This window comes from Conger conger, chromosome 2, assembly GCF_963514075.1.
Source record: "Conger conger chromosome 2, fConCon1.1, whole genome shotgun sequence".
NCBI classification, from domain to species: Eukaryota; Metazoa; Chordata; class Actinopteri; order Anguilliformes; family Congridae; genus Conger; species Conger conger.
This window is the reverse complement of record NC_083761.1, coordinates 40363513-40485408: the sequence shown is the minus strand read 5'-3', so window position 1 is coordinate 40485408 and position 121896 is coordinate 40363513. Positions and strand designations below refer to the sequence as shown.

Below are 121896 nucleotides of genomic sequence, written 5' to 3'. Positions count from 1 at the left end.
GACAATGAAAGTTAGCATTATCCAATGAGGTAATATGCAAAAAATGTATGCTTTTCAAAAGATAACTAATTCTTTTTTACAATTACAGTACCAAGAGAACTGCAAAAAAAAAAGAAGATATAATTGGATATTGCATCCAAATTTTTCACATTAAGACTGAAAATACCCAATCCCCCTCTGTTGGAATATGAAAATCACACAGTCAGGTCAAGACAACTGGAGTGTATCAAGTGTAATTTTATATATTCACCCGTTACATGAACACTAAAACACCAACACGCATACAAATTGACGAAATGCATTCATAGATATAAAATCTTATAAATTTTAATTCCGGTCTTGCTCCAGAGTAATATAACTTTTTTAATTTGTCATTCACTATAAAATAGTGTACCACAATTGTGAAGTATGTAAACTGCGAGAAAAGTGGTCCTTGTAGGCCAGCCACTTGTCCTCTAATATTGGTCAGCACAGTTCCATGGATTAGTGCAGATTAAAATACAGCAGTGACTTGTGGGCCCCAGGAGGAAGCTGGTATATGTGGGACGATATATTAAGGAAAGCCCTCACCCAAATGTTATTTCTCTATAAAACAAATATTTTTAGCCATAAAAATAAACATATTACTCATTTGCTCACATCTGTCCTGAGTATTTTCGAAGTGTTCCTGAACAAAACATCCATTTACATATTCAAGAATCTGTTCTGGTATAAAGGATATCATCTGCTCCCGCTCTAGATGGGCCAACAGCATTTCCAGGGGGGCATAGCGCTGCACAGTGGGGATGGAGCCCAGCATCAGCAGTTTGTGTTTAGCCCGGGTAATGGCCACATTCAGCCTGCGCCAGTCTTTCAGCAGCTCCCCTAACTGTCAAGAGATGGAATGGTTATACCTTGAGTCGTACCACATATAAATTATGCTCAAAGGGTAAACACCAAAGACCTTCACTAGACATTTGCTGCATTTTGTTCATGCGTTTACTGATAGTCAGTGAAAAAAGAACATAACATACCATGAACCAAAAAGGCATTCATTCTGGCAACAACGTATAGTAAATACTCACATTGCCGTCAACATTGCTTCTGACAAAGGAGACAATGATGACTCCTTTGTCCCGCCCTTGGTACTTGTCCACGGTGTTAACCTCCACTGCACTGAAGGCTGGGGTCGTCAACAGGCCTATGATGGCCTTCAGTTGCTGTCTGTAGGGAGCGATAACTCCAATATCACCTGCTCTGCAACCAGCCTGAAAGAGACATCTTCCATTATACACTGGTAATGAATGAAATTGAGCAAGAAAGGTAGACAAGCTCAGAAAGAAAAATTATAATGTACATTAACATATCATTAATTCACAACAATGACATGATTTACTAAACGGAACGGAACAATTTCCTTTAGAGGGGAAAAATGGGTGGTTGATGCATGCAACTTGGACTAAACTGAAGTGATTTTCATTTGAGTGGAAAACAGGCACTTGGGGTTGGCACAAGTTTGCGACTTTGTTATTTGCATGACCCACACAGTTGAACTTGATTTTTAGGCTACCAACCAACCTAGCCTCCAGACAAAAAATAAGAACATGTCTTCTTGTTAATCACAATGCATGCAGCTAGCATACAGTGCTGGCACACATTGATGTCAGTATGAACCAAGACATAATGGTAGGTGAAATGATTATTGATGATATATAATTATTGGGTATAAAAACCCAATAATATGGTACTTTGCACGCTGTGCAAAGACGAAACGGCAGATCACAGCAGCACGACGGCTATGCACAAATACTTTAAAAGAAAGGATCCAGGAGCTGTGATGCTAGGTTATCTAGCTTGCTACTGTTATGTATATGTAGCTCTGTAAAGCTGTCAACATTCCTATTCTCAGAAATGTCATTGAATGAGCGGTGTTCAATTATAGTGTTGATTGTGTGATTTCGGTGAAATTAACCAAAAACCCATGCATGTCTGAAATCTAGCTAGAGCTCTAGTATTAATGTAAATACAGCCATGATAATTGTTGGAATTGGACTGGACTGTTGGAATTGTAACACTAAAGTTACAATACCCTATTTCCACTGCCTAGTTCTGAGCGCTCCAGCTAACGTTATGCATACCAGTAGCACTATTAGGCTACTGTGCAACTACGCAAAACCAGTTTTACATTCCATTAATGGCATCAGCGATCCACCGTTTTGTAAGACAAACAAAAGACAACATCAGCAGCTGTTATGATTCTCAATGTAAATATGGATATCCCGTTTCAAAAGCAGTCTTAAAAAATCTAGTCGAAATGTACCAGTTGTAAGGTTAGTTTAATAACATCTCTGAAGTGCCGTCTTTGCAGTGGTAATGGCAGAAGTTCAAAGTCATAACATGTGCAACATGTGTAACTAGTGAATTAATATGTTTATTCAACAAATTTGAATTTCAATGTCTCCATGTCCAAGTCCAACGTTTACAATCACCCTAATAAACACGTAGCCTAATGAACTAGTAGCAATGTGCACACTGCGTAGTGCACAGGCAAACACAAATACAAGCATCCGCAATTAATCAGTAATCATAATGCAGCCCCTCCATCGGATAATCTCGTTAATTGTTTTCAGCATATAGCTACAGGCATAGAAAAATTGTATATAATGAAAAACAATGTCATAGTAACTGGTGGGTGATATATTATTTAGAGAATAAACTAGCTATAATGAGTCAATACATTAAATGCAGTAAGATATCATACGTCAAAAACATGTCAATACATTTTTAAATGTTCAACTGCAAATTGAATCAATTAAGATTCTTACATAAACAGCCACACCCCACCTCTCATACTGGATTTGTCCTGCCTAATAAGTTTATACCCCTCTAGATTATATTCATCCCCATGCCATGTATCTAATGTCATAGCCCACTCATAACAGCCTCAAGTTCCAGCAACAGATATTTCAGACTGTTTCTTCGACACACCCTGTTGCGTTGCCTCACTCCCTGCTGTTCCAAGCCACCATTCCTAAAATTTATTCAAAAGGTCACTCCCACTCCTACTCCCACTCTTGTGTCTTGCTCAGGGACATTTCGACACAGCCTGGGCGGGGGATCGAACCGGCAACCCTCCGACTGCCAGACAACTGCTCTTACTGCCTGAGTCATGTCAACCATTTGATTACTTGGTAAATTTGGAGTGTGGCGTGACCTGTGCTATGAAACTGTCTTTCACTGGTATTGAGCAGAGTAAAGTCTTTGAACTACAAGAAAATCACTCGATTAAAATTAGAGTGCCTGGGTTCACTGTTCACCCATCATCTATCTCTCGCAGTGATCTGAGCTTGAGGGGATTGTCTGCTACTGTTCTGCCAACAGAGGATGTTGAGTGCCGAGAATGGTTACTTTGTCCAGCAGGAGGTACTGTGCAGTGAATGTTCTCTGGACGAAGTGGCAGTTCAAGTGTTGGTGCCTGTTCAGTTTCGCAAAGTTGTCTTAAACTGCACATGGTGATGTAGCACAACATTTTGAGGTTGTATGATCGTATGATCGAGTGTTGTGTTGTGATGGAGTATTGCGTCTATTGGCCCCACTGAAAAAAGATATTGTACAGTTGTATATTTTGAAACCCGAATTTAAGGACTATAAACACAGGCAGAGGGTGAGTCAACGTGTGATAGGAAGGGATTAATAATGTAAGAATGTTTTAACACAAATCTTACCTATTGTACCTTTAACCTCCAATTCTATGCTCCAACCAAGTAAACAAAAACCAGTTGACGGGGAGGCTGCTCATGATTGTGTTACTTAGGCTACAGAATTAAACTAAATACAAAAGATAAAGAAATAAATCTGAAATAAAGCAGCGTGCCCTCACCTTTACTAGGAGGCTGACTATGCAGTGAACAAGAGCAGCCTCTGTGTGGTTGCTGATCCCCCCTTTCTCCACAGTCTCTGGGGCAGGGACCTAAAGAACATCAGCACACATTAAACACATTAAAATCCCCTCTGTTAGCTCAGCTTAATTCCTGGAAAATAAAAACAGAAAAGATGATGCTGAAATTCCCTCCATGACAGATTTGTCCTTGGAAGCCTTCTATTCTCATGGAGACTGAGCTGCGCAGTGAACATGCAGTGAACAGGGCTCACCTTGGTAGTGTCAAGAAAGCAAACAGGGTTCTCAGACTCCAGAACAGCTTTTATCCAGCCACTGTGCTCCACTTGGCTGAAATACAGCTCCAGATCTTTCTCAAGGGAAATCCGCATGGGCAGCTGCAGCACTGAGCAAGCGGTCTGCTCGGATCCGCACTCCAGCTTGCCCCCATATACTAGGGTGTTGCTCAAAGACATGATCTTACTGGAAACACAGAAACATTTTTATTTATATAAAACAAAAACAAAAAATGTTTTCAATGCTTTTGACCTGCCTTGTATTACATCTCAACTTCCACTACCTACAGAACACAGACAAACAATGGCACAGTCCAGACTGGATTCCAGGCCCTGGAGGCCAGCAACGCAGGGGAACAGTATCTTAACAGCATGAGCAGCACCTGTTTTGGAGGATTTTCATGGAGAAACCCACCTGTTCATCCTATACTGTACAGTCAGCTGCACAACGCCATCTCTATGGTGCTCAAGACGCTTGAATAGACTCTCGTCCATGCCTAGAGACCTGAAGGGAGGAAAATTAGATGAATTGTAAATTTCACAATAACGTACATATCTTTATTTTGTCAGAGCTAGCTCCTTTATATGACTATTGTGCAGAAATAATATGTTCAGTGTTGTGGAAAGGCAAATGTATGCAGCTAGATCAGGGCCAAGATTTCCATGAATACAAATGAATACATATATATATATTATTTTTGAATTTGTTTTCAAAAGTGAGAATTGAAAGACTCTTAGCTGGCTACAGGAAGCGTATGGAAGCATTTATAGTTATCCAAGGAAGAGTTACAAACTGACAGGTTTCCCAAACATTCTCCTTTTAAAAATTTTTTTTAACCTTTAAAAATATTTTTAATAAAACGTAATCTTGCTTTAAAATGAAGAAATGTGTCATGTTTAACGTTGTACCATTTAGAGGTCAGGTACGCTTTTGGTCACCAAGATATTAACTGTAAAAGGCTTTTTGACAGGGGTGCCCAAATTTTTGCATACGACTACATATAGTTTAGCACACCCTTGACTTAACTGTATATAACTCTGTACTGAAATAAGATATGAAGATGTAGTGATGTATTGCACCCAATGTAAGAGAGTGAAAAGTGTTACAATACGGCCCCTATAACCATCCGTATAACGCTATTAAAGTTCCAACTTTTCCCTTGCCTACTCAACAAAAATAAATCAAACATTTATGTCCTATATGACTATTTCTAGGCTCTCTCACTTAAGTTATAGTACATTAATCTGTAAGGTGGAAATGATTTAAATCCGGTATGGTCACTCAGTGCGCTGGTCAGCTTGCTGGCTTCCTCTGATAGGGTGGCAATATGTGGCTGTAAAGTAATTTAACCCCAGGAGCATACACCGTTAGCCCCCATCGTCTCAGCACCCATACGGGCAGGAGCCTGTGGAGGAAAAACGCATGCATTGTTTCCAAAACGGCTGTCTTCCTGAACCCCCTGTAAATCCCCCTCCTATCAGGGTGCAACATCCTTTACGGCACGGGAAGGTTTCAGGAAGCGCGGCCTGTTGGGCCCAGACATTATTCTCTTGGACCCCCCTTCCTTACTCTCTCCCTCTCACATCTCCGCCATTCCTCAATTTCCCTGAAAGTATGCATAAAGCATCGGATGTTTCATGACAAAGTCAGTTTAGATAATATTCATGTTTGGTATTATTCTGATTGTTTCAGTGCGACTGGTGCAATGGTTTCATTTCTGCTACAGCAAACCTTGGACATCATAACCAACCAGGAACCAAGGAGAAACTGTGTGGAGCTCTGCCCCAGTGAAAGCCATGTGCCTCAACCCCCCTGATCGTTTCCTGGGGAGGCCTGGCTCCAAATTCCAAATGGTTATAAAATGCCAGATGGTTCATTGGTTCATTGTGGACCCATTTGAGTGGTCAACATCAAAGGCCTGATTTTGGATTTAAGGAGACCAAACCAAGCAACCGGGGAGGATGCAATCCAGACTCCTGTGCACACTGTGCACGTCTCTTCTATGTACAGGGTGTCTGTAGCCGGGGGGGCCCGTCTTGAACTGTGTAGACCAAACTGTCAAGGACACAGGCAGAGCAAGTACAGCTGATTTCTCCGGGACTCTCGATGTTTTATGCCAGAAGTGTATCTATTTGACCTAGAACATTAATTATAGCTGAGCTTATGAAAACGCAAGAAACCACAGTGAAAACTGTTGAAATGAGAGCAAAGAATGCTACGTACATTTACTCCCTTAGAAGAGAATAATTAATCAAATGTTTAGTATGTCTGTATATTAGAAAAGTATATTAGAAGTGAATATAAATGAAATGTTTAGTTTGTCTGTATATTTTCAATGATTACTGCTGCTTAGTTTGTCTTATAAAAGCGAAAGATACAGTGACGTGTATGGATGACGTGTTAGAGGGAGGGCATCCAGAACTTTATGAGGTCTGGTAGTTTGCTAAGAGCAGGTGCGGGGTGAAGTGAGGACAGGGGGAGTCCTGAACTTTGTTCGTAGTTGGCAGAACGCCCTGAACTTTGTACAGAGTTGGCAGAGCATAAGGACCGTTGGCAATTTGCCACAATGACATTGTGGGAGGAGCGTTGGGAGGAGTTACGATAAGAAAAGTGTGGGTGATTTGCCAGAATGAGGTTTGAGGAGGAGTTGTAGGTGGAGTAACTGTGTATAAAATAGGTGTAAAAATGAGTCGGGGTTCAGTTCTGGAGAACTGATCCGGCTTTATGCGCTGCTGTAAATAAAGTCTGATTTTCCTGAAGAACTTGCTGCCGTGGTCTCGTCTTTTCCCTCGTGAAGATGTTTTGCGACAAATTGAAGATTTGGACTCTGTTGTTTCCTAGACACGACACAGCCAATAAATAAACCATGATACAGACTCTCCGCATAGGGGCCACTAATATTTAACCCCACTAATATTCTTTCAGCAACACCAGAAGGACAAGCACGCCGATACCTTCTGCCCTCGCTAAATTCCGTCATTGGGTTAGTATGGGGTTTTACAGCCCATTAGGAGAGCACAAGAGTCATATGACGCTCTACAATGACTCCAATCACCTCTCCAGACTCCTTTTCTCAATATACCTGTGCGATACACAGAAAATATTTAAATGACTGGAAATATTATGCTTGTAATGCAGCGAGTGAGAACTGTGGTCACGTGGTTACCTGGCTTCTGGGTTCTGGACAATAGGCGGAAGCTGCTGGTGATCCCCCACCAGGACAAAGCGGTCAGCATAGAAGAGGGGGCCCAGGCACACTAGCTGACTGATCTGCGATGCTTCATCTACAATGCAGAAGTCAAAATGCCGTCGGCTGAAGATGGGGTGCTTCATGCCCATGCAGGTGGTGGCCACCACAAGCTATATGAGGGGAAAGACGGGGGGGGGGGGGGGGGGAGTCGGACGTGAATGGGCAAATGACACCTCCATTATTGCGCAGGGCAGCAACCACATATAATTCCCATCAAATGAGTTTCCCCACACATAATTGGCATTTCATTTGTTTTGCAGTTCTCTACAGACGATACTGTAATCAGAAGCTTTTCTGACAACATTTAATTTCTGATTAGCACAATGAGTTGATCGAGTGGCAATATTTTTCTTCCTTTCCTAGTTAAACCAATGATTAAACCAAACCCTAGTATTTGGCTGGACAAATAGAAATAGCTCTGAAAAGGTGAGTAGAGTATGAAAGTATGGTAAGGGTTAATACAGTTGGCAAGCCATAACTAAATAAATAGGTCAAAAATAAGTCAGGTACAGGATTACAGTATATGCAGGTACAGTAAGAATGATCATTACTGTCCATCTGTTAACCTTTACAAGATAGTAGACATGTTACAAAAGTTAATAGAGCAGCTAGGCATTTTATTGCTTTAAATGGTCAATGTCTATTGGGATTAGTAGCTATCACAATAACACATTTTGCAGAAAAAAAGCATTAGTAAATGTCAATTTTCTTGGGCCGTTTTTATTTAGTATTAATATTAACAATCTGGGATGCAATGTCTTAAATGCCAAACTACACTTAAGACGATGAAACTAATTTAGTGTACAACAAATCTTGCTTTAGCATTTGATACTGCGCAATATACAGTATTGTGCAAAGGTTTTAGGCAGGTGTGAAAAAATGCTGTAAAATAATGCTTTCAAAAATAGAAATGTTAATAGTTCATTTTATTATAATTAACAAAATGCATGAAAATAAGAAGTGAATGAAGTGAAGAAAAATCTAAATAAAATCAATATTTGGTCAGACTTTGCCTTCAAAACAGCATCAGCATCAATACTTGCAGTTTCTGAAGGAACTCAGCAGGTAGCTTGTTCCACAGTTCATCTGTGGATTTAGGCAGCCTGAAATATTTCAGTCTAATGATGTTGAGATCAGGGCTCTGTGGGGGCTAACCATACCATCCATGACTCCTTGTTCTTCTTCACGCGGAAGATAGTTCTTAATGACATTGGCTGTATGTTTGGGGTTGTTGTACTGTTGCAGAATAAATTTGGGGCCAATCAGATGCCTCCCTGATGGTATTGCATGATGGATAAGTATCTGCCTGTACTTCACAGCATTAAGGAGACCATTAATTCTGTCCATTTGCAGAAATGCAGCCCCAAACTTGCAAGGAACCTCCATGCATCACTGTTGCCTGCAGACACTTATTCTTGTACCACTCTCCAGCCCTTCAGCGAACAAACTGCCTTCTGCTACAGCCAAATATTTAAAATTGACTCATCAGTCCAGAGAACCTGCTGCCATTTTTCTGCACCCCAGTTCCCGAGTTCCTTTTCTGCACCCCTGTTCCTCACCCAGTTTTAACCCTCCTACACAGCTGTTTCTGTTTCAGTTGTGTTTTAACCTACATATTAAATTGATGATCATTAGCTCCTGTTTGGTATAATTGGTCAATCACATACCTGACGAAAAGCCTACAAAATCCCTGACTTTGTGCAAGTGTACCTAGAAGAAATGATCCTGGTTTGAAGGGTGGTCACACCAAATACTGATTTGATTTAGATTTTTCTTCTGTTGACTCACTTCGCATTTTATAAATTGATAAAAACAAACTGTAACATTTCTATTTTTGAAAGCATTCTTACTTTTGCATTTTTTCACACCCTCCTAAAACTTTTGCACCTTTGACAATTGAAACTTGTCCACAATGCCAAGCAAAACTAAACTCATGGTGTTTTCCAAACAAAAAAAGGCCAGTGAACCATCCAGGTATTGAGATTGAGTCGCTCAGTCTCATCGCCGAAATACCTTGGAATTTTAATGAATGACTCACTTTCTTTTAAAGGTCCCAAATTGTGGAAAATTATATTTCTCTTGCTACGTGGATTATAAAGGGGTTATAAAAACACTGAAAGATTCAGAACACACAGTCGCCAAATAAATCCACACAACCCTTATGAAGAAAATGTGCATTTAAACAAGCCGTTTTGACATTATCTTTGTTCCGAGGACCTATTATCCAAAGCCCGCATTGAGATTGGAAAAAGGGATGTGTTCTGCGTCCTCTACCTGGAATGAGTGACAGAATTATCTGAAACTTGTTGAGCTGCAGGCAGTCTCATTGACATGTCTGTTTTGATTAGACATAAGGTGCTGTACATATGATCTGATTTTAACTCTTATTTGGCTACATGCATTTCATTTGCTAATAGCTAGTAATAGTGCCACAACCTGGCTCGGTGGTTGCAACAACAAAGGGAGACACCGGAAACAAGATTAAAATAAAGAAATCTAATGAAAGAACTAATAAAAAAGCAAGTAACAGAAAATACAGTGTGTACATCATTAGATCAGTAATGTAAGTACTGTGAAGTGTATAGAGCAAGCATGTTGTAAGGTGCATAACAGAACAAAGCCAACGAAAACAGCATTGAGCTAACCGGGAGGAAGGGAGAACCAAAGAGACAGCCAGTAAACCCAGTTGTCACACCAATTTCATGCACATGAACGCACTGGGGTCAGAAGCATACAAGTGGCACTTACAGTGGGAGCAATAATTATTTGATCCCTTGCTGATTTTGTAGGTTTGCCCACTTACAAAGAATGGAACTGTGTAGAATTTTAATCATAGGTACATTTTAACATTGAGAGACAGAATATCACAAAATAATCCACAATAACATCATATAAATTTTATAAATTTATTATTGTATTTTTGCATGAAATAAGTATTTGATCCCCTACCAATCAGCAATAATTCTGGCTCCCACAGACCAGTTATTTTTCCATTAAGAAGCACTCCTAATCTCAACTCATTACCCAAAACACCTGTCAACTTGTTACATCGTTATGTAGCTGTATAAAAGACACCTGTCCACACAATCAATCAGATTCCAACGTTTCCACCATGGCAAAGACAAAGGAGCTGTCTAAGGACATCAGGGACAAAATTGTAGACCTGCACAAGGCTGGGATGGACTACAAGAAAATAAGCAAGCAGCTTGGTGAGAAGTTAACAACTGTTGGAGCAATTATTAGAAAATGGAAGAAACACAAAGTCACTGCCAGTCTCCCTCGGTCTGGGGCTCCACGCAAGATCTCACCTCGTGGAATATCAATGATCATGAGAAAGGTCAGGGATCAGCCCAGTACTACACAGGAGGAGCTTGTTAATGACCTGAAGGCAGTTGGGACCACAGTCACGATGAGAGCCATCACTAACACACTACACCGTGAAGGATTAAAATCCTGCTGTGCGCTCAAGGTTCCTCTGCTGATGTACAGGCTCATCTGAAGTTTGCCAAAGAACACCTGGATGATCCAGAGGAGGCTTGGGAGAAGGTGATGTGGTCAGATGAGACCAAAATAGAGCTATTTGGCATCAACTCGACTCGCCGTGTTTGGAGGAAGAGAAATGCTGAGTACAACCCCAAGAACACCATCCCCACTGTGAAGCATGGAGGTAGAAACCTTATGCTTTGGGGGTGTTTCTCAGCTAAGGGGACAGGACGACTTCACCGTATCGAGGGGAGGATGAACGGGGCCATGTACCAGGGAATTTTGGGCGACAACCTCCTTCCCTCAGTGAGAGCACTGAAAATGGGTTGTGGATGGGTCTTCCAACATGACAATGACCCAAAACATACGGCCAAGGCAACAAAGGAGTGGCTCAAAAAGAAGCATATTAAGGTCCTGGAGTGGCATAGCCAGTCTCCAGACCTAAATCCCATCGAAAATCTGTGGAGGGAGCTGAAGCTTTGAGTTGCCAAGTGACAGCCTCGGAACCTTAAGGATTTGGAGAGGAGCTGCAAAGAGGAGTGGACCAAAATCCCTCCCAAGATCTGTGCAAACCTGGTGAAAAACTACAACAAACATCTGACCTCTGTGCTTGCCAACAAAGGTTTCTCCACCAAGTATTAAGTCCTATTGTTCTATGGATCAAATACTTATTTCATGTGAAAATATGATATTAAATTTATCAAATTTATATGATGATGTTATTGTGGATTATTTTGTGATATTCTGTCTCTCAATGTTAAAATGTACCTATGATTAAAATTCTACACAGTTCCATTCTTTGTAAGTGGGCAAACCTACAAAATCAGCAAGGGATCAAATAATTATTGCTCCCACTGTAACTATTCCCCCAGTCTCCAGGGAATAGGGAATGAATGAGCCTGTTGGTAAAATAATACCATTTACAGGCTTAATAAGAACATTGATTGATGTTGGGTTGCAAGCTAAAGAGACAGATGAAGGCAGGAAAAGATGGAATCCCTACCACAGCTGTAAAACACTGTTAATCTCATCCAGTCTTACCTCGCTTTTGTAGAGACACTCTAGCTCAGTTAGAGTGTGGATTTCTCTTGAGCGGCGCAGATGCTCCTCTGTGAACGGCAGGATATCAGGATGCACCTTCTGGACCCGGCCCAGTCGCAAGAAGCTGATCTTGAACCTCTTCAGCTTGAGCAGGAGGTTATCCACAGCAGAGTGGGTATAGCTGGTCACCAGAACACTGAAGTTGCAGGCGTGTAGAATCCGAACCTGAGAGAAATTAGGGAGGGGACTGTCAAATTGTGTGATTATGGAACAATTTCAGAATATTACTTCGAAAACCATGCAAGACTGCTTTGCAAAAAGGAAAAAAAAACCTTGACAAACCTTGAAGATGGGAAAAACAATTTAAAATCAGACTATTCCCATAGCAGATTTTTTAACACAATCCAATGATGAAATGGGTCTGATGCTACAAACCTATGAATGTATATGACAGAAGTTGCTTACCAGAGTGCAAATAGTAGTGGTTTTTCCTGTTCCAGGCATGCCTACGATGAGTGTGTAATCCTTAGATAGCAGTACTTTCTTCATGGCTTGTTTTTGAGGTTTATTTAGGCCTAAAAATCAGTCAAAACATTTTAACCAGAGATACAAATGAACTGAAATGACATGATCTGGAGATTTCCTCTGGCACAGTCAATCTCAGTTCAATTTGGATCATTTTATTGTTCTGTAAAGCACTTTGAGAGAATCACTGTAAGATCAAAAGCACTATATAAATAAAATATATATATTATTATTATATTTTCAGAGTGAATATAAATAACAAATACAAATCCAATTGCCAAAGCAAGGCAACAGACGATGAGGGATGCGAGATGCCAGGATGTGTACCTTTGAGGATGTTCGCGACTGTATCCTTGGCCTCTCGTGGGAGAATGCTGCTCAGACAATCAATGAATTGCGGTGGCCGGAAATCCACAATCAGCTCCCGCAGCTTCTCACTGCACAAGGGCACATGGGAGCAACATAAACAGATGTTCAACTTCAGGACTAAGACAAGACAAGCCACCAGGTTAGGTGGTGCCAAAAGATTGTGACGTAGAATTCATAGATCAGTTACTCATCACAGACCAGATAAAATTCTATGTATACATGTACTCAAGGTCAAATAGTTAGGATTTTGAGGATACCAATATGGATACCGATACTCCTTATTGATTCTGATACAAATCTAGATACTACTCTCCATAATTTGGACACAAAAAAAAGGAAAAAGACACTAGCATTAGTAAAACACTCAAGTTAAAAAATATATGGTAGCCAATACACATAACTTGGTGTTGCCTATAAAGCATTGGTAAGGGGTGTTTGATGTGAAATGCTATCTTCTGTTGTGGCTACTTCTTGACAGACGAGCAGGCAGGGGCGGTTCTAGAATTTTTTTACTGGGATGGCCAAGGGGGGGTCCAAGGGTTGTCTGAGGGTGGCCACCATATCTCTGGGATTTGTGCGCACAAAAGATTTTTGTGGTTATTTATGCTTTCTTTTGTTTCACATGCGACAGTTTACTAAGCATTACTCGTCTACTAAGACAAAACATAAACGAATAGGCTACAGATAATGTAATGTACAGGATGACATTAACAATGACAAATAAATAGGCTATTGCCTCTTTGGCCTTAAAACCCTTCTCTGAGCTCACAAACAAAGGTTAAGGCTTTTCACTTGACAAAAGCTCTAAGCAAACCACCAAACAAAAATGCATTATACAAACTCTGGGAATTATCTTCCTATAAATTGACACGAAGGGCACAAGTCTTTAGTGCACTGTGCGCTAAATCAGAGCTGGTGAGAATGTGATTTTTGACAAAGCAAGGATGTGTATTATCACGATGTACCTGACATTTATTACAATAAATATTTAAGCCTGTTCAAGAATTTGTGCCCATGGATGTCTAACAAATTCACTTAATATGATTTAAGTTATGAATTAAATAAATTAAAATTATCACACATTTGGCAGTCTTGTAAGTGGAAAAGATGGTGTCTTCGCAAAACAGATTGACTGAAAAACAGCCAATAACGTGCAAATCAGCTTGGTGCTTCTGACAAGTGCGCTTTTGATGCACACTTGGAAGGCAGTAAAACGAGAAAGATGGTGTCTTGGTAAAAACGGTATCTTGGTAACGTTATAGCACACTGACTATTTGCGGGGTGGCACTGGGGTGGCCAATCAGATTTTAGGGGTGGCACTGGCCACCCCTTTAGAACCGCCCTCACTGAAAAGTGACCATCTGCATTTTAACCTCATTATCCATGGTTTCATTTCAAATGCTAGAGGACCAAGCCAAAAGAACATAAATTGCCCCACTGTCCAAATACTTAAGCACTGTACAAAATTAAGATGCATAAACAAGAATTTGGAGCCACTATAGGTGTCTCCCATATGTTGTTATACGCGGTACGTATAACATTCCCCCCCACCTCCATTAAATATGAAGACATTCCAGCTCAATTTTTACAGTCAGTTAACTTTCAATATGGTAGAAGTGACATGACCTCTGAAATCTGCCACTAACTTTCTAAAATAGTTTATAATAGTTAACAGATAATCATATAGGATAGCATTATAGCATAGTTAAGCTTAACTGTGAACCCTGGAAAGTGGATGCTGTCTGACAACAGACCTTATAGTAGAGTTCTCCATTAGCTTGGAAAGGTTTCCTAAATGAGTGTCCATTCCTCCCACCCCTTCATCCTGGTCCAATCTGAACACAGTTTCAGGAGAATACTTTGAGAGGTTCCTGTAAAAATTAGGGTAAAACAGCACAATTTTTATACAGAATTATTGGCGTCCAAAAAATAATAATATTGGGTGCATATAATGAACACAGATAATAATCTGTATGTTAGGTTCAAACGTATGGGAAAACCATTTACTTAATTTTCCACATTTCATCATTGTTTCAAATTTTTCAGAGTAATGTCCTTTTTTATGAAAACCAAAGGTCTCAAAATTTTTGCCCAATGATTGGAATTATTAACAATGACTGTAAAAAAAATGAAAGTGAAATTGTTAATGCATTTTCTTAATTTAGTTAATCTCAGTCTAAAGGAAATATATTGCGTCATTCCATCACTTCCTGTTTCACTAGACTATAAAAACGAGGTACATGATTAAGCACGCAAAATCTTTGTCATCCATCAGCATGAGAAAAGCCACTATCAAATCAAGAGGCAGATAGTAATTGACAGTGACAAGTCTGGTAATGGGCGCCAAAACTACATAAATGGTCAAACATACCACCGAGCACAGTAAGGTAAATAATTAAAAATTAAAGTATATTATTGCAAAAAGTGAGCTCCATAATTATTGGCACCCTTGATAAATATGCCCAAAAATACTATAAATTACAAAAATACAGTTATTGACAAAAGCTTTCATTTCTAACGTGTGCGAAGTAGTGGGCTTTATTATTGATTCAAAGGAATCGACAATAGTCTTACATTTTTACTTTTTGTACTTTCTAACAAGGAAACTTTCAACCAGTGACTATTTTCTATGCTCCAACAATACACAAAAACTGAAATATCAAATCGCAGAATGTGAACCAAGCCAACTTCACTAAACAAGACATTTACATAGCATTTATGATTATTTGGTCCAAATCACTAGCAGCCGGCAAAACAAACCAATAATCGGGATTTTGAGAACCACTCAAGAATGTTCAAACTGCTCTTCAATGAAGCAGCAGGTTATCGACTAGCAGAGCCTCACAACAATAATTTTAGTACATTTTAGTCCATTGAGGCCTGAATGAAAGCCATACAGAATGCATCCTAAGAGAACAGTATAATCTTACCGATCCAGTGTACAGGTTACTCCAGCAACTGTCACCTCAGCGACATATCCTGTAGCTACAGCCATCAACTTCAACTGCTGGTCGCTCACCACTACCCTGTCTCCCACAATCAGACAGGTCTCAGCCTTTTCCCTGCTCCGCCGCTGGAAGCAGTGGACATAGACATTGTCCGAGAGGGGCTTCACTTGGCCTGTCCGCAGAAGGTTACCCATACATCCACCACTTTGCTCCCTGAGTGGAAGAGACACCAGCAATGATCAGAAACAAAGGAATCCCACAGCCACACAAAAGGTAATGTCAAGGAGCTGAGGGCAATGTGCAATGCCAATGTACATGCAGTTTTTGTATGACACAGAAACAAGGTTCTTCTTGTGCAACCTCGTGTTTATCAAAGTCTAGCTCTCTTGTCAAGCAGGGCATTACTTTCATAACAGCTTCTCGCTGCACAAAGGACCATGTTAGGTGGTGCCAAAAGATTTTTACGCAGAATTTATAGATCACATAGTCCAAAAGACCAAATTAAATAAATTTGTGTATTCATGAATAGGGTCGGATATTGTTTTGTGGATACCGAGAGTGCTCATTGATTCAGATACTTACGTAAACAAAGAGAAAGACACACATGCCTGCACGTATACACACAGACACACACGCATGCATAAACACACAAACCTCTCCTCAGCTGACAGAAGCCAGATGTTTCGGCGGCCACCCTTGCTCTCCATGGTACGCCCCTCCAGGGCACAGAGCAAGACCCAGTGCCGGAAGTACTGCAAGTGGGCCTCTCTCAGGTGCTGGGTCTCCTGCTCCACAAAGGCAGGCTGGGCAGGTAGGCTTCCCAAAGTGCCCTGTTCCACAGCTCTGCAGGAGAGAATTCTGGCCACTCAGTCCCAATTAGCACTTACTCCAAATCCAAACCCCCAAAATGAATTAAGGACGTAGCATACATGGTTAGTTGTTTGAAATCTGATAATGCAAACAAATAATTAAGCCACAATGTAGAGAAATTGGTGAAGTCAGTCGTGGAGCCGTTTCATGCAATGAAATGACACTGTAAAATCAGTAATTAAAATATATGGTTAGAACGATGCTTATAACCACTTTAAAAACAAGGAATCCTAACATTACCGTCACTAACACTCAGTTAGTCTCACCAGTCATCTCCAACACTAACCTTGCTTGTTCAGCCTCAGACTTTCAGAGTCATGGGTGATCACAAAAAGTCTGGAAGCTGACACGGAAGTCCTTTGGGTAACTTGGGAAACTTATTTACTATACAAATAAAAAGAGAGATGTCTGGAATATCTGTCCCTTACAAAAGAGTATTCTCTTTTCGTTCAGAAATATTAACATGCCAACATACTTGGGAATCAAGTATTCTGTTGACAGTGAGTGCTAGTAGCAACTTAGGCCCCTCAGTATTTTTTTTCCATATACATTTTTGGAATGCTCAGGTTGCCTACTGTTAAGATTTTGATGTCAGCAATGCAAATTCAGATGCGATAAGTCAAGAGGTGGCCATATTTGGAATAATCTTGTGTTTTCAATGCAAGTCCCAGAAGTCCATATCTTTTGAACCAGACATCACACAGACACAGTCTATGAATATAACGCGTAACATAAAGCATCATTATACAGTTCAGTGTTTTGGAAAGTGGACAGTGACAAATGCAACAGAGCCTGCTGTCCTTTCCTAGTGTTCTATTAAGAAAATGTTTGCCGAACAGGTGACTATGAAATGTTGACTTTGGTGAGCTATAGTATATAGTTTCTGTCTTTTTGAAGTTTGCAATTTAGCTAACCAACTATATTATGGGCAAGCAAGTTATTTGGCTATGTAACTAGCTGGCTATCTAACGAAGATATGCAAACGATGCAACTGTAACTTAGTTGAAATAAAGGTAAAGACAGATTTAGCTAAACACAGAGACAAAAGGTAGTATATAGAGTTTCAGTGATCGCTTGTCTGGAGTGCAATTTGGGCAGATACACGAACAATCAGAATAAGCCCCTCATTCGATCGGCTGTGGCTGTTCGAACAAATTTTCAACCACTGAGCTTCAATTATTGTACAGCTGTACAAGGTTTCGGTACAGAGTGATGGTCCGTCAACTGTATATTTTGGTATATATTTAAGGACTAGTGAGCCTTCAGTGAGCCTTTTACGATGATAGGAAGGGATTTACAATGGTCTTGTAACAAAATCTTTTATACCTTAAATTACGGGGATTCAATTGAAGGCAGTATTGTGCAGATTATGTTTAAGGCCTTAAATGCACAAACAGATTTTTTGACCCACCAAGCCCATTTTACACACCCTTTATTTAGATAAGATTCACATAAAGTTCCCTCTGGCTTGAAATAAATAAATAAAAATATGAAAGACACACATTTTAATCCAGGCAGTTATACAATAGAGAAACATAATATAAGCCTCAAATTCTTGAACATAGCCGAAATACATGCCTCTTATGAGCTAAGCAGCATGAAGCGAGTACACTAACTTCCTGCTTAATTATTCAGTGTCATCAAGAAGCAACTTATCGGATCAATTCCTTGACACAAGTAAAGAAAGGGAGTCATCGAATACCAACTTATTAATCATTTACATCCCAAGAATGAATGAATGAATAAAGATGACGACAGCACAGTGCTCAACACCGTGATCCAAGGCAAAAGAATCCCACATTTGGTCAACCTTGCAATAGTGAAATGTAGTCTTTGATCTGTGTGAACTGTGAGATACAGTGGCTTCAGAAAGTATTCAGATCATTTCACTTTTTGGACACTTTGTGTTGTAGATTTAATTTTGAATGGATAAAATTGCCATTTTGCCCATCAATCTACACTCAAAAATCCATAATGACAAAGTGAAAACGTGTTTAGAATTTTTTGCAAATGTATACAAAATCTAAAACTAAAATCTCTCATTTACAGAAGTATTCAGGCCATTTGCAGTGGTACTGCAAATTGTGGTCAGGTGCATCCTGTTTACTTTTATTATCCTTGAGAGTCCACACGTGGCAAATTGAATTGACTGGACATAGTTTAGAAAGGCAAACATCTGTGTACACAATTCACACTACCTGTAAAGACAAAAACCAAGCCAGGAAGTCCAAAGACCTCACTGAAGACCACTGCAATAAAATTGTAGCAAGGCACAGATCAGGGCAAGGGTATAAAATCATTTCTAAAGCTTTGAGTGTTCCAGGAGCACAGTGCCCTCAATAATTGAAATGGAAGTTTGGACCATCAGGACTCTTCATAGAGTTGGCTGCCAGACCAAACGGAGTAATCGGGCAAGAAGGGCCTTGGTGGGTGTCTCGGTGGCGCAGCCTGTAGAGCACTGACTGCATGCTCATTGCGAGCCGCGACGTCGGCGGTTCGAATCCGACCGTCTGACATTTGTCGCATGTCTTTCCCTCTCTCTCGCTCCCATTCTTCCTGTCTCTCTATACTATACTATCCAATAAAGCTGAAAAAGGCCTAAAAAATTTCTTTAAAAAAAAAAAAGGGCCTTGGTGAGGCAAAACCCAACAGTCACTCAAATAAAGCTCTGAAAGTCCTCTCCAGAGAACCTGCTGGAAGAGTAGATAGAAGGAAGCCACTCTTGAGTAAAAGGCATGACAGCCCATGTGGAGTTCGCCAAATAGCATGGGACAGGGAGACTTGAGGAAAGGATGAATGCAGCCAAATACAGATAGTTCCTTGAAGAAAACCTGCTCCAGAGTGCATGTGACTACAGACGGGGGTGACGGTTCACCATTCAGGACGACAAAGGCTCAAAACATACAGCCAAGACAATGCTGGGACAAGTCTGACTCCATGATACGGCCACACAATGACCCAGTTACCTCGCCCGGAAAAGGGAAACCGGGGCCCCCTGCTGGAGCCAGACCCAGGAGAGGAGCTCGTCGGCGAGCGTCTGGTGGCCGGGCCTTATCCCATGGGGCCCGGCCGGGCACAGCCCGAACTGGTCACATGGGGTCGCCGCCCTGTGGGCTCACCACCTGCAGGGGCCGGCATCGGAGTCGGGTGCTTTGCCCAACAGGCAGTAGGCAAAGGCGGGGATCCAGGCATGCTGATCCTCGGTGTCGCAGACTGGTTCTGGGGATGTGGAACGTCACCTCTCTGGTGGGGAAGGAACCGGAGCTAGTGCGGGAGGCGGAGCGGTACCAACTAGATATAGTTGGGCTCACCTCCATGCACAGTACTGGTTCCGGAACCAAACTCCTGGAGAGGGGCTGGACTCTGTTCTTTTCTGGAGTTGCTCAAGGTGAGAGGTGAGAGGTGAGAAGCCACCGGCTGAGCGCCACTGTGTTGGAGTTCCACCCGGGGAACGAGAGGGTCGCCTCTCTACGACTACGTGTCGCTCGGGGGAAAGCTCTGACTGTCATTGGGGTTATGCACCAAACGGCAGTTCAGAGTATCCGGCCTTCTAGGAGTCACTGGGTGGCATCCTGAAAAGGATGCCACCCGGAGCCTCCATAGTTCTGCTGGGCGACTTCAACGCTCAAGTGGGCAATGACGGAGAAACCTGGAGGGGGGTGATTGGGAGGAATGGCCTGCCTGATCTGAACAGCAGTGGACACCAGCGGTGAGGGAGGCCGTCAAGCTGAAGAAGGAGGCCTTTCGGGCTTGGCTGGCCAGGGGGTCCCCTGAAGCAGCAGACAGGTACCGGGTGGCCAGAAGGGCTGCGGCTTCGGCAGTTGCTGAAGCAAAAACCCGGGTATGGGAGAGGTTTGGGGAGGCTATGGAGAAGGACTTTCGGTTGGCCTCGAGGAAGTTCTGGCAAACCATCCGACGACTCAGAAAGGGAAAGCAGGGCTTGTCTCAGGCTGTTTTCAGCAGGGGAGGAGAACTACTGACCCGGACTAGGGATATTGTCGGGTGGTGGAAAGAGCACTTCGAGGAGCTCCTGAACCCGAACAACACGTCCTCTGTGGAAGAGGCAGAGCCAGAAGACTCGGGGGAATCTGCACCTATATCCCTGGCGGAAGTTGCTGAGGTAGTCAAAAAGCTCCTCTGTGGCAAGTCGCCAGGTGTAGATGAGATTCGCCCTGAGATGCTGAAGGCTCTGGACATTGTTGGGCTGTCTTGGCTGACACGCCTCTTCAGTGTCGCGTGGAGGTCGGGGACAGCACCTGCAGAGTGGCAGACCGGGGTGGTGGTCCCCATTTTCAAGAAGGGGGACCGGAGGGTGTGCTCCAATTATCGGGGTATCACACTCCTCAGCCTCCCTGGGAAAGCTTACTCTAGGGTGCTGGAAAGGAGGCTCCGACCGACGGTCGAACCTCGGATTCAGGAGGAGCAATGTGCTTTCCGTCCTGGTCGTGGAACAGTGGACCAGCTCTTTACCTTGGCAGGGTTGCTGGCAGGGTTGCTGGCGGGGTCATGGGAGTTTGCCCATCCAGTCCACATGTGCTTTGTGGACTTGGAGAAGGCTTTCGACCGTGTCCCCCGGGGAACCCTGTGGGGTGTACTGCGGGAGTATGGGGTACCGGGGCCGTTGTTACGATCCATCCGGTCCCTGTATAACCAAAGTGAGAGCTGTGTCCGCATTCTCGGCACAAAGTCAAGCACGTTTCCTGTGGATGTTGGACTCCACCAAGGTCGCCCCTTGTCACCGGTCCCGTTTGTGGTATTCATGCACAGGATCTCAAGGCGCAGCCGAGGTGAGGAGAGTGTCCGGTTTGGTGACCTCAGAATCGCATCTCTGCTTTTTGCGGATGATGTGGTTCTGCTGGCTTCATCAGACCGTGACCTTCAGCACGCACTGGAGCGGTTTGCAGCCAAGTGTGAAGCGGCCGGGATGAGAGTCAACGCCTCTAAGTCCGAGGCCATGGTTCTCTGCCGGAAAACGGTGGATTGCTCCCTCCGGGTTGGGAACGAGTCTTTGCCCCAAGTGAAGGAGTTCAAGCATCTCGGGGTCTTGTTCACGAGTGAGGGTAGAAGGCAGCGTGAGATCGACAGGCAGATCGGTGCAGCATCAGCAGTAATGCGGGCGTTGCACCGGACCGTCGTGGTGAAGAGGGAGCTGAGCCGGATGGCCTATCTACTGGTCGATCTACGTCCCAACCCTCACCTATAGTCACAAGCTTTGGGTAGTGACCGAAAGAACGAGATTGCGTATACAAGCGGCCAAAATGAGCTTCCTCCATAGGGCGGCCGGGCTCAGCCTTAGAGATAGGGTGAGGAGCTCGGAGATCCGGAGGGAGCTCGGAGTAGAGCCGCTGCTCCTTCGCGTCGAAAGGAGCCAATTGAGGTGGTTTGGGCATCTGATCAGGATGCCGCCCAGGCCCTCCCTTTGGAGGTTTTCCGGGCTCGTCCAACTGGGTGGAGACCCTGGGTGGAGACCCCGCGGGAGACCCAGAGCCCGCTGGAGAGATTATATATCTCTCCTGGCCTGGGAACGCCTCGGGATCCCCCAGGAGGAGCTAGAATGCGTTGCTGGGGAGAGGGATGCCTGGAATACCCGGCTTTGCCTACTGCCACCGCGACCCGACTCCGGATAAGCGGGTGATGATGGATGGATGGATGGATGGATGGATGGAAGTCTGACTCCTTGAGTGACCCAGGCGAAGGTAAGACTTAAAGTTAACAGATGCTTCCCATCCATGTTTGCAAAAATTTCTAAAAACATGTTTTCATTTGTCATTATGGGTTATTGAGCATAGATTGATGGGCAGCAACAGCAATTTTATCCATTAAAACACAAAGTGTGCAAAAAAAATAAAGGGCTCGGAATACTATCTGAAACCACTGAATCTTACAAGAGAGCCATTAAAAGAATGATATACATTCAGCTCACTGCATGCATGGTTTTTTATTTCAGCAGTGACAAGCCTCAAACCCTACCTGTTGTAGAGAGCACAGTTTCTCATCTGAGGGCAGTACTTGCAAGCCTGGCAGTTGGAAATGTCAGGCAGGGGTGCCACATGTGGCATTCCTCCCTCATCTCGCATCACAGTGTTGCCAAGGTAATATGCCAGTGTGTTCCGCAGCTTCACCAGTTCTATGGAAAGATCAGTTGGTTTGGCAAAATTTAGGCAGCAGTGTGGTGTATGTTTTATGAAAAAACAAAACAAAAAAACCCCATAGAAAACAAACAAATACACGAATGTACAGTACCAGTCAAAAGTTTTGACCCACCATGCCTTTTTCTGGATTTTTTGATTAATGTTTTATTTCCACTGTTTGTAATCAAGCAATTCATGTGTGGTCAAAGTGCAGATTCTCATATTTTATTAAACCATGTTTTTATAGAGTTTGGTTGCACCATGTAGTAATTACAGCACTTTTTCATACATAGCACCCCATTTCAATGTTTGAGACAATTTAACAATGTCAAATAAAATAGTCATGTTTGGCATTTGGTTGCATATCCAATGCATAGCATGACTTCCTGATGTCTGTGACCTATCAACATCACCAGAGTCTGGATATCGTGTTCTCAGGTTGTCCTACAAGCGATACTATAACTCTTTGTATTTGAAAGGATCTCTATGGGAATTGGGGGGTGGGACTAGATTTGGCTGTAAATTATGCTGATACCGTATAGAAAACATTTGTTGGCTAAATGGCTTTATGTCATCAAGGGTCCAAGGTACCAGATGAGCCTCAAACCATCCTGCTGCTGCCAGATATGCTGTAGATACTACAAGGGACATTTCTCCTGACTACATTTCCTGTTGAAGTCAATGGAAGAATGGTTCAGGAGAAACAACCCTTGAAGTATCTACTGTATAACTAGGAGCAGCACGGTTGTTTGAGGCTGGTTTGGACACCTCGGACCCTTGATGACTTAAAGCCATTTAGCCAACAATTGTGTTCTATCAGCATAATTTACAGCCGAATCTAGTCCCACCCCCCAATTCCCATAGAAATCCATTCAAATACAAAGAGTTATAGTATCGCTTGTAGGACAACCCGAGAACAAAATAGCCAGACTCTGGTGATGTTGATAAAATATGAGAATCTGCACTTGGACCACATATGAATTGCTTGATTACAAACAGTGGAAATAAAACAATAAAAAAAGTCCAGAAAAGGTCAAGGTGTGTCCAAACTTTTGACTGGTACTGTATACTATACATATTTCCGGCATGCAATTGGCATGCTCTAATGGTACACATATAGTTCCAGTCAATACACCTTTCAATAAATGGATTGCAGGAGTTGCCACCATAAAATGAACCGTTGTACAAGTGTTTCCATTTCCGGATATTTATCCACTAATAGTGTCAAATCTCTTTCAGAGGGACACAGTGGGCCTTTTGGCTCAATTTCAGGGGACTCCTACCCCTCCTATCCATGTGGGTCCCCACAATCGGGTGTACAGTGCCAGTCTTCAGGTAGAGCAGGAATCCCACCTCAGCATCACAGCGTCTCTCCAGGCTCATCAGTGTATACAGGATTACCTGAGAAATCACACAAAGCAGCCTTAAAAAGCATCCATAATGCACCGAAACTGAATGCACAACCACTGTTGATCTTTCACATCTCTTCCAATCATTGCTGTCAATAGTCATGTCATGTAGTGTACAGCAGCACCAACGTTTTAGGAAGAGAGGGAAACAGAGCGAGTACATGGGGTGGGTACTGTTATTGTTCAAGGGTTGGGGGGGGGGGGGGACACACCTCTACATTTATATATAGTGCATCCGGAAAGAATTCACAACGCTTCACTTTTCCCACATTTTGTTAGGTTACAGCCTTATTCCAAAATGGAATAAATTCATTTTTTTCGCCCATTCCTCTTTGCAGCACCTCTCAAGCTCCATCAGGTTGGATGGGGAGCGTTGGTGCACAGCCATTTTCAGATCTCTCCAGAGATGTTCAATCGGATTCAAGTCTGGGCTCTGGCTGGGCCACTCAAGGACATTCACAGAGTTGTCCTGAAGCCAGTCCTTTGATATCTTGGCTGTGCGCTTAAGGTCGTTGTCCTGCTGAAAGATGAACTGTCGCCCCAGTCTGAGGTCAAGAGCGCTCTGGAGCAGGTTTTCATCCAGGATGTCTCTGTACATTGCTGCATTCATCTTTCCCTCAATCCTGACTAGTCTCCCAGTTCCTGCCGCTGAAAAACATCCCCACAGCACGATGCTGCCACCACCATGCTTCACTGTAGGGATGGTATTGGCCAGGTGATGAGCAGTGCCTGGTTTCCTCCAAACATGACGCCTGGCATTCACGCCAAAGAGTTCAATCTTTGTCTCATCAGACCAGAGAATTTTGTTTCTCATGGTCTGAGAGTCCTTCAGGTGCCTTTTGGCAAAGTCCAGGTGGGCTGCCATGTGCCTTTTACTAAGGAGTGGCTTCCATCTGACCACTCTACCATACAGGCCTGATTGTTGGATTGCTGCAGAGATGGTTGTCCTTCTGGAAGGTTCTCCTCTCTCCACAGAGGAAAGCTGGAGCTCTGACAGAGTGATCATCGGGTTCTTAGTGAACTCCCTGACTAAGGCCCTTCTCCCCCGATTGCTCAGTTTAGACGGGCGGCCAGCTCTAGGAAGAGTCCTGGTGGTTCCAAACTTCTTCCATTTACGGATGATGGAGGCCACTGTGCTCATTGGGACCTTCAAAGCAGCAGAAATTTTTCTGTACCCTTCCCCAGATTTGTGCCTCGAGACAATCCAGTCTCGGCGGTCTACAGACAATTCCTTTGACTTCATGCTTGGTTTGTGCTTCAACATGCACTGGCAACTGTGGGACCTTATATAGACGGGTGTGTGCCTTTCCAAATCATGTCCAATCAACTGAATTTACCACAGGTGGACTCCAATTAAGCTGTAGAAACATCTCAAGGTTGATCAGTGGAAACAGGATGCACCTGAGCTCAATTTTGAGCTTCATGGCAAAGGCTGTCAATACTTATGCACATGTGATTTCTTCGTTTTTTTATTTTGAATAAATTTGCAAAAAAAAAAAAAAATGTTGTCATTATGGGGTGTTGTGTGTAGAATTTTGAGGGAAAAAAATGAATTTATTCCATTTTGGAATAAGGCTGTAACATAACAAAATGTGGGAAAAGTGAAGCGCTGTGAATACTTTCCGGATGCACTGTACACGTAGTTGCTCTAACCTTTATTAGGTTTATTAGCCTCTTCACTATGTGCTTGCGCAAAAGATGCTAAAGACCTGAAGACCAATTCAGTTCATATGCATAATTCATCATAGGCCTATGCTAGATGGCCATGTCCAGCACCTCAGTACTGGACACCTACATGATATCAGATAAAACGCTTTGATCTGTACCTGACTGCGGTGCTCTATAGAGTTAGACTCCTTGCCAGTCTTAAGCTCAAGGGGTATAATCTTCTCCTGTGGTGGTCGCCGGTCCCGGTGGTGGATACGCACTCTTGCTGTCAAATCAATCTTGCCTTTCAGACCGAAGCGTGGTGACCAGATGTTCTCCTCAATGTCCACAAAGTCAGTGATAATCACGCTGCAGGCACCATCCTGCTTGCTTAACCTCCCCTCGCTAGGTCTAAATTAGAATTGCATGAAAACAATGACTTATTGGTGTGCAGGTTTGGTCCACAAATCCTATCCTGAGCAACTTACAGTACAAGAGCCTCTCAGTTCAGTCAGCTAATACATTTCTGATGCTTGTCAGATTGTGACCTCAGCCCACTAAAAATAAATGTATAACAGAACTAATCAGCGTACGGGTTGTGATTTCAGGGGAATTTTGCCATTATATTATTTGCATTAGTCTGCTGAAAATGATGAAAATGTACTTACAGATGAATTGTCAGTTGTTTGCTTCGGGCCTGTGGCGAACCACTAAGGTAAGAGTTTGCCCAGTCTGACAGAGAGGGCAAATACTCTTGAATTCCCTGCTGCATGTCCACTTCAGTCAGTTTGAGGCTATACCTTCAAAAAAGAAATGGATCCTTTCAGGCATATTTTAAATGAAGTAAAAGAAACGCACCCAACAGTCCCTGCAGACTGCATGCTCATTACATTGTTAAAAAAAGTAGTTATTTAAGCTGAAGTTGTAATGTCCATTTTGGAATGGGTACTTAAATGAGGCCTACTCAACAAGCCTTGTTTTGTACAGGTTACAATCTTTTTGTCAATATACAGTACTGTGCAAAAGGCTTAGGCACCTGTATAACATTCTGTACAGATAAGATTATTTCAAAAATAATTCAATGAAAGGTCCTAAATAAAGGTACTAAACATTTGACATTACATTTTAGTTATTTGGCAGAAGAGTTAAAAACTGAATCAAATCAATATTTTTTGTGACCACACAAAACTGTGACTGCTTCACTTCGCTGAGATATAGAACTGCAGGACAGCGTTGGCTAAGACAATCAGCAAGGAGGTTGTTCCAAGCATACTGGAGAACTTGCCACAGTTCTTCTGCTGACTTTGGTTGGCTCCTTGCTTCTGATCTGAAGACAGCCTTGATAAAGTTTTTATGTAAATAGTAGTCAGTTGCTTACAGTAATGTGTTACTTTTTAAAATTAAATACAAAAATGTCTCTATAAAATTAAATCTTTTGGAAAATTAATATTTGGAAATCTGAAATGTGTTCTTTTATACCAACACACAAAAAATAGACATATATATACATATATATATATATATATATACATACATACACACAAGTGGTGTGAAAAAGTGTTTGCAGAATTGTTGTAATTCAGCCACATTGGAGGGTTTTCGAGCATGAACCGCCTTTTTAAGGTCATGCCACAGCATCTCAATAGGATTCAGGTCAGGACTTTGACTAGGCCACTCCAAAGTCTTCATTTTGCTTTTCTTCAGCCATTCAGAGGTGGATTTGCTGGTGTGTTTTGGATCATTGTCCTGCTGCAGAACCCAAGTTCGTTTCAGCTTGAGGTCACGAACAGATGGCCGGACATTCTCCTTCAGGATTTTTTGGTAGACAGCAGAATTCATGGTTCCATTTATCACAGCAAGTCTTCCAGGTCCTGAAGCAGCAAAACAGCCCCAGACCATCACACTACCACCACCATATTTTACTGTTGGTATGATGTTCTTTTTCTGAAATGCGGTGTTACTTTTACGCTAGATGTAATGGGACACACACCTTCCAAAAAGTTCAACTTTTGTGTCATCAGACCACAGAGTATTTTCCCAAAAGTCTTGGGGAACATCAAGATGTTTTTGCCCAGTCTCTTTCTTACGGTGGAGTCATGAACACTGACCTTAACTGAGGCAAGTGAGGCCTGCAGTTCTTTGGATGTTGTTGTGGGGTCTTTTGTAACCTCTTGGATGAGTCGTCGCTGCACTCTTGGGGTAATTTTGGTCGGCCGGCCACTCCTGGGAAGGTTCACCACTGTTCCATGTTTTCGCCATTTGTGGATAATGGCTCTCACTGTGGTTCGCTGGAGTCCCAAAGCTTAGGAAATGGCTTTATAACCTTTTCCAGACTGATAGATCTGAATTACTCTCTTTCCCATTTGTTCCTGAATTTCTTTAGAGCTCGGCATGATGTCTAGCTTTTGAGGATCATTTGGTCTACTTCACTTTGTCAGGCAGGTCCTATTTAAGTGATTTCTTGATTGAGAACAGGTGTGGCAGTAATCAGGCCTGGGTGTGGCTAGAGAAATTGAACTCAGGTTTGATAAACCACAGTTAAGTTGTTTTAACAGGGGGGGCAATCACTTTTTCACACAGGGCCATGTAGGTTTGGATTTTTTTTTCTCCCTTAATGATAAAAACCTTCATTTAAAAACTGCATTTTGTGTTTACTTGTGTTGTCTGACTAATATTTAAATTTGTTTGATGATCTGAAACATTTAAGTGTGACAAACATGCAAAAAAATAAGAAATCAGGAAGGGGGCAAACACTTTTTCACACCACTGTATATACACACACATATATGTATATATATATATATATATATACATACATATACATACATATATATACACATATATATATACATATATACACATATATATACATATATACACATATATATATATACATATATACACATATATATATACATATATACACATATATATATACACATATATATATACACATATACATACATATATATACACATATACATACATATATATACACACACATATACATACATATATATATACACATATACATACATATATATACACACATATACATACATATATATACACACACACATATATATATATATATATACATACATACATACATATATATATATATACATACATACATATATATATATATATACATACATACATATATATATATATACATATACATATATAAGTCTAGGGCGCCTAAGACTTCTGCACAGTACTATAAATCTAAATTAATGTTTTAACATTCCGCACACCAATTACTTAACATTACTTTCATTTTTGCGTGTCAACTAGCCTAAGTAATTGCCAATAAGATAAGAACGTTAACTGGGATGGAGATAAATAATTAGCATCAAGCGAGTAGTTACAAAAAATGTTTAACCTTATTTGTAGTCAAAAGATGAAGTTATTCCTAATCCATAGGCCTATCTAATATGCCTTCTTAAATGGAAGGAAATTACTAAAATATAGCAGGGTTCTCCCCAAAAATGTTTAAAAGCAGACATGAGGGCAATCTAGGATATAAAGCTTTTGCACCTTAAGCCATTTCTTGCTTTATGAGGCATTAAAACCACAATAAGGGTTAAGAAACAGAAATCATTTAGGCCAGGAGATCAAAATAATCTTACAGTTCCATGAAAGCGTATTTGCCCGCTGCATGATTTCCACGATTTTTGCATATTTGTCACACTGAATGGTTTAAAATATTTAGAAATAGATCAGACAAAGGAAATCTGAGTAAATACAAAAAGCAGTTTATAAATGACCATTTCATTTATTGTTTAATTCAGTTAAACATCTGAAGGATGAAGGAACAGTTTATTGTGAAAAAGTAAATGTGCCCTATTAAACTTAACTGGTGGCACCATCTTTAGTAGTAACGCTTCCTATAATTTCATATCAATCTTACACATCACTGTGGAGGAACTGGAGCCCACTATCTACTTTACAGAACTGCTTTAATTCAGATAAATTGAGCATTACATTCTTGTTTCAGGTCCTGCAACAGCATCTTTATTGGGTTCAAGTCAGGGGTTTGACTGGGCCACTCCAAAACATTTTTATTTTATTTTCAGCAATTCAGATGTGGACTTGCCTTTGTGCTTTGGAACAGGTCTTGTTGCACAACCCTATTATGCTTCAGCTCAGAGACAGATGTCCAGATACGAGTAAATCTCCTCCAGGGAAACACTGAACACTAAATACACACTTCACTGAGAACTTCATTAGTAACACTATACTAATACTGGGTATGGCTTCCCTTTGCTCAGCCTTCGTGACGTGAATTCCACAACATATTGAAAACATTCCTTTGACAATAGGTGTTGATAGTGGGAATGTCGCTGACCACACTTATTCAGTAGAAAACTGAACAACAGAGGAAGGGAAATCAAAAGTTTGTATTGGTAGGCCTATATTGCAATGTTTTTGATGAGTTTGACAGTGAAGTTAATGTAACCGAGGAAGGAGCACTGATTTTTTTTTTTACAATATACATTCACTTCATCCATATTTCAGTGAATATAAACTAGATAATCATTTACAGTATTTTCATGTTTTTAAGGTTCACAGAACGCATTCACAAGTCCTTTCTATTACAAAAATCTACCCAGCACTAGCTTGAGTATAACTCAAACACTTCTCGAAGCAGCCAAGCCATTTCTCAAATGCTTTCTGTTTACAAATTCGCCACGTGCCACAAGAGAGCGTTTATGAGTTAGCACAACGGAAACGTGTGGTGCAGGGTGGAGCTGGTCCAGACTGCAATTTAAAACCCGTAATAGCCTACAATGTATTTGGAACTAGTACTGTCATACAAACGTGTATGTTGTTAATATTAGCTCATCAGTATAAACATTAACTTAACGTTCAAGAAACAAATACAAGTTAGCTAGCCGACGTTAGCTGTTTGTGTTCACTTCTAAAGCCAGGCCGGAATGTAATGTAACAATATATTATTAAGTTTGTTAACTTCATGTAGGGAGGAGCTTTAGAATGTAGATAGCCGATTTCCCACAAAAAACAGTTTATCCACTTTTTTTTTTTTTTTTTTTAAACTTACAAGTAGTAAGTACTTGTGAGTTGTTGGCCTTTACTGGTCCCCATATGAGGTTGGTATGATGTAGCTAGCATAAGCCAATAGCACTAAGTCATACAATTAGCTTTTTAACAGTAGGCTACATGGTCAGTTGGATGATAAAATGAAAGCATTCGATTACGGTCAACAGCACCAAAAATCTGTTGCATCATCCATAATCAGCAAATAATTGTTTGTTACAATGAATCTGTATGTGATCGAAAGCAAACCTGAACTACAGAGTTAAACAAGATCTTTCTGCAAATCTTAAAGCAAGATTGCTTTTTATTTTCATTTTATTAATCCAACTGCAGTGGCTGTTCTGTACGGAGTTAATAACTATGGGTTACTCTTAAAAAGTTGTCCAAGGATTTCAGAATGAAGATGGTTCATTGCCACCAAGATGAAGACTACAATAACTCTCTCAAATGACCCATTTCCACTGTCAGAAACATTATTAGGAAATAGAAGATAAATTTGACAGTTGAAGGCAAGGTCTGGACGACCAAGATTTCAGATAGACTGGCCCGAGACCTGGTAAGAAATGTTCATAAGAACCCACAGATGACTGCAAAAGAGCTGCAAAAAAGAATAGCAAAGTCTAGCTGCACAGGACAACAATACAACATACTTTAAACAACAAAGACCTACATGGCAGAGTTGCCAGAAAGAATGATCAACACAAAAGTAAGCATTTGAAGTATGCAAAAGAAAAAATAGAGAAGCCTGAAGTCTTTTGGAACAATGTGCTTTGAACTGATAAAAACAAAATTGAACTTTTTGTATCAACTTGGAATGTCCTGGGGGGAGGAAAAAAAAAAGAAGAAACTGGCAGTCTGAGCAACAGACATCGAATAGGTTGAATAAGGAAAACAGCAGGATTCGATGACAAACGACGAGTTTACTGCATGCCCCTGTGACGCGCTCCATGTTGGCCACAGCTATGAATGCGTTGTTTATAGCTAGCTGTAGTGTGTGTGCAAAGCAATGTACAGAATCCCAAAAACATCCCTCGAGGGCCTTTACAATAATAGTAGCATTATCAACAGCGCTCACAGTAGTCACCAACCACTCCACAATGACTAAGCTCAGGTTGTCAGTTGTGTGCCTCTCCTCCATGTACTCAGTGGGGAGGACATGGGACTGCATCGCCCATTCGTTGTTGATGTGGTGACATGTTACTGTGACTCATGAACCAATGAGTCAATATTTATTGACAACGAGTCTACTCTACTGCATTTTACAGCTCTGGGGAAAGTTATGCTGACGATAATTTACAGACATTTTCGTTCGTCGTTTTGCTGCTTAATTTCAGTAGCCTATGTTTAAAAACCTAGTTTATGAAATAATTAAATGATTAATATATTCTACATTTTAGAATTGTGCAATGAAAATGCGCCAAACAGCGGATCTATCATGTAATATTTGCTACATCATAATTTATTCAAAGAGCATGTTTCCATCGCCTATTTCCTATACTCTTTATCAACGAAATGGAAAAAACATCACAAAAGTATAAAACCTTTTTAGCAATGTTGCGGAAGTTTCTTCTAATTGTGTGGTTTCCATCCAGCTTTTCAAATTAGATAATGCGCGTAAAAAATCTTGAATGGAAACGACACAATTTGACAACTTCCACAATATTGCTAAAAAGCTGCGCAAACTACTAGGCTAGAAGAATTGCCAACGAATGTATCGATGAGGAACAACTAACCTGAAGTATTCACTTTAACCCTCCTGTTATGTTGCAGGTCAAATTGACCCGTTTCAAAGTTTAAAAATACAGGAAAAATATTTTTTATAATTCTTGGTGCATGAAACCTTTTCCGCTGGGCTTAATTACTGTAATGAATGTTTATTTTTTTGTGTGTGTTGGTATAAAAGAACACATTTGAGATTTCCAAATATTCATTTTCCAAAAGATTTAATTTTACAGAGACATTTTTGTACTTAATTTAAAAAAAGGAACATTACTGTAAGCAATTGAATACTTTTTACACAAAAACTTGATCAAGGCTCTCAGAGATCGGAAGAAAGGAGCCTACCAAAGTCGGCAGAAGAACTGTGGCAAGTTCTCCAACATGCTTGGAACAACCTCCCTGCTGATGGTCTTAGCCAACGTTGTCCTGCAATTCTAACGCTGAAGCAGTTTTAATGCTGAAGGGTGGTCACAAAAAATTTAGATTTGATTCAGTTTAACTATTCTGCCAAATGACTAAAATGTAATGTCAAATGTATAGTACCTTTATTTAGGACCTTTCATTGAATTATGTTTGACAGAATCTTATCTGTACAGAATGTTACACAGGTGCCTAAGACTTTTGCACAGTACTGTAAGTGAAAAATTACTCATTTAACATGTCTGTGGATATAAAGGATTCTTTTCCAATATGAGACAACCCAACCACACACACAAACACACACACACATGCACACGAACAAACGCGTGCACACGCGCACACAGAGACAGACAGAGACAAACACACACACACAATTTGTTCCTGGACCCCAACTACACCCCTTCCCATACTTTCTGCAGGGAAAATGCGAAATGTATCAAATATCATTCTACCTAAGACGAGAACGGGAAAACTCACACTCAGGGAGGATGGGCACCTGCATGTAGTCCTATCAACATTATGCATCTGTACTCTCTCAGAGGTTGAAAATATGAGCAGAAGAATGAGAGCCCAGGAGGCTCTGGAACACATCTTTGGTCAGGATAGTGAAGTAGAAGAGGAGGTTTTTGAAAGTGAAGATGATTTTGAGATCAATTCTGATCATGATGATGAATTTTCAGATGAGGTTAATGGCCCACACCCATCAACTCCAAGAGACATGCATTTCAAAAAATGGTCAAATAGAACGGTTCTCATCCCCGAACAGGCGTCAGGGAACAGCATTAGCAGCAAACAAAGGCAGCGCCAGGGCCCACTAGGATGGCAGTGACTTGTGTCACAGATATAAAATCTGCTTTTGAGTTGGTCATTCCTGATTCAATCCAGAGAATTGTTCTAGAAATGACTAATTTAGAAGGGAAGGGGCAGGAGTGGAGAGAACTGGACGATCTCAAGGGTCTTATTCATTTTAACAGCGATCCTTATTTTCTCAAGGGTCACCAGGTTTGATAATCGAGAGACAAGAACCGGCAGACGGGAGAGAGATAAGCCAGCAGCTATTAGGACAGTTTGGGACATGTAGAACGGCTGCCACTACTCTACAACCGAGGTCCTAATGTCACCATGGATGAAAGCCTGGTGGCATTCAGAGGTCGCTACCCCTTTAGGCAATACATGCCTTCAAAGCCAGCAAAATATGGCATAAAGATCTGGGCAGCTTGAGATGCAAACTCAAGCTACGCATTGACAATGCAGGTTTACACTGGTAAGCCTATTGGAGGAGCACAATGCTTCAAGTGCAAAAAATGAATTTGCACAAAACATGTGGTGGCATACTGCCACTAGTGCTCCATAGACACAGACGAACAAAATGTTCTCTCCTTCTTGTACAGGTTTTACTTTTTTTTTAAATAAAAAAAATGGAATAAAATCTCATCAGTAAACCATGATCTGTAAGAGGTGAAAAACTTAATTACACTAAATATTAAATTGATATTAATTGAGCTAAAGATAATGTTTATGGTGAAAAATATATTTTTTAAACTACTTTCAGATGGAGAAACATCAACTTGACCCAGGAACATTATTGCTGTTCCTTAAAGTTGAACATAACTTAACTGAGGTTACAATTTCAGCAGTTCATCGGTTATGGGATAATATTTTGTAAATATTTACAGTTCTGTTCTGGATAACCTTTTAAACATTTAACCCCTAGTGGAGACAAAGGAATATCTGATTATTGATGGCCTCACAGCAAGGAAGTCCTGGGTTCAGATCCCGGTTGCCCGGGGCCTCTGTGTGGAGTTTGCATGTTCTCCCCGTGTTCGCGTGGGTTTCCTCCGGGTACTCCGGTTTCCTCCCACAGTCCAAAGACATGCACGTTAGGCTGATTGGAAAGTCTAAATTGCCCATAGGTATGAGTGTGTGAGTGAATGGTGTGTGTACCCTACAATGGACTGGCGACCTGTCCAGGGTGTATTCCTGCCTTCCGCCCAATGTATGCTGGGATAGGCTCCAGCCCCCCTGTGACCCTGTTTAGGATAAGCGGGTTAGGATAATGAATTAATTAATGAATTAATTAATGATTATTGATGACTTTAAAATCAAACTGGTCTGAAGATATGGCTAAACCTTTGAAAGAGCTGTCACTTTGAAAGAGTGATACTCAATATTTTATTTGATATTCAAGAAAACAAATAACTGTTCTGGAGTAATAAAAACGGATACTTGTAATCGTTTCTTAATTTACACCATTTGAAAAATTAAAAAGCCAGATAAACAAACTAAAAAGCAACCCCTACACTGTACTAGAAAACCAAAAATTAATTGGATTAATTGAAATCATAAAAATGCTCCAACCTGAGATATTGCTTGGCATTTACTATAAAATTACAATATACAACAGGGCTTTAGAAAGTATTCAGACCCCTTTTGCACTTTGTGTTGTAGATTCAAATTAGTAAAATTGCCATTTTTGCCCAAGAACCTACACTAAATAATCCATAATGACAAAGTGAAAAAATGTTTCGAAATGTATATAACATTTATGTATATTTTATACAAGTCACTACAAGCTTTGCAGACCTAGATTTGGGCAGTTTATCCCATTCTTCCTGGCAGATCCTCTCAAGCACCGTCAGATTGGATTGGACGTGTCTGTGAACTGCCATCTTCAGGTCTCTCCACAGGTGTTCTATGAGGGTTAAGTGTGGGCTTTAGTTGGGCCACTCAAGGACAGTCAGAGACTTGTCCTGAAGCCACTCCAGCATTGTCTTGGATGCATGTTTCGGGTCATTGTCATGCTGAAAAGTGAACCATCGCCTCAGTCTGGACAACTCTGTATTTGGCTGCATTTATCCTTCTCTCATTTCTGACCAGTCTCCCTGTCCCTGCTGCTGAGAAGCACCCCCACAGTAGGGATGGTATTAGCCAGATAAGCAGTGACTGGTGTTCACCAGACATTGTTCTTGGAGTTCAATGCCCAAAGAGTTTGTTGAAGTTTGAAAATGCTTTTATTTTAGAATAATGTTGAAGTTTGATTTAAATGCTGTTTAGTACTACGATGATAATATAAACAAGGTAGAATGTTTAAAGGGTCATTGTAATGCTGTTAAAATGAATAAGTCAGCATAAGTTATTAAAACTGTGTGTCTGTTCAAACATATTGAGCTGTACAAGAGCTCTTTGTGTACAAGAGCACACAAAGTATAAGGAGTACACTTAATCAGGTGTTTTAAGTCATGACATTAGTTCCAAAATGTTTTCATTTAGTGAGTGCAGGTCAAGCAATGTGCGTCTTCGCAGGGAAATGTTTTCATTTGGTGATTGCAGACCAGGCGGCCTGACTCATTGCAGTGATGGGGGCTTAAGACAGCTCAGCTGTCATAGTGACAGAGAATATTAAGGTGGGTTAAGAGAGTCAATGTGAGGTTTGTATGACAAATGATTGGTTAGCTATATTGTATAAAGACTTCTGACTGTTACTTAGGAATTATCTGGTCTCTTGAAGCTTCTAGCAGAGCACACACATTCCCCAGATTAATCAGTTTTATTTTAAACTAAAGATTCGTAGTTTGAACAACTATTGACTCCGAGTGCTTCTTCAACATCATTCCTGCCAATGCAACTTCACCCACGTAAAAGGGATGAGGAGGAACAGCGACATAAGTTCAATTTATGTCTCATCAAACCAGATCTTTTTCCTCATGCTCTCAAGAGTCCTTTAACTGCCATTTGGTAAAAATGTGGGCTGCAGTCATTTACAGATGAGTGGCTTCAGGCAAGTAGGGTTGTTAAATCATCTGCAAACCCGTGTCGTCCCATCACCCTCCCCTTGTTATTACCAATCGTCAATTCATTTGGCTGAGAGTGCTCCGTTCACATGGGGCAACTTACAATCATAACCGAAACCAAAAATCCGGTCATCCTCACAGTATACTTAACAATCCAGGGTACACTGTCAAAAAACGTTTTTCCTTCTGCTTTACCAAGCCACCACTGTTACTCTCACCTAAATGAGCACCGCCACGCCCCTCTCAGGCACATTCAATCAAAAGGACAGAGAAACAATAACATAACAAGCATCAATTACAAATATTCATCAACAACTGATAGTAATATGATACAAGCACATAATAGTAATAATTCATTTCAGCAAAACATGAACTCAAAACTGCAGCTTGCAACTTTGTTCTTGTTCTTTTCATGGGTTAAGTCATTGCATTACAGCCATTTGGCAGATGCTCCTCTCAACCCACAGATCTTGGGGAAGTGAAGCACTGCACTGCACCTCTGCAATATGAGCTGTGCCTAAATTGTGGGTTTGTTCCTGAACAAGAATTTGAAATATCAATGAAAAGAATGGACTTGCTAATTGGGGAAACCTTCAGTGTTTTAGTAGTGTCCTAAGACCCAGTTCAGGCTCATTGTGTTAGAAATAAACCTGACGAGTTACAACCTTTCAGAGGGGTGTTTTTGTCATCATGAACAGGTAAGGAACAGATTAATCAGTTTCAATATTGTTCTACAATGAAGAGAGCTTCGCAATTCGGCTAAATCTATTTATTATCATCATTATTATTGCCTAATAAACGGAAGCTTCTCTCAATAGTTTGTTCATGTTGTAGGCAATGGCCAGGGCGTAACAGCAGTTCAGAACTTTAGGGTTGTTTGAATCTGAGCATACAATGCCATTGTGCTGTATTACAAAGACGTTAGGTCTAGAACAACTTATCGTAACAAAGTAAAGAAAACCATATCTACAAAAATACACATTTCCGCTTTTCTGGCAATAAATAAATCACCCTGGCAAACGCGAACTAGATATGGATCGAGGAGAGATGTTGATTCCAGTGTGGTTCTTGATCACCTCCCTGACCAAGGCCATTCTTGCCCGGTCACTCAATTTGGCTGGACAGCTAGCCCGAGGAAAAATCCTGGTGGTTCCAAACTTTGCCACTGTGCTCCTGGGAACACTCAAAGCTTTAAATATTTTTTTTTAGAAAAGGGTTTTATAAAGGGCTACAGAGTTCCTTGGATTTCATGGCTTGGTTTTTGTCCTAACATGCAGTGTGAATTGTGGCACCTTATATACACAGATGTGTGCCTTTCTAAACTCTGTTTAATCAATTGAATTTGCAACAGGCTCACTCCAATAAAGTTCTAGAAACATCAACGATAATTAAAGCAAACAGGATCCACCTCACCACAATTTGAGGGCCACAGCAAAGGGTCTGAATAAATGAGATTTCAGTTTTTGATGACTAAATGTCTAAACACGCTTTTCACTTTTCATTATGGGTTATTGAGTGTACATTGATAGCTATAGACAGATTTTTGCCCATTCAAAATTAAACCTACATCTAAATCTCATTCACATGAGTGGGACCCGACTGAATTAACAACTGTAGCAACAGTAACAAGTGCTTTATTTAGTAACCGGTTGATTGGAACTAATATCCTACAAGTAAAATAACGATGTAAAAAAATCTCTTACATTTCTCCAAGGTACTGAGGCCCAAGAAGTGCCTGGGAGGCGAAGTGTTGTAACATTTCCAGTGAGAAGTCTCGTGACATTGCCGCCTTCTGGAAGATCTCATGAACAATCGTTCCATTGAGCATCTGTCTGGAACCACCGTCAAAAGCCTGAAAAATAAATAAATAAATAAAAATAAATAAAACAGAAACTCTTTGGGCCCAACGGTGATTATGACATACCACTATCTTCTATTTTTTTTTACAGATTAAAATACATCTATGTAATGGATAACCCCGCGTGCAGCCCCTCATTTCCTTCATATTTCTCTCCAGGGTTAGGCCCAGATACGATAGGTTAAGTCCGCTTAGTAAATGAATGCGTCCTATTGAGTACATCTCAAAAAACGAAATCGAAAAAAAACCAACACTTGACAATAACCATATGTTTCCCAGCAATCTTTGCATATCATCAGAAAAGAAAACAATAAATAGTCTATCGGCAATACTGGCATTCTCTGCAAATGTTTGACCTGTTTGAGCAGCCCTGAAGCGGATGTGTCAAATTGGTGGTATATAATAGGCTTAGCCTACACTTGCTAGTAATGGCTTGGCTACTGAATTCTTAGTTTTCTTGCACTCTGTTCCGCATTTTTTGTTTGTGAATGTCGGGAAGTAAATGACAACTAAAATTGTGGGGGTTTTTTTTTTGGTTTTTTTAATTATCCGTTGGCTGACATGCAAATAGAAAAACATCATGCAGATCTGCTTGCAGTGGAGTCACTTAAATTATTATCAGACAGGAGTACTGGTATGTGATCGTATCTAAATAGCTTACAAATCGTCTGGAGTGTTGTTTTTTTATGGGGTGTGAACATTGTAACGTGTTGATCTTTTGTATGATTTCATGGCTCTAGGTGGCAGAACATTGAATTTAAATGTTTTAGAAAGAAAAACTAAAATGTGGAGGGGGACAAATTTCCACTCTCCTAGATTTCACATAGCAGTTTTTCCAGGGGATATTCTTGTGTAAACAAAAAATTGATGCAAGGTAAAATGTTCCTCTTGACCACCAATATCCTGCCATGTAATGAAAGATGTAAGGCATACCACCTGTTCAGGTCATTCTTTAACTTATCTAAAGCGAAGTTACATTCATTTCCACACAATGCATTTATATTAGGATGGATCCTCACACCCAAATATGTAAATCCAGAAGGCTGAGTTTGAAAAGGGGAAAATATAAGAGTTATCAGGTTCAACGGCATCCGTACAGATTTAGACCAATTCATTTTGTGGCCTGAAAATGACACAATGTTGAATAATCCAGTGATGTGTTGGGGGACGGTCTGAAGTGTGCTGATGGTGCTAGTCATTCCCGAGTCAATCTTGGAAACTTTGGCATTTAACACGTCCATGTCCATGCAAATAGCTTGCATTCCAGTACACAATTCATTCAAAGTTTCTTGGAAGTCTGTTAATGGAAGTAACCAGTTTCTTGGACATTTCACATTGAGGGCTCGATTGTTGGTTTCTGAAGGAGTCATTCTCCTTGCTAAAGATGGCTAGCGGCATATCAAATATTAGGTTCTTCCTTGGCACTAGATTTAGAATTTGGAGATGGGGTCTGGGGAAGGATTTCCTCTGCCACTCGTTTCTTATTCCAGTGCAACTGTCATGTGCAAGGTTATGGAGACAAAACCATGAAACTCGATGATTTAAACTAAACCTTACACATCACCTGAATCACTTGAGGTCAAGGAATCCTTGATTTACTTTCACTGTATTTGTGACAAGGTGTGAAAGAAACAAGGTTCAGTACCTGAACCCCTACTGGTTAATAACCAGTAATATTGCTTCCAAATGATAATAAACAATATATCTTTAATATATCCATAAAATACCACATTTTTATGATGACAATTCATATTCCACATTTTCTACAAAGTGTACTTAATGGAGGAGTAAAAATGGGCAATATACTAAACCATGAAAGATTCATTGGGAGGATGGTCTTACCTTGAACCTTTCCCCAAGCACTGCACGTCTCATGCAGCGGACGCTGTTAGCAATGCTGGTGCCAGATATCAACAGGTCGGGCGTCAGAACCAAGAATCCTGATGCCTGGTCAATTGTCCAGGTACCGGAAATGCATTGCCCCTCCAGGTGAACTATATTGCCCACAGCAACAGGAGTAGACTCCCTAATAAATGAGAAGAATTACCACACTGATACCAATATTACATCTGGGGGTAGTGGGGCAGCCTGCAGCCTAGTGGCTAAGGTGCATGACTGGGATCCGGAAGGTTGGTGGAATGTAGGAGGTCGCAAAGATTTTCATAGCAATGGTGTTGCGAGGGTGTTGCTATGGTGTTGTTAGGCGGTTGCGATGGTGTTGTTAGGCGGTTGCGATGGTGTTGTTAGGCGGTTGCGATGGTGTTGTTAGGCAGTTGCTATGGTGTGTAGGGGGGCAGCCTGTAGCGTAGTGATTAAGGTACTTGACTGGGACATGCAAGGTCAGTGGTTCTAATCCCGGTATAGCCACAATACGATCCGCACAGCCGTTGGGCCCTTGAGCAAGGCCCTTAACCCTGCATTGCTGCGGAGGATGATTGCCTCCTGCTTAGTCTAATCAACTGCATGTCGATCTGAATAAGAGCGTCTGCTAAATGCCAATAATTTAATGTGTTGTTAGGCGGTTGCTAAGAGGTTGCATGGGTGTTGCTGGGTGGTTGCTAATGTGTTACAAGGAAGCTGCGAGGGTGTTGCTAGGTGGTTGCTAATGTGTTGCTAGGTAATTGCTAGGGCATGCTAGGTATTGCAAAGGTGTTACTAGTGGCGCGTTCCATTTACCTCGGAAGTCGGAAGTCGGAGCTGGGAATGACGTCACACCCAAGTTGACCGCATTCCAGTAAACAACTCGGATAACCAAGATGGACGCCTCCAGTGCTATTGTTGCTATCGTTGTAGCCATTGTTAGCAATACCAGTTGAAAACACCACATTACACGGTATTCTATACATAGCTTGCCGCGGTGCTTAACCTACGACTTACCCTGAAGATTAAAACGTACACGGGTATCGGGAAGGAAGGAGTCTGCTCCCCTGGTGACCGCTGTTGTCTGTTCATATAGTGTGGATGTTTCATACTGTCAAGCCAAGACGTCCCGGAGAAAATAACTGTGCTTTGCTTTCTATTATTAGCACTTACCAATTTAAGCTTAGTGCCCTGAACAAAATACACAGCTCAGTAACCGTTATATACAGCATGCGGCCCTTTGCTAAATTTGATGGTCGTGAGCAAAGACTATTGTTGCTATCGTTGTAGCCATTGTTAGCAATACCAGTTGAAAACAGCACATTACACGGTATTCTATACATACGAACACCGTAGTAACATGTCCACAGATAGACGTTGGACAGTACTACGTATACCACTTATTTAATTACACAAAAACAAAACAGAAGTGCTAAATAATACATTACGAGAGATTTTATTAACCGTTGACGCACGGAGCAGCCATCTTGGATTTCTAACTCGGGGTTACTCAGTCCTTCCGACTTTCCCAGTCGGAAATCCCACCTCAGGGGGCGTTCCAGTTGAAATGTCCGACTGGGAACTCGGAAATTCCGACTTCCCAGTACAAATGGAACGCACCATAAGTCGTTGCTTGAGTGTTGTTAGGTGATTGCTAAGGTGTCTTTGATGGTTGCAAGGGTAATACATGAAGAGTCCCTGACCTGTCATTATCCTGATTACGGCTTACAGCTTATAAAAAATCATCAAAAATCCCGTATCTTAGAATATTATATGAGACCAATCAAAAAAAGGATTTATAATACAGAAATGTCGACCTTCTGAAAAGTATGTTCATTTATGCACTCAATACTTGGTCGAGGCTCCTTTTGCATGAATTACTGCATCAATGCGGCATGGCATGGAGGCAATTAGCCTGTACCACTGCTGAGGTGTTATAGAAGCCCAGGTTGCTTTGATAGCGGCCTTCAGCTTGTCTGTATTGTTGGGTGTGGTGTCTCATCGTCCTCTTAACAATACCCTATAGATTCTCAATGGGGTTCAGGTCAGGTGAGTTGGCCAATCAAGCACAGTAATACCATGGTCAGCAAACCAGTTACTAGCAGTTTTGATACTGTGGGCAGGTGCCAAGTCCTGCTGGAAAAGGAAATCAGCCTGTCCATGAAGCTGGTCAGCAGAAGGAAGTGCGCTAAAATCTCCTGCGTTGAGTCTGGACTTGAAAAAACAGTGGACCAACAACAGCAGATTACATGGCACTGTAAATCATTACTGACTGTGGAAACTTCAACCTGGACATTCCAGCAACTTTTCTTTTCTTCCTCCAGACTCTGGGGCCTCAATTTCGAAATGAAATGCAAAATTTACTTTTATCTGAAAAGAGGACTTTGGACCACTGAGCAACAGTCCAGTTCTTTTTCTCCTTAGACTCTTCTGACGTGGCCTCTGGTTCAGGAGTGGCTTCACACTTGTACCCATTTCCTGTGCGTGATGGCTCTTGATGCACTGACTCCAGCCACTCCTTATGAAGCTCCCCCAAGTTCTTGAATCGGCTTTGCTTGACAATCATCTCAAGGCTGCGGTTATCCCTGTTGCTTGTGCACATTTTTCCTACCACACTTTTCCCTTCCAGTGAACTTTCCATGAATATGCTTTGATACAGTACTCCGCAAACAGCCAGCCTTTTCAGCAATAACCTTCTGTGGCTAACCCTCCTTGTGGAGGGTGTCAATGAGTGTCTTCTGGACAACTGTCAAGTCAGCAGTCTTCCCCATGATTGCCCGACCAAGGATCAAGTGCATAAAATAACATACTTTTCAGAAGGTCGACATTTCTGTATTATAAATGCTTTTTTTGATTGGTGTTATGTAATATTAGAATATTTTGAGATACTGGATTTTTTATTTTCATGAGCTGTAAGCCGTAATGAAGATTTAAACAAAAAAAGGCTTGATATATTTCACTTTACGTGTAATGAAGCTAGAATATGAAAGTTTCACTTTTTGAATGAAATTCAAAAATAACTTTTCCACGATATTCTAATGTTTTGAGATGCACCTGTATATTAAGTGTACACAAATTTTGTACGAACAATGGCAATAATAAAGCTTACCAGCCATCTTTTAAAATGACAAGCTCTGTGGGCATAGCGGTCTTTGAAGCCGTGACAGTCAAATGCTTCTCTGGAAAACTTGGATGACCAGAACACTCCACCCCAAGAACCCAGTATCTGTTGTGAAGTCCAGTGGACAGGATTGCGTGGTCTGGAATGTCTCTTTGTTTCCTAGGGGAGGCAAAATAAAATGACACTGGGGTCCTAGCTTGGACTTGGTAGTCAAGCAAGTAGATTCGTACACAAGTGGGCCTATTATACCTTCTGAAGTACATAGTTTCATTTTGATCAGAAACTGTCCACCTTACCAACTACGTGGTGGAATATTGAACACTTTTTGGGCATTTTCTGGCCGAACCAAATTATGGCATTGTATAATTTTTGAATAAACCTTCTGCCAAAGGCCAGGTCTTTTAAAAAGGGATGGGTTTCATCCATCCCAAGTGGGCACAGCTTTTCTTTTCTTTTTTTATCTCAAAAAATGGCCTGCAGTCTGAATTCTCAAAATTGACAGGCCAGGCCGTAGACTTTGTCCTAAACAGCTATTTTAACCTTAGACTCCAAATAATAGTCTCCCGCATTCAAAATAATTGAAAAATTAAAAACCATAAAGTCTGCCATGAAAACCTGATCATTTAAAATACAAAACACACGTGTATTACATCCAGCAATTAAGCTACTCTGAACTTATCTATGAGTACAGGAATAAATAAGGTTATAATAAAATATTTTACGTTACATTAATGGTATTTGGCAGACGCTCTTATCCAGAGCGACGTACAGTTGATTAGACTAAGCAAGGATCGAACCACCAAGCACCAAGGTCCCAGTCAAGTACCTTTACCACTACGCTACAGGCCGCCCAATCATATTTATTTAATACCAAGTCATTTGTTGGAGAGCAATACATATCAAAGAAAAAACACTTAAGGCAGTCCAAGTATATCCACTAAAAGCCTGCAACCAGCTAGAATAGTTGGTAGTCTACAGACTGTAGGCAGCCATTGATAGAATCATTTAGCCATCATGTTACAGATTACTTGACACTTAACTTTAGAAGGGCAGGAGATGGGACCATGATGGGTCTGAATAAAGAAACGTCACTATTAGGGTGCATCAAAATACACAAGTTCAGCATATTGATCTGTCTGGGTGCTAAAAGTGTTCCATTTCATGTTGTAACAACACATGCAAAATATTTTTGCAATGAGTGGTGATTTAGAGGTGCAACCACACATTAGCTTTTATGGCTAACCAGGCAAGCCATGACAAATCAGGGTTTTCTTTGTCTTTCTCTGGTGCGATCACTTTGTGCTTTGGTTTCAATGTTTTATACATAGTATCTTTACTTGTGCTTCTTCATCCTTGAACAAAGAAAAATATTTCTTTAATAGATGGCATAATATATTAAAATTTCTATAAGAAGAATAAAAGTACATTTCCCCCAAATTGAGCTATAAAAGACAACATTGACAAGAATGGAATTTGCACCAATAAACTGGATGCCAACAGAAGAAGTCTAAGACGCATGACAGCATGTCAAGGTCAGTGATTCTTTGAAAGATCAGATATTTTTACTTTTTTTATGACATAGCATGGCTAACATGTTTATGGAGTATACTTATTAGTTCAACAACTAATCATATTTCAGATCAGCTGTTATTTTTAAGTGACACGAGTAGGCTCTATTAATGGGAAACTGCGTTCACGCCAGTCAACAGGCTAGCTAGCTAGCACTCACTGTGTTAGCTTAGCATAGTAACACACCATTGTAAACAAACCATATAAGTAACTACGTTTCATCACATCACCTTCCTGATCAGTCCTCTGCTGTCTGTCTTCCTCACATTAATCACAGGCAGATCCAGCCTGTAGTTTAACATTAGATTCATGATCCAGCTAGCATAAATGCATAGCTCACGTTACTGCTACAATCATCCCTTCTGTCTCTCCGTGCATTTAATCCAGGAGAACAGAAAAACGAAACCAACATGCTACATGCAACAAAAGCTGATTTTTGGTATTTCGATAGGGCTAACAGATGACAGAAGTGTGCAGCATTAATTAACTCTGAGAAAAATGAAAAACACTTTCGTTTTCTAGATTTTACTTTCTGACCTGAAAATTACGTTTTTGACCACAACAAACAAAGCGTAGAGTGCAAATTTTTTTCACAAGTTTGTGTAACACACATACAGGTCTGTGCTACAACCGTTTCACTGCTACTTTCATACCTGACAACCTCTACTTTGTCTACCAGTAGGTCCTAGTTTGATATAATCCTTTTATGTATTCAAGGTGCATATGAATATATATCATTGTGTTTTTTCATGGTTACACCACTTTACATTTCCAGGCACTCTATTCCCTCAACGCCATCGGCCGCCACTGGATCAAGCTCTCACAAGATGCTGCCCTCGCCGCTAGGCTCCTGGCCCAAGCAGCCGCAGCCTGGTCTTTGGTCTGGGCACCAAAATCACCAATGCAGACGGCATCATCACTGGCGCCAAGCTGCCAAGTGGTCGCCAGATCTTGCGGTGCATGCTGTACAACTGTGACATGCGAATGCATGCCAAGCGACCTGGTTTGAACGGAGCCTTGTCACGGTTTGAAGCGGCTATGGTTGTCCTGGAGCAGGTGCGGTCATTTTACAGCAAGGCCAATATCCCAATGGTGAGCGATCGGCGCGCATGCGATAAGATGGTGGCGCTCGTTGATGCCAACAATAAGCTACGACGCACTCTCACTGGGCCGACCACTGCTCTGGTCTGGGTGCCGGCACCACATCGGTGAGGTGCTCCTCAGCCACATTTTCACTGACCTCAAAGGTAGAGATATCACGCTCACCAGAGGTTACCTTATTCACACGTCTGCGGGACAACTGGAACTTGCTGCTACCTGATCACAGCAGCCCATTGTCCTGCTACAATCCTGGAGACGCCGAACCACTGTTCCTTGGCGAGTTGCGTGCTGAGCTCACCATGTGTGCTGCAGGAGTGCTCGAATACAAGCGAGGTGACTACCGCAAATTTGTGCAGCTGTGTCTTGTGTATTTGGGTGTAGCCTCTGCAGCGCAAACTCCAGGGACCTTCCAACGGCCCGGAGTGTTGCACAAGGCACGATGGATGGCCAAGCTGCTCGACACTCTCAAGCTCATCGCATTGCTTCCCCAGGGCACTATCACCAGGTGCCAAAGATTCGGGCATTTGCCAACTTCATTACTCACATCTACGCAAAATGGTGGCTGACCTGTGACACTGCCATAGATGCCGCATGGAATGATCTCACACTCTACCACTACTTGTGTGCATACAAGTCTGTTGATGAGGGCATTGCAGCCCTCTTCAGCACCAAGGTACCAGTTGGCGAGGGGCGTGCACTTGCAGATGCCATCTTGGAGCACAAGCCAGCAGATCTCCCCATGCGAGCCCCACAACTATGCTATGGCAATGGGTTTGACAAGCCAAGGTTTCCAGCCCTGTTGCCGACCACCAGCTTGTCTGACCTCGCCAACCCAGACTGCTGGTTCGGCATGCACCAGCTGCACATCGATCCAGCATTTCTCTCACTCAATGTAGAGGATAGGCCTACGAGTGTAGCATTCCAGGCGGGTGCAGTGAATGTACGTGCCATCGACGTTGTCAATGACTGTGCTGAGCGTGGTGTCAAACTCATGGCAGACTTTGTGGTAGCAGCCAGGAGTCAGCAGCACCTGCAGAATGTGCTGCAGGCAGTTGAGCATGACCGCTGTAAACAGGCAAATAAATTTTTGTTATTTTCAAAAAATGTTGTCAAAAACAAGTTCTTACATTTTAGAAATTGCCATGTCAGCCTTGATTGATCTGCAGAGGTCGGCACAAGATGAAGGTTTCTTGTGGCCGCATGTCTGTGTCTACAGCACATTTTGGAATATTTTTTGGTTTTGTTCGTTTTTTTGTTTGTTAATTGGGGACTTTTTTTGGGGGGGGGGGGCTGTATCGGAAAAATAAAAACACTGTTAATCTGCAAAAAAAATTGCCTTGTCATGTTGTAAAGGAAATGAAGCTCCGAAAACACCCAAAAAGACAAAATTTCAGAATTTCACATGCTGCGTTGCACCTCTAAATCTCAATGAATTTTTCCAAAACTTTGCAAAAGTCATTTTTATGGGCATTCGAACAAAATGCAACCCCAGACAGTTTGATATGTTGACAATAAATATTTTGCATTGCAATTTGATGCACCCTAGTCACTATGAGACTAGCCGCATTCACATGCAGAATATTTCTTCATTACAAATAATGTTTCAGATTGTAGATTCCAAATGAACCGTTTATCTGCACACTGAATAAATTTGAACCGATTAAGGAGTGCGTTCACATGCCAAGCATTTAATCAGTATGAAATATTTTAACATGCACAGAATGATCTTGGGCAGCTACACAATACACGTTTCTTGCACATCTCCAAATATGCGCATCTCCAAATAGGAGCAATAATGGCATTTCTGCTGTCACTTTTCAGCATCTGCTTCATATAATTATCTAGCAACTAAAGAGAAGGCGAGCGCAAGAGCAGCTTTATAGCAGTCTCCAATAAGTTTATCCTTAAGTGCATTAAACTGAAAATTGTCTGGGTCAAAACCATTACATTTTGGCATTTAGCCCTTCAGCAGTCTTAAAAGTCTTCAAGTGTTTTATCTTTATTTGGTTGATATTTCAGTGGATTGTACCCAATGGTAATTTTTCTGGAATTTTCAGATTTTTTCATGAAGAAAAATGAAATTTCAGGATCTAACAATGAGATATGCAATTACAACTACTTGTATAATGCGGTATATGCTAAGGGTAATGGTTGGTATATTCTGGGGGAGGTATAAAAGAGCCCCATTTCCAGAGAGAGAATTCCAACAATTGTGAACGGAGTCGCTGTGGTTGAGTAACTGGTGTATTGCATTTCGTAGTCTTTGTATATCACCATACAAATGGCGTAATCACTCAAAAGGTGGTATTATCCTGAAAGTTTAAGTTGAACTCCGGTCCTGTCTGCCTAAACAAATTTAAATAACCCTCAGTTAGTCTTTGAAGGTTTACCGGGCTCAAAGTGGCGTTTAGCCAACCCCCAATGGAGATCAAGTCTCCTCCCTGGATAAGAAAGTAAAAACAGTGTCCCGTTGGAAGGGGGCAATCCAGCTGGAGACACTAACTTAACTTGAGTCACTATACACAGAGCAGAGGGGCAAATCAAAGTCACGGTTAGGGTGGGCGAACAGGTGTGCTGAGCACAAATGAGGCACAAGGGTGAACAGCCAAAAGGGCTGGGCAGGAATCAGAGTCGTAAGGGATGCAAGACTTAGGCTGGCCTCCCAGCGTCCGCCAGCAGACCCCTCCAACTCATCCAGAATGCAGCAGCTCGTCTGGTCTTCAACCTTCCCAAATACTCACACGTCACCCCCCTGCTTACTTCCCTCCACTGGCTGCCTGTCATGGCTCGCATCAAATTCAAAACATTGGTGCTAGCCTTCCAAACAGTTAAAGGGTCTTCCCCAGCTTATCTTCAAAAAAATCATCAGACCCTACACCCCTGCCAGGCCTCTTCGTTCAGCCTCCACAGGCCGCTTGGCACCTCCCCCTCTCCGAACCTCCACCTCTGTTCTGGCTCCACGGTGGTGGGACGAACTCCCCGTTGAGGTCAGGACTGTAGAATCTCTCCCCACCTTCAAGCGCAAGCTGAAGACACACCTCTTCAAGCAGCACCTCTCCCCATCCCTCCCTACCTCCCTGTGAACCTTAATTGTTGTCTCTGTGACTTGCTTTGTGTATCGGTATTTTTAGTTGGCTAGGTAAACAGTGTTTGGATAGTTAACTTTGGTCACTTTTGCTCGGTTTGTTTGTTTCTTTGTTCAAAAAAATATATAAATAAATAAATAAATAAAAAAGGGCCCTCGTCCTTATCTTTGTTGTACAGGTAGCAGTTGAAATTGTACTTCCCTCTAGGGTCTTTCAGCGAACTTATCCCTGGTTATGGGTATGCACATTGTTGTACGTCGCTCTGGATAAGAGCGTCTGCCAAATGCCAATAATGTAATGTAAAAGACTCAAAATCCAATCCGCTAACAAATGAAAACGGGCTAGGCAAGAGTCAGAGTCGAACACAAACAAGGCGATGTTAATACACGGTATCAAATAGTAAACAAAGCAAATAGGCCAGGTGAAAGCTAAGGTCAAACAAAAATACGGCCATACACAAGTCAAATTTCAAATCTCAAATCCAAAGTCCAAAGTCACAAAACCAAAGGGTCGCAGACCAGTAGGATTGGCGGCCATTTGGACAAATGAAAGGCCCGGAAGCAGAAATGACCAATTCTGTGGCAGACCAAATTAAACCAGAAGTAAACAAAGATAGTTGTGCATCCAGCAAAGATACAAACGCAAATACAAAAGCTTGCGACAGGTCGTAACAGTATATTATAGAAATAAAGTGGATCAAGAAGGGGGGGAAATGTACAGTACTATGCATCATTCTTAGGCACCCTAGACTTTATTATATATACACGTTTCTTTTTTTTGTGTGTTAGTATAGAAGAACACATTTGAGATTTCCAAATATTCATTTTCCAAAAGATTTAATTTTACAGAGACATTTTTGTTTTTAATTTAAAAAAGTAACATTACTGTAAGCAACTGACTACTTTTTACATAACTTGATCAAGGCTGTCTGGGATCAGAAGCAAGGAGCCAATCAAAGTCTGCAGATATGCTTGGAACAACCTCCCTGCTGACTGTTGAATAGAACTGCAGGACGTGCGAACGTGTGGTAACTTCATTATAAGCAATAGATGAACCGTATGCCTCGTGAAACAAAGGCATCTAAAGTTGCAAAGCAACCTAAAAAGGACTCGATGCCTGAAGACGAAGAACTGGTAGCGATGTCAATATGGCTACACTAAAGCGCTTGCTCGAGAACCACAAGGAGGCTCTTTCCGCAGAATTCAAAATGGCCATCTCCTCCCTTGAGTCTAAAATTGATTATATACAGGTGACCGTAGCTAATCACAGGCAGCACATTACTGCCTTCTAATCTAATCTGTTAGTTAGTCTGTCAGTGAACGGCTGGTGACTTTAGAAGCTACTTGCTCAGACCTAACTGCTAGTCGTGCTAAACTAACTCGGATCTGGAGGCCCGAAGTCGGCGTAACAATATCCGCATCATAGGGTCACCAGAGTCAATCGAAGCCCCGCGCCCAACCAAATTATTTTGCGGCCTACTTCCCTGGCTTTTGGGTGCGGACATTGACTTCCCCCCCTGTATTGGACCGTGCCCACAGGTCACTAATTGCGAAACCGAAGCCGGGAGAGAAGCCAAGGCCCATTATTCGGTTCCACAATTTCCAGACCAAGAGAAAAGTCATTTGTGAGGCCCGGAAGAGGAGATCAGAGCTGCAGTACCAGGGCAAACCTATTGCCTTCTACAAAGACTACACCCCTGACATTAGGGAGCAGCGGGCCCCTTATCGCAAGGTGATGGGGCAACTTTATGGTTGATATAAGTGTGGACTCAGGCCTAGCCTCCAATATCCGGCCCGGCTGATGATCACGGTCGGTACGGGGATAAAGTGTGGCTTGCATTGGTTGATGAAGCTAAGAAATATCTCTTGGCTAACAGCTCTTAGTGCAGTCTGACATGGTCATGGCTACAACACACATGGTATTAGGCTGCCGACCAATTAGCTAAAGATATTGGGCAAGCTAATTTTAGCTAACTGCTACTGCATGTAGTCGGTAACAATGTTGTGTTATGTTTGCTTTAGTTAGTATATCGACGTGGTAAAGCTGACTGTTGAGCTGTTACTATAAAGGGCGCGGAAGAGATGTGACTTAAGGGCCGAGTCCGAATGCTGTTCTTATGTACATAGATTTGGTGTAGGCTACTTAAAAAAAAAAAAATATATATATATATATATATATATATATATATATATATATATATATATATATATATATATATATATATATGCACATGTAGTTCACACCTACCCAATGTGAAGGCCTAGTTATATACATGTTTATTCAATTAATAACCAGACGAAAAAGATAATCCATTATTGTCAATATCACTACTAAGGACTCCTTTTTATGCGGTTACCCCTTTTTATTTTTATTTTTTAAACACTATGGGGTCAATGCTATTGTTGATATTTTAATGTATAGTCTTAATTGTACATAGGTATTGTAATTTTTTACATCCCCTGGCTAGGCCTGGTAATAGTTAAGTGGCCGAGCCCAAATTTCTGCTGTCATCCCTTGGCAGTGGGTGTTATCTCAGGTTGTTTCTGGGTGTTATGACCTTGTGAATGTTTATGTTTTTTCATTTTAAATGTTTGAGAGTTGATATGACTACCTTGAAGCTGCATGTCGGAACTATTCTATGGTTGTGAATCTCCCTTTTGCGAATTGGCTTTGGCATGACCAAATATAATTATTTGTCTGACATGACATTGAATGATAACCTGTGAATTGGTTGTATTGTAATCGGAGGGGTGCCGGAGCACTACGGCCTCGGGGCTCTGACGTGTAGCTTTTGGCTTGATTTTTGGCCTGATTTGAGACTCTCTAAATCTCACTGGGACCATAGTTATTGCGCTATGGTTTGAGACAAATTTATAACTAAGTTCACTGAAGTTTTGCCTTGTGTTATACACCCCAATGCTGGGACTTGCTGGGGAGATATGGGTTTTTTTGTTTTTTTTTAACGGGAGTGGTTGACCGGGAATAGGCGAGGATTGACATCCAGGTGACAGATAAGTTTGTTGTTGTCCTTCGACTTGGCATCGGAGACGGGTGCTTTGCCCAACGGGCAGTGGGCAAAGGCGGGAATCCGGGCATGCTGATCCTCAGCGTCGCAGATTGGTTCTGGGAAGGTGGAACATCACCTCTCTGGTGGGGAAGGAACCGGAGCTAGCGCGGGAGGCGGAGCAGTACCAACTAGATATAGTTGGCCTCACCTCCACGCACAGCACTGGTTCCAGAACCAAACTCCTGGAGAGGGGTTGGACTCTGTTCTTTACTGGAGTTACTCAGGGTGAGACGCGCCGGGCAGCATCCTGGAAAGGGTGCCGCCCGGAGACTCCATAGTTCTGCTGGGCGACTTCAACGCTCACGTAGGCAATGACGGAGAAACCTGGAAGGGGGTGATTGGGAGGAATGGCCTGCCTGATCTTAACCTGAGCAATGTCTTGTTATTGGACTTCTGTGCTGGTCATGGATTGTCCATAACGAACACCATGTTCAAGCATAGGGTAGCTCATAAGTGTACTTGGTACCAGAGCACCTTAGGCCAAAGATCGATGATTGACTTTGTGGTCGTATCATCAGACCTGCGGCCGTATGTCTTGGACACTCAGGTGAAGAGAGGAGCAGAGCTGTCAACTGACCACCACCTGGTGGTGAGTTGGAAAGTGGCTGGGGAGGCGGCTGGACAGACTCGGCAAACCCAAAAGTGTAGTGAGGGTGAACTGGGAACGTCTGGCGGAGGCCCCTGTCCGCAAGGTCTTCAACTCCCACCTCCGGAGGAACTTCTCGCACATCCTGGGGGAGGCTGGGGACATGGAGTGGGCCATGTTCAAAGCCTCCATTGAAGAGGCGGCAAGCAGGAGCTGTGGCCAGAAGGTCATCGGTGCCTGTCGGGGCGGAAACCCAAGAACCCACTGGTGAACACCAGCGGTGGGGGGGGAGGCCGTCAAACTGAAGGAGGCCTTTCGGGCTTGGCTGGCCAGGGGGTCCCCTGAAGCAGCAGACAGGTACCAGGTGGCCAGAAGGGCTGCGGCTTCGGCAGTCACTGAAGCGAAAACCCGGGTATGGGAGGAGTTCGGGGAGGCTATGGAGAAGGACTTTTGGTTGGCCTCGAGGAAGTTCTGGCAGACCATCCGACGATTCAGAAAGAGAAAGCAGAGCCTCCTCAGCCTCCCCGGGAAAGTTTACTCTAGGGTGCTGGAAAGGAGGCTCCGACCAACAGTCGAAACTCAGATTCAGGAGGAGCAATGTGGCTTCCGTCCTGGTCGTGGAACAGTAGACCAGCTCTTTACCTTGGTGGGATGCTGGCGGGGTCATGGGAGTTTGCCCATCCAGTCTACATGTGCTACATGTGCTTTGTGGACTTGGAGAAGGCTTTCGACCGTGTCCCCCGGGGAACCCTGTAGGGGGTACTGCGGGAGTATGGGGTACTAGGGCCGTTGTTACAAGCCATCTGGTCCCTGTATAACCAAAGTGAGAGCTGTGTCCGCAACCTCGGCACAAAGTCAAGCACGTTTCCAGTGGGTGTGGGACTCTGCCAAGGTTGGCCCTTGTCACCGGTCCTGTTTGTGATATTCATGCACAGAATCTCAAGGCGCAGCCGAGGTGAAGAGTGTCCGGTTTGGTGACCTCAGAATTGCGTCTGCTTTTTGCGGACAACGTGGTTCTGCTGGCTTCATCGGACCGTGACCTTCAGCACGCACTGGAGCGGTTTGCAGCAGAGTGTGAAGCGGCCGGGTGAGAGTGAGCACCTCCAAGTCCGAGGCCATGGTTCTCTGCCGGAAAACGGTGGATTGCTCCCTCCAGGTTGGGAACAAGCCATTGCCCCAAGTGAAGGAGTTCAAGTATCTCGAGTGAGGGTAGAAGGGAGCGTGAGATCAACAGGCGGATCGGTGCAGCATCAGCAGTAATGCGGGTGTTGCACCGGACCGTCGTGGTGAAGACGGAGCTGAGCCGGAAGGCAAAGCTCTCGATTTACCGGTCGATCTACGTCCCAACCCTCACCTATGGTCACCTATGGCTTTGGGTAGATCGCGTATACAAGCGGCCAAAATGAGTTTCCTCCGTAGGGTGGCTGGGCTCAGCCTTAGAGATAGGGTGAGGAGCTCAGACATCCGGAGGGAGCTCGGAGTAGAGCCGCTGCTCCTTCGCGTCGAAAGGAGCCAACTGAGGTGGTTTGGGCATCTGATCAGGATGCCTCCTGGGACAGATCAGGCATTTCGTGAAAAATCTATTTCTGCACTTTCCTGGCCGCCCCCCGGATTCTATTATTGACTCCATTTTAACACTTAATACTAATCTAAAGGGGCTCACTTGAATTATATATTATGATCATGTTTTCAGGATAAACACAGCTTGTTTGGACTCACTAAGGGCTGTCTGGGACCGGGACCTCAGGATCACCATTTCAGATGAGCAGTGGGGGCAGGTTCTGAATCTGGCTCATTCCTCTTCTATATGTGCAAGGCACAACTTGCTGCAGTGCAAGATCCTCCATAGAGTCCATTACACTAATGCAAGGTTAGCCAGGATATATCGAGACAGATCTGATGCATGCAACAGATGTAAACAATCTCCTGCTGATTACATAGACATGCTTTGGTCGTGTCCCCGATTATCTGAGTTCTGGACAGCTATATTTGACACACTTAGTAGGATCTTAGGAGTGACATTGGACGCTGTCCCTCTTACAGCTCTTTTTGGAATTCCTTCCACAACCAACACATCCTTTGCCACAAAAAAGGTTATTGCATTCACTGCTCTACTCGCCAGGAGGCTTATCCTTCTGAAGTGGATACATCCCTCCCCAACCACTCATAATAGATTGATTTATGAGATACTCCAGTGTATTAGGCTCGAGATTAGGTTCTCTCTAAGGGGTTCCCTAAAGACCTTCCATAAAATCTGGCACCCTGTTTTAGAATATATCGACACCCTGTTTATTGATGAAGAAACTGACAAATGAATAGCTGACCTGAAGAGATTCCCTTTTTTTTTTTTTTACGTGTGACAGGTTGCACCTGAACCGAAGGGGAATTAATATAACATAGAGGAGGGTATAAACTTATTTGGAAAGTGTTGAAGTTTGATCAAAATGCTTTTATTGAAACTATGAATGTTTAGAATAATGACGTTTGATGTATGCACAGTTGTAATGCTTTTATTACAAGTGTGTGACATATTGAGCTGTAAAAGAGCTCAAGAATCAGGTGTTTAAAAGGCCATGACGCTGGTTTCTGATTGCGGGCCTAGTAGCGTGCGTCTTCACAAGGGAAATGTTTTTGTTTGGCAGCCTGATGGGGGCATAAGACAGCTCAGCTGTCATAGCGACAGAAAATATTAAGGCGGGTTAAGAGACAATGTGATGTTGTATGACAGATGATTGGTTAGCTATATTGCATAAAGGCTAGGACACTTCCTACCGTTACTTTGGAATTCTCTGGTTTCTTGAAGCTTTTTGCATGGAGCACAGATTCCCCAGATTAACCAGTTTTATTTTAAACTAAAGATTTGTAGTTAAATATAAATATTTAAATAATTCTTTTTAATATGTATTTTTATATAAAAACAAGATTGTCAGGGAGGTTAGTAATGATTTTACTTTCCTGCCAATACAGGTCTCAGTACAATTTGAAATATTTGTATGTAACAGTAAACTTGCATTTTATATTCCAATGCATTTTATATAGGGTGGGACAATCGTGGTGGTGAGATTAACGTGTCCATTTTTCGTTGAAAGCGGGGAATCTTCGCTTTCAATATCAGATGGACAAATAGCCAAATAATAATGTATTGCTTTATTTATTATTATGTAGATACCGCATAGTGGAAAGCGAAGTTCAGTTTACTTTTAGTTTTACTGTTAGTTTGAATTTGCGTGTCAACGAATAAACACGCAAAGGGGGGGGTTGGCCAAAGCCTTTCGGGTTCTAGTCAATGTGCAGTAGCAGTAAAAAAGGCCAAAAGGATGCTAGGATACATAGACATTATACAATACTCTCGTTAGACCACACTTGGAGTACTGTGTGCAGTTCTGGGGACTGCACTATAAGAAAGATATAGAGGCACTGGAAAAGGTTTAGAGAAGGGCAACCCGATTGATTCCATGTAATAAAAAAAGGATAGACTTATCTCTTTAAGCTTAGTAAAAGGAGGCTAATTTAAATTCATTAAAGGGATTAACAAAGTGAATTATAGGGGATTCTTCAGGTTGAGTTCGGTTAGCAGAACGAGAGGGCACAAAATTCCAAATAGATATTAGGAAGTATTTTTTTCCACACAGGTAGTGGTCAATGTATGGAACAGCTTGCCAGAACATGTAGTGGAGGCAGAAACACTGGGGGCTTTCAAGACCAGGCTTGACACGGTGTTTTATTCTATTAAGGTTTTAGCCAAACTAGGCAGTAGGTACACTTGGGGGTACGAAAAGGCAAGCATTGCTGGGCTGAATGGCCACTGCCAACTGCACTGTCACACACACTAGCTTCATGTATCAATGTAACGTTAATTATGTGCTCTCTTCGGAGAGAGGAAAGTGCCTACTGCCGCCCTCTGCGCTGACAACTTATTTCACCTGTAACGTAGTCACCTAATCACAAACAGCGGTGAGTTTGTTGTATTTTCTGTGGCCTATTTCACATATTACTAAGTTACATTAACTTCTTTCACTGTTTACCCGGTTAGAAAACTACCCTCAACAGTAGAATAGTGGTAACGTTAGAAGAAAGTAAACCATATTAATCAATCCTTAAGGTTCTCGTTCTTTATATTATTTACTAGGGACAGCGCATATTAATCAACATTTTCTGTTTCCACATCAATGTAAATGTGCCATGCGAATGAGCTCATTTTCATCTGTAGTCCCCAACCTGCATGTATTTGGACTATTTTGGTTAGCTAGTACTATCCTATAGTGCCATCCATTTCATAGCCTAATAGCTAGCTAAGTTTACAATTGGCTACTCTGATACATTCTTGAACAGCTGGCTGACTTTAGGTAAAATGATCCTAATTAACATTGATTTTAATAGGAATATAGCCTCCCGGGCACCATGTGCAACAAAACGTCAATTCCCCAATTTCCCCACACAAGACCCAGACAGCATACAATAACGGGCTGCCTAAAGAAATTATAGGGGACTTGCCTAACGTTAACTGTAAGATATAGATATCCTTGAACTATTCATTAATTCTTAAGATCAGATTTTGTGAGCTCGGAAATCTGTTAACGTATGAGACTTCAGGTGCAGAACATCAGTCATAACGTTAGTGCTCTAGTAAACACACCCATTAAGCTCACCAAAATCTATGTTGACACATTTTTTATATATAAATAATTGGTTTCAGCAGGAGAAGTGATGTTAAAATGAAAGATTAATCTCTCATATGAAGATATATTACTACATTTAATTGCTTTTATTATTTTAAATAAAGATATATCCATGAAAATGTGAAAAGTCTGGTCCGAGTTTAATGTTGTCCCATTTAAGCTCACCCATGTTTCAAATAAGCTCACGCCATTATATTTTGTCAAATTAATTTTAATGATTTAAAAAACACACATAATACATTTCCTTAAAATTCAATTAACCATTCATGTGGCACACACCAAAACATAAACATTTCCTCCAACAGTAAACATTTTAGGCTAAGTTAATTAACAGAACAGCGCGTTGTCTGACACAGTCTTGACTATAGTTGCAATTAACTGAGCCTATTTGATTGCTTTCAGCTTGTTTCGGAAGTGACACTCAACCTCTTCGTGATTCCTCAATAGGAAGGGTCCAGCACCCTCCAGCTCTGCTTTGCAGAGGAAGAATTTCTGCTCAACATCTTCAATTTTGTCCCTCTGAGGAAGGACATAGCTGTTGCCTGGCCCTCTGTTTAGAAATTTCATCAGATGCCCTTCTCCCTCAGTGGGTGTGGACTCATTAATGGTTCTTCCAATGTAGTATGCTGCAGGTGATGTAAACATTACAGCATAGTATACATCTTTCTTGATGGTGAAGGATGGGTCACCCTGCAATTTTGCGTGCTCAGTTGGTTCAACCGGCTTTGGTTTCTGTGCCATGTTTGTTCCTCAGTTTTGGTTTCTGTGCTGTCTTCTTTACTTTTTTGCCCTCTTTAGATTGTTTTGCCATTCTCTTCCTTTCATTCTCAGCAAGCCTGGCCATGGCTTCAGGTGATGTCAGGGATACTTAAGTGTGGTGATTCATTGCTTGTTAGCGTTTATCTTTTTGTGTGGTGTGATACGCTTTAAAAAAAGTCCTTAATGCTAGATCTATCCTTGCTAGTGGCAGATGAGTTTGCGTCTGCAGATGTTGATGGCTGGGGTGCTGGCATATTCTGATCCAAGGGACTGGCAACTTTGATGCTCGTTATGCTCAGAATGTTGGACCCAGGGAGAGTTTCACACTCAGAATGATCTGTGACATGGATTCCTCTCTACTTGGTATCTGCAAGAATGTTGGCAGGGATTCTGTGGGTTGAGACACAACTGAACTCAGTTGCAGACTGTGAGGTCTACTCTGCTCTGACATGGCTTCGGGTAGGGGTGGTTGTGCAAGTGAATCAGCACTACCAGCAGCTGATTCAGCATATGGCGTATAACTCTCTGTGACCACCCTACTCATTCGATCAGGGTTCCATGGATAAATCCCGGTGCTCTCAAATCCACTTTTCAGGTTCTCGGGTTTCAAAGATGTCCCCAAGACATCACTGAGTTTGGAAGGGAAATCTTCCTTCCTGATCTTGTCCCTAGAAACTCTTGAATGACACCGCAGCTTCTTTCTCCACTGCCTCTTGACAACCCCAAACACTGCTGGCTGAAGTATGTGGGTGAGGTGAGAGGGGAGTCGCAGGAGCTTGACATTGTTTTCCTCTGCCATTTTAGCCATTTTCAGAGAAATGTGGGACGAGTGGGCATCGAAAATGAGGATTCGGGGTGAGCTCACATCAGACAATTTAGCAGACTCTGACAAGAAGAGGTTTTGGAAGTAGTCCTCAAACAGGGCTCTCTCCATCCACCCATGGTGAGACACCCCGTACCTGGCAGATTTTGCACCATTCTCACACCAGGTGCTGTAAAGGTGTTTTCCCTTGTAGACTACATAGGGCGGTAGGGCCTGCCCTGCAGCATTCCCTGTAATGCACACAGTGATTTGCTCTCTCCCACTTCCCCCGGTGTTTTGATAGATGTATTCTGAACCCCTTGCAGCTAGGACCTTCTCAGAGGTGGGGTCAGTTATGAAGCCTGTTTCATCAACATTGTATATGTTTTGTGGTTTGTCATGCACACTTGCGTCGTCCATTGACTTTTTGAGCACTTGGTTGAACCAGTGGTTGAGTATTGATGAGTCAGCAGTTGCTGTGGCTCTTGCTTCCGGAAACTTCTCAGACTTTCTGACTGTGAGCTCTGGGTGGGCTCACATAAACCTCTCATACCACCTCCGTCCTGGCCTCCCATTTGTGAAAGGGGTCCGGAGGTCATTGGTCTTGACATATTCCTCGATGAGATCTAAAAGATCACACTTTGTGAACCCCCAACCCCACTGGCAAAGGATCTGCAAAGGGAAAACCAAAAAAGATGGGGAAAAGATTATTACTTATTGCATTGGTTTGTCCAGCAAACAGACTAATTTCCTTACACACAGCCTAACAATTCCTTTTCTCATATTCCTGCTGACCTTTATGATTCAACTTTTCTTTCTACAACCTACCTGAAGACAGTCTGATATTTCCCTCTCTGTCTCTGTGCTAAGGTAGGTCTTCTGGCCCTGATGTGCCTCAACCGTGATACGCTGATTGACTCTCCGGCTCAACGCCATCCTGTCCAGTCCAAACCTCTTTGACAGAGTACTCATGTTTGCAAATGTACCCTGTCTGTAGTATAGGCGGCATGCCTCTAACATCTGTGGGCATGAGATGTAATTTCTCCTGGTTTTACTCATCTTAAAGCTGTGAAAATAATACATCCATGCTCCTTTTAATATTAACTTTATATGATTCCAATCAAAACATGATTATATTCTGTTTACACACATTTTACATACACATGCTATGTAAGTGAGCTTAAAGGGAGCGTGCTGAGCTTAATTGGGGCAGCAGCAATTTTAGTTAAAGTAATTATATAAATTTCTATGTATTATATATTTGGAAACTAATTTACTGGGCTATAAATAACAACTGTAGATTACAATTCTATGAACAATCATTGGTGATCATATGTAATCAATAATACCTATTTTAATTTACATCACACTCAAACACGCTTTAAGCTCACCTGAAAATGTTTGAACTAAAACTAAAGATACATACAACTTTTCAAGATTAATATATGGTTAATTTATAGCAAAATGTATTTGAAAATGCAATCCATTGACACTTGTGATTTAATATTGGTGTAGCACCCTATCTTATGTGGCTAACATGTTAAGTGGGTACTGTAGTGCATTCGCTAGCTGACTAAAACAATCTTTTGATTTAACTGTAAACTATTCACAAAATCACAGTTTTTAGTTGTACTATGCATAGTTATAAACATTAATCTCTTAATTTTATAATAAGTATTGAGATACTTACCCAAGAAGAAACAGCAAAAAGGTGAAAAATTGGTTTTTTTTGGGGCTCCTCTTCACATGGAAGTTTTTTCACAACTTTCAAAATGCAACCAGGAAGTGTCAGCACATGGGGAGTCATATCTTAAAGACATATCTCATTGGCTTAGAATTAAAAGTGGTATGCAAATAACAAGTGTATGCATTGGTAGAGAAGTCAAGTAGCAGAACGTTAGAATTTTTTATTTTTTTATTTTAGGTCAAACATGGTAGTGAGCTTAATGGGTCCATGAGCTTAATAGGTGCATTTCATCAGCTTTAGTAACCGGTTACCATGCCATTTTTTTGAACGGTTAACCGATACTGCTTATGACCACTAGGGGTTGTATTTATTTATTTTTACGGAATTAGAGAAATTTAATTGCATTTTCAAATTTATTTTGGGCCATCTCAGTAGTTAAATGTCAACATTGTAAGTCCGATAATGGTAAGTCAGCCTAATTGCCAAATTAAATATTTACATGTACATTGACATTGTGCAGTGTAACCTCACAGTTGCAGAAATCTGTGTAATTTACGTCCACTGGTCGATCGTGTGTCATTTTTTAAATGCATCGGTTAAAATTATAATTATTCATGTTTTCATCCCTTATCCCTATGGCTTCTGCCTCATAGACCTGATTGGCATGTAATCTGTAAATATGCTGCTGTGAACAACTTTGTTACAGACCGGGTTGTGCACTCAAAATGCCGTGGTCAGGCATTATTTGGCTGATAGAATATAACACCGGGTCCATTTTACCATCGGCGACTGGTCTAATGATATTACCTTCTGCCAGTACAGGTCTCCGTACACTTTGATCTATTTTAATGTAACAGTAAACTTGCATTTTATATCCCAATGCATTTTATATGGTGTGGGACAATCGTGGTGGTGAGATTAACGTGTCCATTTTTGTTGAAAGCGGGGAATTTTTGCTTTCAATAACCAATGGATAAATAGCCTAATGATAATGTATTGCGTGATTTATTTTTATGTAGATACCGCATAGTGAAAAGCTAAGTTCAGTTTGCCGTTAGTTTGAATTTGCGTGTCAACGAATAAACACGGATGAAGCGCCATAGCATAAGCCGTAAGTGAACTAACAGCTACAGATTTAAAAACGCACAAAAAATATTTGACAACTATAGTACTGTAGTATTCAATTCCATGCGGTGTTTGTATTCTTAACCCTCTGAAATGGCCGCCGATTGCTTGTGGACAGCGTATTGTAATATTTCGTGAAACATTTGTCCAATAACATTGCTTTGTTGATTTGTAGATATAGCATAGTGGAAAGCTACGTTCAGTTTGGGGGTAGTTTGAATTTGCGTGTCAACGAATAAACACGGATCTTCTGTGAACCTTAAGAAACGATATAACGTTACAATAAGCCATAAGTCAACCAACAGCTACAGAAATTATTTGATAACTCTAATACTGTAGCATTAATTTCCCTGTGGCGTTTGCATTTTAAATCCCCTGAAATAGCCAGATTGCTTGCTCAAACTACTGAAGCTTGTCGATTGCCAGTTTAGAACTGCAATAATATGCCTAGTGATGAACATGCATTTATTTTAAACTGAGCTTACCATTTCACCTTCAGAAAAAAAGAAAAGAAAAAAAAAAGTTATCGGTTATCAATTTTTTGTAACTGGTTACAAATCAGTTTCAGTTAACCATTTAACCGGTCCCCTACTACTGATGAGGTTTGCGTCTTGTGATTTCGCCTCTATTGCGGCCCTCCAAGTGTTCTTCAAATGGTTGATTGAGATTGCTGAGATTGTTTGTGATGTCACTGACTGATGTTTTGGGGTCTCTGGTCTTCATGTTGGTTTGACACAAATGCAGTCTTCACAGGCAAATCTCAAGGCTAAAGCCAAGAGTAGACATTCAGAACCATGTATTGTTTAACCAATCAAACTCACAGGGCACAACTGGGCAACAAGAAACACCCGTCAGTCACATGTTCCAATACTTTTGCTCAGCTAAAAATTGGGTGGTCTGACACAAAAGGTGATACACTCAATTGGCTTCAGTGTATAGTGTTCCAATACTTTTTGAAGGGACTGTATATAAATAACGATTGAGAGATTAAGTTAATTGGGGGCATTAATTTTGAGTTAATTAATGGGAATGAATGAGGTGTTGGATTCCATAGATGTGTTCATGATAACTACAGTACACTGAATACATACAAATTCAGCATCTCCCATTGGGTTCAAGCATTCACAGTGTTCTTATATATTAGTTCTTAATTGAATTCACTGAACTCTAGAAATAAGAAAATATTTATGCTTTTTCACAATCTCATGTTACCTAGAGAGTAGATCAAATCAGAACATGCACCGTGTTCTAAGACCCTGACCAATCTGCTGGAGCATTCAATATAAAACGCCTGTAATATTTATCAGTACAACAACAGTAGTTTTGTTTTTTTCGATGTGCAGTTAGCTAACATTAGGTAGCCTAGGTATTTGCTTACGTTAACCAGTTTAACAGAGAAAGCTATAGCTAACCTGGTAACAAGGAATCTGCATATTTAACCCAGGTGTGTACATACCACTGTAGTACATTCCACTAGAGAAGGTTAAGTAGAATTGTTTGAGGAAACCACTGAGGTTTGGGCTTCCTTGTTTTATCTGCCGCAATTTTTGCTGCGTGCTACCGATTACTAAAATGTTACCTGTGTTTGTTATTAGATACCACAAGTGGCTTTACTTAGCCTACTACTTCCTACCTGTGGGCTACTAGAAAAAACTGCCAGTTTTTCATAAAGAGAAGCATTCTATAGATCCCGACTGCTTGCTTGCTTTCTCCTAGCTAGCATGGACTTTAAGTGTAAGCTGACTTGGCATAGCGGTTTGCTCCGCCATGTTATTACAGCTGTCTATCTTTGTACGTCCTGCACAAACCAGCTCGTGCATACACATTTTAACAAGGCAAGTCAGTCACTCAATTAACATTGCATGCTAAGCAGGCTCATTTTCAATGATAAAACAAGGATGAAAACTTGATGAATAAGCATTTTTAGAAAATAAACAATTTCTTACATGGACTTCTCCTTTTCTTTGCTGAGCTCCATGTCGTCATCAAACCAGCAGTCTTCCATTACTCCGATGTCATCCTTTGAGCCAATCTCACCAGTTTCCCCACATCCATCTTGCAAACAGCCACCTTCCCCAACAGCCCCCTTGTTTCCAATAGGCCCCTGCTGATCATCTCCTGCACCCTTGCCCACCCTGGCCTCTTTAGCACATAGTTTCACTACACTGTGTAAGGTAGTCTGTGGATTGCAAGGAATCCGATGAGAAATACTCAGTAGATCAGTATCCACCTTTTGGTCAGAAATTATAGTAAAAGTCCTTCTTGCATCATAATCTGAGCTGCAGCAAGAAGCATTAACCTGAAAGGGGTTGGCGGCGTTTGGTGATACAATACTCATTGACTCAAGCACAGGCACCTCTTCCCGCATCAACATGTGGGATTTGGGTCTGGGTTTACTGGCCTTGATGTCGGAATCTTTGGCCTTAGAGCACGGTTCCCGCTTGGCTTGCCCAGCTGAGCCGCCAATCACATACAAGCACTCGTCCAAGAAGTCATCCAGTCGAGGGACGTGCGTGGTATTTCTGCCAGAGGGCCTCTTTACCGAAGCTGCTTTCAGTCGCTTGGCTTTCCCCTTCTGTGCTTCCTCAGGACTGTGCAGCAGCCGCTTAACAGAAGTGCTCTTCATCAAACTGTTCTGCAAAGTCAACAATGTTGGAGCCATCTGCCCTCTTTTCCCACATTGTAGTGCTGGAATCCCAGATGCAGCCCTCTTGGCCTGCCTCTGGCCAGAGCAAAAGGAAGAGGAAACTGGAAGAGGAAACACCTCCTGCAAAGGCTCCCGCAATGAACAGGAGGGCCCTACCTGGTTCTCAGGAGTCTCTGGTACAGACAAAAGCCCCAAGGAAGGTGGGAGGTTTTGGGCCTCTTCTTCATCACTGTCCCCCAAGAGACTAAGGACCATAGATTTCGCAGCTACACCAGGGCCGTCATGAAATCTCTTCTCCTTTGGATCTGGACTCTGAGGTCAAAATGAACAGTACAAGAGCAATATACATTTAAATAACTATGCAACTAAAATAATACCAGTTTTCAAATTCCACATCAAATCATTGTATGGTAATTTATACATCAATTGTAGCAATCAAGTTTGTCCTGCATCAGGAAAACAAACTACCGTTAAATGGATTCAGGAGAATGCATAGAGAACAGATGCTAACCTTCCAGAGCAGTGGTTCTCAAACTCCTGGGGGATCTCATGTGTTTAACTTCCTTCAAAACATTTTATTAATTATTCTTCAATTTCATGACCTCAGTTTATGTATTTGTTTGAAATATAGCAACATGAATATGGGACACTTCATGGCACACAATATGGATTAAGAGCACAAACAATCCCTCAAAACATGAAAAGAATAAATAAAACAAATGAACAGCTGGTAAAAAAAAATTGCCATTTTGATTGGAATGAAAAGCAGCTTACAGAGGACTGGGTTTGAGAGCCCTGTGTAAGCCGTTTTTGGTTCCAGCCACTTTCCAACAGCAAAGTTCCTTATTCACAATGTCTTTTGTGCTATATTGCAAGCGATTCTATAAAAAGGGCAAAATAAATTAAATAAAAGAATTGGCGATTAATCGACGTCGTCAATGACGTCGACCATATCATTTCGTCAGTTCCGGATATTCATAACCGACGCGTCATATTGTTTTGATCATGGCGAAAAAAAAGCCAGAGCATCCAAAGTGTCAGACGAAACAGCAGCATGACGGCCATGCATGGACACTTTAAAAGAAAGGATCCAGGAGCTGTGATGCTAGGTTATCTAGCTTGTTATTGTGAGCTCTTCTATTCATGAATTGGACTGGACTGTTGGAATTGTTATAACGCCACAGTTTCACTAAAGTTACAAAGCCCTATGTCCACTGCCGAGTTCTGACAGCTCCAGCCACTTAACATTATGCATACCGGTAGCAATATTAGGCTACTGTTTAACTCTGCAAAACTTTGACCACAGTTTTACATTCCATCAATAGCATCAGCGATCAAGCGTTTTGTAAGACAAACAAAAGGCAACACCAGCAGATGTTAAAGTGGCTGCAGCTATTGAGGATGGGCCTCGGTGCGGATGGTCATGGAATCAAATCATCAACAAATCAACTAACGACAGTTTGGATGCTATGCTACGTGTCAGTATCAGAGGAAAAGCACAACACAATAAATTCACTGAATGTATTTTTCACCGTGTTCTTATGCTTAATTCACGGAGTCCTTTTTTTTTTTCAATAAAATATGAATATATGAAAATCATTTATTTTCTTAGCTTTTGTTTTATCTTTCAACTTGCCATTTATTATTATTTTTTAAATTAACAGTATATTTATATTTATTGCAGGTACTTAGTCGTATTATGGACGTAACTCCTCCTCCAGTTTATAAAACTAAACGGACCTATTTGTTAAGGGATACAATTTATACTTTCTATACCATAAGCTTTTTTTTTTTTTTAAACAGCCCGCTGACTTAACATTGGTGGAACAGTAGGTTTACAGCAGAAAACCAGTCCAACAATTGAACAAACAAATCAAATTCACGGTAACTGCTGGGAGAATTTGCAGCTTCCTTGGCTAATTTCAATGCAATGCGAGTGAAGTACATTTACAGACCTATGACTAATGTTAATGAACGATTACAAGATTGAGCAATGTAAGAATGAAGTTAGCTCACATTAACGTTACTGCATTGAGCCAAACAGGAATCTAGGGGGTGGAAACTTAGGTTGAGAGACGTTTTGACAGACGGACTAGGTTAACCCCAATACAGCTCAACTGGATATAGCATGGCTACGTCCTAGTTGCTAGAAAACTTTCACTTTTCAGCCAAATGTAGCCGAATTTTCTCCTGAAAAAGCACAGTCGGCTAACGTTATATCTAGCGTGCTATTCAACCTGCAAGGTTTCGCCGCCGTCGGGTGGAATGATTGCGATGGGCAACTGCAACTGGGAACAGGGTAGCAGTTCAGCGATTATTTTTCCAAAAAGCCATCCAGTTTAGGTTGTTTTGCTACCGTTTCCTCCTGGTCCTTTTTTTATCCTTTCTTTTCTGCGACCCACTTTTGTGCTTCAAGGGCATTTTCACACTAGGCAGCTAAATGTAGTAGCTGGTGCGTGTTATATTATTTCAAAAGAATAAAGTTGCTACAATGAGTCAATACATTAAAGGCAGTAAGACATCATTTCAAAAACATGTCAATACATTTTGAAATGTTCAACAGTAAATTGAATCAATTCTTCCAACAAGGATCACCTGAGATAGCTGTGAATACACAAATTAAAGATTACTTTAACCTCATATTGTTTAATTTCAAGTCCAATGCTGGAGTACAGAGCCAAAAGAACAGAAATTGTACAACTGTACAAATGCTAACTGCACTGCACACCCCCATTTCAGGAAACCGTATTGTTTGGGACATATTAGGGTGATGTACTTCTCAGGTGAGATCTTCTCAGGTGATGCTTTTCTAGGTCTGTACTGCATCTTCAACTTCTGCCTTTTTCAGTGGTTACTTGCTTTAAATTGCGTTCAGCATATGAAATGCATGTATAATTAAATTCAGATCAGAGGAATTTAGCCAGTCAGAACTTTACAGTTTTGGTTTTGAAAAACTCCTTTGTTGCTTTAGCAGTCTGTTTCGGATCATTGTCTTCCAACAGGATGAAGCATCATCTAGTGAGTTTGGAGGCATTTAGTTGAATTTTCGAAGGTAATTCAGAATTCATTCTGCTACTGCTAGCAAATACACCAATGTAGAAAAGTGAGACAGTACCGCAGCAGTACATGTCCAAACCATAAAACCCCCACCATGTTTCAGCTTTGGTTCTTGGGCAATTCCTTTTAGTCTCCAGTTTGCTCTTGCCATCACTCTGATACAAGTCAACCTTGGTCTCCTCTGTCCATAAGACCTTTTTCTAAAACTCTGCGTGCTCTTTATGTACTTAGCAAACTGTAACCAGGCCATCCTGTTTTTGCAGCCAACTAGTGGTTCACATCTTGCAGTGCAACCTCTGTAGTTTGTGAAGTCTTCTGTGCACTATAGTATCATTTATAGAAAAATGAAGAGTGTTTCTGATCAGTCAGAGGTGTTTGGGGTCTTCATTATGATGATAATTTATCAGTCATGAACTGTAGATTTCAATGCATCAATGGGTTTCAGTCAGCTCTACAGCTTGCCACACGGAGACTACTACTCTACCACCACGTAGACATTTTAGTCAAATCATAATCGCAATATTGGGGTGAACAGCAATTAGATTAGTTATTTTCCCCAAATCGTCCAGCCCTAGTTCTTTACATGAAGTTACTTTGAATAGATATTTGGTGGATGTGTAGTGGATACATCCCTGTGGTAATTTGATCATTTCAGCCGCTTTAGTCATTTTAAACACGTGTTCAACAACCTTGGTTTTAGCGAGGGATTGTTAGTAACGATACCCAACTTCACATGGATGCCACAGAATACAAAACTGATAGCCAAAGGTCGCACGTTCCACTTATTTAATGTTAACCAAATAACGTTAAACTGCGTTGCGTTTTTCGGGATTGAATATGCTCAATTTAGTTAAAATTCGATGACCAGATACTTTACAAAGACAATCAACTGGCACTAAATTCAAATTCATCAAATTCTACTCCGTTTCATTGTTAGCCTTGCAGTTCAGACAGTTTAACCAATTTAGCTGATGAAGAAAATGTAACCCCCCGCTTCAAATCTATCCAGTAATAAATGGATGAGATAACTTCGACTACGTTACCTTATTAGACCACAAAAATGAGGCGATCTTCTTTTGACCAGCATTTATTCCAACCTGAAAATGAGTGGCAACTTTAAAAAGGAAAACCGCATAAATAACATAATATAACATTAACGGTAGCTAAGCAATTTGCAAGCCTAGTTAATGTTAGTTATCACATTTCAATCAAACGTGTAGTAGTCAGCTACTTACCGTATTTTTATTCCGTTTGTTTTTAATCATTTTCACGTTCAGACCTAAGCTATCTAGCTTAGCTACGACTGGGGCCGAATAGCTGTCTTCCAAAACAATACGATTACTGGAATAAGAGTAACGTCGCTTTGCTTGTGAACTACACTAGTAACAGTGTTGCAAACGATAACCTAGTCTAACGTTACTGCAAACAATGTAGATTTCACATCGCTCCTTTCTGCCTAACTTTTGATGCGTGATAACCTCACGAACAGGTGAATGCACGCTAGCCGTAAGTGAACAGAATCACAATTCCTGTTTGTCAGTAAATTACGTAAAGGAAGTTACTACAGCAGATGGTGCATGCCATGAAATTTCGCGCTTGTTTGTAAGCAAATGGCTGTTCTTCTTCTTCTTCTTCGTGAGGTTTTTATGGCGGTTGATACAGCTTTTTGGTGCATTACCGCCACCCACTGGATAGGAGTGTGGATCAGGATTCTATTTCCATATATCTTGGGATAATAATAATAAATATAGCTGCAAGCAGCAATGAACGGGCCCAAGCACCATGGGCGCAACCGCCTTGGTGGCATAGTTGTGCCAATGACATGTTTCACAATATGTACACACTTTGGAAATAATCACCTTCCTGGACAACGTATAGTGTGCACAGGAATTCCCCTTTGATCAATGAAGATGTTGCTGCTGCTATTGGAATGCATCAATGATATAAGCCTCACTTCCTATTGCCAGATGGTGGCGCTATAATATTGAGCCGTGTATGGTTTATGGATTTGATTTCACTACAATAATTAACATATTTGTACATTTTCAGCCAAATTGGAAGATGTCAAGTAAAATTTAAGCCACTTCCTGTTGCCAGATGGTGGCGGTATAATATTGAGCCGTGTATGGTTCATGGATTTGATTACACTCCAATAATTAACATATTTGTACATTTTCAGCCAAATTGGAAGATGTCAAGTAAAATTAAAGCCACTTCCTGTTGCCAGATGGTGGCGCTATGCCATTGAGCCTTTCTTGGTATATGGATGAGATTACACTCCAAAAATGAACATGTGTGAAGTTTCTGCCACATCAGACAATGTAGAATGAAACAAAAATTACTTCTTGCTTGCACAGTGTAATAATATGCTCCAGTCCTGTATGGAGAGCAGAGATGAATTAATTTCAATAGATTTTACAGCGGGAGGCACAATTTACGCTTGAGAAGTCATTCGGTTATAAATATGCACTCAAAATAAAACCATTGGCGTAAAGAAACTATTCAACTTTATTGTGGCCGCACCGGGGATGGAACCGCGGACCTTGCATGTCTTAATCCATTGTCTGAACCATTAAGCTATACTGCCCTCTTATACACGTACGCCATCTATTGGCCAAAAGTTGTATGTTTCCTTTTATCCTTGTTAAATAATTTCTCTTCGAAGTGTCGGATAATATTGCATTAAACGTCGAGTTAGCCAGCATCATTCTTTTCCATTTCACCGGTAATTATGCTGCCTGAAACGCATTTGTTCAGCCAAATCTAAAGGAGATGCCAAGTCTCTGCCCTCAATCCGGTATTTTCATATTAAGTCAAAAATTCCTAGCGAAATTGTATGTTCTCTTAATTCGTGTTTAATGACAAGCAAAATAAACTAACATAGCTGGCGATTTAACTGAAAGTTTTCTATTCATGTAAACAAACGTAGCTGACCTGTTTTTTTGACTCACACAGACAGTGGACAGGCTGGCTGCTGTTAGCCAATGCGCGTCATCTCGCAACGACCTGCATGCCATACCTTTGTTGAACATAACGGTCTCATGTTAGCACAGAGTTCGACCAGAGCCATCTCAAACGTTAACGTTTCTTTTTGACTTTTGACTCTTTTAAATGTATGCTACTCTCCTGCCAGTTAAAGACAGTCATTAAATGTCTTTAATATTTATTTCAGATATTCTATTCATATAATGAAAATAGATGCAAAGAAACGTCGGGCTGGGTGTTGTCAATACATTTTGTCACGTAGGCTGCAGCTGTAAATCATACATCGTTATGCCTACTGGCTCGCTAGAAAAAAAACAAAAACCTATCGTTGAAAAATCACTTGAAGGAAGGAAAATATAAAAGTTCCACTTTCTGCCAATAAATGGAATCCCCGTATCAGAAATGGGGGGAAGTTACAGCGACGCAGTTAGTCTGTGAGTAGAATAGATTGTGTAGACAACTTCACTGTTTCCACAAAGGTGATGTGCTTTTTAACAGGACTTGGTCAGTGTAATGATATAAATGCTAGCATTCGATTATGGTCAACGGTACCGAAAATGCCCGTTGCACCAGCCATCATAACAAATGTCCCAATATAGGATCGATTTAAACCTCTATATATTTTTATTTCACGTTGACAGTGTAGGCTATTATGTGTATTCCGACGCGAATTACATTTAATTGGGTTACCGCATTCACTTCAACCGAATGAAGTCAAATAGAAACGGCTCGAATTCCTTAATAAGGCTTCTTGGTTTTCAAGCTAACTTTCCGAACAGCTGTTTTGTATTGAGTCCTTAAAATGCTACAACACGGTTTTTTTTAAACCAAATAACATTGAACGTCATTGCAAGATATATGCAATACCAACTTTTGCCAGTAGATGGCAGTCTCGTATTAGAAATGGGAGAGTCATTTGCGACTTGCGTTGAAGTTTTAAGACTGGATATAATGAGTCTCCAGCGAAAATAGTGAACTATTATTGCTTAATGGATGTGATGACACTCCAACAATGAACATATGTGAAAAGTTGTAGCCTCAAAATCAGGCAATGTAGAATTTAATACCTTTTTGAAATTATTTAATACAGAATTGTATTAAAACATGAACTGTTTGGGCAGCATTACAAGTTAATTTTAAGGCTGACCATAGCCATACCATTCCAAGATATTAAAAATCAGTTTATAGTTGTGTGTCAGGGCTATAATATCATGCTGACCACATTTTGTGTGAATGTGATGAACCCCCTAGGAAGAGTATTTCAAAGTTTGGTACGTGAAAAAACACTTAAAAACACACAAAATCCAAAATAGCTCACTTCCTGTTGGGAAAAGTTAAGGGATGCAAATGAGAAATGTGTGTGTCTTGAGGAGACCCTTATGCCTACCAGACGTGGTGCATTTACGTGAAAGTATATGTCCACAATATTAGAAAAAAGCCATAGGGGGCGCTGTGTAGCCACGCCCAGATGAATGTGGATATGGATGTGATTGCACTCCAAAAGTGAATATATTTGTAAAATATCAGCCCGATCAGATGATGTAGAACGGAATTAAGCCCACTTCCAGTTTTTGGGCGTAATGTGTGTATTATACGTCTCGCCATTGCCAAACCGTTTGAGATATCAAAAATCCTTTCGTCATTTAGGGTCAGGACTATTCTAAGATCATGATGACTACATTTGGTGTGAATGTGATGAATACCCTAGCAGGAACGCATACAAACATGATAAAAACGTCATTTCCGTTGCCAGATGGTGGCGCTATAACATTGATTTCTTCTTGGTATTTGGATGTGATTACCCTCTAACAGTGAACATATTTGTAAAATATCAGCCAGATCAGACAATGTAGACCATGAATTTATGGCTTCCTGTTGGCGCGGCGTGACATGAAAATTGTACGCCTCGCCATGACCATACCGTTTGAGATATCAAAAATATCCTTTGGAATTAGTATCATGACTATTCTGAGACCGGTTTGACCACATTTTGTGTGAATGCAATGAACCCCCTAGGATGAGTACTTAAAAGTGTAGTACGTGTAAAATGCACAAAATTCAAAATGGCTGACTTCCTGTTCACATATTTGATTCGATGCGAATGAGAAATGTGTTTGTGCAGAGGAGCCCCACATGCATACCAAATTAGTTGAAGGTAGCTCAAAGTGCCTGTCCACAATAGAAGACAAAGCATTAGGGGGCGCTGTGGAGTCCCTCGGCCACGCCCAGGTCTGAGCATCTGATACATCCTGAAAGCCAACACTTCTCATGTGTGTGCAAAATTCCGTGAGTTTTCATCCATGGCAAGCACCTCAAAAATGCAAAATACATTGAAAAAAAAGAGAATAATAATTATAGGGGGCGCGGTCTAGCCACGCCCCGATTGATATGTATATATTTCATATTGTACTCCAACAGTGAACATATTTGTAAAATATCAGCCAGATCGGACGATGTCGAAAAAAAAAAAGTCATTTTTTTGCACGCAATATGTGTACTGTACGACTCGCCATTTCCATACCGTTTGAGATATCAAAAATCCCTTCACAGCTTATGGTCATGACTATCCTAAGATCATGCTGACCACATTTCGTGTGAATGTGATGAATGCCCTAGCAGGAAGGCATACAAATATGATAAAGACCTCACTTCCTGTTGCCAGATGGTGGCGCTATAACATTGACCCGTTCTTGGGATATGGATGTGATTATACTCCAACAATAAACGTATTTCTAAAATATCAGCCAGATCAGACAATGTAGACCATGAAATTACGGCCACTTCCTGTTGGCGCCGCGTGACATAAAAATTCTACGCCTCCCTAGGACCGTCCCGTTTGAGCTATCAAAAATATCCTGGCAATTTAGCATCATGAATATCCTGAGACCATTCTGACCACAGGTGGTGTGAATGTGATGAACCCCCTAGGAGGAGTACTTAAAAGTGCAGTACGTGTAAAACGCACAAAATCCAAAATGGCTGACTTCCTGTTTGCAAATTTGATTAGATGTGAATTAGAAATGTGTTTGGCCTGAGGAGTGCTATATGCATGCTAAATGAGGTGCAGGTAGCTAAAAGTGCCTGCCCACAATAGAAGACAATGCGATAGGGGGCGCTGTGGAGCCCCTCAGCGACGCCCAGGTCTGAGCATCTGAGAGATCCTGACAGCCACCACTCCTGATGTGGGTGCAAAATTCTGTGAGTTTTCATTCATGGCAAGCACCTCAAAAATGCACAAAACATTGAAAAAAAAAGAATAATAATAATAAATATAGCTGCAAGCAGCAATGAACGGGCCCAAGCACCATGGGCGCAACCGCCTTGGTGGCACAGTTGTGCCAATGACATGTTTAACAATATGTACACACTTTGGAAATAATCACCTTCCTTGGCAACGTATAGTGTGCACAGGAATTCCCCTTTGATCAATTAAGATGTTGGTGTTGCTATTGGAATGCATCAATGATATGAGACTCACTTCCTGTTGCCAGATGGTGGCGCTATATTATTGAGCCGTGTATGGTTTTTGAATTTGATTACACTCCAATAATAAACCTATTTCTAAATTTTTAGCCACATCGGAAGATGTTGAGTGAAATTAAGGTCAATTCAATGTTCTAGTTTCCAGATGGTGGCGCTATAACATTGAGTCGTTTTTGGAATATGGATTTAATTACACTCCAACAATATACATATTTCTAAATTTTCGGCCACATCGGTAGATGTCGAGTGAAATTAAGGCCACTTCCTGTTGCCAGATGGTGGCGCTATAACATTGAGTCATTTTTGGGATATGGATGTGATTACACTCCCACAACAAACATATCTGTGTAATATCAACCAGATCAGACCATCTGGAATGAAATTAAGACCACTTCCTGTTCCCGCAGCGAGACCTCAAATTGTACGCCTCGCCATAGCCGTACCGTTTGACATATCAGAAATATCCTTTCAATTTAGCATCAGGATTATCCTGAGACCATTCTCACCACATTTGGTGTGAATGTGATGAACCCCCTAGGAGGAGTATTTCAGAGTTTGGTACGTGTAAAAACACTTAAAAACACACAAAATCCAGAATAGCTCACTTCCTGTTTGGAAAAGTTAAGGGATGCAAATGAGAAATGTGTGTGTCTTGAGGAGACCCATATGCATAAAATATTCGGTGAATTTACGTGAAAGTATATGTCCACAATATTAGAAAAGAACCATAGGGGGCGCTGCGTAGCCACGCCCAGATGTATGTGGATATGGATGTGATTGCACTCCAACAGTGAATATATCTGTAAAATATCAGCCCAATCAGATGATGTAGAACGGAATTAAGCCCACTTCCTGTTTTCGCTCGTAACGTGTGTATTGTACGCCTCGCCATTGCCAAACCGTTTGAGATATCAAAAATCCCTTTGGCTTTTAGGTTCAGGACTATCCTAAGTTCATGCTGACTGCATTTTGTGTGAATGTGATGAATACCGTAGCAGGAACGCATACAAATATGATAAAAACCTCACTTCCTGTTGCCAGATGGTGGCGCTATAACATTGACTTCTTCTTGGGACATGAGTGTGAGTATACTCACACAATGAACATAATTGTGAAATATCAGCCAGATCAGACGATGTAAACCACAAAATTATGGCCACTTCCTTTTGGCGCGGCGTGACATAAAAATTGTACGCCTCGCCATGACCATACCGTTTGAGATATCAAAAATATCCTGGCAATTTAGAATCATGACTATCTTGAGACCATTCTTACCGCATTTTGTGTGAATGCGATGAACCGCCTAGGAGGAGTACGTAAAAGTGTAGTACATGTGAAAACGCACAAAATTCAAAATGGCTGACTTCCTGTTCGCATATTTGCATCAATGCGAATGAGAAATGTGTTTCAATTGAGGAGCCACACATGCATACCAAATTAAGTTCAGGTAGCTCAAAGTGCCTGCCCACAATAGACAACAATGCCAAGGGGGGGGGGGGGTCAGCGCAACAGGGGGCGCTGTGGAGTCCCTCGGCCACACCCAGGTCTGAGCATCTGATAGATCCTGACGGCCACCACTTCTGATGTGTGTGCAAAATTTCAAGACTTTTTAGCCATGGCAAGGCCCTCAAAAATGCCCATATGACGGAAGAGAAAGAATAATAATAATAATAATAATAATAATAATAATAATAATAATAAATATAGCTGCAAGCAGCAATGAACGGGCCCAAGCACCATGGGCGCAACCGCCTTGGTGGCATAGTTGTGCCAATGACATGTTTCACAATATGTACACACTTTGGAAATAATCACCTTCCTTGGCAACGTATAGTGTGCACAGGAATTCCCATTTGATCAATGAAGATGTTGGTGCTACTATTGGAATGCATCAATGATATAAGACTCACTTCCTGTTGCCAGATGGTGGCGCTATAATATTGAGCTGTGTATGGTTTTTGAATTTGATTACACTCCAATAATAAACCTATTTCTAAATTTTCAGCCACATCGGAAGATGTTGAGTGAAATTAAGGTCAATTCAATGTTCTAGATTCCAGATGGTGGCGCTATAACATTGAGTCATTTTTGGAATATGGATTTAATTACACTCCAACAATATACATATTTCTAAATTTTCAGCCACATCGGAAGATGTCGAGTAAAATTAAGGCCACTTCCTGTTGCCAGATGGTGGCGCTATAACATTGAGTCATTTTTGGGATATGGATGAGATTACACTCCCACAACGAACATATCTGTGTAATATCAACCAGATCAGACCATCTAGAATGAAATTACGACCACTTCCTGTTGCCGCGGCGAGACCTCAAATTGTACGCCTCGCCATAGCCGTACCGTTGGACATATCAGAAATATCCTTTCAATTTAGCATCAGGATTATCCTGAGACCATTCTCACCACATTTGGTGTGAATGTGATGAACCCCCTAGGAGGAGTATTTCAGAGTTTGGTACGTGTAAAAACACTTAAAAACACACAAAAACCAGAATAGCTCACTTCCTGTTTGGAAAAGTTAAGGGATGCAAATGAGAAATGTGTGTGTCTTGAGGAGACCCATATGCATACCATATTCGGTGAATTTCCGTGAAAGTATATGTCCACAATATTAGAAAAGAACCATAGGGGGCGCTGCGTGGCCACGCCCAGATGTATGTGGATATGGATGTGATTGCACTCCAACAGTGAATATATCTGTAAAATATCAGCCCAATCAGACGATGTAGAACGGAATTAAGCCCACTTCCTGTTTTCGCTCGTAACGTGTGTATTGTACGCCTCGCCATTGCCAAACCGTTTGAGATATCAAAAATCCCTTTGGCTTTTTGGGTCAGGACTATGCTAAGATCATGCTGACTACATTTGGTGTGAATGTGATGAATACCCTAGCAGGAACACATACAAATATGATAAAAACCTCACTTCCTGTTGCCAGATGGTGGCGCTATAACATTGACTTCTTCTTGGGACATGGATGTGAGTATACTCACACAATGAACAAATTTGTGAAATATCAGCCAGATCAGACGATGTAAACCACAAAATTATGGCCACTTCCTTTTGGCGCGGCGTGACATAAAAATTGTACGCCTCGCCATGACCATACCGTTTGAGATATCAAAAATATCCTGGCAATTTAGCATCATGACTATCTTGACACCATTCTTACCACATTTGGTGTGAATGCGATGAACCGCCTAGGAGGAGTACTTAAAAGTGTAGTACATGTGAAAACGCACAAAATTCAAAATGGCTGACTTCCTGTTCGCATATTTGCATCAATACGAATGAGAAATGTGTTTCAATTGAGGAGCCACACATGCATACCAAATTAAGTTCATGTAGCTCAAAGTGCCTGCCCACAATAGACAACAATGCAATGGGGGGGGGGGGGTCAGCGTAATAGGGGGCGCTGTGGAGTCCCTCGGCCACACCCAGGTCTGAGCATCTGACAGATCCTGACGGCCACCACTTCTGATGTGTGTGCAAAATTTCAAGACTTTTTAGCCATGGCAAAGTCCTCAAAAATGCCCATTTGACGGAAGAGAAAGAATAATAATAATAATAATAATAATAATAATAATAATAATCCTTCCAATAACAATAGGGTCCTTCGCACCCTACGGTGCTTGGGCCCTAATAATCCTTCCAATAACAATAGGGTCCTTCGCACCCTTCGGTGCTTGGGCCCTAAATATAGCTGCAAGCAGCAATGAACGGGCCCAAGCACCATGGGCGCAACCGCCTTGGTGGCATAGTTGTGCCAATGACATGTTTAACAATATGTACACACTTTGGAAATAATCACCTTCCTTGGCAATTTATAGTGTGCACAGGAATTCCCCTTTGATCAATGAAGATGTTGGTGTTGCTATTAGAATGCATCAATGATATGAGACTCACTTCCTGTTGCCAGATGGTGGCGCTATGATATTGAGCCGTGTATGGTTTTTGAATTTGATTACACTCCAATAATAAAACTATTTCAAAATTTTCAGCCACATCGGAAGATGTTGAGTGAAATTAAGGTCAATTCAATGTTCTAGTTTCCAGCTGGTGGCGCTATAACATTGAGTCGTTTTTGGAATATGGATTTAATTACACTCCAACAATATACATATTTCTAAATTTTCGGCCATATCGGAAGATGCCAAGTAAAATTAAAGCCACTTCCTGTTGCCAGATGGTGGCGCTATAACATTGAGTCAGTTTTGGGATATGGATGTGATTACACTCCCACAACGAACATATCTGTGTAATATCAACCAGATCAGACCATCTAGAATGAAATTACGACCACTTCCTGTTGCCGCGGCGAGACCTCAAATTGTACGCCTCGCTATAGCCGTACCGTTTCACATATCAGAAATATCCTTTCAATTTAGCATCAGGATTATCCTGAGACCATTCTCACCACATTTGGTGTGAATGTGATGAACTCCCTAGGAGGAGTATTTCAGAGTTTGGTACGTGTAAAAACACTTAAAAACACACAAAATCCAGAATAGCTCACTTCCTGTTTGGAAAAGTTAAGGGATGCAAATGAGAAATGTGTGTGTCTTGAGGAGACCCATATGCATACCATATTCGGTGAATTTACGTGAAAGTATATGTCCACAATATTAGAAAAGAACCATAGGGGGCGCTGCGTAGCCACGCCCAGATGTATGTGGATATGGATGTGATTGCACTCCAACAGTGAATATATCTGTAAAATTTCAGCCCAATCAGACGATGGAGAACGGAATTAAGCCCACTTCCTGTTTTCGCTCGTAACGTGTGTATTGTACGCCTCGCCATTGCCAAACCATTTGAGATATTAAAAATCCGTTTGGCTTTTAGGGTCAGGACTATCCTAAGATCATGCTGACTTCATTTGGTGTGAATGTGATGAATACCCTAGCAGGAACACATACAAATATGATAAAAACCTCACTTCCTGTTTCCAGATGGTGGCGCTATAACATTGACTTCTTCTTGGGACATGGATGTGAGAATACTCACACAATGAACTTATTTGTAAAATATCAGCCAGATCAGACGATGTAAATTACAAAATTATGGCCACTTCCTTTTGGCGCGGCGTGACATAAAAATTGTACGCCTCGCCATGACCATACCTTTTGAGATATCAATAATATCCTGGCAATTTAGAATCATGACTATCTTGAGACCATTCTTACCCCATTTGGTGTGAATGCGATGAACCGCCTAGGAGGAGTACTTAAAAGTGTAGTACATGTGAAAATGCACAAAATTCAAAATGGCTGACTTCCTGTTCGCATATTTGCATCAATGCGAATGAGAAATGTGTTTCAATTGAGGAGCCACACATGCCTACCAATTTAGGTTTATGTAGCTCAAAGTGCCTGCCCACAATAGACAACAATGCAGGGGGGGGGGGGGGTCAGTGCAATAGGGGGCGCTGTGGAGTCCCTCGGCCAAACCCAGGTCTGAGCATCTGATACATCCTGACGGTTACCACTTCTGATGTGTCTGCAAAATTTCAAGACTTTTTAGCCAGGGCAAGGCCCTCAAAAATGCCCATTTGACGGAAGAGAAAGAATAATAATAATAAATATAGCTGCAAGCAGCAATGAACGGGCCCAAGCACCATGGGCGCAACCGCCTTGGTGGCATAGTTGTGCCAATGACATGTTTCACAACATGTACACACTTTGGAAATAATCACCTTCCTGGACAACGTATAGTGTGCACAGGAATTTCCCTTTGATCAATGAAGATGTTGGCGCTGCTATTGGAATGCATCAATGATATAAGCCTCACTTCCTGTTGCCAGATGGTGGCGCTATATTATTGATCCGTGTATGTTTTTTGAATTTGATTACACTCCAGAAATAAACATATTTGTACATTTTCAGCCACATCGGAAGATGTTCAGCGAAATTAAGGTCAATTCTTGTTTCCAGATGATGCTGCTATAACATTGAATCGTTTTTGGAATATGGATTTGATTACACTCCAACACTGAGCATCTGTGTAAAGTTGCAGTCACATCAGACATTGGAGAATTTAACTATGACCACTTCCTGTTTGTCTGGCATGATGTGTTTTTTATGTGCCTGACCATAGCTATATCATCCCAGTAAATCAAAAATCTGTTTTGTCAGGACCATCCTAGCATCATGCTGACCACATTTACCGTGAATGTCATGAACCCATTGAAAAATAATGCTTAAGAATGCAATATAAGGCTCACTTCCTGTTGCCAGCGGGTGGCGCTTTGCCATTTAGCCTTTATTGGAAAATGGATGAGATTACACTCCAAAAATGAACGTGTGAAGTTTCAGCCACATCAGACAATGTAGAATGAAATAAAAATAACGTCTTGCTTGCACATTGTGATAACATGCTACAGTCCTGTATGGAGAGCAGAGATTAATTAATTTCCATAGTTTTTACACTGGGAGGCACAATTTATGCTTGAAAAGTCATTAGGCCATAAACATGCACTCAAAATGAAAACAATTGGCTTCAAGAAACTATTCAAATTCATTGTGGCTGCAGCGGGGATCGAACGGCTGAATTTGCGTGCCTTAATCCACCGCCCTAACCATTACGCTATACTGCCCGCTTATACACGGGTGCCATCTATTGGCCAAATGTCTCCTTTTATCTTGGTTTAATAATTTCTCTACGAAGTGTCGGATAATATTGCACGAAACGTCTAGTTAACCAGCATCATTCTTTTCCATTTCACTAGTAATTATGCTGCCTGAAACGCATTTGTTCAGCCAAATCTAAAAGAGATGCCAACTCTCTGCCCTCAATACAGTATTTTCATATTAATTTACCATTCCTAGCGAAATTGTATGTTCTCTTAATTCGTGTTTAATGACAAGCCTAATAAACTAACATAGCTGGCAATTTAACTGAAAGTTTTCTATTCATGTAAACCAACGTAGCTGACCTGTTTTTTGACTCACACAGACAGTGGACTGGCTGGCTGCTGTTAGCCCGTGCGTGTCATCTCGCAACGACCTGCATGTGATACCTTTGTTGAACAAAACGGTCTCATGTTAACACAGCGTTCGAGCAGAGCCACCTCAGACGCTAAAGTTTCTTTTTGACTTCATGTGTTAATCTTTTAAAAATATGATACTCTCCTGCCAGTTAAAGCCTGTCTTTAAGTCTTTAAATGTCTTTAATATTTATTTTAGTTATTCAATTCATGTAATGAAAATAGATGCAAAGAAACGTCGGGCTGGGTGTTGTCAATACATTTTGTCACGTAGGCTGCAGCTGTAAATCATACATCGTTATGCCTACTGGCTCGCTAGAAAAAAACAAAAACCTATCGTTGAAAAATCACTTGAAGGAAGAAAAAAATGAAAGTACCACTTTCTGCCAATAAATTGAATCGCCGTATCAGAAATGGGGGGAAGTTACAGCGACGCAGTTAGTCTGTGAGTAGAACAGATTGTGTAGACAACTTCACTGTTTCCACAAAGGAACCAAAAATGTGCTTTTTAACAGGACTTGGTCAGTGTAATGATATAAATGCTAGCATTCGATTATGGTCAACGGTACCGAAAATGCCCGTTGCACCAGCCATCATAACAAATGTCCCAATACAGGATCGATTTAAACCTCTATATATTTTTATTTCACGTTGACAGTGTAGGCTATTATGTGTATTCCGACGCGAATTACATTTAATTGGGTTACGGCATTCACTTCAATCGAATGAAGTCAAATAGAAACGGCTCGAATTCCTTAATAAGGCTTCTTCGTTTTCAAGCCAACTTTCCGAACAGCTGTTTTGTATTGAGTCCTTAAAATGCTACAATACGGTTTTTTTTAAATCCAAATAACATTGAACGTCAAAGCAATATATGCATTATATGTGTTAATCTTTTAAATATATGATACTTTCCTGCCAGTAAAAGCCTGTTTTTTATTTTAGTTATTCAATCGAGTTAATTAAGATAGATGAGAAAAAACGTTGCTGTGGGCTGGGTGTTTTCAGTACATTTTGTCATGTAGGCTGCCGCTGTTACTCATACATCGTTATGGTTACTGGCTCGCAAAAAGAAACAAAACTTGTCGTTGAGAAATCACTTTATCCAAGAAAAAGAGAAACCATACCGAAAATTAGAAAGAATACTAACCTTTGCCACTAGATGGCAGTCGCGTATTAGAAATGGGAGAGTCAGTTGCGACTTGCGTTGAAGTTTTAAGACTGGAGATAATGAGTCTCCAGCGAAAATAGTAAACTATTATTGCTTAATGGATGTGATGACACTCCAACAATGAACATATGTGAAAAGATGTAGCCTCAAAATCAGGCAATGTAGAATTTAATACCTTTTTGAAATTATTTAATATATAATTTTCCTATTTGGGCAGCATTACAAGTTAATTTTAAGGCTGACCATAGCCATACCATTCCAAGATATTAAAAATCAGTTCATAGTTGTGTGTCAGGGCTATAATATCATGCTGACCACATTTTGTGTGAATGTGATGAACCCCCTAGGAAGAGTATTTCAAAGTTTGGTACGTGAAAAAAAACACTTAAAAACACACAAAATCCAAAATAGCTCACTTCCTGTTGGGAAAAGTTAAGGGATGCAAAAGAGAAATGTGTGTGTCTTGAGGAGACCCTTATGCCTACCAGACGTGGTGCATTTACGTGAAAGTATATGTCCACAATATTAGAAAAAAGCCATAGGGGGCGCTGTGTAGCCACGCCCAGATGAATGTGGATATGGATGTGATTGCACTCCAAAAGTGAATATATTTGTAAAATATCAGCCCGATCAGATGATGTAGAACGGAATTAAGCCCACTTCCTGTTTTTGGGCGTAACGTGTGTATTATACGCCTCGCAATTGCCAAACCGTTTGAGATATCAAAAATCCTTTTGTCATTTAGGGTCAGGACTATTCTAAGATCATGATGACTACATTTGGTGTGAATGTGATGAATACCTTAGCAGGAACGCATCCAAACATGATAAAAACCTCACGTCCGTTGCCAGATGGTGGCGCTATAACATTGATTTCTTTTTGGTATATGGATGTGATTACACTCTAACAGTGAACATATTTGTAAAATATCAGCCAGATCAGACAATGTAGACCATGAATTTATGGCAACTTCCTGTTGGCGCGGCGTGACATGAAAATTGTACGCCTCGCCATGACCATACCGTTTGAGATATCAAAAATATCCTTTGGAATTAGTATCATGACTATCCTGAGACCACTTTGCCCACATTTCGTGTGAATGTAATGAACCCCCTAGGAGGAGTACTTAAAAGTGTAGTACGTGTAAAATGCACAAAATTCTAAATGGCTGACTTCCTGTTTACATATTTGATTCGATGCGAATGAGAAATGTGTTTGTCCAGAGGAGCCCCACATGCGTACCAAATTAGGTGAAGGTAGCTCAAAGTGCCTGTCCACAATAAAAGACAAAGCATTAGGGGGCGCTGTGGAGTCCCTTGGCCACGCCCAGGTCTGAGCATCTGATACATCCTGACAGCCAACACTTCTCATGTGTGTGCAAAATTCTGTGAGTTTCCATCCATGGCAAGCACCTCAAAAATGCAAAATACATTGAAAAAAAAGAGAATAATAATTATAGGGGGCGCTGTCTAGCCACGCCCCGATTGATATGTATATATCTGATATTGTACTGCTACAGTGAACATATTTGTAAAATATCAGCCAGATCGGACGATGTCGAAAAAAAAGTCATTTTTTTGCACGCAATATGTGTACTGTACGACTCGCCATTTCCATACCGTTTGAGATATCAAAAATCCCTTCACAACTTAGCGTAAGGACTATCATACGATCATGCTGACCGCATTTGGTGTGAATGTGCTGAATGCCCTAGCAGGAATGCATACAAATATGTTAAAGACCTCACTTCCTATTGCCAGATGGTGGCGCTATAACATTGACCTGTTCTTGGGATATGGATGTGATTACACTCCAACAATAAACAAATTTCTAAAATATCAGCCAGATCAGACAATGTAGATCATGAAATTATGGCCACTTCCTGTTGGCGCGGCGTGACATAAAAATTGTACTCCTCCCCATGACCGTCCCGTTTGAGCTATCAAAAATATCCTGGCAATTTAGCATCATGACTATCCTGAGACCATTCTGACCACAGTTGGTGTGAATGCGATGAACCCCCTAGGAGGAGTACTTAAAAGTGTAGTACGTGTAAAACTCAGAAAATCCAAAATGGCTGACTTCCTGTTTGGATATTTGATTAGATCCAAATGAGAAATGTGTTTGGACCGAGGAGCGCTATTTGGCCACCAAATTAGGTGCAGGTAGCTCAAAGTGCCTGCCCACAATAGAAGACAATGCGATAGGGGGCGCTGTGGAGTCCCTCGGCCACGCCCAGGTCTGAGCATCTGAGAGCTCCTGACAGCAACCACTTCTGATGTGTGTGCAAAATGTCAAGACTTTTTACACACACATCAGAAGTGGTTGCTGTCAGGAGCTCTCAGATGCTCAGACCTGGGCGCTGTGGAGTCCCTCGGCCACGCCCAGGTCTGAGCATCTGAGAGCTCCTGACAGCAACCACTTCTGATGTGTGTGCAAAATGTCAAGACTTTTTACACATGGCAAGGCCCTCAAAAAAGCCCATTTGCCTGAAGAAAAAGAATAATAATAATAATAATAATAATAATAATAATAATAATAATAATAATAATAATAATAATAATAATCCTTCCAATAACAATAGGGTCCTTCGCACCCTACGGTGCTTGGGCCCTAATAATAATAATAATAATAATAAATATAGCTGCAAGCAGCAATGAACGGGCCCAAGCACCATGGGCGCAACCGCCTTGGTGGCATAGTTGTGCCAAGAACATGCTTCACAATATGTACACACTTTGGAAATAACCACCTTCTTGGGCAACGTATAATGTGCACAGGAATTCCCCTTTGATCAATGAAGATGTTGGTGCTATTGGAATACATCAATGATATAAGCCTCACTTCCTGTTGCCAGATGGTGGCGCTATAATATTGAGCCATGTATGGTTTTTGAATTTGATTACACTCCAATAATAAACCTATTTCAAAATTTTCAGCCACATCGGAAGATATCGAGTGAAATTAAGGTCAATTCAATGTTCTAGTTTCCAGATGGTGGCGCTATAACATTGAGTCATTTTTGGAATATGGATTTAATTACACTCCAACAATATACATATTTCTACATTTTCGGCCACATCGGAAGATGCCGAGTAAAATTAAGGCCACTTCCTGTTGCCAGATGGTGGCGCGATAACATTGAGTCATTTTTGGGATATGGATGTGATTACACTCCCACAACGAACATATCTGTGTAATATCAACCAGATCAGACCATCTAGAATGAAATTACGACCACTTCCTGTTGCTGCAGCGAGACCTCAAATTGTACGCCTCGCCATAGCCGTACCGTTTGACCTATCAGAAATATCCTTTCAATTTAGCATCAGGATTATCCTGAGACCATTCTCACCACATTTGGTGTGAATGTAATGAACCCCCTAGGAGGAGTATTTCAGAGTTTGGTACGTGTAAAAACACTTAAAAACACAAAAAATCCAGAATAACTCACTTCCTGTTTGGAAAAGTTAAGGGATGCAAATGAGAAATGTGTGTGTCTTGAGGAGACCCATATGCATACCATATTCGGTGAATTTACGTGAAAGTATATGTCCACAATATTAGAAAAGAACCATAGGGGGCGCTGCGTAGCCACGCCCAGATGTATGTGGATAAGGATGTGATTGCACTCCAAAAGTGAATATATCTGTAAAATATAAGCCCAATCAGACGATGTAGAACGGAATTAAGCCCACTTCCTGTTTTCGCTCGTAACGTGTGTATTGTACGCCTCGCCATTGCCAAACCGTTTGACATATCAAAAATCCGTTTGGCTTTTAGGGTCAGGACTATCCTAAGATCATGCTCACTACATTTGGTGTGAATGTGATGAATACCCTAGCAGGAACACATACAAATATGATAAAAACCTCACTTCCTGTTTCCAGATGGTGGCGCTATAACATTGACTTCTTCCTGGGACATGGATGTGAGTATACTCACACAATGAACATATTTGTAAAATATCAGCCAGATCAGACGATTTAAACCACAAAATTATGGCCACTTCCTTTTGGCGCGGCGTGACATAAAAATTGTACGCCTCGCCATGACCATACCGTTTGAGATATCAAAAATATCCTGGCAATTTAGAATCATGACTATCTTGAGACCATTCTTACCACATTTGGTGTGAATGCGATGAACTGCCTAGGAGGAGTACTTAAAAGTGTAGTACATGTGAAAACGCACAAAATTCAAAATGGCTGACTTCCTGTTCGCATATTTGCATCAATGCGAATGAGAAATGTGTTTCAATTGAGGAGTACCGTTTAAGATATCAAAAATATCCTGGCAATTTAGAATCATGACTATCTTGAGACCATTCTTACCACATTTGGTGTGAATGCGATGAACTGCCTAGGAGGAGTACTTAAAAGTGTAGTACATGTGAAAACGCACAAAATTCAAAATGGCTGACTTCCTGTTCGCATATTTGCATCAATGCGAATGAGAAATGTGTTTCAATTGAGGAGCCACACGTGCATACCAAATTAGGTTCATGTAGCTCAAAGTGCCTGCCCACAATAGACAACAATGCAGGGGGGGGGGGGGGGGGTCAGCGCAATAGGGGGCGCTGTGGAGTCCCTCGGCCACACCCAGGTCTGAGCATCTGATAGATCCTGACGGCCACCACTTCTGATGTGTCTGCAAAATTCCAAGACTTTTTAGCCATGGCAAGGCCCTCAAAAATGCCCATTTGACGAAAGAGAAAGAATAATAATAATAATAATAATAATAATCTTTACAATAACAATAGGGTCCTTCGCACCCTACGGTGCTTGGGCCCTAATAATAATAATAATAATAATCCTTCCAATAACAATAGGGTCCTTCGCACCCTACGGTGCTTGGGCCCTAATAATAATAATAATAATAATAATAATAATAATCCTTCCAATAACAATAGGGTCCTTCGCACCCTACGGTGCTTGGGCCCTAATAATAATCATAATAATAATAATCATAATAATAATAATCATAATAATGCTAAATCCTATTTAGCAGCCCCGTTCTTCTCAAGAACCGAAACACAAGTACTACTCCCTTATGTCTCAGCTCTTTGATCAATTTTTCTGTCCAAGTTGTACTTTGGACAAGTTATCATTATATTCTCTACCGTTTCTTGACATTACAGTCTCCTCTCTTCTACTCCTTCCTGCCTTTCTCATCTTTCCAACACTGGATTTTATAAAAATGCCGTCCTGTCCTTTCATTATCCCATTGATTTTGCCAGCTTTTCCTCATTTAATTTTTAATCAAACTCTTCATTTCTGCCTTACTAAAGTTTACTCTCTATATTTCTATATTTTCTCTATTTGTTGCTTTTTGGCATATTTATCAGCAACCTCATTGCCTTCTACTCCCATGTATGCTGGTACCCATAAAAAGCAAACAATTAACCCCATCCTTTGAATTCTATAAAATGTCCGTAATATTTCCAATACAATACTTCCTCCACCCACTGCAAAGCCGGTAAAATGGCAATTAGCACATGGCTGTTGCACAAGCAATTGAGTCATGGGAAACGCGAGGAGAAAGTAACCAATGACAACACAAAGGAGGTGGGACTTACACCCATAGAGTGTACTGGAGATGCGGGCGGGGCCAGAAGTTGCAGAAACCAATATGGCGTCCAGTTCACCGTAACTCTCAATTTCCCCTTTGGGTATAATGGAATACCTGCCTTTTTCTACCAAACAAAGGGGGTTACAGTCACATTTTAAACCTAGTTATTCCCAAAATACATATAAGAATAAGAATTAAGACGTGATTTTACTTGACATTATTCGAGAACGAACTTATTCGTCGCGAGTCAACACTAGACTCTTGGTTGGTCGAAATGGGACTCAACATATGATTCTGAGTAGTGGAAGGCGTACAATTGATGAATAGCCTATAAAGTTAATGGCCATAAAGTCAGTCACAGTGTGAGTGCGGCGGAACTATGATAAACACGTTTTCTCCCTTAGGGATGACTAGAATTCAGCGGCTTTTAGAACTAGCGACAGCAAATTATCCGTCTTATTAACGTAGCCACAGATTTGTTAAAATAGCTAACTAACATTAAAAGGACAATCGCTAAGATTTTTGTGTTAAAATATTGTTACAAGACCCTTCCTATCATTGAAAATGCTCACTGACATGTTGACTCTCCCTCTGCCTGTGTTTATCGTCCTTAAATTCTGGTTTCAAAATATACAGTTGACAGGCCGTCACTCTGTACCAAAACATTGTACAGCTGTACAAGCTCATTTGTTGAAAATTGGTTCTAATTGCCACAGCCAATGGCGTGGGGGCTTATTCTCATTGGTCTTGTAGCTGCCCAAATTGCACTCCAGTCAAGCTGTAACTGTATATTACTACTGCTTATTATCCAAGCGAACATATCTAGTTATAAATCAATACCAGTTTGCTGTCGGATACAACAAGCAAATTAGCCATAGTTAGCTCGACGAATTTACAAATATCCACCTGAGCGGCAATACGAACATAGTACCAAGCATTGCAAGCATAGTTGCACACACATTGTGTTTGTAAATTCGGAACGAATAGCCATGATCGGAAGCGTTATTGAAACTATATTACTGTAACGTTACCACCAAAACTAGTTAGCTAGCGAACTAGTTTTACAACACGCAAGGTCGGATTTAACCTTTCGTTATTTCATGTTTGTAAAATTATTTTTCCAGTCTTTCTCTGTACAGCCGATGAGCTTCTGACAGCCCCTGTTAAAACTGAGACCGCCCTTTAAATGGACTGCATGATCTGGGTTATCCTTCCTTTTGAGAATCGGAAAAATCCCAATCCAATATTGTCATGAGCCCGGACCCCGTGCCGAGCTCAGACCTCACGTTCCCACGAGCAGTACCCCACGAGGAGGTGTCTCGGAGACTAACTCTCTTTTCCTCTTTCCACCAGATGTTAATGTCAAGATACACCCTTCAAATATCCATCCTCTTTGGCCTTTACCTTATCCTATGCCTCCCCCTTCAGGGAGATAAAAGCTACTCCTAGAATATTGTGGGCACAAACCCCCCTAAACTTTTCTACATTATTCCTACCTTATATAGTATCTTACTGAAAAATAAAAGACATAAAAATTAAAGGAAACTTATAACGTTAAATCACCTAACAATGCTACCTTCTACCTTATAAGTAATACAAAATATAATTACCACCCATGCCCTAAATATAGCCGTCTCGCACCGTCCCACCCTCCTCGTCAAACGAAGTCCTAAGAGCCTTTTTTTAACATCTAAAAGCTCACTCCTTATATATCCTGAAACTTGTACAGAAATTTACCTATACTGATAGGAAATTGGCACAGAAAGTACCTGTTGTACCGAGTGGCACAACACTAACTCTCGCAACTTATTTAATGAGCCTATTCATCACTGTTATCTGCCTCACTGTCATAGTCTCTCTTGGACTCTCTCCACATTCTGACTTCATACAAGCCAGCAGTAAGTGCCCTCCACCATCTCAATACATTCTTCAGGTGCTCTTTCTTGTGGTGACTTAAGGGATCTATAAAGGACATCCAACTAATAGCCAAGTGTAATTCATCCCCCAACTCCTCTACAGTCAGTCCTTTGAATCTATCCGACAAATTGTCAGTGCTATAATCAGGGAGGCCCTTAAAGCCTCTTAATCGTCTTTCGGTATTAACATCCCTCCCTTCTTCCTCATCTTTCCTACATTTTTCCATCTCCTCATACTCTTTTATTTCCCAATTGTCCACATTGTTTTCCTCACCTCTTTAACCAGGCCTTATGCTCCTCCCCTGTAGGAGCAAGCACACACTTCTCAACCAAGAATGTTATTATACATTCATGTTACGCATGGCCTCAGTCAGACCTTTAGCCTTGCTCCTTAGTACCCTAAATCTAAGTCCTCCGACTTCAGACTCCTCTGCTGACAAATAGGGCTGCACATTAGCTCTGAACCACATATTTTTCCTCTTACGTCGTTCTTACTACCACCTCAATGGCGTGTGCGAGGGGTTAACAATGCATTCCTGCCCAACCCATCTTCCGTCAATCTCTCATCAGGCAGGCCAAGGGCCGGGTCCTCGACACTATGTGCCTGATTAAATTTTACATTAGAGTCCAGAACAACACAATTTCTGCATAGTTATCTATCTCCTGCATGGTAACAGCTCTGGTTCAGTCGATTTTGAAGTAACGTTACTTCGTTCTGCAGCTGAGTGGCCACCTGTAAGTATCTTAGCGACCTTTGTTTACAGACATTCTGAACATTCTGATTCTTCAAACATTCTGATTCTTGGAACTTATTGCACTGTGTGACAGCAATGAAAGACGGGATATTGTCGGGGCTACAATACACAGTGCGACATGTAACAATTGTAAAATAGGGTTGATATCCCACAGTGTACTGCCAGCATAAGAGAAATATATCAAATCAAAATCAAATCACATTTATTTGTAAAGCACATTTAAAAACAACCCACGTTGACCAAAGTGCTGTACAATCAGAGCAGGCAGTAAAATCACAGTTAAAAATCACAATAAAAAAATACTAAAAGCAAAAACACCTACATAAGCAACAATACACACAGCAAACAGGTACAGAATGACAAAACATGGACATAGTCACATATAAAACCACATCAGGGTCCAAACGCTTAAGAGTAAAAGTAAGTTTTAAGCCTGGACTTGAAGGAATCAATGGAGGGGGCAAGTCTGATAGAGAGGGGGATGTAATTCCACAGTCTAGGACAGGGGTCAAACTGAATTCCCAGGGGGCCGCTGAGTCTGTGGGGTTTTGTGGTTGCCTTTCAATCAGCTGTCAGTTAAGGCCTTGGGAACAAGGTGTGTGTATTCCTTAGCCAATTAAAGACTTAAATGAACCACAGGTGCCGGGAACAACCCAAAAACCAGCAGACACTGCGGCCCTCCAGGACTGGATTTTGACACCTGTGGTTGAGGGGCTGCAACAGCGGTCACCCCTGAGTTTGCGCTTAGATCTCGGGACAACCAGGAGCCCCAAGTTTGATGACCTGAGGGACCTGAAGGTGGAATAAGTCACGTTTTATGCTTGTCATGTCATGTTTCATGTTTAGTTATTGTCTCAGTTATTTTATTGTCATGTCACGTATTATGTTAGTCTAGTCTCGCCACGTTTTTATGTTTTATTTCTTGTTACGTTTCATTGTCATGTCATGTTACATTTCATGTTTAGTTCTTGTTATGATTTATTTCTTAGTCTTGTCATGTCACGTTATATAGTTTATTCATGTCACAGTTCTAATTATCTTGTTAACTTGTCCATCCTCCACACCTGATTTCCATTTGCATGCTGCTCTCAAGCTAATTGTCTGCACCTGTCTACACCTCCATATAAACTTAGTTTCCATGTCATGTCTTTTGCGAAATTGTTGCCTCCTGTTTGTCAGTGCACATTTGAGTGGTTTGGCAAGCCATTGTCTACCTGTTAAGATCCAAGCCTGTTTATCAACCAAAGTTATTGACTTCTTTTGTTGACCACTGCCTGCCTGTACCATGGGCTCTTGCCTGCTGTCTTTGTACTTCTGCCCCGCAGAGCGGACTTCGGTCTTGACTCTTGCGCCATCATTGACCCCGAGCCTGCCTACCATCCGTCTGGACTACTGCCCCGCTGACAGCTTTCCTGGTTACTGGACTATTTGCATGGTGTACCGATTACGAGACTGCCTTCTCCCTCGGTACTGTACTTTGGTTTTGGCTGGATTTCACGTGTATGAACGTTGCTTGTTTTCTACTATGCTCACTGGACAATCCCTTAATAAAGCCCTGACGGGACTTTATCACATCTCTGTTGTCTGAGTCGTGTATTTTGGGTCCAACCCCACGCACCCGTCTCAATATATTTGACTTTTTTTTAAAGCAGCGCCACAATATAGATAGATGCACAGTTCCAGTTGCAGCATTGTTGTGATAAGATGATTGCTGCCCCTGAGTGCTTCAGGACAAGTAAAGAAATAAAATCAAAAGGATTAACTCACTGTATTATTGCAGGTTAATTAATACAGAACCCTCACATGTAAACATATCATAATTGTTTAGGTGAATCAAAGCAGAGATATGTAGATATCTGAACAGTCTGCTGAATATAGTTTTGGCACTTCATCTTCATTGACCTGTAGCAACAAGTACTCATGCAGACTTCCCCTGAGAGCTTGTCCATGTGCAAGACTGTCAAGAGAAACGGTTAATATTGCAATGAATTTCTGAACCTCACCATGATTATTTCAATAAACTTGAGTAAAATGCTGATTGTGTTGAAATTTGAGTATTGTGAATGAAATGTACATACTGTACTCTTGTAATTGAAGATGTAACTCAAAGCATTGAGTGAGACTGGAATCATTGAGCCATTTTTAAACTTTCTCCACAAGTGATGGAGAATGATGCAAAATGGCTCAATGATTCCTGACTCACTCTGAATGTAGGACAGCGACCAGTGGCTTCAGAATGTATTCTGACCCCTTCACTTCTTGCACTTTATTCTGTTGTAGATTTGTATTTTATTTAGATAAAATAGCTACTATCTATCAATCTACAGTCAGTAACCTATAATGTAACCTATAAGTAACCTAAAATGAAAAAACTTGTTTTAGAAATCTCTCATTTAGATAGGGTGGTACACCACTTGTGGTCAGGTGCATCCTGTGTGCTTTAAATACCAGGAAATAAAGGCTGAACTTCTGAAATCTTGTCTCATGCTCATCTTTTTAATCTCAACTCCAAATGCATTCAGTGTATTGCAAAAACAAAGTTTTGGCATTGCTGTTCCAATACATGTGAAGGAGACTGTACATAGATTTTCACTCATATAGGTAGGCTATAAAAACATACAAAACATATAAATTAATGTGTTTTTATTAAGACTGTGTTTGTATCCTATACCATCAAATTGTATTGAATGACATTACTTTGTGTCATGATCTGTGTTTTTATGTTTCAGTTTTTATCTGTTTCCTTAGTGTTTCGTATTTTGTGTCCCCTGTTGCTTTCTGTAGTTATGTTTTCTAGTTATTCGTTTCACCTGAGCCTTGTTACCTGACTCCTGTTTGCACACCTGTCAATCATTTCACCTCATTGTCTGTGTATTTCAGTCTGCCCATTTGTTCAGTTCTTTGCCAGATTGTAATGCCATTCCCTCCAGGATTTATGCCGTCTGCGGTGCCTGTGCTCTGACCTTTTTTGTGTATCCTGACCTCTGATTACTGGATTACCCTTCTGTCTGCTTTTGAGCAGCTGTGTATGGACTTTTTGGTTTAGTTTTGTTCATCTGCCTGTTCTGATTGCTACTTTGATTAGGAACTATCGCCTGTGACCTTGACTAAAATTTGGATTATCCTTTCTGTGTCTGTTAGCCCCACTTACAAACTCCTGCCTGTATTATTGATTACAAATTGTCTTATCTCTGATTCCCGTCTACCTGTATTTGACCATTGCCTGCCTGACCTGCCAATCTTCTCAGACTAATTTGGATTTCCATTAAAGTTTCTCATTTGTTATCCCGTTATGTCTGCGTTTGAATGTTTACCAGCCGAGTCACTCCCCTGTCTGCGTGTCCCACTATTCGGGTGTTCACAGTAGTACTTCCGGCTTCTCTTGGTAGTTAAATTTTGTAAAGCACTATTCTTACTAACTACTACTAATCTAGATATTGTATAGTACTAATTTCATTAATACACTTACTGTCTGTCTAACTAACTAACAGTCACTTTTATTGGGTAGTTTATTCACATAACTAATTCACTTATGCAATCTCTTAGTGTTTCTGCACTGTTCTATAACTCCGCCTCCCTATGCTATCCCTGATTGCTCGCTTAGCTTCAGCGAAGTGTTCGCACCTGTCTCTGACTATCACTACATCAATCTACTTCAATCTATGCAAATGTCTACTCCCTAATCCTGACCTGTATGTTTTACATGTTTGGTTAAGTGCATCCAGTCCGCGTTTTCGTCTCCTTCCTGTTATGATGTTATTACCCTATTATGTTTCCCCACCTGTTGTCTATTTGTTTAGCCCACCTTCTCCCTAGCCCCGCCTAGATTGTCACCTTCCTTCATGTATTTAAACCTCAGTCTCCGTTTCACCCATTGTCAGAATATGGATCATTTATAGAGCCAAATTCCTTGTACGCCTATATTTTGAGTTTCCTGAAGACACCCCTTTGACTTTGATTTTCGAGCTTGCCTTGCCCTCTTGTTTTGTTTGCCCATCTGCTTTCCTGGTTTTTGATGATTTTTGACTTCACCCTTTGATTTATTCGATTTTTGACCTTTTTGCCTGTTTACTCGACTATTCTTTTGCTTTCTGTTTTTGGCATTGTCTTGGATCTCTTGGCTTTCGAACTTGGAATAAATAACGTTTTTGGATTATCAGGGGGTCTGTGTCTGGGTCCTCAGTGCCGTCCATAACAGTGTTTAGTACTGGTTCCTGTGTTCATAAGCGTAACAACTTTGTACCCCCTGCTATGTTAGTTAAATCTAACATTTCACTCCCAGTATTTATGATCAAATTGCTAGTGAATGTATATCCCAGAACTGTCATTGTATGTAATTGTAGGCAACGATTTAATATTATTTGTATTAAATGATTAATCTTGCTCTGGTAATATTATGAATTTAGCCAAATATGAAAAACCGAGCTGTTCTGGGCATTGGGTGAGTTATTTGTGTCCTACCATGAAGCCATTGGATGATTGTTCACCTGCAGTGTGGAATGACCTTACAGCAAGCATAAGGGGTAATGGTAAATGACTGGTATTTATATAGCCTTTATCCAAAGTGCTGTCTAATTGATGTTTCTCATTCACCCATTCACACACACACAAACACACTAAAGGCGATTGGCTGCCATGCAAGGCACCAACCAGCCTGTCATTTTTGTGTTAGGTGTCTTGCTCAGGGACACTTTGACACAGCCTGGGCGGGGGATCGAACCGGCAACCTTCCGATTGCCACACAACTGCTCTTACCACCTGAGCCAATGTCACCATGTGGCAGGTGGGTATTACCCAGTGGTGTGCGGTCGTAGTGGCACTGGTTCACAAATCAACTTAACACGGCACACTGGCGCAGTCACTTGGCGAGGTGCTTGACTTGGAAATGGCAAGATTCAGTAGCCACAAACAGTACTCTATGCACCTTGCCTGGTGACTGCGCCAATGTGCTGTGCAAAAAACCTTGGAGTGGTGATGGACAACAGCCTGTCCTTCTTCAAGAACATTATAGCGGTGACCCGGCCATGCAGATTCTTCCTATGAAACATTGCCATGTCACCTGCCTCAATTTCCCTGATTCTTGGAACCACGCCCCCAAGAGTCCCCTGTTTTCCCTTTCCACTCCCAAGACCAAAGGACAGATACATCACCGAATCACTGGCCTCAGGAAACATTTGCCCATCCTCTCTCCAGCAGGAGCCGGATTCTTCTTTGTGGGCATGAAGGGCAGCTCAATCATCCAGAACCTCCTCGAGAATCAACTGCAGAAAAATTTGAATTCCACCAGTCATCTGTACATTTCCTGGGTGCAGGGAAATCTAGAAATGAACTTACATAAAATGAGGGCGGTCCGGGAATGGCCAGAACCCAAAAACCACAAACAACTCCAACGCTTCCTGGGGTTTGCTAACTTCTACATATGCTTCATCCTTGTCCCGCCTGCACACTCCTAGGAAGAGGGAGGTCCAGAGCTAGTGATTCCAGCCAGCTGCTTGGTGGCTCTTGCTACCAAACCAGGTCCTAGCAACACTCGCCTCTATGTCCCTGAAGGCGTATGGTCCCAGGGGCTCACCTGGGCTCAAGCTTCTCGTCTCACCTGCTACCTCGGAACCAACCTCACTCTGGCTCTGCTATCCCATTGTTTCTGGTGGTCCACCATAAGACAGGACACTGCCAATTTTGTTGCAGCTTGCAACATATGTGCCTGTAGCAAATCCTGCAACCAATGCCCCAATGGCCTTCTTCAACCTCTGTCTGTGCCTCATCGTACCTGGTCCTATATCACATTGGATTTTGTTACTGGTTTGCCTGTTTTTGAGGGGAAGGCTGTCATTCTGACCCATGGACTGGTTTTCTAATGCGGTTCACTTTTTGGCGTTACCGAAACTGCCCACCGCCGAGAAATGTTGAGCTACTAGTTGTACATATTTTTTGTCTCCATGGTCTTCCCCAGAAGCTAGTCTCCGATAGGGGTCCCCAGTTTGTCAGTAGATTTTGGCAAGCATTGTGCGCTCTCATTGGAGCCACACACAACCTGCCTTCCGGGTTTCATCCCGAAACCAATGGGCAGACTAAACGACTCAGACTAAACCAATGGTTCGGGAAAGGGCTGTGTCACAACAAATTCTATCCCCCTTACAAAACTTATCCCCTCTGAGGTCACGTTTCCGGTTCCGTTTCCGTCTCTGCAATCGTCAATCATATGTGTTTACTGCTATGTGTAATAGGCTCTGCATCGGCTAGCTAGTGATGCTTTCGTGAATATGTAGCGCTTCATATGTAATATCCCGATTATTTATATACATTGAACCACGATATAGGCTAGATCCCTATAGAAAGATCCCTAGCTAGCTAGGAATAAAAAATAAAAAAACAGCTATGGCTTATTACATTACATTACATTAATGGCATTTGGCAGACGCTCTTATCCAGAGCGACGTACAACAAAGTGCATACCCATAACCAGGGATAAGTGCGCTGAGAGACCCTAGAGGGAAGTACAATTTCAACTGCTACCTGCACAACAAATATAAGGACCAGGGCCTATTTGAATTTATTATTATTATTTTATTTATTTAAAAGCAAAAGTATTTATAAAGCAAAAGTATGACCAAACCCCTTAACTAGCCAAACACTGCTTACCTAGCCAAACTAAAAATAAAGAAAAGTAAATCACAGAAAGACAACAATTAAGGATCACAGGGAGGTAGGGAGGGACGGGGAGAGGTGCTGCTTGAAGAGGTGTGTCTTCAGTTTGCGCTTGAAGGTGGGAAGAGATTCTACAGTTCTGACCTCAACGGGGAGTTTGTTCCACCACCGTGGAGCCAGAACAGACAGTAGTCGTGAGCGTGAGGTGGAAGTTCAGAGAGGGGGAGGTGCCAAGCGGCCTGTGGAGGCTGAACGAAGAGGTCTGGCAGGGGTGTAGGGTTTGATGATTTTTTTGGGGGAAGACCCAGCTTATCTTCCTAGTTAGCGAGCGATCTATCCATCTGGCTGTCTCGCTAGGTAGATGTTTCTTATTTTGCTAGCTAGGGAGCTAACTTAAATATATCTACATATGTCATGCTTATCTACTTCTCTACATATATTTATTGCCGAATGGTTTGCTGCGGTACTGATATTAGTCCACCGACAGATGAGCACTAGCTATCGCTATCGCTATCTTAAACTGTAGGGAAATTGGAAATGTATATGTTTCGCTAACTTACATACGCCGGACTAAATAAATGCTTATTGACAGTAATGACTAAGCGTATACCGTTCACATAAAGACACGCTAGCCAGTTGACGCCACCGTACGCATCAGGGGAATGTATCTTATAGATCGCATCATAGCAACCAACAGATGAAGCTTGGCAACCACGCTGTCGACTTGACGCTAACTTATTAACTCGTTAACTTACGCATGAGGGGAACGTAACCGGAAACCGGAAACGTGACCCCGGAGGGGATAAGTTTTGTATGGGGGATAGAATTTGTTGTGACAGCTGCACTGCCTGATTAGAGGGACCGCCACTACCTGGGCCGAAACCATGGCTGCATAAAATGGTGTGCTAAAACTACCCAGACGTCACATTACTGATATTTCGATAGTTCCGAGCACTGGACACTGTGCAGGTACGAGTATCCCACGGTGCATCTTGCTAGGTTACGACCCAAGCAATAAGGAGGGTGTCAATTTTTGAATTCATTTTTGAAATTGCTACAAAACCCTTTCTCACGAGAAAGTGTAAATTATTTTATTTTGAATTTCTTTCCCCTTTCGCCCTTACCGGAAGTGACTTTCTTCTTGTGGTTAGCTTCACACTCCTCCCGGTAGCTCGGCTGACGGCTATAACAACAGTATTAAGTGATTATTTGGTTAAATATATTATTGAAAAGGCTCGCGATATAACAAGATATACAAAACAAAGATGCCGGATTTGGTGTATATCACATGGAATAGTTGCAAGATGCGATCATTGTATTAATATTAAAGATTTGGATGAAATTTGTGCTGGAAATACGAAGGACAATAACGGCACATGCCTGCGTCAGAAATGTCTTATGCGTCTGCAGTTTGGTTGGCTTCTTTTTGGGAGTTGGATGATGAAACTGACAGCAGTTCGGGCAGTTGTTTGGATTATTTTGATGACGACTTTCTTTTCAAACATTTCCATTTCACGAGATCTGCCGTTTGTTTCATTATTGATTATGTTGGAGCCCAATTGGAACGAGCCAAATACTGCTCCAACGAGCTTTCTTCTGATGTTATGGTGCTGGCCGCATTGTGTGTTTACGCAAATGGATTTTTGCCAAATGAAATAGCAGATATGATTGGAATAAGCCAGCCATCTGCCAGTCGAGCAGTTAATATGGTGTCCAGGATCTTGTCTGACAAAGCTGAAGAGTTTATCACATTTCCGAACAGTTACAATGATCGGGTACTTGTCGCACAAGAGATCCAGAGGTTTGGCGGTATACCAAATGGAGTCGGTGTCCTGGGATGCATGCACGTGCGCATCATACCAACCCCAGAGGAGGAGACCTTTTTTTTGAACTCATTCGATTATCACTCCATAATGTTCCAAATTATCTGTGACTCCCAAGGCAATTTATTAAGTGTAGAGAGTCAGTGGCCAGGAAGCACTTCAGAGCAAAGCATCTGGGAGAGTTCAAAAATCAGCCAAAAATTTAAAAGTGGTAGGCATGGGCACAGTTGGCTCATTGGTAAGTTTTACCTTCTCCTATTCCTTATGAAATCTTTTTGAAGAATATTTATCTTTTACTGAGTTGCATGCTGAATCCGAACAAATGCAAATGTGTAGGAAGGGGGAAGTAGCAGTTGTTCAAAAGGCCATAGCTCTGGAACCATAAAGCTGCAAGACCTCTATGTACACAGACATGTTTCTAGACTAGTTTTTAGGAATATTTCATCACCAACATTGAGTCAGTAAGATTTCTTTTTTTGTTTAATTTGCATGTCCTTTGGTCTGCACCTCGTGAAGTGTGCATTTTCTTTTTCACTTAATAGTGAATTACACTCCCCTCCAAAAGTATTGGAATAAGCAAGGCCAATTCCTTTATTTTTGCAATACACTGAATACAATTGGGGTTGAGATGAAAGATGAACATGAGAAGAGTTCAGACTTTCAGCTTTTATTTCCCGGTATTTATACCTGATGTGTTAAACTACGTAGAACATAGCACCTTTGGTATCAGACCACCCATTTCTTAGGTGAGAAAAAGTATTTGAACAGAGAGTATTTAAGTAAAGGAAAGTAAATAACACTTTAAGGTACAATAGATAACATGTTTGTGTTAAAACATTGTTACAAGACCATTGTAAATCCCTTCCTTTGATTGAAAAAGGCCCACTGACATGTTGACACCCTCTGCCTGTGTTTATAGTCCTTAAACTAGGGTTTCGAAATATACAGTTGACGGATCAACACTTGTACCAAAATATTGTATAGCTGTACAATAATTTAAGCTGATTGTACATGTAAATATTTTGACCTCATACTCAACTGTCTTCAGTGTATAGCAAAAAGAAAAGAAAAGAGGAATTGACCTTGCTCTTCCAATACTTTTGGAGTGGACTGCATTCATTATGCTAGCAAAACGGAGTAGCCCTCTTCTGGACTAGTGCATAGACCAGGCATTTAATGATGACTGGATAAAGTAAATAAATGAATATTAAAACAAATGACTTCCCATTATATGCTAGACCTGTGGTATCATATACCTAGGCTCTCAGTATTTAAAACAGGTCAAATAAATTGGCTTCATCACCCCTTATGGTGGACACATTATGCTACAGTTGGACAAAGTGATTGAGACCAGTCCATTTTCCTCCTGCCCGATTTCATCGGGCGGGGGACAATAAACATTTGTATAACAATACTGATGTCATGACATGGTATATTCCTGTAAAGTCGTTAGGTAGGAAGTACTGGCTGAAAGATACTGAAATGAATTGATTCACCAAGTCAATTAGATATCCTAATCAAATCTATTTTTTTAAGGTGCCAGCTGTTATTCTCTGGAAAGGCATGTCCTGACTCCTCTCGCCTATGTGAGAAAGAGACCCAGCATGCGATACAATGAAGCCCACTTCAAAATCCAGACTGTCATTCAGAAGACTTTTGGTCTTCTGAAGTCACGATTTCGGTGCCTGGAGAATTTGGGAAGCATACAGAAGAACAACTGCAGCACACATACTGAAATGGTCAATGCTTGTTGTGTTCTACACAACATTGCCATGAAATTTTCTGTTCCTTTGCCTCAGCATTTTGTGCCAGAACCTCGCTATCATGGTGTAAATCGAGAAGAGATTACACAGTCAAATTCCAGCATGCTACTTTTCAGAGAAGACATGATAAAAGCTTTTTTTTCCCAGGATTCAGATCCTGTACCAGGGATTTTTGTTGGTTTTGAAAGGATGTAGAGAGATGTAAAATATTACATTTTAGGCATTTTCATGGAATTTTGGATATTGTATATTCTGATATCTGTTCATTTTTTCCAGCTCTATTCAAAATGAAGGTGGTGCTCATAAGAACAATATCTTAAAGTGTACAGCAACACCAGCTTTTGGCCTGTCTCCGCACACTTCACAATTTTAAAAGATGCAAATTGAGGTCCACTGTGAGAGCACAGAGGGGGAGGGACAATATAACCAGTTGGTAAGGTGTCAGGCATGTTTGGGCTACCTGATCCCTCGGACACTGGGCGTTACTAACTAACTACTTAAGTACTAAAGAACAATGTGGATAATTGAACTGGACTGGAGCAAAATGATTGAACTAAAATCATTTTTACTCAAGCTAATGTAAGTGTAATTTTCTTAATTGATTCTTAATTGACAAAGTGTGTTAACATAAAGACAATCACATGATTACAAATAGCCTTTTAGTGATAATCCTTATACTATTAGACCACTTTCTGAATGAAAGACCACTCACCTTAATGTCTCTGCTTCTCAGCTAGCACATTCTGCTCTTACAGCAAGGTCAACAAGGGGTATTCAGAAGACAAAATACTGATAAATGTTCGTGGCCAGCTTCATGTCTTTTTGTTTTGGTAAAGCCCCCCCTTCAGGAAAAGTGTGTATAAGAGTCTTACTATGTCTGATTCAAATCAGAAAGCCGCTAAGCTTTCTCACTTTCTGTAATTTCTTTGCAAATAAATACGAAAGTTAAAAGGTATAAGAATAGCTATTGTTGTGTTTTTACTGGTTCTGTGTTATCAGATGACGCTCACCTGTGATATTTGTGCATGTTAAAAAGGGAATTTTTTCCCGCACAGTTTGGCGACGAGGATGGGATCGCTAATGTGGTTCTTCCCTATACAGAACAGTCTCGGAGTCTGTGACACGGACAGACAGTGTACACTGCCAGGGGTTATAGTCCCTTGAACCGAAAAACCCACCCCACGAAGGGATTGTAAGCAATCGCCTATGGGGAAGGATGATGGTATCCGGTCCAGTTCTGAGACTTTTATGTGTGGGGTAACCAATACGCGATCCTAAAAAACAAAAGAACACTCAGGTGAGGCCGGAGTAAATCACGAAAAGGGTACCACATTTGACTTGGGGCTGACGAGCTCATCACTCAGAGTGTGATTCAAACAAGAGAGCTTGGATAGCGTCTCCTGAGCCGGCGGGCTCTTACTAACACTCTTTGGGACTGGGTCCCAATCGCAGAGAGTGTTAGAGAGTGTTTGGTAGCAATACTCATACTTTGGGACTGGGTCCCATGCGCAGATAGATGTAGTAGTTGTAGTTGTAATAATAGAGAGGCCTTATGAGTAAATACGTATAAAAAAGAACTGAGCTCTAAAGTAAATTACCTTGTTGTGTAATATGGTATGTTTTGTTGTCCATGGGAGTGCAAGCTGAAAACAGGCCGTGTGATAGATGTGTTGTGTAGCGGGTCTGTGTGAAAGTGTCGACATTGGAGACAAATTGTCTTTTAGATTCTGATTAGATCAGGTGCACCTTAAAAATAATATATAAAAAAAGGGTAATTAAGTAAATTAAGTTAAAAAAAAAGTTTTAAAAATAAAACTTGCGCATTAAAATAAGTAAAAAGGAAAATAATTAATAATAAGGTACAGACTGATAGTGGGGTGAGGTAATAACCATGAGCTCAAAGAGTTCAAAGAGGCAAGACCCAGAATTCCCGGGTCCTATGAAAATAATGCATGACGGTATGGGTCGGCAACCACACACCAGTGTATTATCATTTTATACTGTAAAAATAAATGTATAAGGAAATATGTTTGGATTTGTGGGAAAAAAAGGAACAATGTTAAGACAGGAAAAGCAGGCTTAGGGGGAAGAAGGAGATACATCTGCAGTAAAAAAAATGTTTTTCATGTATTACAATTTTTATTCTTTGTAATTTTGTTTTTAATTTTTAAATTTTTTTTATTCCGTGTTACCTCCTGTTGTGCATTTCAACTGCTCTTTTGATCCAAATTTAGCATAACTCGCCGGCATATACAAAATTGACCTGGACCTAGATTACCCTGCATGTCCACCAGACCACTATCAGCAACACCCGGCATGGCTGCCCCTGCACCCAACCACCAAGGAGCAGAGTCCAGTGCTGCGAGACCCCCACTTTCCAGCAGTGGGGCTGCGGATAGCTGAGTCAGGCAACAGCCTCAGCAAGCCCAGATTCCACGGGAAAGGTAATTTCCACCACGGGCGAACTGCACAGAATGCCAAAACCCCAGAGTGGGTTAGGAAGACCAGGGTCTGACGGTCCTGCAACTCGTCTCTGGAAGCTGTCAATAGTTGCAGGCCGTGTGTGAGGACCTGCAGATCCGACTCAGGTAGGTGCGGTGGAGAAGGTTTGGTGAAACTGTTAATGATGTTCTTGAGAGACTTACAGAAAAATACGATGCACACAGCGGAATGGAGAAACCTTGAGATAACATGCCAGTCTCACCCCGTACGGAACCCAGCTGACTAACTGCTTCATGGACGGTTTGCGGAAAGAGCTGGCTTCAGCAAAAGGATACTGGACTTTGGGAAACGGCTCCCCAGGGTAATGTCACGATCCAAAACCCTGGATGGAATGGCTGGACTCAGATGCCACAGGGCGCTGGTGTTTTCCCAAAATCCTGGCAGCCAAACTGGATTGCAAGGACAATGAAGGTGCACAGGGCGCATGCACGGGGTGGTGAGTCCGCGGGTTTTCTATATCGAACACCTGCAAATTCATTACCAATTGGGTCGTTAAAAGTAAATAGGCGAGCATGAGACTTTATTGTAAATATGGGGGCTGGTCATTCTGTAATAACAGCAAAATTGTGGGGATCAAAGCCTCCACCTTGTGGAAAAACTATGGTCAGTCAAGATGCCGGAGGAGGTAATACAACAGAAAAGTTTATAATTCCTTTACTGGTTCAGGATAACAATGCGGGTTCTACTATCATTTTAAAACATACATTTATATTCTCTCCTGTATGTCTGGTAAACCTGCTTGGCAGAGATATTAGGATTGGTTGTAGAATGCACAAATGACGGTTTAACAATTGGTAGAATGAACAGTGTAGAAAACCTTTAAATGTACTTCTATGCGTGGGATCTGGACAGATGCCCAGGCACAGCTAAGGCCAGGTAAATATGCCAGTGAGAATTAAAGGAAAACTGCATGCAGGGAAGGAGTAGAGATTTTGAATATGAGGAGAAATGGTATGGTGAAACAAAATTGTGTACCAAATTGTTTTTGGTAGGACAAGATTTTTGCATTGTCTGTACAACTGAGCTCAGCACAACTGCCATTTTTTGTACCATTTTGGGAAGTGCACCCCATGTGTCTGTGTGTAAAGCCTCAAACAAAAAATGGGAGGACACAGGACCCTGGGTTAAATTATGTTTGGACTAGAGACTGGGAAGAGAGGAGAACTCACAAAATATTCTCCCTCTCTGTGTGATACTGCACACCAGTTTCCAGATTCTCTGACAGCATTCATGCATTGCCTTGTGACACTCACATGTATTTGCATGTGTCAGACCCAAAACTGAGTGCAATTCCCTCTCAATTGTGGGCCATGCCCAAATACGATGTGGGGCTCATGACTGGGGCTACTCTACTTCAAGTTACCCCTAAAGTCAGAGTACAAGCCATGTAAACGCAAATGTCCCCACCGCCCAGAGGCTGAGGAAGGAATTGGCCCTGTTTTTCATGCGTTGTTCAAAGCTGGTGTTGTGGTTCCCTGCCCTAACTCTCCGTGCAATACAATTCTGCCTGTAAAAAAAACAGGTGTAAACACTGTGCTCCAGTTGTATATAACCTAAACTACTAGTGTGGCCCAAGTCCCGGGCAATGCAAAACATTTCACTGTGATCGATCTTGCTAATGTTTTTAATTTTTTCTCAGTATGCCGGTTGATCTTGATTCCCAGTACTGGTTTGCTTTTACGTTTAAGACAAAACGGTACACCTGGTCTAGATTACCACAAGGGTATTCTCTGCTGCTCTGTAGGATAATTCAAAATAGTTCCAAATACTAATTCAGTATGTTGTTGACATTCTGAATTCAAGATTCACTCAATCTGCTAAAATTCCTAGTAACAGGGCAGCAAGGTCAAACAAGAAAAACTCCAGTTCAATCCACCCTGATTGAAGTTATACATCTAGGCCACAAAATCTCTAAAGCAGGAAAATATTTGGGAATTGACAGAATCCAGGCGATTCTCAATTCTCCTAAACTCCAAAGTAAAAAAAAAATTCTCTCTTCTAGGCATGACAGGTTATTGTAGTCAGTGGATCCCTGACTACTTGACCCATGGCCTAAATCTCTCTGCTAACGATAAGGTTACATGGACAGAGATTGCTGACGTATTTTCAGAAATTAAAATGAGAACTGACATCAGCCCCGACTTTGGGCCTTCATTTCATTTTCATTTTCATTTTAGTCATTTGGCAGACGCTTTTAATCCAAAGCGATTTACAAGTGCATAGGTTCTACCATAAGTCAAAGCATCACATCCAGAAACTAGCAAAATACACATGAAATGCTGTTCTAAACATAGTTGTCATCATAAGTGCATTTTTTTGGGGGGGGGGTTAGACAAGGATAGGGATATCAGAAAGGAGGGGCAGGGGAAATCAGGAGGGAGGACTAAGGTAGAGTTTGAAAAGGTGGGTTTTGAGTCTGCGTCGAAATAGGGGGAGGGATTCTGCTGTTCTGACAGTGGTAGGCAAGTCATTCCACCACTGAGGAACCAGAACGGAAAACAGGCGTGAACGTGCAGCTCGACCGCCAGGTGCACGTAGAGAGGGAACCATAAGGCGACCAGAGCTGGCAGACCGGAGTGGTCTAGCTGGGGAGTAGGGAGTGATCAGGGATTGTATGTAAGGTGGGGCAGTCCCCTTAGCAGCCTGAAATGCCAACACTAGGGCCTTGAAACGGATGCGTGCGGCAATAGGAAGCCAGTGGAGGCCAACACTTTGGGAACACAGAGGTTTTCTTACTTCTTCAGGAAAAGCTATTCAATATGGACATTTGGTGCATTGCCTCCTAGAGGCCATTCTTTTGCCTAAATCTGTTGGAATATGTAAATTTACCGCTCACACAGGCCAGCCAAATGCCATCTCTCAAGGAAATTCTGTTGCGAAGGCCACTGCCTCAGCCCCTCCCAACACAACTCTCAGTCTGCCCACACAGGGACGGCACCTGCCGGGTCCACGGTCTGGCAAGGCTCCATGGTTAAACCATATTCACTACGCTATTTGTTTCCCTACTGTGCTAAATTGACACATGGACAGGATCATGTGTCAAAAAGGGGGAATGGTATCTTAAATTTTCCAGTGTTTTTTCAAGTTATGCATACATTATTTGTGAAAAATGTGTTATTTGTGCTGTAAATAATGTAAAGCAGGGCCAGAAGGTCCCAAATGCAGGCCCTGCCAATAGTCCTCACAGGTATCCAGGGGAGGGTCCACTCCACGACAGGGTTGGCGGCCCATAAGAACTGGATGTTACCTCCCTGGGTTGATGCTGGACAAGGACAGGCAGACACTCGAATGGTAAGTTACTGTGTTCAGCTAACCAATGTTCTGAGATCTGTGCATCAACAGGCTCGAGCAGCTCTCCCAGCACCAGCCAGTGGCCCTCTGCACGATCTGCAGCCAGGAGACTGGGTGGTGATAAAAGACTTCCGGAGGAAGAAGTGGCACCAGCGTAGGTGGAGAGGCCCTTACCAGGTTCTGCTCACCACTCCGACAGCTGTGCGAGTGGAAGGCCGGGCCAGTGCCAGTCACTGCAAAAGGGCTCCACCAGCACCAAAGGAGGGATAAGGGTGACAGACCCACCTCAACCAACATGCAGGACCAGCTAGTTCTCACGGAGTTTAAAAACTCAAGAGAACCAACACATCAAGGAGCACATGATAGTAAACTCAGCTCCCAACATGCCACACCCAGACAGGAAAGCCGAGGGGTTCAATCCCTTCAGAAGAACAGGCTGCAGTGCCGAGGTAGGCCTAGCCGTATTAGATCTCATCTCCCTCATCATTCTTCTGCCAATCATCTTGGTCCACGAGAAATTCTGCAACAACACCTGGTAGGCCGTATAGCTGAACTGACGAAACGGCCCAAAAGGTATGCGACTGCAGGGGATGAAGCTTGGCTGACACCAGGAACTGCCATACCTCCGACGTGGAAACAAGGCGATTCAACTATGCACGTAAACAGAGGAACTGGGGTGCAGAAAAATGGAAGCAGGTTCTCTGGACTGATGAGTCAAAATGTGAAATATTTGGCTGTAGCAGAAGGCATTTTGTTCACCGAAGGGCCAGAGAGCAGTACAAGAATGAGTGTCTGCAGGCAACAGTGAAGCATGGTGGAGGTTCCTTGCAAGTTTGGGACTGCATTTCTGCAAATGGAGTTGGGGATTTGGTCAGAATTAATGTTCTCCTCAATGTGGAGAACTACAGACAGATACTTATCCATCATGCAATACCATCAGGGAGGCATGTGATTGGCTCCAAATTTATTATGCAGCAGGACAAGAACCCCAAACATACAGCCAATGTCATTAAGAACTATCTTCAGCGTAAAGAAGAACAAGGAGTCCTGGAAGTGATGGTATGGCCCCCACAGAGCCCTGATCTCAACATCATCGAGTCTGTCTGGGATTACATGAAGAGACAGAAGCATTTGAGGCTGCCTAAATCCACAGATGAACTGTGGCTAGTTCTCCAAGATGTTTTGAACAACCTACCTACCAAGTTCCTTCAAAAACTGTGTGCAAGTATACCTAGAAGAATTGATGCTGTTTAGAAGGCAAAGGGTGGTCACACCAAATATTGATTTGATTTAGATTTTTCTTCTGTTCATGCATTTTGTTAATTTTTAAAAATAAATGATTACCATTTCTATTTTTTAAAGCATTCTTATTTTACAGCATTTCTTCACACCTGCCTAAAACCTTTGCACAGTACTGTATATATATATATATATATATATATATATATATATATATATATATATATATATATATATATACTGTATATATATATATTACACACATATTGAATAAGGGTCCAATAGGAATAATGTCATGTATCAAATGGATATTCAGCTATTCCAAAAATGTGATTTAGTGTCTATCCATCCATCCATCCATTATCTGAACCCGCTTATCCTGATCAGGGTCGCAAGGGGGCTGGAGCCTATCCCAGCATACATTAGGCGAAAGGCAGGAATACACCCTGGACAGGTCGCCAGTCTATCTCAGGGCACACACACCATTCACTCACACACTCATACCTACGGGCAATTTAGACTCTCCAATCAGCCTAACGTGCATGTCTTTGGACTGTGGGAGGAAACCGGAGTACCCGGAGGAAACCCACGCAGACACGGGGAGAACATGCAAACTCCACACAGAGAGGCCCCGGCCGACGGGGATTCGAACCCAGGACCTCCTTGCTGTGAGGCGGCAGTGCTACCCCTTAATTAAAGCTTAAAAAAAACCTATATTGAATGGCTTTTTCCCATTGTGTAATGTTATCTCTTCAAAAAAGTTTTTTTTGTTGATAAAAACAGACTAATTCACAGTCGTTAATGCAGATAAAAAGCATTTTTATGAAAATTGTCATGATGTCATGTGTTTTGCTGCTGGCTGACACTGTCAATTTTTTGCAATTTTACCTCCCTACATACTAATTTCAGCTTTGAGAAATAAGCAAGTACTTCACCAGTTTATCAACCTGAATTTCTGAAGTCATCTTCTATGTTTCCCTTCAGGCACTCCAAGCATCGCATTGGTTTGGTAGTAAGCAAAGATAAGTAACTAACTATACAATTAGGGACAAATTAAGAGGTGTTAATAAAGAGCTTAGAGTAAAGATGGAGAGCAGCATCATCAGTGTTTTAGGCCCTGTTCCATAAAATATGGACTAAGACAGGAAAAAATATGGACCTAGTGCCTGTGACAGTCAATGGGATTGTGAAAAGCCTTTTGAAACTGCAGAAGTGAAGTTTGTGGTACATATTGTACTGCCAATTTGGAGACTGTACAGAAGGGAAACAGAAAGCCCTTATATATACAGTATACAAGTGAGTACACTTCTGCAATATCACTTAAATGATTCAGAATTGTATTAGTGTTCAGTAATTGCATTACTTCTACAGTAGGGCATTTGCTCTTATGTAAAATAAAAAACGGAACAGTTTAGATTTACAATATAAAAAATACAGGCCCTACAGTAGGAACTCAATGAAGGGTGGGGTTCTCAAGCCCCATTGTACAGTCTGATGGCTGCTGGCAAAAGGAGCTCCTAAACTGCCCCGTTTTGCACCAGAGAGAGATGACCCTGTGGCTGAAGGTGCTCCCCATCTGCCACAGCTCATCATAGAGGGGATGGGAGAGGTTGTCCAGTATGGTCTTCGTGTTGTCCCTCATCCACCTCTCCACCACTGCCTCCAGACTGTCCAGTTGTTGCCCAACAACAGAGCTGGCCTTCCTCACCAGCTTGTTCAGTTCGTTGGTCTCCCCAGACCTGATCCTGCCCCCCCAGCAAACCACAGCAAAGAACAGAGTACTGGCTACCACAGACGGGTAGAACATCCGCAGCAGCATCCGAAGGACCTGAGCCTCCTCAGGAAGAACTTTCTGCACTGACCTTTCCTATAGAGGGCCTCTGTTGTCTCCAGTCCAGTGTGTTGTTCAGATGCACTGCTAGGAACTTGTGTGGGTCCACCATCTCAATCTCTTCCCCCTGAATGGTAATAGGAGTTGGGGGCCACCTGCTCCGTCGGAAGTCCACCACCAGCTCCTTGGTCTTGCTGATGTTGAGCTGGAGTTGGTTCTCCTCCGACCATCTGACGAAGCTCTCAACCACACCTCATTCTCACTGATGCAGCCCACGATCGAGGAGTCATCTGAGAACTTCTGGAGGTGGCAAGTTCCAGAGTTCTGGCTGAAGTCAGTGGTGTAGAGGGTGAACAGGAAGGGTAAGAGTACAGTTCCTTGGGGGGCGGCAGTGTTGCTCTTCACCACATCAGACAGGCTGTCTTGCAGCCGGACGTACCGGCCTGCCGGTGAGGTAGTCTGCAATCCAGGCCATGAGGTCGTGGTTTACCTGCATGGCTAAGAGCTTCTCTGCAAGCAGGGGAGGTGAGATGATGTTGAATGCACTAGAGAAGTTAAAAAAACATGATTCTCACTGTGCTTCCTGGCCTCTCCAGGTGTGAGTAAGCTCTGTGAAGCAGGTAGATGATGGCATCATCCACGCCAATTCGGGCCTGGTACGCAAACTACAGGGAGTCGCTCACCATGGGCCTAAGGTACTGCAGAACCAGTCTCTCAAAGACCTTCATGACATGTGACGTCAGTGCCACTGGCCTGTAGTCATTGAGAGGGCTGGGAGGTCCTTTTTTGGGCACCGGGACAATGCAGGTCTTCCACAGCTGGGGCACCTTCTTCAGCCTCAGGGAGAGAGTCATTCTGATCTGTCAGATGGGATCTTTCTTTATTATGGAGAGAATTATTCTGTCATCAGCTGTGGTGGTCTTTCTTGGCCTGCCAGTCCCTTTGTGATTAGTACTCTCATCTTAATTATGTTCCAAACAGTTGATTTTGGTAAGACTAAGGTTTGGCCAACCTGTTTTATTCTTGATCCTCAATCTCATAATGGCTTCATTGACTTTCATTAGCACAACTTTGATCCTCATGTTGATGAACAGCAATAATAGTTTCCAAAGGTGATCGAAAAAAATCTAAGAATGGGCACTGAAACCACATGTTACTTGAGTGATTCCAAATCTAAAATTGTGCCAAATCATGGGTCTTTGACCCAAACATTATGGTGGGTACTGTATATAGAAAGGGGTGGCTGAAACAGCTATATTGGAACCAAGTGGTGGTGTAGGAGCCTAAAAACAAAGCCTGATTTTTGCCCCCCAAAAGTAGTCCTTCACACTCACTCACCCTCGATTAGAAAGGAGAATCCCCACAGGTGTAACACAGGTGTAAGACAGCCGTCACCAGCAAGGGCTTTCCAATTGAAATTGAGCAAGTGGAGTGAGGATCAACACTCCCTCAATCCCTTGTTTTTCTTCCCTCCAATGCAACCAACCAAAAAAAAAAAAAACATTAAATTGTATCAACAAATTATATGCATATATAATTACGAAGTACAATGTGGTGTTTCACAATTACTTAAAAATGCTGTATTTGTCCCCTATAAGAAAAATCTTAAGTTCTATTTGGTGTACACAAAGCATTATGACCACGAGTCCCGTTTTCTTTTACATCATGTGGATGGCCAGGTACGTGTTCACCATTTACCTGTAAAAGAGAGGCACCAGGATGCACTGTAGGAAGAAGACAAGCCTGTGGAGAGAGTGTGATGCTCTGGGCAATGTTCTGCTGGTTAACCCTGGGTCTAGGCATTCATGTGGATGTCAATTTGACATGTTCCACCTACCTGGACCAGGTAGACCTCTTCATGGCAATACTATTCCACGATGGCAGTGGCCTCTTTGAGAAAGATAATGTGCCCTGCCACACTGCAAAAATTGTTTGGGGTGGCCTGTAGCGTAGTGGTTAAGGTAAATTACTGGGACACGCAAGGTTGGTGGTTCTAATCCTAGTGTTGCCACAATAAGATCTGCACAGCCATTGGGCCCTTGAGCAAGGCCCTTAACCCTGCATTGTTCCAGGGGAGGATTGTCTCCTCCTTAGTCTAATCAATTGTACGTCGCTCTGGATAAGAGCATCTGCCAAGTGCCAATAATGTAGTAATTATAATGTAATGTAATGGGAATGGTTTTGCGGAATATGATGAATAGTATAGGCACATTATTCCCCAGATCTCAATGCGATCAAGCAAAATCATTGCCTGCGTCCAAAATCGCATACCAGTTTACTATTGACTGTGTCAAAATAGTAGTAGTATGTCCAAACCATTTTCTTGTTTAAGAAAATAATAATTTTCTGTGCAATAAATGCATTTCTCATGCCAGTCTAGCAGAAAACATCTTAGTCTAGAACTGGAAGCTCGCATTGATACTCATTCTAAGTAATGAGGACTCATTTACTATTCCTCCCAATACTAGTATTAATGCTAGTTCTATTTCGTTCCTCCGACCATGAGGGTCATTCACTTAGAGAATGTACCTTCCTTGTTGCCAGATGCATTGAGAATTTTAATTTATTATTGACAACCAAACTGTCATGGACAGGATGAGAGTAGCCTCCTCTAGATAGCCGGAGGATAATCAATGCGGAAATCCTTTTTCTTATTCTCACTGATGCAGTAAAGACGTATAGTGTTTGTTCTCTTTAATTGTGTCTCACTATCCCTGAGCCTTGTAACCATAATTCACCAATCTTCAAAGGCTGCGATTGTGTTTACGTCAGACAAGTCGCTGGTAACACTGAGTTTCTTTTCTGTATACTTTGAATTGACACAGCCGCAGGTTTTTAATGGTGGTCTGCTTTTCTTTTCTTTTTACCGTTTATTAGAACAAGTTCCTTGACATGTAGTCACACACAGCATAGAGAGTACAAAATACATTGGTATATAAAAATAGATAGTGTTGTCAAAAAAAACCAGGATATAAATACTTTCTTTTTCAGCCCACATCATTCACTTAATAGTTTACATTATTCACTTTGCAAAGTATAATCTGACAGAAGACCATCTTTTCAAATAAATGTCTCTCCGGTGTTACAGGCTCAAGGTAATGTCTTCCATACAGTCCACAGCTTTTAGTCTTGGGGTCCATTGGTCCAATTTGGGTGGGTGTGGTTTAACCCAGTTTATTGTTATCATTTCATGAGCTGTTAAAATAATAACTCTGAGCATATATAATTTGCTTTTTGTTTCTTAAAGGTACAATGCCTAAAATCAGCTGCTTTGGATCCACTGGTCTTGTCCAGGTTCAGAGTGGCTCCGATTTCCTTTCCTACCCCCTCCAAATAGACCTGCAATTTTGGGCAGTCCCAGAAAATGTGAGAAAGGTCTCCCATTAAGCCACATCCTCTCCAGCATAAAGGAGAAACATTTGTATATTTGGAAGGTACTATTGGTGTTTTCAAAAATCGAATTCTCAACTTCCAACTGAATTCTTTCCAGGTTGGACTACTTAGGCATTTATGCCACAACAACCAGGATCGTTCCCTTCTTTATGAATGATGTTAATATAGCATTCATGCCACAATAACCAGCTCTTGGGTGGGTCATCTTTCTCTAAAGCATAGTTGAAGGTTTTACAAAGTTTCGGTGTCAGCACCGTTGCAAAGGACTTGTAGAATTTCCAGGGAAACCCATCCGTCCCGGGGGACTTATTATTTTTCAATGATTTGATAGTTTCTTCTATTTAGCTTTCTAGGTATTGGGTTTAACTGCTCTGCCTGAGTAACTTTTTCCAAATTAAGATTTTGAAAAATCTCTTCAATGTTTGCCATATTTTTGGTATTGTAGAGGTTTTTGAAAAATGCTTGGAATGCCCTTGCCTCTGGATGGGAAACCTCGGCTCGAAATTAGGGGTGTTTTATTTTAGGTATTACACGCTGTGACTTCTTTCCTCAACTGAAAGGCAAGTATACAGCTCGCTCTGTTTCCCATTTCATAATACCTTTGATTTGCGTATCTTCGGCTTTATGTGTAAGCAATTTATCTAAAGCAGCTCTATAGTGCTGTATTTGTTTCAGTGTGTCATCATACCTGGTTGATTTATTGTCACGTTCTAGTCTTTTTGTATCGCTTTCCAGTTGTTTCTGTTTTTCAAACCATTGCCTATTTAGTTTGACTGCTATTTCTATGCATTCACCCCTTAGCACAGCCTTCGCTCCATCCCAAAGAATAGAGGGTGACACAATTCGGTTGTCATTTATTGCAAAGAATTCTTCAATAGTTTGCTTTAATTGTTGTTGAATAACGGGATCTGTCAACATTGAGATATTTAATCTCCAGTATTTAAAATGCCTTTCAAATCCCAAATTTAGTTTCCGCCTCACAGGTGCATGGTCAGATAATGTAATAGGCTCTATGGTGCACTTTTATAAAGACAACATACAATTTTATAAAGATCTTGCTTCGATATACAAATCATATCAATTCTTGAATAGGACCCATGTACATTTGAAAAAAAAGGTGAAATCTTTTGTTCTTGGGTTCAAGGCTCTTCAGCTATCAAGCCCTAATTCTTCCAACATGTGTTTCACTGCATTGGATTTCTTACTAGGGGGTCTATTTTCAAAAGGCATTCTATCATGTTTCATACTTAAAATGCAGTTATAGTCACCCCCTAGGATTATGGTGCCTTTTTCTTCCCTTGCTTGATGCTATTTCTTTAAAGAAAGTGGGATTGTCCTCGTTTGGCGCATAAATATTCATTATGATCAGATCGACCACTCCTATTTTTCCTATGACTGCTATGTATCTGCCCTGTTTGTCGTTTACTTCCTTCTGTAGCGTGAAATTAGTGGATTGTCTAAACAGAATTGCTACTTTTTTACTATTTTGACAGGATGCATAGAACACCTGCTCGACCCATTCTCTCCTGAATTTTTTATGTTCAATATCGCTCATGTGGGTTTCCTGCAATAATGCTATTGAACGCTTAAATATTTCCAATTGGCCTAAAACCTTTTTTTCTTTTCATGGGGTGGTTAAGCCCTTTTACATTGCAACATCCAAGCTAGACATAAAGTAAGCTAGTAATTTTGTTCCAATTTTGCTTCGCGTCTAAAGGACTCCATCTCCCTCTTCCCCCTCCCACACCCCCCTCCGCTTAGTCTGCTTGGCAACTCACTCGTATGACTCAATACACATGTCAAGGAAAATAAGAACCATTAACACACAAATGTAGAACAGCAAAATATAAACACAGTTGACTCCCAAAAACCCAGCTTTTTGCTAAATTAAAATAAAACCATGAGTTCAGTGGGCTCAAGAATTATTGGCACCCCTCACCAGCAATGCACAAACAAGGCTTAAAAAAAAAAGAATAATATAATTATAGAGAAAGGTAATACACCAACATGTGCCAAATACTGTACTTTATTAATGTTTCAATGGAAATGACCAAAATCATAACAATCATTTAATAAAAAATAAATTAACAAAATCAAGGTTTCAGAATTATTGGTACCCTTCACCTAGTACCTACAACCACCTCTGGCAAGGATAACAGCATGGAGATTAAGGAACACATTTGGAGGGATTTTGGACCGTTCCTCTTTGCATATCCTTTCAAGATCCTTCACGTTCTTGGGTTTGTGCTTATCAACTGACCTCTTCAACTCAGCCCACAGGTTTTCGATTGGATTGAGGTCTGGTGACAGATTGCCATTGCAACGTTGATTTTGTTGTTTGTTGAACCATTTCTGTGTGGATCTTGAGGTGTGTTTTGGGTCATTGTCTTGTTGGAAAGTCCACCTACAACCAAGTCCCAGACTTCTGGCATTGGGAACCAGATTTTCAGCCAAAATTGCCTGATAAATGCTGGAATTCATTATGCCATCAATCCTAACCAGTGCCCCTGGATCTCTGGAATTAAAACAGCCCAAAACATGACTGACCCACCACCATATTTCACTGTGGGTATGAGGTGCTTCTCCTTGTATGCATCTCTGTTCCTACGCCAAACATACCGATGCTGTATCTGACCAAAACGTTCAATTTTGATCTCATCTGACCAGAGAACCTTGTTCCAGTCATGATGTAAATGACGTTTGACAAACTCCAAGCGCTTTCTTCTGTGTCTTGTGGTCAGAAAAGGCCTTCCAATGAGGCTGTGGTTATGGAGGTGGCGTCTGATGGTGCTTTTTGAAACCTGGTGACCCCAAGATGCCACCAAGGCCTGCAATACTTTCACTGTGATCCTTGGGGATTTTGTTGCTTCTCTCACCATTCTCCTCAGTATCCTGGGGGGCAAGATGCAGTTGCGTCCTCTACCCATGAGATTTTCAACAGTTCCCTATCTTTTGAACTTTTTTATTGCTCGGACAGTGCTCAGTGGTATATTCAATCGGTTGTGAATTTTCTTGTAGCCATTACCACGTTTATGAAGGTCTATGACCATCTGCCTCTTTTGAACTGCCAATTCTTTTGTTTTCTTCATGGTGTTGGATGACCATGGGATATTGCATGTGTGTTACCTCATTTTTATACCCTAGTGAAATAGGAAGTGATGAAATCACTCAATACAGTTCCTGAACACATAGATAAACTTAAATAAGTGGAATTTAATACCTGGTTTAATTTTGGTAGGTGTTATTTACAGTGTTATTTATCTTTAAGGGTGCCAATAATTGTGAAACATTGATTTGGAGGAAATAGATTTTTAATTAAATCAGTAAATTATTTTTGTTGGTTCCATTGAAACATTAATACAGTATTTATTTAATATGTTGGTATTTCGAGTTTGTCTATAAATATATTGTTTAGAATTTTTTTGAGTATTGTTTGTTCATTTTCTCATTGGTCAGGGGTGCCAATAATTTTTGAGCCCACTGTATAATTCCCTGATATTGTATCCAGTCCCAGGTGACCTATAGGCAGAGATCTGTGACATCTGACACTCTCTGGGGGATATGCACTAAGTGCCCTCCAAACCACAAACCAAAGAAAAAAACATTAATTGGCGAGATTGTAACCCTGTTTTGGATCCCATAAAAAAGAAAACAGAACTCGTATATTATTTCCTCACATATAATCATTATTCAGTGCAGCTAGCCGTTTTAAGAGCATAAAAAAAACAAAAAAAACGAGCAGGTTATTATTGCATGCTAACATTACTAAAAATGAGTTCTGTTTCCTGCTGTTTTAATTGTCCTCCAGGCTTACATAAAGGCTTGCAAAATCTGCATCTACAGAGACCTTTTCTCCTCGCACCCTCCTGCCTTTGCTATGACTCCCTGGAGAGCTTGCGGTCCATTTTCTCCCTTTCACTCACTTGCACTGAAATGCCCAGGCCCTCTAGAGTCGACAGTGCATCAATTAGCGTCGGAAATGTTTTCACTCCCGCCTCCAGATTGACTCTCAGTTGTGCTGGGAAGCGGCATCTAGCCTGGATCCCTTTCTCTTTCAGTTGTTTTATCACCACCCTTCTCACTTTCTTCGGGGACCTGATAAATCCTTAAATTGTTATGACGCTTGCGATTCTGTAGGTCATCACATTGGCTAGTGAGAGACACCTCTCGTTTTATGAGGTACCGGAGCACCCTCTTGTGTCGTTGTGTGGCATCTTCGCTTGCACTAATACTCAACTCTATCTCCCCGGTTCTCTTTTCTAATTTTCCTATTCGGAATTTCAAGTCTGTTACCAACATTCCCAGTCTGGAAAGAGAGGCTTTAGTGTCTGTAAATGGCTCTTGGTTCTCCTTTCTTAGTTCTCTCAATTCTCTGAGAATTTCTGCTGTGTCCATTTTCTCCCTGTTTCCGCTAGCCTCGACCCGCGAAAAATGGTGGCCCTTTTTTCCCTTTGGGTTCTTTTTGCGATTCTTGTTGTTTTCCCGAATGTGCTCATAGCTATCTCTAAAACTTTACTTGCTTTCCATTTACACCTCAAATCATTCTATATAATTGCGAACAGCCAACAATAATTGGATTTCGAGGGAGCTAACACCTCAGAACATGGTGTCACTGCAAGTCCGTAATCTGCTTGTCAATGGACTTTTTGCAATTACCGTGTGCACTCATTTCTGTTTGTGTGTTTGCGGTCTCTCTTCTTCATTCCATTTTACAATTTGTGCATTCTGTATCTGTATCTGGCACTTGTAGTCTCCCCAGAGGAGGCGGCATGTGCAGATGCCACAGTGCAGAGAAACTGATGATCTGCTCTGTAAATTATGCAATGCTGCTGCCATAGTAGCACATATTGGCAACTTGTTTTCCTCGACATCACTGATGTTGCTGGATACAGGGGTAGACACCTCAGTCCACAATACCTCTTTTCAGGCCTTTGCATTTATGTCTCGGGAGCTTAGCTGTGGCCACCAAAAGGACCATTCGAGCCCTGCCGGTCATCCCTGGCCGAATCTTTATGGAAACAGCTAAGCAGGTTCTTGAGTGGTCTGTTGATGTGTCCAAGTACTATGCACATCAGCTGCTTTTACAACCTCAGTATTGGGCTTGTGATCACAGGCAGGGCTTGTATAGGGCCCCTCACTGTACCGTCGGGCAGGCAATGTTGCCTGGTCTGCGCCTTAACCCCTCCCAAACACCCCATCCCCGAAACACACCACCAACCCTGGCGTTCAGTTGAGCTCAGATGGACCTGTTCCCATCACTGCCTTTAATGGTCCTTGATGACCAAGGAATCAATCCCCCAGGCGGTTGCTGTGTTGGCGCAAGAATAGCTGGCCGGCCTATTGTACACTTTCTCGCCTTTGCCTCTCATCAAGGCGACCTTACATAAGGTCTTCTTCTGGTGGCCCCCAGGTGGCCATTGGAATGGTGGTTTCTGACACTCCTTGCTCTGTTTGGCATCCTCGACCAACAAGGATGCAACTCTTTTTTTTGCTGAGTGTGGCCTCTCTGTCCGGCCAACACTCTTGAATTCTAGAGCCCGCTCCACAAGAAGGGCCTCTGAGTATATTTGGCAGATATTCTGCACATAGTGCTTGCAGTGGGTGGCCTATTTCTGTGGTACTGAATTCTCTGCTTGACTATAGCAGGGTGGCCAGTAATCTAAAGGTCTGTGCTGCTGCTATATCCAGCAGGCATGTATGGGTGGATTACAGGCCTGCTTGGTGCCATTTCCTTCTCAGGTGGTTTCTGAGGGGTGCCTGACAGCTGAGGCCTGCAAGATCCTTAGTGGCTCCATCCTGGGATCTCCCTCAGGTTTTACAAGCGCTTGTAGGTCAGCCCGACAAACCTCTCAATATAGCCAGCCTTTGGTGGCTTTTCTTAAAGATGAAATTTTTACTGGTGATTGTTGTTGAAATTATATATTCATGTGATTATTTAATTATTAATTGTTTATCATATTATTAATTGCTTATCCTTTACTAATTGCTTATACTATTATTGGTTGCTTATGCTGGAGTGATCCAGAGCATACACACTTATTAAAGTATCATAACTTGCTTTGTATTAATGGAAACTATTTTCTGTAAACTGTGTGAGTTGACATATCTCTTTTCCTTCTCTGCCCTGCGGGCCTTAAAGGCCACAAGGCACCACGAGGCATAGAAACAGCATGGTATCTGTCTATTTGAGAAGGAGCTGGTGCCTGTGATTCTCACAGATCATCAACATTCAGCGTCGACAGAATGTTGATCTGGGGAGTATCTCTCCCTGGAGACTGGGAGTATCTCTCCCTGCAGACAGGGAGCTTAAACAAGATAAGCGAGGGCCCTTGTTCCCAAAACATACATTCACGTGGACAGATACCTTAAGGGAGGAGAAAGTTAAGAAACATCTGTTGCAAGGAGAAGAGGGGTGGATTGTCTTTGAATATTGATTATTGGAAATACTAATGAATACTAATGAAGGGGCGTTCATTTGTTTGCGCTCTGCGCATACATATATCCAGACAAAGGTCCTGGAACCTTTGTCCTTGTTTTTGCATGTAACTTGGACCCTATGCGCATAGTAAAGATTGGATATTATTTTACTGTCTTTGTCTCTGAGTGTTTTCTTATAGAAATACATTAAAATTCCTACAACAGTGATAGTGTAGGCAAGGCATGTTGGTGAGGTCTGCACTCTCTCCATTAGCAGAGTGTCTAAGGTGGTGACTGGATAACTGTAGCCCAACCCATCTTTTCTGCCCAAGATTGTTTCAGTATTGCATATTTACCAGCTGATAGAGCTCGCTGTGCTTCAACCCTTACCTGGTGAGGACCTGAGTGATGCACATTTGGTTTGTCCAGTACATGTACTGCACTGCTACATTGAGGCAACCTCTTCCATTAGATGCACGCGGCAGCTCTTTGTTTGCTATGACATGTCCAAAAGCATAGTGCTCTCAGCTCAAGGCTTTTCCCGCTGGATAATGAAGGGAATAGCCGCAGTCTATGAGGTTAGTGCTAGTCAGTACCTGTGGATGCAGTGATCTACATACCTTCTGAAGGTAGCGCTAGATACATGTGTGTTCAGGAAGGATACACGTGTGTGAAGTTGTATGGGACAGTGGTGCAGTGGGTAGCACTGTTGCCTCACAACCAGAAGGTCCTGGGTTTGAGCCCCAGCAGGGCCTTTCTGTGTGGAGTTTTCATGATCTCCCCATGTCTGCATGTTTCCTCTGGGTACTCCGGTTTACTCCCACTATCCACAATCATCCAGGTTAGGGACTACAGTTGAAAATTAGCTCATTAGCTAACTAACTGCCACATTGACATTGATGTGGAAACTGCAAATGTTGATTAATGTGTAAATAAATAAAATAAAGACTTTGATTTCATTTCTATGGCACATGGGGAACACTATATGAAGACCTCTGAGGAAGGAACTCAGGAGAACAGCTACAGAGTATGATGTGTTTAGACAACACTCATAGAAAATGAATGGCAGGCTCATCAGTAATTCTATTTCCTGGCCATGGCAGCCATCTTGCAGCGGTGCCTCTTGGGAAGAACCAAATTGAATGGGCTTGAATGGAACCATGTGACTAGTATTAACTAGTATTAGACAGTTTAATGGGCAAGGTTCCAGCAAAATGAATGGGTTGTCATCAAAATCGCACTGTGAGGACGTCGCAAAATGCAGCACTCAACTTCAAGTTACGGTTACATTCATTGTCATATTAAGGACAACTGGGTTTTGCTCCCAAAGTTTATTAATGCTAGTATATATGCATAATGCATATTGGCAATCTAATTCGCAACATTAGCTCTGACCTGATATAAGTATTTTCTGTACATTCATATCCTTGTCTGTAGAATAGGAATCAACAAACTTTTTGGTATTTCAGTAACTACGATAATCGATATAAAACAAAACTTCATCATACAGTGCAGCCCTTGTGATTGCAAGTTGATGATGTATTGGCTGTAGCCAGCATATGAATTTAGACCGGGGATCACACTGATAGCCTAGCAACATTTACAAATATAACATAACCTACTGCTTTGATTCAAAGACCCAAAGCCTTAACGCTACGTTGTTCATAAGTTATACCTTAAGCTTGTTTCCCAAAACATTCTCAGCTAAGTATACCTTCTGTAAGTGGTACTTTCGTAAGGTTGGTCTGGACCACTTATTTCATTTTTTTCAATTTAGTAGCCAATTGTACCCTCCTCTAATTCAATTTGAGTTAGTGTTAGACAGGACACCGTCCACACCCCGCCCCCTGGCAGGCCGAGGAAGAGTGACACGCCTTCAAGATGTCTCATCTCTCTAATCGTGTCCGTGGTTCCAAGGCGTCTGAGGCGCTTATTGTATGGCAATCAGCTAACCCTGCCAAGACCCTCCCTCTGGAGCGGCGAGCCAATTAATGCCGCTCCAGATGAGCCGGCCAAACTTTCTGGTTAACAAGGCTTTTGGCAGGACCGGGAATCAAACCCTGGTCCCCGGTGTGCAACTGCATCAAACTATTTCAAACACTGTGCAAAAGTCTTAGTCAGGTGTGAAAAAATGCTGTAAAATAAGAATGTTTTCAAAAATAGAAATGTTAATAGTTTATTTTTACATGAACAGAAATATTGAATGAACAGAATCTTAATCTAATCTAAATCAAATCAATATTTGGTGTGACCACCCTTTGCCTTCAAAACAGCATCAATTCTT

At 41.5% G+C, this 121896-nt stretch overlaps 2 protein-coding genes across 4 annotated transcripts; one reads left to right on the top strand and one right to left on the bottom strand.

Annotated features, from left to right (window-relative positions):
* Positions 1-305: 305 nt before the first annotated feature.
* On the bottom strand, positions 306-69438 carry dna2 (DNA replication helicase/nuclease 2). 2 transcript variants are annotated; one of them, XM_061233164.1, is made up of 23 exons: positions 69057-69438; positions 68865-68918; positions 64064-65076; positions 43645-43815; positions 40518-40701; positions 38521-38669; positions 26495-26626; positions 26006-26237; positions 24054-24171; positions 22610-22766; positions 16424-16612; positions 15752-15982; positions 14576-14692; positions 12780-12889; positions 12393-12502; positions 11928-12152; positions 7320-7513; positions 4568-4657; positions 4132-4339; positions 3860-3949; positions 1065-1247; positions 722-868; positions 306-540 (listed from the first exon to the last, which is right to left on the bottom strand). In XM_061233164.1, exons 1-23 carry the CDS (start codon positions 69084-69086, stop codon positions 484-486), a joined length of 4191 nt encoding a protein of 1396 aa, XP_061089148.1. In that variant the 5' UTR covers positions 69087-69438; the 3' UTR covers positions 306-483. The 2 variants fall into 2 exon arrangements, with proteins under 2 accessions (XP_061089148.1, XP_061089149.1); XM_061233165.1 differs by lacking the exon at positions 43645-43815.
* A 29069-nt stretch (positions 69439-98507) lies between these two features.
* si:dkey-197c15.6 (putative nuclease HARBI1) lies at positions 98508-105745 on the top strand. Of its 2 annotated transcripts, XR_009708071.1 has the most exons (3): positions 98508-99414; positions 100713-101518; positions 103174-105745. XR_009708071.1 is itself a non-coding variant. In XM_061231752.1 (2 exons), exons 1-2 carry the CDS (start codon positions 98730-98732, stop codon positions 101132-101134), a joined length of 1107 nt encoding a protein of 368 aa, XP_061087736.1. In that variant the 5' UTR covers positions 98508-98729; the 3' UTR covers positions 101135-101900. The 2 variants fall into 2 exon arrangements, 1 of the variants encoding a protein (XP_061087736.1); XM_061231752.1 differs by lacking the exon at positions 103174-105745 and having other exon boundaries at positions 100713-101900.
* Positions 105746-121896: the final 16151 nt, after the last annotated feature.

Coding starts and splice junctions, on each gene's coding strand:
- dna2 (XM_061233164.1), bottom strand. CDS start 69,086: ATGATTAAAAACAAACGGAATAAAAATACG. Junction 22,767..24,053: donor GACCCACATGGATAGGAGGG/GTAGGAGTCCCC, acceptor ATCTTTCCATAG/AACTGGTGAAGCTGCGGAAC. Junction 4,340..4,567: donor GTACAGTATAGGATGAACAG/GTGGGTTTCTCC, acceptor CTGTGTTTCCAG/TAAGATCATGTCTTTGAGCA.
- si:dkey-197c15.6 (XM_061231752.1), top strand. CDS start 98,730: ATGCCTGCGTCAGAAATGTCTTATGCGTCTGCAGTTTGGTTGGCTTCT. Junction 99,415..100,712: donor TGGGCACAGTTGGCTCATTG/GTAAGTTTTACC, acceptor TATTTTTTTAAG/GTGCCAGCTGTTATTCTCTG.